General features: G+C 39.8%; 3 protein-coding genes across 6 annotated transcripts; 2 read left to right on the top strand and 1 right to left on the bottom strand.

Moving 5' to 3' along the window:
- The first annotated feature begins 30,312 nt into the window (after window positions 1-30,312).
- On the top strand, window positions 30,313-42,651 carry LOC122656277 (protein ENHANCED DISEASE RESISTANCE 2). 3 transcript variants are annotated; one of them, XM_043850759.1, is made up of 4 exons: window positions 30,313-30,399; window positions 30,430-30,477; window positions 40,683-41,648; window positions 42,212-42,651. In XM_043850759.1, coding segments are annotated over exons 3-4 (951 nt in total). In that variant the 5' UTR covers window positions 30,313-30,399; window positions 30,430-30,477; window positions 40,683-40,698; the 3' UTR covers window positions 42,213-42,651. The 3 variants fall into 3 exon arrangements, with proteins under 3 accessions (XP_043706694.1, XP_043706693.1, XP_043706692.1); XM_043850758.1 differs by having other exon boundaries at window positions 42,160-42,651; XM_043850757.1 differs by lacking the exon at window positions 42,212-42,651 and having other exon boundaries at window positions 40,683-41,652.
- Window positions 42,652-75,443: 32,792 nt separating this feature from the next.
- On the bottom strand, window positions 75,444-106,403 carry LOC122656661 (serine/threonine-protein kinase rio2-like). 2 transcript variants are annotated; one of them, XM_043851272.1, is made up of 13 exons: window positions 106,247-106,402; window positions 106,015-106,061; window positions 105,822-105,892; window positions 105,629-105,742; window positions 105,349-105,524; window positions 105,139-105,227; window positions 104,797-104,914; window positions 104,507-104,580; window positions 96,834-96,881; window positions 87,289-87,457; window positions 80,192-80,311; window positions 79,134-79,244; window positions 75,447-75,807 (listed from the first exon to the last, which is right to left on the bottom strand). In XM_043851272.1, exons 1-13 carry the CDS (start codon window positions 106,328-106,330, stop codon window positions 75,622-75,624), a joined length of 1,407 nt encoding a protein of 468 aa, XP_043707207.1. In that variant the 5' UTR covers window positions 106,331-106,402; the 3' UTR covers window positions 75,447-75,621. The 2 variants fall into 2 exon arrangements, with proteins under 2 accessions (XP_043707208.1, XP_043707207.1); XM_043851273.1 differs by lacking the exon at window positions 80,192-80,311 and having other exon boundaries at window positions 75,444-75,807; window positions 106,247-106,403.
- A 27,993-nt stretch (window positions 106,404-134,396) lies between these two features.
- Window positions 134,397-135,032, top strand: LOC122655215. The gene has a single exon (XM_043849428.1). It carries the CDS (start codon window positions 134,397-134,399, stop codon window positions 135,030-135,032), a length of 636 nt encoding a protein of 211 aa, XP_043705363.1.
- The last annotated feature ends 9,147 nt before the right edge of the window (window positions 135,033-144,179 follow it).

Here is a 144,179-nt window from a genome sequence, read left to right as displayed (position 1 = left end):
TGATGCAGGTGATGCTCTACCATGCACAGAACCCATCAGATGGGAACCTACCCTATGGGAAGTTCCTGACTTATGTGTTCCAATATTTTGGGGTTACTCTTGTTGGCGAGTATGAGGGAGGTGATAGATCGAAGCCTATCCGCAAGACCGCCATTCAGAAGATGAAGATGCAGGGGACCAGAGTTTGAGCAGGAGATGGAGGAGGGATATGAGGCAACAGAGGGGACTGAGTTGGGTGAGCAGGAGGGTGATCCGGTGGATCCTAGTGCCCAGCTTGGAGATCTACCATCCTATGGGCCGACTGGAGCTTCTAGTACTCAAGTGCCACCTTAGGTGCCTGAGTCCTACGGTTGGTGTGATACGATGGCACAGTTTCGAGGTCTCCATACTCAACTTGCTCAGATGTCGACACGGATGGATCAGGGCTTCACTTCCCTAGAGGAGAGAGTAGGTTCCGTTGAGCAGCGTCTTAACTTCTGGGATTCCTACGACCGAGTTGACTCATGACAGACTCAACCTCTGTAGAGTAAAGATCCTCCATAGAAGTAGTCCCCCAACTTCAGTTTCTCACCTAGGATTTGTTCTCTTCTTCCACAGCCTGACTTTATGTAGTTTTTTTTTTTATTTTTTATCATGGATTATGTAATTCTTTGCTTGCATTTTTTTTTATCCCCCCCTATAGTTGTATCTGGAAGTAGTACTTCCAATTTGAACTTCTATGTAATTGCTTCCGCCATGTTTTAAACTTTTATTAAAGCTTATCACTAGTGTTCTGTCCTTCTTTACTATCTTTTATTCACATTTGCCCCCTATTAATTCAATTATTAAGTGTTTTACTTCCTGGCAAGTTATTAATCCTATTCCGCTGTCTGTGAATGTAGAAAGAGCTTCTCTCTCTAATACCAAGCTCTGTCATACCCCAAACCATCCCCTGGGAGGATTAGGTAGGTGACCTGAATTGCACTGTAGCAATCCGCCAATCCCCAAGGATCTAGAAGCAATTAATCCATTCACAAGCACACACTTCCACCATAATACATAATGTAAAACTCAGAGTGTTGTGGAAAGCTATATTTACATTAAACATTTAAAAAGAAAAATAATACAACAGAAGGAAAATATATACAAATCAGTGTTTTGATCATTCTCTTTCTCACTCCCAAAGGAATAGTAGCTCCTAACTCTATCAGATACAACTTTATACAAAAGAATATAAATAGGGCAAGGTAACCTGAGCCCCAAAAACAAAGCTGTAAAATAAAAGGAAAACTCCAACAAAAATAAAAGGAGTCCCAAGATCAAAATAGAGTCAGCTGCACCCCTCATGAGTCAGCCTCAGCTACCACCAAAAATACTCATACTAGCGGTATGACCTCTGTCCGGGTCCATACTAATATCGTCATAACCACCATAGCTCACCTCTGGGAGATAAGCCTCCCCGCCACTATAATATCCACCTGTAGGATCATCTAACAGAAATATATATAATAGAGTGTGAGCTCCACCGTACTCATGAATGAAATATCACCATGTATGCACATGCAATCACAACCATATGAGTCCTACATGAGGTGTAGTTCATTTTATTTATTAGCCACCCAACATCACAACTAAGGTAGTTAGTGCTACTACAATCCCCAATACATGTATCCCTAGTGCAGGCTTTTAACCCCTTCCTGTGATACACCCATTGAGTTGTCAGAGAAGACCAATCAGCTCCCACATTAGTCACCAAGGTCAGCCCGACCAGCCCTCTGGGATTAACATGTTAGGCATCCATCTTTTTTCACATATCACATTTCTTTTCCGGCTTATAGCCCATAACATTTCTCTTTTCTTTTATTTTCATTTCATTTCTTTTCTTTTCTCTTTCATATGGTCACTCTCATAGGCATCCAACACCTTAACCCCTGTTGACAAGGGTACGTAGCATAGGTAATGATACTCTAACCCAATGCATCTATATGGCATCGTATGAGTCGGGTGGTGTCAACTGTATCTCATTCTATGGGCTACCATAGGCCTCATTTCCCAGCCAGTTATGGCATCTAGTCTAGCAATTCACATACAACATTCAATGTCCAATTATAGAATTCACCAGACAAGTATTCTTTATTCCATAGAATTTATAGTAATTGAATTAAGTGAACAGTATAATAGTATCATTATAAATTGTGTTAACATATTAGCCGTGTCACATTTACATACACGGTGTAATTCCTCTCACCTTGTTCTGGTCCTACTGGTTCTACTGTCGATTTTGTTCTAGTTAGTGTCTAGCTGTGCACCTCGAGCACGGGATCAAAACCTAATTTGTCGGATCATAAATATCTGTCAAATAATATATAAAGTTATATTAATATCCTAGTATTGGTCTAGGCTTACTGGTCTGACTCTGTGTTTATACTTATATTACTTGGAATTCTCTGGGCCTTGCACTGGGCTTTTAGGTCAATCTCCCGGTGCATCATCCAGAGATGTGAAATTCAATCTGACTTGGTACCTAATAGTATATTCAGCCAATACATGGCCTAGATAGTCATACAAACCAGAACCCAGGTCAGTAGCTCAGCTGAAACCAACCTTGGACATGGTTACCTGGCCCTGTGGGGTACACAAGGTATAGATGATAGCAAGCATTAGTGGAGAGGGGTATTTTGGTCATTTACCACCTCATCACACACCCCACAGGTCATTGGTGAAGGTCCAAAAAATTAGGACACAAAATAAACCCACATTATATCTTTGGGCGTTTCACTAGGTGATTGGCCCAATCGCCCAGAGCCTGTTTGAGACAAGTTTGAGCAGTTTCTCTTGGATTTTGCAATAGGGGCTGCCATGGCATTGATCATGGAGGCATGAGGGATGGTCATGGACCATAATTGGAGTATAATCCAATGGTTCTAATGGTTTTGGGTAATATTTTCCCATTTGGAAGCCAGAAGCTGTTCTGACAGCACAGAGAACAGCTGTCCAGGCTGTGCTCAAGCTCAAGGATTCAGTTTGGGCTCCATGCAAGGCCTCTTTTACATATAATATCATGGTAGGACACTGATCCTATGCCAAGGTAAGCAAGGATCAGCTTGCATGTAAAGATCCATGCCTAGACTGCCTAGTCTGGGTGCAACTGTGCAGTGCAGTCAAGCACAGAGACTGACTTCAGTCTTAGCAGCAAAACATGCTATGATATGATCAGATCTTACATGCAATGGCTTTGCATGTTAGATCTGATGCATCCCAAGGCAACCCTATGGTGTTCTAAGCATTATTAGCAAGAAACATCACCAACAGAGCAGAGATTAAGATACAAACACAGAGAACAGCAGCATACAGAGGTAAGGATAATTACCTGGAGGTGATGTGCAGCTGATTCAATGTGCAGAGTGGTAACACTAATCCTTCTTCTCCTTCTCTCTTCCTTTCCTTCTCTTCTTCTTCCTCTTCCTTCTCTTTCTCTCTTTCTCACTTTCAGCTGGAGCAGCAAAATGAAATGAGGGGCTGCCCCCTCCTATTTATAGAATTGGCCCCACTAAGGCCTGTTTGGCCTCAGGATCCCTTTCCCAAGAATGCATTTTTTATTGCATTCTCGGCCATCCTAGTTGCACAAGTGGGGTCCACATGGCTCCAAGGGTGGGGGTATTGGTTCCTAAAATTTCCATCTACCCCTAGAGGGTGTTCATGGTCTATATGGATGGTCCCCACATGTCTAGAGTCCAAAAAACTCATTTCAGCTACTCTGTGCAATTCTCTGGGCCTTTAGGCTAATCACCCAGAGAATGCAGCATTGTTGTATAGGCCTTGGGCTTGCACAGGTGGGCCTATGTCTTGGGCATTGCACCAACACCTCATCCAGGTCTGACACACATCTGAACAAGTGTGGGCCCCATAAATATGGATAGGAGTGAGAGTACCAGGAGTTCATGCAGTACATTATGTTGTGGGCAATGCAGCTGCATGGGTCTACAATCCATCTTCTGACAGGTATATAGGAGGACATCCTCGGGGGTTCTCCACTGAATTCAACCACTGGAGTGATGTTCCACAGTGTGTTTGGGTGTCTGGTTAGAGGTCCCTATCCTTCATCCAAAATTCCAGTTAGTCAGGGGCAAGTTTGACACCAAGCCTGACCCAACCCTGAATCAGGGCCTAAAAAATCCAACCCTGACCCACCCTAAGGGTCGGGCCAGACTGACCCTGATTGGCCCTGATCATGGGGAGGGGGAGGGAAATGCATGGGCTGGAGTGGGTTGGGGACAAAATTACTAATTTTATGTAAAATAACACTATATTAAAATGTATTATATTTCTTATTATCTTCATAGATAATATATGATACAATAAAATGTGGGTGACGTTTAAAGTTAATAATATATATTTTATAGTATAACTTAAAACAACGTCGGGTCAGGCTTAGCCCGAGGCCTCAATCCTGGCCCGACCAAACCCTGAATCAGGGCCAAAAATTTTCAGCCCTGACCCGCCCTCAGGGCCAAATATCTCAGCTCAGACCCTGCTTGGGCTAACATGGCCAAACTTGCACTCCTAATAGAGACTGAGAGAGAGGGGGCACTCATCCTTAGTATCCGGAGTACCCTGCAAAATCAGATTAAATTTTATTAATGAAGAAATCTTTCTAATGGTGAAAAGAGAGTGAGAGACACATGGAAGGTACTACACGATGAGGAAGAGAGATGGGGTAGAGGGATGAGGGTAGAAGCTCGAGGGTCATGAGTCGAGAGTCAAGGGTGTGAAGAAGTGGAGAGAAAATCACTCCTTGTACCCTTCTTGTATTCTTTAAGCTTGTTGAATATAATTCTAGGGAGAGAATTCTTTTTTTTTTGGTAAAATTGGGAGAGGATTCTTTGAGCAAGTGGAATAGAGGAGCATATGAATGAGGTGCCATGAAATGGTGGGAGGGTAACGAGATCATTTCATGTAGGGAGTGCGAGAGAGAGAGAGAGAGAGAGAGAATGTACCCATAGTTAGCAAAAGGGGAACATAAAAAATGGAAGTGGACGGTATGGGTTTTAAACGGTAAATAAAATGTAAATGGATGGTTAAATAAAATGGTAAAAAAAATAGAGAATGATAAAAATGAAAAATGGACTGTACATGGTTTAAACGTGTACTTCAAAAAATAGAAACAAATGGTACGGGTAACGATAAAAAATTACAAATAGATAAAATGGTCAAAAAAATAGAGAACGGTAACAAACGGAAAACGGATGGTACAAGTTTTAAATGTCTATATTTCAAAAAAATAGAACAATAAAAAGGCACTATTCCTATATAAATTGAGGAATGTTGACTTGAATACCTGCTTCTAATGTTCAAAACAACTGTAACATCTGTTGCATAAAGAATATTTCTCGAGGAAAGATCCTCAAACACTGCAACTTTCAAGATAGCCTAGACTATAAAAGATTATGGAGAACGAAGAACAATCTTTTATGTTTCTTGATTTCTCTATTGATCAAAGAATGAATTTACATGGGTGCAAAGACCCTTAGTTATACAGGTTTCTTCCCAATCCCTTCCCTCTGATCCTCCTTAGATCCTCCAGAGGACTTTCCTTTCTGGTTAAGTGGTCCCCCTATGCTCGAATTAGGAAACCCTTCCACAAAGGGGAATTCTTCCCTCAAATCTTGGGTCCTCGATCTTCTCGCACATGAATTATGGTTATCAGCCTTCACCCACTTGGAAGTTCTTAATTGACCTTGCTGACGTGTCTAGGCTGGTATAACCATTTCATTTGTGGTCACCCTTTTTCTGGTTGTGGGCCGGTTACTTGTAATCCAAGTCGGTCCTCGTGTCAAGCAGGGGATTGGGTAGATAAAAGTGGTGTATCATTTGCCCCCTACTCCCCTTACCTGAAGTGAGGTATGGGGAGAATTATCCAATCATCACGCACGGAGACATCTTAGCTTGTATGCTCGATTATCTGCAATCTTTGCTTGTTTATTATGTCTCGATGGTGATCGATTTTAATGCTTGGCAAAGCTGGGTACCAATCATGATCCATTTTCCTTTTGAATTACATTTCTCATTTGGATAACCTTACCCCTGAGAATGTTTTATAATCGCATCGCCATTCGCCATTGTTCGCAAGTGGGTCCGAAATATCTTCTGCATTTCACATCTTTTAAGGGAAGTTGTGGGGATGTCATAAAGTTTGAATTTAAATTTCTTGCTTTCTCTCAATGTTTTCCTTGTCGAGGTAGTTTACCTCACTCTTGAAATATGTACCTTTTCTTCTTTCTTTTTATCCTTGTATCTTGGCCATTCAAACAAAATTGGTGGTTATATCAGGGGCCTTGGTTCTTTACCCCCAAGTGTATAAAGTGTTCTAACTTCCCATGGTTTTTCTTCTTCCTCATCTTCGAGTTTCCTTGTTTGAAAATCTCTCGACTTTCTAACTTCACTCCATCTCTAAGGTTACCCCGCTCTGTGTCTCCTCTTTCTCCAACAGTATCTCTTTTGCTCAAGTAAGTCCCTTTTCCTTTATTTCTTCAGTTGATTTCTTTCTCCTCTCTCTCTCTCTCTCTTCTTTTTAATTTGAGAGATGACGAAGTCTAAGAAAACCCTGGTTCCTGAGCCCAACCGAGAGGTAGATTCCCTGTTAAAAGAAGCTGAAGAGTTATTCCATGGGGAAGTTGCTAGGAGAACCAAGGGGTTCCTCCTAGGTCATCTGTGGAGGGTGCCACAGTTCCTAGGGCTTCTATTTTAGTTCAGCGTAATACATCTAGTGCTTCCACTGATACTTCCAGTTGTGCCTCCCCCAAGAAATCCTTGGCTTCCCATGGGAAAAAGGCTTATCATATCCGCCAACCTCAACTTGATCCTGCCATAGGGAAAGGGGTGGATGAGATTCCCTCCGCATTATCGGTGCCTGACCCTGTGGAGATCCGAGAAGTTTATTCGATCTCGGAGTCTGTTGACCTTATTAGGGTCGCCTTTCCTGAGGACAGGTTGAATACTGAGCATCCTAATGAGGTTGGTCTCATCCTGGATGCTTTTGAGGCCGGGCTCCGCTATCCTCTTCCGGCATTCGTTTCTTGTCTCCTTAAACATTATGGAATTGCCCCAGCTAATTGGTTCTGAACTATTGGAGATGTGTCGGAGCCTTCATAGTTAGATGTACTCGGTTAGTTAGATGTCCCTCTCCTGCTTTGTTCATTTGGTGTTTCCTATTGAACTCGAACAGTGGTCACCCCGGGTGGTATTACTTTCATCAGTGCGACATTCCTATTATGGGCAAAATCCCCACTTCCATCCATGGTTGGAAACAGAGATATTTTTGGGCTTCATACGTGGGACCTAGGTTTCTTAATATATAGGGTTTCTCAAGCACCTCTACTAGAAACAAGGTCCTAATCCTTTATGCTGAGTACTTATCCACCTTGGAAATGATGGTGAGCCACCAGGATCCTGTGGAATTGGACGTTATTGATGCTCTGAACATGTCCGAGTTGGAGAGGGTGAGCGCCCCTGGAATTCATCTCTTTTTATTGTCCTCTTCTCTTTGGTTTTTACATTGTGCTAACCCTTTCTTTAATGTTCGGTGCAGTGGAGTTTGATTTGAGTTTCCTTGCCAATTTAATGGAGATGGAGAATCTCCAGGTTACTGAGGATACAATCCTTTCCCCCTTGGACAAGAAGAAGAAGAGAAATGAAGCTCCAATCGAACTGAAGAAGGATCTTCTAAGAAAAGAACCCAAGAAGAAAGTCCTTCCCTCGCCTTCTGGGGGTCACAAAAATCAGGGTCAGCACTCAAGTAAGAGGAAAGTACCTTCCTCCTCCTACCATACTACACAGGAGCAGGCTCTCTCATAGTCTTTGAGGATGCCCCCTTGTTGGAAGTTGCTGGGAAAGACAAGGGAAAGGGGAAGGTGAGCTCGGATTTGTTTGTCCCCAAGTGATCGGTTCGTACTGACCAGCAGGTGATCGGGGATGCGGTGGCTGCCGAGCATCTAGCATTAACTTGCATTCCTCCAGCTAACCAGGACGTGCTCTCGGATATGGATGATGCTGCGCTGGAGAATACCACCCTTGCACTGGCTTATAAGGTAACGCTTTCTTTCATTAGAGATATTGGGGTTTCAAGTGATTATTGCTGACTTTCCCCTGTTCCAGGCTTTGGCTTTCGCTTTTGGGTTGGTGGAGTGCTAAAGAAAGATTGCCTCGGTGTACAGCCAACTGAAGAAGGAGTGCAGGGAGCTGAAGTGAACCTGTCTTGACAAGAACGATTAGATCCATATTCTAGCTGTGGAGGTAAAAGAATTTACGGAGGGAAAGAGTGCCAAGGAGAAAGCCCATGCTGCGGCGGACAGTAGTTTGGCAGCTGCTGAGAAGTGTATTGAGGATCTCATCCTTTCCAATAAAAGGATTGAGGAAGAACTAAGTCAGAAGGACCAGTTGGTGAAGATCTAGGAAAAAGAGATTGCAAGCCTAAAGTCCAAATTGGGGGACTCTAGTGCTAAGGCCGTGGAGGCCTATCTTAGCTCGAATGCCAATACTAGGGAGCACCTGAAGACAGCCTCGAAGGTTTTTCTACAAGTGTCCCATTCTATCTAAGAGCAGGTGAAGGAGAAGCAGCCTGATTTTGATTTTTAGAGTATACCCGAGGTGCAATGTAAGCTCGACTGGGTGAACTCGGGGGCCTACGTCCCTTCTTCGACCAAGGGATAGTTGGTAATTCCATTGCCGCACCCTCCTTCCACAACTACACAAGTGGCAAGCACTACAGCAGGGGGTCCACCTCGACGATAGTGACTGAGGAGACCATGGCCGGGGACACAGAGCAAGCCGAGGTGGTTGAGGAGGCTTCCGAGCAAGGCACCGAGCAGGGTACCAACCTGGCGAATGAACACTCGTCACTGTTACCCATCAATGAAGTAACGCCTACTCTGGATGCTCAGGATCCGAAAGATTCTACTTTAGTTTAGCTCTTCTCCTTTTTCTCTCTAGCTCTTTGGAGTCTATTCTTTTCAGTTTACAATTGTAATTCACTGTACATTTCTTTAATGAAGGACAATTATTTTCTGGACTCATTTATTCTATGCTCGCCTTTAGAGTTACATTATCTGATCATGACCTTTATTTTTTGCCTATAAGGTTATTCTTCCATGACTGGTATCACACAACCTGACACTCGGGAGTGAGAGAAGGAGTTGCAAACTCAGATAATGGCGTATATGAATTCAAACGCTATTCTGCGGAGACTCAACTCTCGCCTTGAGAATGAACTAGATTACTACAAGTCAATTGAAAGTTAGGAGAAGAATTTGCTAGAAAGATTGGACTTTACTAGGATATTGTAGATAATGTTGTGGACTATCTCTGGGCAGAAAAATATGCAGTGGTGAACTTTACCATCAAACATCTCGTGAAATCGGTGGTCTTCCAGCACTTTTGTGAAGATAAGGCTTTAGAAGGTGCCCAACGCCTATATGATAAAGTAAGGAGTGCCACCCCGCACTTCAAGTAGGGGAACATCAACTTGGGGTTTGACCCTAGAATTCTCATACAGGAGGTGAGGTTAGACCCATCATCTATCTCGATGCCCTTCTTTCCTCATCCCAAGAATGTTCCAGGACCACTGCCCCCCAATCCTCAACGTCCCAAGCGCTTATACTTATAACCGATTCATTGTATCTGGCCAAGCAGTAATAACTGGCATATTTTATTTATGGAATTTGTATCCCTTTGATGCTCGGTACTTGTCTGGCTCATAATGCTTAGTTCTCTGCCTTAGTTAGATGGAAGTCATTTCTTCTTGTGGTGCTTTTCTCCCTTTTGGTTTTCTGGTGACAGTCACCTTTATGGTTAGGAGATCTTTTAGATGATCCTGTTTGTAATTTCCAATGCAGAACATTTATTGCTTGAGTCCCTGCTAACGCTTCATTTATTGCGCCATTAATGAAACTTAAGTAGACGATGAACTGTTGCCATCCTTCTTAAACCTTTTCACAGCTTTCAAAACGTGGAGGTGCAATGGGAGTCTGCCGCGTGGCCCCTAACAGTTACTTCTCTTGAGTCCAGGATATTTCCTTTTGGGATTCTCTTTTGTTCTAGACCATCCATTCCTCCATAAATAGTACTTCTTCCCTGTTCCTTCCTTACCATTCTCTGCTTGTTCCCTTTGGAGCGAAGCTATGGACTTCCTCTATGGGTTTCTTCCCTACATTTCTCTGGAAGCCCTCTTATTTCTTTTGTGTTGTGACTATCGTTGCTTTTATGACTACACCAGATGCCTATTTTTGGATGTTGACCTTCTTCTTGGTGAAGTTGCTTTTGACTCCGATCTTCAATCGACATTTGCCCTTACAGCTTCAACCTTTCAATTGACATACAATGTCTTTCATTGTTCCAAACTGGTGGGCTACCTCTCTGAATGGTGTGCCCTTGCCAATACTTGGTGCGGTCATTCTATCACAGAGAGGATGAGAGTTTTGAGGGGGTTGTTTCCTGCCTTCCCTAACCTCCTCAGAGTTCGAGGATGGGAGATTTTGCATAAGCAGTTGCGCTGGAGGCCCTAAACCAGTGTCATCCTTGTCGTCTTCAACCACCTCATCTTTGGCAGGGTTAGAAGGTTGCCCATGGGATTCATTCTGTCTTCAAAGGAGCTCAAAGATGCTAGTATGGTGATTCCCATTTGGCGAAGCAGTCCCCCAAGGTTTCTCGGGGTGTCACTTTGGGCCATGGTGTATTGCATCATGAATGTTGGGGATGATCATAATCGACTTGGCATTCTAGTTATAGCTACACCTGTCTCACATTTCTTAGCCCCTGTACCCCTTATTCCCCAGATCTCCTCCCTGGCGAGTCAAGTCAACGTTCCGCGTCCTTGTGGTTTAGGTGCATCTCACTCTTGTTTTATTTCTGTTGCACGGGAAGGGCGTTCACCTACAATCGAGCACGTTCTATATCTTGTACATTTTATTTGTAAACATAGCATGTATCTATTGTATACCTCGGTATTTGTAAATAAAGAATTTTCTACTACTTGACTTGTCGCTTCTATTTTTCTTTTACTTTTATTCTTCTTGTCAAAACTTTTTATCGTGGTCAGCCGATCATATCATCCATACTAGTGATACTCTCCAACTTATGGTTGGCACACCTGTTAACTTTGAAGCGCCACCATGGTGCAACTTGCAATTATGGTCGAAAGGTCGCTGATTGTTTTTATGGAACGCCATTATGGTGCAACTCGCCATTATGATCGGATGACCATGGATCTTTTTTGTGGAACACCACTATGGTGCAGCTCACCATTATGGTTGGATGACCATGGATTATTTGTGGAAAGCCACTATGGTGCAACTCACCATTATGGTCGGATGACCATAGATTTTTTATAGAACGCCACTATGATGCAACTCACTCTTATGGTCAGGTGACCATAGATTATTTGTGGAATGCCACTATGGTGCTACTCACCATTATGGTCGGGTGACCATGAATTTTTTATGGAACGCCACTATGTTGCAACTCACCATTATGGTCAGATGACTATGGATTTTTTGTGGAATGCCACTATGGCGCAACTCACCATTATGGTCGGGCAACCATGGTTTTTTTGTGGAACACCACTATAGTGCAACTCACCATCATAGTCGGATGACCATGAATTTTTTATGGAACGCCACTATAGTGTAACTCATCATGATGGTCGGATGACTATGGATTTTTTGTGGAACACCATTATAATGCAACTCACCATTATAGTCGGATGACCATGGCTATTTTTGTACATCATTGATAATAACATGTCAGATTTGCTTATGAAAATGAATCATGGCTCTCCAAAATGATAAGCAAATATTGATGTCTTTATTGATCGTTGTAATACGAGCATGTAGTAATACGAGCCCAAGTTGATTTAAAACAAATGAGGACCGACCTTTATTGATAAAATTTTCTCAAATTTTTTGAATTCCAAGACCATGGTATGGGTATCCCCTCTAAAGTCTCCAAATGGTAAGCTCCTGATGCCACTTGTTTGGAGATTCTGTGTGGTCCTTCCCAATTGGGCGCTAACTTTCCCATGGCTCTCAGATCAGAGGCTTCTTGCGAAGTACAAGGTCTCTTTTGTGATACACTCTTGGTTTTACCTTTACATTATAATGATGTGTTGTCCATTGCTGGTGCACGGCATTCCTTACACATGCTGTTCCTCGAATTTCCTCCAACAGGTCTAAATTGGCTCTTAGTTCCTCCGCATTAGCTTCTTGATCATAGAGTTGTACCCTCATTGAAGTTTCTCCTATTTCCATAGGGATCACTGCCTCGGTTCCATATGTCAACATAAATGGTGTTTCGCTTGTTGTGAGTCTTGTGGTTGTTCGGTACACCCATAGAATGCTCGGCAGCTTCTTGGCCCACAACCCTTTGGCTATTTCCAACTTCTTTTTTATCCCATCCAGTAGGATTTTGTTCATGGCTTCTGCCAGGCTGTTAGATTGGGAATGTGCCACCGAGGTCTTACGTAGCTGAATTTCATACTGATCACTGAATTCCTTAAACTTTTGCTCAAATTTTTTTCCATTATCCGTGATAAGTGTTCTCGGAATGCCATATCTGTATATGATGGAATGGAGGAAGAACCTCCACACCTTCGTAGCTGAGATTATTGTCAAGAACTCGGCCTCCACCCATTTGGTGAAGTAATCAACTGCTGCCACCACAAATTGTCTGCCTCCTGACGCCTTTGGGAATGGACCTAGAATGTCCATTCCTCACTGTACGAAAGGTAATGGACTAGAGATGGAAGTGAGCTCCATGGCAGATTGACGCGGTATCGGTGCGAAGGTTTGGCACCATTTGTGCACAAAACTCATTGTTTCCTTTCGTAGATATGGCCAAAAATACCCTTCTCTGATGACCTTGTGAGCCAATGCTATGCCCCCCAAGTGTTGTTCGCAATGCCTATATGGATTTCCCTAAGAACGTATTCTGCTTCGGATGGCCTGAGGTATTTCAAGTAGGGCATGGTGTAGGCCTTCTTGTATAGTACTCCTTTGATCATTGTGTACCGCGCTACCCTCATTCTTATCTTTTTAGCTTCTTCTTTATTTGTTGGAAGTGTACCCCCTTGGAGATAGGCTATGAGGGGGTCCATCCAGTAAGGTTCAACTTCAATGGGCAGTATGTCCTTAGTTTCCTCTATGCTAAGTGTGCCGAGAACATCTATGTACACCGTTCGGCCTAGGTCTTGGAATTCCAAGGTGCCTAGCCTAGAGAGTGCATCTGCAGAGGCGTTCTGTGCTCGGGGCACCTATAATATTTGAAAGTGAGTCAACCCATCTATTAAGTTGCGTACCTTTCCTAGATATAGCGCCATGCGCGATTCCTTTGCTTTATATTCTCCATTCACCTGATTGACCACAAACTGAGAATCACTGTGGATGGTGATGTTCTGTATCATCAGACTCTTTGCCAAATTCAAATCGGCAATTAGGGCCTCATACTCTGCTTTGTTATTCATGGTCTGGAACTCAAATCTTAGCGCGTATTGCACTAGGAACCCCCCGGACTTGTCAATATTAGGCATGCGCCACATCCATTGTTGTTGGATGAACCGTCCACATATAGAGTCTAGGATTCTGCTAACTCCCTAGCATCGTCTTCTAGCGTTACCTCATCATCTGGTAAAGTGCATTCGATAATGAAGTCTGCAAGGGCCTGAGCCTTGCTGGTGGTATGGGGCTTATACTGGATATCAAACTCTCCAAGTTCTATTGACCATGCTACTAGTCGTCCAGAGTGGTCGTGTTTGGCCAGAATTTTCTTCAAAGGCTGGTTTGTTATTACCTCTATGGTATGGGCTTGAAAGTATGGTCTTAGCTTCCATGCAGCCATTACCAGAGCATAAACATACTTTTCGATATTGCTATATCTGGTTTTGGCATTTAGGAGTACCTTACTATCATAGTAGATTGGTCTCTGCACCCCACCATCTCCTCGAATTAACACCGCACTTATTGCTACACGATTATAGCTAAATAGAGCTGAAGAGTGTCCCCTGGCTTTGGCTTGGTCAAGAGTGGTGGATTGGTCAAATACTTTTTCAAATCCATGAACACTGTCTGACACTCTTCCGTCCATTTGAAAGTTAACCTAGTTCCTTTTGCCTGTCTCTCCTGGGCTCGATTTTTTAATGTCTTAAAGAAAGGGAGACAATGGTCCCCTAAAGCCAAGACGAATCTTCCTAGTGCCGCTACTCTCCCTGTTAGTTCTTATAGGTCCTTGACTTTGCCCGGTGGGCGCATTTCTAGTATAGCCTTGATTTTAGCTGGATTAGCCTCTATTCCCCTTATCGAGACCATAAAACCGAGGAACTTCCCTAAGGTTACCCTAAAGGCACACTTGGCCAGGTTCAACTTCATTTTGCTTTCCCTCAAAATTTGGAATGCCTCTCCGAGGTCGGCGACATGATTTGTTGCCTTCAAGCTTTTTACCAGCATATCATCCACATAGACTTCCATATTGCGCCCTATTTGATCTTTAAAGATGTGATTTACCAATCGTTGATAGGTAGTTTCAGTGTTTTTCAACCCAATGGGCATATGGGTATAACAGTATGTATCCCTTCTGACGATGAAGTCTCCAAGATATCCGATTCATACATTCTAATTTGATTATATTCAGAATGGGCATCTATGAAACTTAATTCATGGCCGGTAGTTGCATCTATTAATAAATCAATACGAGGCAAAGGGTAGTAGTCTTTAGTGCATGCTTTATTCAAATTAGTGAAATCGATACACATCCGCAATTTGTTGTTAGGCTTGGGTACCATTATAACATTAGAAAGCCACTCTAGATAAATGACCTCTTCTATGAATCCTGCTTCCATCAGCTTGTTACCTCTTCAATCACTTTCTCTTGTCGCTCTGGGGCAAAGGTCCTCTTCTTCTGGAAAACTGGCTTAGAGGTAGGATGTAAACTGAGCCTATGCTCGGCCAAATCCCAATCTACTCCAAGCATATCTGATGCTGACCATGCGAATATATCAGCGTTGGTCCTTAAGAAATCCATGAGGCTGCTCCTCTGCTCACTGCCCAGGCCTGCTCTGGTCTATACGGTATGACTCCCGTCTCCTTTAATGATTTCTATGGGGATCAAATCCTCCGTTGGTTCCATTCTTTCGTGCACGGGATTATCCCCATCATCTTCCAGGTTAATTAAGTGCATCTGAGGTTCCTTACCCTTGGTCCTTAAGTAACCCTCATAGCATTTTCGGGAGGTTATCTGGCTTCCCTAGCATTCCCCAACTCCCTGATCGATAGGGAACTTCATCACCAAGTGGGGGGTGGAGACCAAGGCTTAGAAAGGGTTGAGTCCTGGTCAACCCAGTATCCCATTGTGGGTGGAGCTCACCTTCACCACCAAAAAGTTCATCATTACTGTAAAGAGCTTGGGTTCCGTCTCTACAATTACCAACAATTCAATTGACCCTTCGACGTGCATCGGGGCTCTGTTGAATCTATATAGAGGAAATTCAACCCTCTTCAACATCTCGAGTTTCAGGTGCATTTTCTCAAATGCGTCATAGTACAAGATCGAGCTTCCATAATCCACAAGGATCCTAGCCACAGTACAGTTGGCAATAGTCATTTTGATTACTAAAGCATCATTGTGAGGAGATAGTACATCAGATAAATCTTCTTCCGAGAACGTGATCTGATGTTCGGTCCTTCTTCTTTTGTCGGGCATATTTATTTGGAAGATGGCTCTGAGCATGATTCCTTCTAGAATTGGAGGACTCACCTCCCAACCTCGGGCCCCTGTATATTGTGGCAATTTCTCTGAGTAATGCATTCTCGATATGTCGTTTCTTCGTTGCTCGGTCTTCCCTATCCAACCGAGCAGGTGATTTAGCCTTCTCCTCAAACTCTTGGGGATGATACTCCTGCCTCCTTTCATTACCATCTCTCTTAACAAATTGGCTTAAATGGCCCCTCTGGATGAGGGCTTCGATCTCGTCCTTTAATTGCCTACAGTCCTTGATATCGTGACCGTGGTCTTGATGAAATCTATAGCATTTGCTCTTATTACGATCATGCGCGAGTTTGACCATCTTGGTAGGCCAACGTGTCATGCCCCCATCCCAATAAAGGATATTTTAAAAGAAAGGGGATGACAAGTGTCATCTCAATACTATCAAGATCACAGATACAGTGTCCCGAGCCACAGTCCACTCAGTTATCAATTCATGATAACATCAAAGGATGTATCCAACGGAATAAATCGCCCAATTACAAAGTTAGTGGAAGTGAAATTCATTTAAATCATGTAAATATAGAGCATTGGTTCTCTAATGATAACATAAAATATGGTTACAATACCCCATATCCATCCGGTACATTCCGTATATTTACACATAAAGTTTATATATGAATGAAGATGAATATAGAAATAAATAATTAAATCACACCGCTAGGGCACCATTCTTGGGTGTACATCGATATCCAAGTCCCAGCCACCAGCTCCACTGGATTCGCATCCATAGTTGCTCATCAAGAGATTACCTGCATATCAACTAAAAAGGGTTGTGATATAGGGTTAGCCCCACAAACTAGTGAGAGAGCAAAAGGGAATGCACATACATATAAACATACAATTTCAAATAATTAATGGTGCATGTAAATGTTAGATTTATTTTCCACCTAGCACACAAATTCTAAGTCAAGTATATGCTACTATGACAACTCGGGAGACACTGTGCGTCACTTAACTTATCGCCATAATGAAACCTCAATTATCATGAGGGAGCCAACGCCAGTAGAAGCCATCAGACCACCCAGTGGTAAACCCCGATAGCCATCACTACCTCAAACTTGGCTTATCTCCCCCACAGGCAACAGGTGCTTAGACTATCCAACACATAAACCCCTGTTGGTAAGGGTTGTAGCATAAGGGAGAAAGAATCCTAACCACAGATTTACTACATATAGTCCTAGCATCCCGAGAGGTATTCCGGGTGCATCAATGTCCCATTCCATCAAGTACCCGGGTATCAACATGGCATGGCGCATACAGATCAGGATGACATTTAACAAGTTTCATAATTAATTCTAGGGTTCCGGTACCGGTACACCCAGCACCATAACCCAATACAATAGTGAAAACATTATCACATCAAATTCATAGTAGTTCACATTCAAGATAAATAATGCAATGCACAGGATGCTTATAATTCATATAATAACATGATAATGATTATTTAATATATATACAAGCCTAAACAAATCACCCAAAACCCACTCACCTAACTCGGGTATCATCCGGCTTAGAGACATGAATTTCACCGATGCACCTTCTATCCATCGAGTTGAGTAGCCTAAGAATGTAAGAGCAAACGTCAAAAGATCTATAGAGGGATCCTATATTATGCCCCTAAAGTTAAAATAAAGTTTCAACCAAGACAGCACAGACGGACTCATGGACGGAATCAATAGCATAACTCCGTCCCTGACTCTGTTCAGGCCAAAAGGTCAAAACACAAGGGACGGATCCACGAACGGAACTTCCACCTGGATCCATTCCTGCATCCGTTCGAACCCTGAGACATACCCGAGAGTGAACGGAACCACAGACGGAACCTCTTTATGAATCCGTCCCTACATCTGTTTGATCCCTGAGACATTGCTGAGAGGAAACGAAACCGCGAACGAAGGCAACAGAGTAAATCCATTCCTACATCCATTTGAACCAGTCACTGGGATACACTGGACGGACTGAAGGACGAAACCATGATGGTGACTCCGTTCGTGCGTCCGTCGGAGTTCTTTCTGAGATTTCTTCAGGTTTTCTCCTCCATCTTGGAACCTGGAGTTCACATGGCACTCAAGGTCATGAAGGGGTGTCCTAGGTCTCCCTAGGGTCACTAGAACCTAGGCTTACCTCATAGATCCAAGATCACATAAGGGTTTGGCTCCATTTGGTCCAAGGGTAGGGTTTGGTGGTTTAAAACCAGGGAATCAGTAACAATGGTTGCAAAGTGGTTGATAGGAGCCTATATTAGGGGTTGGTCTTCACTATTAGAGCCCCATTTAAGGGCTAACCCTCTCCTTGAGTCCCAAATGGAACTCTAGGTTAGCTCAAACTCAAGGAATCTACTTCAAATCAAGAATGTAAATGGAGAAGAGGGAGGTACCAAAAGATGGATCATACCTTGGCGAGTGGAGCTCCAATCCCAGCCCTAGCCAGCCTTAAAGGTCCACCATCTTCTTCCTCCTTCTTCCCTTTTTCTTCTTTTCTTCAAACCTTGCCTAGACAGCAAGAGGAGGGATGGTAGGGCAGCCAAACCCCTTTGGCATGCCTTCCATCTTCTTCCTTTCCCCTCCCATTCCTCTTCCTACTTCTTCTTCTTCCTTGCCTCTTCTCCTCCACGGTTGGGCTTGGAGGGGGAGAGATGGGAGAATATAGGGCTAAGCCCTATCTTTTAAGGACCAAAAAAGGCCTTAGGGCTTGTTTACCTTAGTGTCTCTAAGACATAAGGATGGTCTTTTTGGTTTAATGAACCTTAGGGCCTGTTTGGCCAAGGTCACCACCTAATTAGTCTATTTAATTAGGACATGTTTGGGTCTTCCCTAAGTCTCATAAAGGACACATTAATTCTAGGGCTTGTTTGGTTCAAGCTAAGTAGAATAATCTATTATTTATTTAAATTAAGTCTTGTGGGCCCACTTTCATGGCCCAACTAGCCAATTGAAGGTAAGGGTGGGGGTCCATCTTGTCTGAAGGTCTAGTTATGGTGTCTGGGACACAAGGACGTGGGTCCCACACGAAAATATTCCAAAAGGGTAAGAAACGGTACGGACGGATCCACGAACGAAACCAGTCTAGTGAGTCTGTTCATGACTCCGTTGCTGATGTCAGGGCCCAAACCTCAAGGAAAGTTGCGAGGCTTTGACCCGTACTTTCAGGACTTTGAGGGGGTATGTATAATGGTAATTTAAAGTTCAAGGTCATAGGTGTTGACTATTGCCATCGTGGCATTATCCATTGGTAAAAGTCTAATTTGACCTGGGGTATTAGGATATATTTCAGGTGCGGGCGTAACATTCCCCCAACCTTATAAAAATTTTGTCCTCAAAATTTGACGCGTCTAAAGGTCTCAACGGGTGAGGAATGTTAAATAACAACACCTCAAGTCACTCACTATACAGACTAAGTCAGGGGTCTGATCAAGGTGGGGTAGTGCCTACATGGCTCAGCAAGTCAGGACTTACAGATCCTCTTCCTTATAGGGTCGCACTACCACAGAAGGTGCGGTTCACAATAACCCAGGGCTCAATTGGGTTAAGAGTCAGTGATTAGAATATATGAGGGAAAACAGGGCCTCAAATACTAAGTTAAGCCACAAGGAACAAAAAGTCCCCTGATCTTCCCAGTCAGGTCAGTATTATACCTTGGTCATCCTTGAGTTACAGGGTCCAACTTTACCTAGTCCTTAACACAGGGTTCATATTCTGAATGCTTTCACTTCGGGTTATCTCATTACCTAACCTAACTTTAGAATGATTTAGAATATTGATGAAATCTCCTATTGTTCACTCTCAGTACGGAGGGAATGCATTTGGTGATCCATTACCCCATTCATGTCTGTTGTTGGAGAAGATCTTGTTACATCCTTTAGTTTCAGCCTTCACCATCTCATAATTTATAATTCGGTCAATCCATCAGAGAAAGTCTACAATGGTCCTCTTTAGAAAGCCAAACAATCTTTTACCAGTTTTAATCTAAGCCATTTCTTTCAAATAGGTCCTAATAATTAACCTACCCAAACTATTTATTGTCAAATTTATTGCCCACTAACCCTCAATCAACTAGACCGAGGTTGTGGCTCAAACTAGCTAACATAGTAAGGTCGAGGCAAGGTCACATTTGTAGTGCTGGAGGATTACTCTATCCACACATTTTAAGATTTAAGGGATACATTCATTTTAATTTAAATTCACACATATACATAAATATTAGCTCAATAATTACATTCATACCCCTAAGAATGTATCCTCCATCAAGGTTAATTCACAAAGGTAGGCAAGTCTTAGGTATGGTATACTAAGTCATTTGAAAAGTCTAAACACGACTTGAAACTCCATCTATGGGTCTACATAAAAGTTCGGATGGACCAAGCAAAATTCCAAATAGAGTTGTCACTAGCCTGCGAGGTGTCATAAACAACTTTTACTTGTACAAGGTCTCCATTAGTCATTTTAGACTAAGGCGTCTAAGGTAATAAGCTTGACATTAGGTCGTTACCCTTCTTGCTCTGTCTGGACACAAATTTTGCATTTGGTACTCTTATTAAGGTTTTTGCTCCATATAGATTTGGTCCTACTAACTACTTTAGGTTCAATCATTCATGGGGCTTAAGGATTTTCATCCTCAAGGATAACTCTCCTTCTCTCATATAAGAGGGAAGCCACAGCATGTACTAATGCCTGTCGTTTCTTACTTGCTTGGCCAGTTGGTGCAGGTCCTAACATTTCAACCTCAAGGCATTCAATTAGATTAGACAATAACCACGAATGGGCCAAACAACATAGGTGTAGAACTAGTGTATAGGCACATAATCCTCACATATAGGTGTGGCCACAAGGTCTCAAAAATTTGGGCTCAAAATCCTAAAAGAAAACGGACGGAATCAATGCTGTGAGTCCGTTTGTGGCTCCATCGCAAAATAGGCAGAGTAGATTAATGGATGGATTATGGACATGAATTCATTCGTTTGTCCGTTCTCAGAAAGTTGGGTTTGGTAAAAATATCGAGATGAACGGAACTACGGACGGACTCATAATGGTAGATCCATTCGATATTCCGTGCAGTTCTAGGAATGAAAATTTTCAATTTTGTGCTGGGTGGATTCACAGACGAAATCACAATAGTGGATCCGTTCGTGCGTCCATTCATAGAATTTTATAAAAACAGAACCACGAGTTTTTCAAACTCGTTTTGGCTCCAAGAGGGAAGAATAGAACCGTACGGCAAAGGCTCTCCAAGAGACCTTCGTTCAAGCATTCCTTGCCCTTCCTTGGTGATTTTGAGACTCAAGGCGCCCAAGCTCATCTCCATTGTCTCGAAGTAAGGTTCTCTCCCTGTTTCTCCCTTCCTTACTCTCTTCCTTTCCATTTCTAGGGTTTTTAGTTATTCCCTTTCATCTTCTTCCTTTTCCCATCGATTAGGGATAATCATTTCAAGTTTATGATTGTATTTTTGCTTTAAGTTGCATTTTCATAGCCATGTAAACATAAAAAACATGCCAAAACTCTATTGGGGCTAGGGTTTTTCGACTGAATCAAGCCCTAATCGATCAATGCCACTATTCTAGTGAATTTTATATATGTAATGTGTTTTGATTGAGTTTGAAATTATTTTCAAAGAATTTTAGAGATTATTTGTCAAGTTTGCCATATTTAGTGGAACTACTTCAATTGTCTCTAGGTACTGGTTGGGATAAAATGCTCAAATCCTCACTACTTTGGGAAAAACCTCAAAGGCATGACTAATCCATTACACGCCCTAAAATTTCATAGAAATTGATTCCATTGACACATCCTCAAGCATGTTTCTTTGTTCGTGTGGTTGTCCATATTGAATTTGAAACTCATCCCTTTCCCCTTTTTCTCTATTGTAATAAATCTTTATCTCTTGTTGGGGTTCTCATTAACTCCATTTACTTGTTTGATATTTGATTTGGGGATGTAAGGTAGCCAAAAGTATAAATTGTCCACTATTGATTTCATCCCTTCATGCTTATGCCCTAGGGATTTCATATGGATTTTATATATATATATCTTGTATCTTTTCCCCAAATTAATCATATTTCCAAATAGTAATCATATCTTATTCTATCATTGTGTAACCCTTCTCATCCAATAATTTACCACAATGTAGGCATTTGCATTTATATTTGTACTTGCTAATCATATTTTATTTATTCCAGTTTGGCTCAATTATTGTTGTCTTTTAGTGGTCTCTTGTGTGTAGAAAATACACATGGCTCCTCGTTGGCGAAGTGATTTAGCCATAGTGCCAGCTCCCCCTCTCGCTTTCAATGTGGGGAGGTTTATACTGACGGGCATTTTTCGAGAGCACCTTCATAACAGAAAGATTTTGGTGGAGAGGGATATGGTAGTAAAGGAATTGATTGCCTTTAAGGTGGGCATCAGGTTTGGCAAGCTGAAGTGGAGTAGCATACTGACTCATCCAGACTTTTACTATCCCATATTGGTTAGGGAGTTTTATTCCAATTTGGTGCTAGTCAAAGAAGATGGAGGTGTTAGGTTGACCTCATTTGTGAAGGGGGCCACTATTGCCTTCAATGAAGTGGAGTCAGGAATACTTTTGGATATTTTTGCAGAAGGGGATAGGGTCTTTTATGCATCAGGCAGTGATCCTAACAAATGTCTGTCCCCTACAGACAGTCAGAAGTTGTTCAGGGCACTCACCAATAACAAGTCCGATGAAAATGAAGATCTTACAAGGTTTCCCCCTTCTCAGCAGGTTCTTACTTTCATTGCCAAGACCAACTTGGCTCCCTCCAAAGGACACAGCACCCAGCCTCCTTTAATGGCAATAGCATTGGCGTACTCTCTCTTTACTGGTCGGCAGACATGCCTCCCATATGTGATTATTCAGCACATGGCTCATGCGGCGGCCAATCCCCCCCACAAGAACACCTTGCCATATGGTAGACTGCTCACCCGGATTTTCCTACACTTTAGAATAGACCTCAACCACGAACCCAAAGAGACAAGCTCTGAGGAGCCTTTTGGGTTTAATGCCATACAGAGGATGGGGTTATATTGTGATTATTACAGTTCTGGGGAGCCAGTCAGATATGGGGAGGGAGGGAAACCCCAAGAGATTGATGATGATGATGAGGATATAGAGTTCATGGGATTCGGGCCGCATTCTGCAGGGGCGTCTAGTGCCAGAGAGGGAGGTGGAGGTGATGTTCTTTTGGCCATCAGGCGGATAAATCTAAGGATGATGGAGGGTTTTGAAGAAGTCAAGAAGCAGTTCTCTTCTCAGGATCGGTGTCTCGAGAGGATGGAGAAAGAATTGAATGACATCAACACCTTTCTCTACTATGGTGGTAGCAAAAGGACTGATGATCGTGGCGGCATAGAGGACTAGCCCGCTTCTCTCTCAAAATTAAAGTTATCTTTGATTGGAAACTTTTCCTTACTTTTCTTGGATTAGGTGTTGTTGGACTCTTTTTCTTTTAGCTTTCCTTTATTTTCTTGCTTTCTTTCTTTGTTTTTTGATTTTTTTTTTTTTTATTTTTATCAGTTGGTTTGGAAAGTTTGGTGGTGATGGAAATATATATTTTGAACTGGGAAGGATACAATTACCTTCAAGGGAGGAATCTGGAACAATTTGACAGTTGGATATGGTTTTATATATGTATATATGTTTATATATTTACTCATTTCCCTTACTTGAATCATTTTTTGAGTTTTGTGGACTGTTATATGCGATTGACTATTTATCACTTACTTAGGACCTAACAAAACAGTATGACAGTTATCACTTAACAACTTATGTTTCAAGTCCTAAACTTCATACTTGCCTATTATCTTTTAGGTTCTCAATTTCACCACAATCAGTCTTCTCCTCTGTCTGCATACACTTATTTATGCTCTTGAGGCTTTTAATTTAGAACCTAATTGTTGGGAGTAAATTAAGAGGTTACGCTCGATTGTGGTCGGTGCAAAGCATCATTACTTTGATACTACTCTGTCACGCCACCATCCCAATAAAGGATATTTTAAAAGAAAGGGGGTGACTAGGACGACAGGTGTCATCCCAATACTACTAGGATCACAGATACAGTGTCCTGAGCCACAGTCCACCCAGTTATCAATTCATGATAACATCAGAGGACGTATCCATTGGAATAAATTGTCCAATTACAAAGTTAGCGGAAGCAAAATTCATTTAAATCATATAAATATAGAGCATCGATTCTCTAATGATAACACATAATACGGTTATAATACCCCGTATCCATCCAATAAATTCCATATATTTACATATAAATTTTATACATGAATGAAGATGAATACAAAAATAAATAATTAAATCACGCCACTAGGGCACCATTCTTGGGTGTACATCAACATCCAAGTCCCAGCCACCAGCTCCACTTAATTCGCACCCATAGGTGCTCATCAAGGGATTACCTGCATATCAACTACAAGGGGTTGTACAACGGGATTAGCTCTACAAGCTAGTGAGAGAGCAAAGGGGAATGCACATATACACAAACATACAATTTCAAACAATTCATGATGTATGTAAATGTTAGATTCATTTTTCACCTAGCACGCAAATTCTAAGTCAAGTGTATGCTATTGTGATAACTCGGGAGACACTATAGGTCACTTAACTTATCACCATAATGAAGCCTCAATTATCACGAGGGAGCCTATGCCGGTAGAAGCCATCAGACCAACAAGTGGTAGACCCTGATAGCCATCACTACCCCTGACCTGGCCTCTCTCCCCCATAGGCAACAGGTGCTCAGACTATCCAACACATAAACCCCTGTTGGTAAGGGTCGTAGTATAAGGGAGCAAGAATCCTAACCACAGATATACTACATGCAAGTCCTATCATCCTGAGAGGTATTCTGGGTGCATCAATGACCCATTCCATCAAGTACCTGGGTACCTGTACGGCACAGTGCATATAGTTCAGGATGACAGTTAACAAGTTTCATAATTAATTCTGGGGTTCCGGTACCGGTACACCCAACACCGTAACCCGATATAATAGTGAGAACATTATCACATCAAATTCATAGCAGTTCACATTTGAGATAAGTAATGCAATGCACAGGATGTTTATAATTCATATAATAGCATGATAATGATTGTTTAATATATATACAAGCCCAAACAAATCACCCAAAACCTACTCACCTAACTCGGGTGTCACCCGACGTGGTTAACATGAATGTCACAGGTGCACCTTCTATCCATCGAGTTGGGTAGCCTAAGAATGCAAGAGCAAACATCAAAATATGTATAAAGGGGTCCTATGTTATGCCCCCAAAGTTAAAATTAAGTTTCAACCAAGATAGCATGGATGGACTCATGGACAGAATCGACAGGGTCAGTCTGTCCCTGACTCTGTTCATGCCAAAAGGTTAAAACACGAGGGACAGATCCACGGATGGAACTTCCACCTGGATCTGTTCCTGCATCTGTTTGAACCTTGAGACATACCTGAGAGCAAACAGAACCCCTTTATAAATTCGTCTCTGCATCCGTTCGATCCCTCAGACATTCCCGAGAGGGAATGGAATCGTGGACGAAGGCAACAGAGTAAATCCATTCCTACATCCTTTCAAATCAGTCACTGGGATACACTGGACGGATTGACAGATGGAACCACGATGGTGACTCCGTTCGTGCGTCCGTCAAAATTTTTTCTGAGATTTCATAAAGTTTTCTCCTCCATCTTGGAACCTGGGGTTCACATGGCACTCAGGGTCATGGAGGGGTGTCCTAGGTCTCCCTAGGGTCACTAGAACCTAGGCTGATCTCATGGATCCAAGGTCACATAAAGGTTTGGCTCCATTTGGTCCAAGGGTAGGGTTTGGTGGTTTAAAACCAGAGAATCAGCAACAATGGCTGCAAAGTGGTTGATAGGAGCCTACATTAGGGGTTGGTCTTCACTATTAGAGCCCCATTTAAGGGCTAAGCCTCTCCTTGAGTCCCAAATGGAACTCTAGGTTAGCTCAAACTCAAGGAATCTACTTCAAATCAAGAATGTAAATGGAGAAGAGGGAGGTACCAAGAGATGGAGCATACCTTGGTGAGTGGAGCTCCAATAATAGCCCTAGTCAGCCTTGAAGATCCACCATCTTCTTCCTCTTTCTTCCCTTTTTTTTTTCTTTTCTTCAAACCTTGCCTAGACAGCAAGAGGAGGGATGGTAGGGCAGCCAAATCCCTTTGGCATACCTTCCATCTTCTTCCTTTCCCCTCCTATTCCTCTTCCTACTTCTTCTTCTTCTTCTTCCTTGCATCTTCTCCTCCATGGTTTGGCTTGGAGGGGGAGAGATGGGAGAATATGGGGCTAAGCCCTATCTTGTAAGGACCAAAAGAGGCCTTAGGGCTTGTTTGCCTAAGTGTCTCCAAGATATAAGGATGGTCTTTTGGGTTTAATGAACCTCAGGGCCTATTTGGCCAAGGTCACCACCTAATTAATCTATTTAGTTAGGACATGTTTGGGTCTGCCCTAAGTCTCATAAAGGACACATTAATTCTAGGGCTTGTTTGTTTCAAGCTAAGTAGAAGAATCTATTATTTATTTAAATTAAGTCTTATGGACCAACTTTTATGGTCCAACTAGCCAATTGAAGGTAAGGGTGGGGGTCCATCTTGTCCGAAGGTCTAGTTATGGTATCCGGGACACGGGGATGTGGGTCCCATATGAAAATACTCCAAAAGGGCAAGAAATGGTACAGACGGATCCATGAACGAAACCAGTCTAGTGAGTCTGTTCGAGACTCTGTTGCTGCTGTCAGGACCCAAACCTCAAGGAAAGTTGCGGGGCTTTGACCCATACTTTTTGGACTTCGAGGGGGTACGTATATTGGTAATTTAAAGTTCAAGGTCACAGGTGTTGACCATTGCCATCGTGGCATTACCCGTTGGTAAAGGTCTAATTTGACCCGGGGTATTAGGATATATTTCGGGTGCGGGTGTAACACAACGCAAGGTCACTTAGTCTTTAATCTCATTCAGGATATATGCCTAATTGTGTGTGAGGACCGTGTAAACTAGCTTTGGTCCTGCATTATTCTTTGAACCCAGACCTTGTCCTCTCTCTTTCTCTTCCCCTTCTTCTATTCTCTATCGTGCTTCAAGCCATTCTCCCCAACTTGTGTATCTTTCTTTTCTTGGCTTTTTTTCTTGGGTTTGCCTTCTTTTTCTTACTCGGTTGTAAGAACTTTGGCCAGGTTGATGTGCTTTTCGTAATGTGAGAAAAGTTCATACATATCTGCCAGTTCATCCATGATCAAGGACCTCTTTAACTCGACATCCCTGGTGTCGCTACGCAGAGCTTGGAACTTCACGATTTGGTCCAAGTTTCACACCTCCAATGACTCATCATGGCACTACTTTATAGCCAAGAGATTGGTGACTATCTTCTTGTGGACCCTGCTACTCATGAAGTGGTCCAGAAAAGCCCTTCTCAGCTCTACGAAGTTGGTCAAGAGAGTGGCCAAAGGAGCGAGAACCATTGTCTCGCCGCCCCCTTTAAGGTAGAGGGGAACGCTCTACACATTATTGCGTCTGAGGTGCCTTGGAAGAACATCAACGACTTGAAAGTTTCCAGGTGATCTTCTGGGTCTGCCGTGCATGCTTACTGTTCAATGGCCAGCATCTTGAATCCCTTTGGCAGAGATTCTGCACGGATCTCGTCAGTAAAGGCCAGATCGGTAGTGAAGTGGAAGTCATGATTTGGGGCTAGGTTCTTTCCGCTCATGACCTCTTGGATTTGATTCTGCAGCTCTAATACTTTATCGTTTAAAGCTTGTTCGGCTTTGGACATCTGGGAACCCTGGCGCTTGTTGTTCCCTTATATTTCTTTATCCTTCCGTCGAGCATTATTCGGATTACTGTGGTTCTTGCTATGCTCAAGGGAAGGGTTTCTTTCCCTGTCTTGTGGTGGACATGGTGGTATCTAGATCCCTTGCAAGAAATCACATTATAGCTCTACCATCTAATCCATCTTATTCTGCCATCGAGCCTGTAGTGCATCGAATTATTCTATCGTTACGTACAGCGACGGGTCTCCAGGGAGTCTCGGTTGAGACTCCTCTTGCTGTGATTCATTCACCTCAAGGATTAGATCATCTGCTTCATTGTGAGAGCTTGCAGGTCTGCCCAGAGCTCCTCCTTGAGCGACAACAGGAGTAGCAGCCCTAGAAATCTTTGATTGATTCTGGGTGTTTGTCATGGTGGAATCCTCGCAGGTTTTCTGTTCTTTGTTCCCACAGACGGTGCCAAAGAATGTTGCACAAAGAATATTGCTCGAGGAAAGAGCCTCAAACACTGCAACTTTCAAGCTAGCCTGGGCTAGAAAAGATTATGGAGAATGAAGAACAATCTTTTGTGTTTCTCGATTTCTCTGTTGATCAAAGAATGAATTTACATAGATGCAAGGACCCTTATTTATACAGGTTTCTTCCCAATCCCTTACCTTTGATCCTCCTTGGATCCGCCAGAGGGTTTTCTTTTGTGGTTAAATGGTCCCCCTATGCTCGGATTAGGAAACCCTTCCACAAAGGGGAATTCTTCCCTCAAATCTTGGGATCCTCGATCTTCTCGCACGCGAATCATGATTATTAGCCTTCACCCACTTGGAAGTTCTTAACTGACCTTGCTGATGTGTCTAGGCTGGTATAACCGTTTCGTTTGTGGTCTCCCTTTTTTTGGTTGTGGGCCGATTACTTACAATCCAAGTCGGTCCTTGTGTCAAGCAAGGATTGGGTAGATAAAACGTGGTGTATCAACATCCAAAATTAATCCATATATATTACACAACCCATTGTAAGTTCCAAGACATGCCATCTAATATTAGCCAATATCGATTCCAATTCATACACCATAATGTCCAAATTCTTGTTGAAAATGTGGTTTGATGTGGTGTTGCTCATTTTATACCCAAAAAAAAAATGGTGTTGCTCATTGTTGTTAACAGAGCCAACACACACATATGTTTAGTTGGAGTTGAAAATCATTGCTTTGAAAAACCTTTTTTAGTAGATGCATCAGTTTGTAACTCGATTTCGAGGTCCGTGCATTGACCTTGAATTTAAGGTGTATCATGAGAATTTTAACCTTTGAGGCATCTTTGTGTCCACGAAAGAATTTTTGGTAGATAACAGGGCTATTCATTCATGCGTGCCCAACGCCAACAAAAAAACAGGATACATGAAGAGATACAAAAAAAGGATAGGTAGCATGACAAATAGGTAGTTTGGGTAGACAAAACCCAGAACCACAGAGCGGAAAGCGACCTGGTCTTGCATGTCAAAGACTGAGCCATCCAGAGAAGGGGATGGCTGAAAGCCATTTCCCCATGAAAAGAGTTATCGACACAGCAACCGATAAGCACATGCACTTTCGTGCCAATAGAAAGGACCCCATAAGTGCCGAAAAGATCAGCGTCATCATGCCCACACGAACCGGCACAGTACCACACCGAAAGGAGCTTCGATAAACGATGATAAGGCCACCAGATTTATACGATGGAAGGGGCAACGGAGTCAGCCATATCCATGGTGACACCAACGCCAGAACCGGCATAACCTGCAAAACAACAGACAAAAGAAGAAAAAGAAAAGGGGAGGGGACATGGGCTGGGAAAAAGGGAAGGTGGAGGGGACATTGGCAGGAAAAAGGGGAAGGGGGAGGGGGTACTGGTGATGGGAGAGAAGGCGGGGGCAATGGCGATAAGAGTGGAGGGGGGGCCGTGGCGGTGAGAAAGCGTGAAATGGGTAGGGGGCATCGGTGAGGCTGATGGAGGTGGCGATGGGGCGGGTGGGGGTGAGAGAGGTGGTGGTAAGGGCAGTATGGAGGATCGTCATCGTTGTCGTCGGCTTCAGCATCATCGTTCGGCAATACCTAGGGTGATGGTTGGTGGATTGAGCTGATTTCACAAGAAAGAGACACGCCACTAAGGCGGAGAGCTTACACGCCACAAGGGTAGAGAAAGCACACAACAGGGACAGAGGTGGTGCAAGCAGCGACGGGGGAGGTTGCAGAGGTCATAGCGATTAGGGTTTTTGTATCATTCAAAGTTCTCTTTAACCACGAAAGAATTAGGCTGATAAAGAGTTTGAGTGAGAGAGAAAGATATGATCACTTACACGAGTTAATGAGGACGCCATTTGCCGTTTGCCGTTTGCCGTTTGCCGTTTGCCGTTTGCCGTTTTCCGTTTTATCCGTATGTTTTGCTAATAATTGTTGCTGTGTACACCTGTACCCTCCTCTCCTGGCAGCTCTGGGGGGAATGTGGGGTCCGTTTGTTATGAACTTACAGTCCAACGTTACGAGGTTGTGACTTGCGAATTGCGACTTACCCTTTCCTTGGCTTTGCTTCTAACAAAAAAAATTATTACACTTTGCTTTAAATTAGACTCTTACCCGAAGGAAAAAAACAAAAAAAAAGAAGAAACGGAACGCGAAAGGAAAAGAGACCACGAAGAAGATTATTTGGTTTTCCTCTTTAGATTTCACTGTTGATCCTTCTGGTCTCATGACCACGGAAAGAGAAAGGGAAAGAGGCCACAAAGAAGAATATTTGGTTTTCCTATCACTGTTTATCTTTCTGGTCTTATGATCTCGACCTGCAAGTTACCTCCGCATTTTTTTTGGGTGAATAATTTAACTCTGCATTGAACCTCGTGAAAACTGGTTCAGAGAATTCTGCTGTAAGGTTAGGGTTCTTTTCTTATTTTGTCTCTGTCCTATCCTCTGTTCCTCCATAAAAATTTTGTTTTTTTTTTCTCTAGTGTTTGATTAATCTGCTTGTTAGCCCTTTTCTATATTATTTGATCAATTTTAGAAATACAAGTTAATTTGCATGCGTAATCTATCTGGGTTTGGAAGGAATTTAATGTTTTCTGATGTGTACTTGTTTTATATGTAGGGTTGGAATTTGTTGAATGAATTAGTAATTTTTTCTTCTTGGAAACCCATGGTTTTATCTTTAATTTTAGTAAATGTTTTACAATTGATTTTGGCGTTTTATTGCTAAATTTTGATTATATAAAATGTATTAAGATTGGAGTTTGGCTTATTTCCTCTCTAGGGAGCTGTGAGTCCTTTCTTTGCTAAGAGAGAAAAGCCAACACCTTGATGTAGAGGTTTGTCCTGCTCGTTATTGTTGGTAATTAAGCTCTGTTTTACAAATGGAAAATGTTGAATTAAGCTAATATTAACCTTATTGTTGGGGAGAATTTATTTTGTGGTAGTTTTGTTCGTCTTTTATCACAATATGCAGGAAGAAAAAGAAAAGAAGAAACAAAGGAAACAACATATTCTTATGCTTATACGGCAAGAAATTAAGAGCATCTGAAGTCCCTCCCCGTAGTTTCATTTTGCATTCTATCAAAGTTTTGATCGTGATTATTTACTAAATATCGTTGTGCTAGTTTAAAGCTTAGAAATTTCAAATTGACTGTTTTAATATAATTTAAGAGTTCTGGTTACATACTTTATGTATTTATATTCTTGATATATACTGTACATATGCTCTAAAGGAGTTTCCAGCTCAGAATTTAAATAAGCTTTTAATGCAGAAGCATGATCACCAGCATTGGAGGTGGTTTGTCCTTTTTATTTTGGGCCTTTGATTTGTACTTTCTAACTTGGATGTATTGTAATAATTGTAGGCTAAATACATAGAATATTTTTTTAAAGTTGTTTTGGAAGTCTATCTGAGTTCTTTATTCGGTTTAGGAGTCCTCCCTTTTAAATCTGCGTAAGGGGGAAATTTCATTTTTAGTTGGTCTTTATTTATTTTATTAAACAAGAGTTTGATCCAATTAGCACTCTCCATTTTTGTAGCCTGTGTCGGAGAGGAGTTGATTGGATTTAGTTTAGATTGTTACTTCTTTTATGATTTAACTGTTTGAGTCAAGTAGGAAGATTAGGTTAGTTAGACTTTTATTTTTGTCTTTTTTCTTTTTTGTAAATACATGTAAAATGCTAGCCCTCACCCACAATTTGGTAATGGATTTGAATTACTTTGTTTAAATTGAAGAGATTGTAGTCTCTTCTCTCTCCTCCCTTCCCCTAACAATTTGGGCTTTCCTTCTCTCTATTGCTCTCTCCCCATGATCTAGTCTCCTTCTTCTCACTTCTCTCAAACCTGTGATCTGAAAACCTACCACAGCAGATTCTTTGATTGATTTGCATCAACTTGGTATCAACGCCAAACCTGACCATAGATACCATGGATCGTACTCTCATGTTTGCTGTCTTCCAACAACTTCAAGTTGTGCAAAAGAATTTGCGAAAGGTAATGGCGAATCTCAAAGAAACTTGCTGACAATGCAACGAATTTAAGAACCAATTGCTGGTTACATTAAATCTTAAGGAATCTTCTTTTTTGAGAAACTGATCTTAGTCGTTAAACAGTAAGTAGAAGAACAATTAGACGAGCCTTCAATCAACTTGTGGAGGAGCATGAAATGGTTTCAATTGATTTCGTGCTAACAAGTTTCATCTTTGACACTGGACTCTTTGTCACTGATTTTGTGCCTTTGGATCATATGATCTGATTGTCGGTTTCATTTGGTCAATGAGGATGGCTGCTGATCGTACGTTAAAGATCTTCCTGTTATATAAAACTTGAGGGCGAGTTTTTCAAACAAGGGGGGAATAATCTAGGAGCATGATCACCACCATTGGATGTGGTTTGGTCTTTCATTTTGGGCTTTTGATTTGTACTTTGTAACAGGGATGTATTGTAATAATGTAGGCTGGATACATAGGATAGTATTTTAAGTTGTTTTGAAGTCTATCTCAGTTATTTATTCAGTTTAGGAGTCCTCCCTGTTAATTCTGTGACAGGGAGAAGTTTCTTTTATTAAATAAGTCTTTGAGTCAATCAAGATTCTCATTTTAAGCCTACGGCTGGGAGGAGGTGATTAGATTTAGTTTAGATTGTTATTTCTTTATTATTTTAAATTAATATTTTTCAAATTTCATAAAAATCTATATTATTATGAAGTTTCTTTTATTAGATAAATCTTTGAGTCAATTAAGATTCTCATTTTGAACCTATGGCTGGGAGGAAGTGATTAGATTTAGTTTAGATTGTTGTTTCTTTTATTATTTAACTGTGTGAGTCTAGTAGGAAGCTTAGGTTAGACTTTTATTTATGTTTTTTTTTTGGGGTCTTATAAATACATGTAAAAGGCAAACCCTCACCCATGATTTGAGTAATGGGTTTGAATTAGGTTGTTTGAATTGAAGAGATTATAGTATCTTCTCTTTCCTGATGCAATAGCACTTCTGTGTATCAGCTTGAACCTGTTTGAAACCCAGACTGTGAATTGGGTCCATATATGGGTTTTGGGTCTAGTAGGATATTTATGCATTAAATTTGATTGATATTGTAATATTTTATTTTGGTAGGAGTTGGATACGCAGATGGTTCTAGCTGTCAAGTTTCCTTGTTTAAGTTTTACTTCGAATTTCTTTTCTTCTTTATAAATATGTAAGCAAACCAGCATACTCGACAGATTGAAGTATCAATTAAAGAATTGGTTTGAGTTGCCATGGGTCTGCTGACCATCGTATAATCTCATCTTTCTCCTTTTTTTTTCTCCGGTTAGATCTTCTCATTCTTTTCCCTTCGTCTTCTTCTTCTTTACTGTTACTTTGTTTCCCTTATTTTCTGTTGTTGCGACTGGCTGTACTGGCTGTACTGGCACTGGCAGTCCTGCAGATCTGAATTGACCTCCCTTGGATCTGTTTCTTTCCATCTCAAGTTCTTAGGACCCAATACTTACCTGTAGAGCGACCCAGTCCTTACAATTTGGTTTCAAAACCCAGTGTGGATTGTGGGAAACAAAACCAAGTTGAGACTGGTTTACCTTGTTCTGCCTGAACCTGTTTGCAGCCATTATTACTTCATTATTGCTTGATCTTTGGATTGGTTATTGGTCAATCCTAATAGGCCTTTGTGTTGCGATACAGTGCCTGACATTTCAGGTAAAACTGAGTTTTCATGAGTGAGTTCTCTCCTGTAGCACCAGATCTGCCCTTTCTCCTTGGCCATTGTCGAGAGGTTGAAGATACCGCTTCCCCCTCCCCCCCTAATGTAGTCCTAGGTTTGAAAAGTCAAACTAGGAGCCAATCAACCAGGATCTGCTATGAACAGGTGAATCGACTAGGTCAAAAATAGAGTTTTTGATTAAATTAGGGTTAGGGTTTGATGTATGGGTTATGTGAAGTCGAGGTAGGGGAGTCTATCAGTGAAGATGCTGAGATGTTTTGACGGGTGGAAGTGTGTAAACTTGAATGGGCAGTAACTTAGGTTTAGGGTTTAGGGTTTAGGGTTTTCAAAAGATGGAAGATGAGGGAATCTAGGGTTTAGGCTGGTCACCTGGGGCAGGGGTTTGGATCAAGCTTCCCTAATGGGGAATGGGACACTCGGTCAAAATATGGAGGGTTTCTAATGGTCAGAATATGCTTGGCAGAAAATAGGTTTTTGGGGAGACTGGAAACAAAAAGGGGGAATTTAGGTCTTGGGTTGTAAGAGGATTAGAAGAAGAATTGTTGGGGATGGGGAAGATTCAAACTCACTGTTGTTGTAGAATTTCCTTGGCAACAGCTTGTTTGATTGTAGATCTTGAATAAAAATCGAAACTTGAATTGAGCTTGAAAGTAGGGCTTCAAAAGAACAAAGAGAGCTTGAACGAACCACCCGGGCTTCACACCGCAAGGTGTCGATTAGATCAAACACCAATCCCACCAGCCTTGATCAAACACAAGACGAAAATCTTCAATGGAGAAGAAGAGCAACATAAAGCTTTTCATTAATATCAAAATTCGTACTCAATAACTGACCCCCCTTTCCAATTTTATATAAAAAATAAAAAAAACTCAAAAATAGACTACTACATTAAAAAGGAAAAGCCTAACCCAATCCTTAACCTACTAGGTGACTTAAACTGATTAGGAAACTGAAATAGACTCAAACAAAGTCCTAATCTAGCCCCACTAAACACTTAAAAGAAACTACTAAAATAACTTAAATTGAACCTTTGGTTGAACCGGTTTAATTTATGAACAAAAACACCAAAATAAAACTAAATATGGAACTAAAACAACTAATCCCATATGCAACCTAATTACCATGTTTTAGGCCCAAAAAAGTGGCCTATCACATAGAAAACCCATGGAATCGAAGGCCCAACACATATAATCCTATCAAAATAAGCATCTTTTGGTGATGTATCCGCATCAACCCTTCCCCTTGCGGTATTAAATGGTATTCTTTTCATGTGAAGGCCGTGCTTGGCACGTTGGTCAAGTGCTCACTTGCTGAATGCTTGGTCACGGGTTCAAGTCCTAGAAACAGCCTCTCTGGAAACAAGGGTAAGGCTGCGTACATTTGACCTTCCCCAAACCCTGCTAAACGCGGGAGCCTTGTGCATTGGGTATGGCCTTTATTCTTTTCATGTGACCTAAAAACCCCTTGTGCTTCTTATTAAATTAAAGTCTCTCCAGAAATTATGTATGCTTCCAACTCTGTCCCCATACAAAAAATATAAATGATATTTCTATCTGAACCCACATACACGCTCTAAAATAGCCCATTACAATTCTGGTTAATTGCCAGATTGCCACTACTATCACACATTGATCCGTTTAGGCACTTAGGTAGGCCTATAGCTATCTCAAACGGGGTTTTCAAACCCGTGATTGCATCAATTTGGTATCAACAACACCTTGTCAGCTTCAAGCCATGATTGACCCACTGCAATGGCATGTTTAGGAGAAGGAAACATGCACCATTGTGCCCCATCAAAATAAGAGCAAATAGAGAACTCTACAAAGATATCATCATCATCAGAGTTGATAATGATTTCACCAGTTGACTGCCTATCTACCACTGATTTTGAAACTAGGCTTTCACTGAGCCCTTCAACTATGAATAGGGAAGGAATCTTTCCATTGGGCAAATGAACTCTAGTTTGGAAAACAAACCCATGGCTAGTTTGGGCCCTTGAATTGTATCACCCATTAATCATTATGAGTCATGGCTGTTCCCCTTGAATTCTCGCCACCTCCCCCTTCCCCCCCACCCCCACCCCCACCCCCCACCCCCACCCCCCAAAAAAAAAAAAGAAACAAAAAGAAAACCAAGTGGAAGTCCCACTTTCAGGGCATTTTTTGCATAAACTAGGATCTCAGATTGGTGCCTTGTCTTCAGGCTGGCTGCTTGCCATCAGACCAAGCAAACCCTCCTTCTCCCTTTTATTATTAATATTAAAAATATATCAAAGGTTTGTGTGTGTTTTTTTTTGTACGGACTGCAATCGGCAGTCTTTATAGTTTGTATCATTTGGTGGTTTAAGACTTGCCATACAATAGATCTACCTGCAAGGTTGTCTAGAAACCGTAGTTTTCAAGGCCTCGTCTAGGCCACACCTAGACCTCAAGGCCCTTCAGAATGGGCAAGGCCTGCAGTCACCTAGTTTTTCTACAACTTTGCCCTTGCTTTGGTCACCAAGGCCTTGCCTAGGCATCATCGCCTTGGTCGTGTTGGCCATTTTTTCAACCTAAGCAAGCGCCATTCTGGGTTTTATATTTTAAACTCATTTATGATTGAATGCTTTGTGATGCGCCTTACCACAACTTATCATGTTTTTGAGGCAGATAAAATTGGCAAAAAAATATAGGTAAGTCCTAAAATCTTGGTAACTAGAAAAGTGATCTTGATCATTTATTGCATGTTTTAATTATTGATTGGTGAAAGCTTCATGGCTCTTCTTTGGTTTATATTTTATATTACTACTACCTAGACTGTATTAACATAACTTGGCAAGGAAACCAGGCCATAGGACTAAACCAAGAATGAGCCAATATGTTTAATTTTGAGTGTCCAGTGGGTTATATGGGCCATGGGCTTAGCATTTTTGGGTTTACTGTTGTAATGGTTCCATTCTATAAGCCCCGATATGAAGGATTTAAGTCCTATGCAGGATTAGTGTTTCTATTGTAGTAAATTCTGTTCTTTAAACCCCAAGGGGTAGCACAGTTGGCAAGGGACAAAGCCTAAGGAAGCTAAAGGTCCTGAGTTCAACTCCGCCTGCCCCCTTGGGGCCACCCGCCTGAGAGGAAACTCCCTGGTCAACATGGTGGCCCCAGTAGCTCATGGTTCGTGGTGTTGCGGGGGTCATACACGAGCCCAGGGGGATTTAGTTGTCCAAAGGCAGGATACCTCCTGTTCCAAAAAAAAACAAAAAATCTGTTCTTTATTTTAGTAGCGTTTCCTAGGATAGTTGGATAAATGCTACAATCCAGCCATAGTTTCTATTTGAAGAGACTTAAGTTGTAAGGGATTCTCCCTGCCGTACATAGGGCTTTCCTATTTTGTATATTTGTGTAAAGTTATAAATAAAGAGTAGGGGATCATTGATAGAGCTAAGCTCACTAAATAGTAACAAACACCCAACCCACAAGTATGACTATTAGGTACTGGTATACAGCACTCAGCAGTATAAGACTAATAATAACAGCAGTAATAATAGTCAGATCAGACCTAAATTAGGTCGACAGTAAAGTCATAGTAAGGGTGTTGTAATCCAATCCCAAAGAATAATCACAGTCCAACAATTAGATTACAACTACCGCAGGCCTACAGTATAAGGAGGCTTGCTGTCAAATTTAGTAAGTGGGTAGAACTGTCAAACCCTAGGGTAGAACACCCCCAAATTAATATTAACCTCCAAAATGTGTGAGTCACCTGATGGATAGATCACTGGTTACAACTCAAATCCAAAATTAGCAACTGGTGGTTAAGAACAACAACCCAGCAGTATCAGCCAATGGAACCAGTGATGGGGCCAAAGTTTCCATTGAAGGAAGAGGCTGTGATACTATATTAGACTTCAGAAAGCCACAACTGATGGCTGGATGTGGGGTAATGACTCATGAAACAAATTAGAAACTGTAGGAGGAATATAGAAACTTACAGTCACAAGACAACCAGCCAAGGGATTTGGCTGAAACCACCATCGACGGGGAGGTTCAGATAGAGTAATAAACTCTCAAAGTTTGGGAGGTAGCTGATGGGCCAAACAGAAGGTATTGTGGCCTGTAACTTGCTGTGACAGGATGCCAACAGATGGTACCGCAGGGTAGAACAGAGACTCCAATATCAGCTTCTGTTGTGGATCAATAGAATAGCCTTCTAATGATGTAACAGCAACAACAGTAGGGGAATTATATGAATCGAAACCTCACTGTGAAATCCTTGTTGGAGGTTAACAAAATAGAAACAAGGGAGAAGAAGGGGTAGAAGAGAAAAGGGAAGGAAGAAGGGGGATATGACCAAGGCCTCTCACCTATGGCCTTGGTCAATCTCTCACTAACCTAATAGGCTTCTCACCTCTCACTACATCTCACAACATTCATTGCTAAACAGCCAAGCTTTTCATTCATCAATAAATAGTGGGTATAGGCTTGAAGCCTTACAATTAAACAGAGTGCTGGTAGCACTAGAAACAGAATACGGACAGTATTAGGTAACCCACGCATTTCAGGAACCTTGTACAATATAAAAAATCTTAAATAAAAAGAAAAACACGTAAGAGCCTATGTAGTATCTACTAAAGGGCATCCCCAGTGCACAAGGCTCCCACCACTGCAGGGTCTGGGGAGGTTCATAATGTACGTAGCCTTACCCTTGTTTTCACAGAGAGGTTGTTTCCAGACTCAAACCCGTGACCACTTGGTCACAATGGAGCAACCTTTACCATTGCACCAAGGCCCACCCTCAAAATAGAAACTTCTATGGGATGATACTACCTACTAATATCCATTACATAGTAACTAAATAAAATTAGAAGGTGGAAGCTAGCTGTCTCGCCATGCAAGAAATTATTGATGCCAACTTAATGGGCTGGAAATTAGTTCCACAACTGAACTAAGCCCAGCCCAAGGGCTGGCTCGATGGAGGCTTAATGGCTAGGATATTGCTAGCCCTTCTTCTGTCTTTCCTCCTTCGATCTACATCAATCATACATTCATACCCACTACCAATGATTTGAACAATTTGTTAAGCTTATTCTTGCTATTTTTGTGAGATTCAGAGGCTCTTTGCTGTGAGATGCAGTGAAGTCCTTGTTGGGATGCCTAGGTAGCTTGGTGTTATGCCAAGTTGGACTGGTAAGATGCTAGTCAATTTATAGGTGGGAAGCCTATTTCATATCCTGCATCTTATATCTTATGTCTTCTTCTCCTTCTCTTTTCCCCATTGATTCCTATCATTAATAGCAATACTCTGCCATAGTTTGAACCTTGTGGCAGAACCTTTCTTTGCCTTGTTTCTAGAGCTGTAAATGGATAGCCAAAAATCCAAATTCGATCAGCATCCATATCCGATTAGGGACATCTGTTTTAGTTTAGAGATATCCGGAAAAAAATCTGAATACTCCGATAAAAATCCTTCTGGAAAAAAATCCGAATACTTAATAATAAAAAACTAAGTAAATAATGATCTTGAGGTTTTTTTGAAGATTCAACGGTTCTAGAATATGAGGAAAAGAGAATCATGATCTAAGAGATATGGATTGAGAGTGAATTGTATTCGCTAGGGAGGAGGAAGGTCCGGGTTACACAAGGTAGAGATGTAAACGGATGGTCGAAAATCCGAATTCGATCCGCATCCGAATCCATCCAAATCCGTTTTAGAGGTATTCATATTCGGCCAAGGAATATCCGGATCCAATCACATCCGATCTGTATCCGAGTCGAATCTGACCCGTTTACAGGCCTACTTGTTTCTAGGATTCATTTAGTTACTATTTTGCACAACTCTTGCTATGATGTTTGCACTACTTTCTGTTTTCTTTCTCAAGTTTCTATTTTGGTTCTAGTTGCTAACATAGTTGTCACGTCGTCACGGCGATCTAAGTCGGTGGAGGGGTGTCATGTCGATATATCGACATGTCGCCCGCCATGGCGATCATATCGACCATGTTTTATTTTTTATTTTCTCTATTTTTAATGTCATTTTGTATGCTATAATATATACCCCATAACATAAAAAATTAACATGAAGAAAGTGTACTACTAATCTACTATGGTTTAATTCATGAAAGTGTAATATCCATTAGTGTATATGAAATCATGGATTATCAAATAATTGATAGCAATAGTCTTGCTAATAATAAAGTTGAAAAATCATGAGAGTTGAGATATGATTCATATGAAAGTGACTACAAAAGTAACAAAACAAAAAAACAATTACAAGAACGTAATTTATATTGAGTGAATAAAGCTAATAAACAACCCATTTAAATAAAAAATAAAAATTGTTGATGTGAATATGTGATTGTGTATTAGTCAATAGTGTATTAGTGTTTTCTGTTTGATGTTTTTTTAATTTTTTTTATGTTAAAGGAAAAAGCATTAAAATAAAAATTGGTTAAAAAAAATTATTGTTAAAAAATTAAGTTTTATAATTTGAAACAACCATGTCGTCCGATATGGCCATATGTCGTGGTATGGCGTCCATGGCAGCGCCATGGTGACGGCATGGAGGCCATATCAGTTGATATTCTTACATCATCCATATCGGGGGTCGATATGCCCACTTCTCCAGCGATATGACGCCATGGCGCCGCCATGGCATCGATATGGCGACACTATGACAACTATGGTTGCTAATCTGTGAGTTATTCACTGCTGTTCTCTAGTCTCAAATTCTGTTTTGGTAGTATTGGTAGTTTCTATTTTCTATATTCACTTTCCATGTCGGTTTTCTCTGTACTAAATCCTTTGACTCACTTTCTATTTTGGTTCCACTTGCTATTCTACCTTCTAGTTGCTTTTACATGATGTTTTTAAATCTGATTCCAAATTTTCAGCTAGTTACTAATTTAGGGTTGTTTCCAGGTCACGCTATTTACATATGGCTAGTTGCGATAGCAACAACCAGCATGAATTGATAGAGAGGGTGAAATATGGAGGCGCTGTTCCACTTTGTGAACCAGATAACTGCTCCAGTGGTTGGGCTTCCCCCCCAGGAGACAAGTTTATGGTCAGAGGTCCAGAGTACTTTTCTACAAGGGTTAAGATTCCTGCTGGTGAATTCCTTCTAAAACCTCTTGGATTTGATTGGATAAAAGGGCCTACGAAGATTGTGGAAGTTTTAAACCATCCAGATAGCCGCATTAGGCAGGCTCTTCAGGATGAGTTTCCTGCAGGTGGTAAACCTTTTGTTTGGGCTTTCAATCTTCAAGTCCCAAGTAAGGAAAATTATAGTGCTGTGGCATATTTTGTGGCATTGGAGGCAATCCTGGAGGGGTCCTTGATGGACCGATTCTTAAAAGGGGACGATGGATTTCGAAACTCGAGGCTTAAATTGATAGCCAACATTGTGAAGGGTCCATGGATAGTTAGAAGAGCTGTTGGGGAGCAGGCAATATGTATACTTGGACGAGCAGTTTCTTGCAAGTATTTTATAGGACACAATTACATAGAAGTTGATATTGATATTGGAGCTTCAATGGTTGCAAATGCAATTGTTCATCTTGCATTTGGCTACATCACAACACTGACTGTTGATCTGGCATTTTTTATTGAGAGTCAGACTGAGTCAGAGCTTCCAGAAAGGATCTTAGGAGCTGTAAGATTCTCGGACTTAAACCCAGCTTCAGCCAGGTCAATTGAGCAACATTCTACTGAGGGTGTCAGAAATTTGCAATCTTCTCTGCCAACACGATTATGGAAATCACTGGGACAAGGCTTCACAAATCTTGTACACCCTGGCGCTCAGGAAAGTAGCTCTGGTTCCATGTCAGCACATGTCAATGGCAATGCCAATCATGAAGACTGCACTGATGGCAGTATTAAAAAATGGTAAGTTTCCAATGTTTTAATAATGGAGAATTGATTTTCAGAGCTAATTTTTATCTATAGTCAGTTTTAAGAATACCCAAATTTTTTTAGAAAGGGTTGTGTTTATTTATAATTTTTTCAATTATATGTCCAGATACTCTCCTTAATTACCATTCTGTACCATCTCTATACTCAAATGAGTGTACATTTTTTTTTTCGTATTTTTATGGAAAGTGTAGTCCATTCTTTGTTTTGTAGCCCATCTCTCTCTCTCTCTCTCTCTCTCTTTTCCTGAATAGGATTTTATTAGAAATACGAAAATGGGAAGGGGGAAGGGCCAATATGCCCCATCCAGACAAACATTGTACTGCACACACCAAGGAAAAGAAAAGAAAAGAAGGGGGAGGGGGTGGAAACAAATAATTAGTTGAAATTAGTGTTTAGTGTGTACTTTCTGATAAGAATTATAGAGAGCTGGCTAGAAAATGAAGAGATATCCTGATTTATTTGACCTTTATGCTTTTGTATAGTGAACTTTTTCAGCTTTCATTTGTGGCTTCATGGATGTGTTTATATATCTGCAGATTGGTTTGGCCCATGGGAAGAGAAGGGAACCTGAAAAATACTAAATATCTAGAAGTTGTATGTAGCCATCTGGTATATTGCACTCCATCATGCTGACTCAGTGATTCTTCCCTCAACTAAATTATTTTAGTCTGAGCAACTTGGCATGGCTGAAGGCATTAGATGGCTCCTCTGTTTTTCACAAGCTGAATTTCTTTGCTGTGACTGTGATTACAGGGCATTTGTATCATTCCCATCAAGCCAGGTTATTTAAATTGTTGTCAGCATGGATTTCTATTACTTGTTGATAATGAAATATCTATGTCGGCACTGAACAATTTTTCAGTAGCTAAATTAGTCTTGAATTGTTGTTTTCACCATGATTTCTCATGAATTATGAACCATTTCATCTGTAATTGATGTATTTATCCGTAGAGAATTGATTTACATACTTATGGTTGTCTGAATAATGGTGTTAAGGGTGTCAATTTGGCTCTGGAAGCAGGAACTTCCTGTAACGATTCGCTAAAACACGGAGCCGACCCATCCTGTTTCTAAATGGGACAGTTCTAGGAGCTGATTGTGGGATCAATTATTAAATGGGGTGGGTTTTCCAACGGGTTTAGAACCGAAAGACCAATAAGGAACTTACTTATTGGAACCACTAAGACCCGATTAACATGCATGCCTACTTATTGGGAAAATCTTGTTACCACGGTTAGTGTAAAAAAATTACCTTACTTTTTTGTCTTTTTATTATTAATTTTTTATTCAATGGTAAATCCAATCATTCACATAAATGTTGCATTAAAAACTGTTGAGATGTGTTACCTGATATTATAAGGGTATTTTTGGTTTTTTATTTATGTTTTATTTATGTACTTTTGAACAAGGGTAGGATTGTAATTTGGGTTGTGACACTGTTCACGTGAATAGTGTTGTGAATAGTGTCGTGAACAATGTTTTCCTTTGTAATCTCTTTTATTATTATTATTATAAATAGAGAGCTTAACTGATCTCATTGATCGTTCAAACCATTCACAAAATTCCTGTTTTGTTAACATGGCATCAGAGCCAAATACACTCTGACCTAGGTTTTCAAAACCCACCTCCCTCCCTTCGATTTTTTTTTCCTTCCCTCCATCGAGCTTCTTCCCTTCTTCTTTCTTCCTTTCTTTTGGTTCTTTTTCTCCCATTAGGGCAGCACTACTGAGGTGATCGTAATGATCTAGCTGCTGCCCCCCCCCCCCCAATATACCTCCTTTTTTATGCCTCTTGTTTGAATCGAGTGGAGTTGAAGCACTGTCTGCGATTTGAAGATTCTTATTTTTTTTGGAGATCAGGCCTCTGCATCTGTTTTGGCTGCATCTTCTATTGTGGGATCTTTATTTGATATTGTTCTCAGCCCCTATTCACTTCATCAGATTGGTTGAAGACCCCAGCCCCTTATCGATCTCTCTTCTCAGGGTTTTTTTTTCAAAACCCTGACATTAATCGATCTTAGGGTTGGGCTGTTGGTTCCTACTGCATCTGATTGGCACCCTTGCTGCCTTCATTCGACATCATTCCCAGCCTATATATCTGAGATTTTTTGCTCCAATACAGCCCTTTTCTATTGGGGGTCGATTTCAGAATTTTTTTGGATATTTTTTGGCTGTTTGCTGCTTCATTGAAGATTGGTTACCTGCTGCTCCTCATGGTTCTAATTTTGCCTCAGGTACTCCAGTCAGTAGTCTGTGTGCATCGGCTATATCCAGTCCTTGGATTATAGATTTCAGTGTCATTGACCACATGACTGGTTCCTCCCATGTATTTCATCTTTATTCCCCATCTTCTGGCAAAGACAGTGTTCGAGTAGCTAATGGTTCCCTTTCTCCTATTAATGGGAAGGGTTCCATACGCTGCTCATCTACCCTTTCATTAAAATCTGTTTTGTATGTTCTGTCCTTTTCTACCAACCTTCTCTCTATTAGTAGTCTAACTAGATATCTGAACTGCAAACTGACTTTTTTCCCTTCTCATTGTGTCATACAGGATCTGGAGACGGGGCACACGATTGGGGGTGGTAAGATGTAGGGTGGTCTCTACTTACTTGACCCGGGTCAGCCTTCTACTTTGCATTCACTTCCTCTACTGACTCATCATTTACAGATCCACCTCATCCCCCGACCTTCATCTCACGCTGCCGGACTTGGTCATCCATCCCTTAGTACTTTGTCTCTTTTGTTTCCGAGCTTGATTAAGCATTGTAATAGGAATGAGTTTTTATGTGAGGTTTGTATTTTGGCCAAACAGACTCGTTCTAGTTATTTTTCCTTAAATAAAAGAAGTGAGTTTCCTTTTGCTTTGGTTCATTCTAATGTGTGGGGCCCTGCCCGTTGTACTTCCCTTTCTAGTCATCGATGGTTTGTCTCGTTTATTGATTGTTATACTAGTGCCACTTGGGTGTACATGATGAGCCATAAAAGTGAGGTCTTCCGCTGTTTTTAATTATTTCATCGTATGGTTCAGACCCAATTCAATGCCACCTTGCGCATTTTACGCAGTGATAATGGCAGAGAGTACATGGAGGGTCAGTTCCAGCTTTATTTGGCTGCACATGGTATTGTCCATCAGACCAGCTGTGTTGACACACCCCTGAATGGGGTTGCTTGAAAGGAAAAATAGACATCTCCTTGAGGTAGCCCGGGCCATTATGTTTGCCCGGCAGGTTCCTTCTCACTACTGGGGTGATGCCATTCTTACCGCTGCTTATCTCATCAACCACGTGCCTACCCGTGTCCTTGATGGTCGTTCCCCCGTTGATCTCCTCCAGGGTTCCTCCTCCTTTGTGGTTCTCCCCAAAGTTTTTGGTTATGTTTGCTATGTCCGCAATCATCATCCTCATGGAAAATTTGATCCACGGATCATTCGGTGTATTTTTCTGGGTTATTCTGCGACCCAGAAAGGATACAAGTGTTACCATCTACCTTCTCGTCGTACTTTTGTCTCCATGGATATTGTGTTTCATGAGTTATTTTCATATTATTCCCAGACACCTCTTTAGGGGGAGCAGGATCAAGGTTTTGAAGATGTGTCTGCTATTCTTTCGGCTTCTATTCAGGGGGAGCCCTCTGTAACTTCAGCTCCTATAGTGGCTCCTATTCAAGGGGAGCGTAGACTAGTCAGTCAAATCCCTGTTGATAAGGTATATACCCGGGAGCGCACAGGACAAGTTGAGACTACCACCACCACCATTCCACCTCCACAATCGTCTGCACTTGATCCAGATCCAGACCCTACTACATCATCTGGTAAGGATCCTTCCCTTGACTTACCTATCGCTGTTCGTAAAGGCGTTAGGTCATGCACCCAACACCCCATCTCCAATGTTGTTTCGTATGATGCTTTATCTCCTTCCTATCGTGCATTTGTTTCTTCTCTTTCCTCTGTTTCTATTCCTCAGAAATGGCAGGAGGCGATTGTAGATCCAAATTGGAAAGCAACCATGATGGAAGAAATGACGACCTTACTTAAAAATGAGACATGGGAGCTAGTTGTTCTTCCTTTGGGTAAGAAACCAGTCGGGTGCAAATGGGTATTTGTTGTCAAGCAGAAGCTAGATGGAACAGTGGATAGATATAAAGCTAGGCTTGTGGCCAGAGGCTTCACTCAGACTTATGGGATCGACTACCAGGAGACATTTGCCCCTGTTGCGAAGTTGAACACTTGTCCAGGTCTTCTTGTCTTGTCTTTGTCAACTTTGGTGGGACCTCTGATGAGTTGGATGTAAAAAATGCATTTCTTCATAGGGAGTTGGAAGAGGAGGTTTATATGGATGTTCCTCCTGGTTTTTCCTCTGACAAGACCCATGGGAAAGTTTGTAGGCTCAAAAAGGCACTCTATGGGTTGAAGCAATCTCCACGGGCATGGTTTGGTAGGTTTCATAAAGCCATGGTCTACTGAGGATACAAACAGAGTCATGCTGATCACACTCTGTTCATCAAGCGACTGAACCTCTCTTCCTCATCGTCTTCACTTGCTGGGTCGAGTGGGGCCAATTCTTGTTCTAACTATTTTCGCCTGAGACAAATCTCTTCATTAGAGGCTTGAGACTGTGTTACCTTTGGAATGGGCTTTAGCCCAGTAATAGCTTTGATAATTTTTTCTGTGGTACGGTGGGTGATATTGCACCCATCCCACCATTTACGTAGAAGATCCTGGCCAGGGTTGGCAGGGTCGCCTCTTGAGTTTCCATCTCTTGGACTTGGTACTCCCAGTACATGATCCACGCAAGGTGGCACTGTAGGAAGAATCTTAGTAGGTCCGCCTGTCTTGGGACCTTTTGAGTAATTTTGCAGAACTTTGTAAATACCTCCTTAAGAGATGCAGGAAGTATCTCTTCTATTGGTCCGTAGGTGTGCCACCATCATGAGAACCAATTTGGGATGTTGTTATTGAACTTATAGTCGAAGCAGAAGAACCACGAGTGTCTTCCCTTCTAATTTTACCACAAGAATGCGTGGTGCCAAGCATCCAGGTAATCAAAATAGTGGTAACCTTTGGGGTTGAAAACTTGGGAGAAACTTCTGTGGGATAGGGGACCTGTGCCCCAGTCTTCAGTACTAAGGATCTTGAGGATGGTAACTGAAGAATGGGTTACCAGAGATTTGTCTGTTTTGTCAAAATTTTGTTTGATCCTGATAGAATCTGTATCTACGAGAATGAACTCATAGAACTCTTGGGTTTTTGAAGGATTTGGAGAATAAAAGTGCCAGTCTGGGTAAAACATCCTCCTGGCAATATCTGCTGTGGAGGTGCACTTTTGAATGTAGTGATCTTCTAAGATAGTAAGGTCTTGGAAGATTCCTTTGTTAATGTACTGGCTCTTTTGAATAGGCTTTGGTGCTTGATGGACTGACCTTTAAGTGGGGATGTTGGCCACTGACTTGGAGGAACTTGGTTTTGAAATTGTTTGGGATGTCCTTACGACCACGTGGGAAAAGGGAACAAGTGAAGTATCTTGAGAGGAGCTTGCTATTTGTTTAGGCGGGGGAGCCTTGGCATAGGTAGCTTTTGATTTGACCCTAGAAAGGGGGTTATCTTCTTTAGGAGGCATGGCTTGAATGGAGTTTATGGCCTTTGGTCCCTGTAGGAATTCCCGGGTGAGAAAGTTAGGGATCGAATTTAACTCTCCTTTTATATATTCAATGTCAAAATCAAAACTTGATAATAAAGCTTTCCATCTTGCAAAAATTTGTTTTGATGCAATGTTTTGAACATCATTTTTCAAAACTTGTTTTGCTGCACTGCAGTCAACTCTTACTAAGAATTTTTTATTCAATAAATCACTTTGAAACTTTTGAATGCAAAGAACTACTGACAATATTTCCTTTTTTATTGTGCTGTAATTCTTTTGGGCATTGTTCCATAGTCCAGAGGTGTACTGAATTAGGTTTTCTTTCCCTTTATCTATTTGTTTTAGGATACCTCTGTAACCTATGTCTGAGGCATCAGTTTCAACAACCTTGGGGAGGTCTGGGTTTGCTAAGGTTAAGCAGGGAATCTCCTTAACCAGTTTCTTGATTTCTTGAACGGCTTTTGTTTGTGGCTCTCCCCAAGCAGGGGCTTTCTTCTTGAGCCTTTGATAAAGAGGTTCACAGATCTTGCTTATTGAGGGAAGGAAGTCCCTGACATAGTTCAGACTTCCTAAAAACCTTTGTAATTGTTTCTTTTCAAGGATTTGATCAGGAAACTTATCTGCGAACACAATGGTTCTTTCTATGGGAATGATTGTCCCTTTGTGAATATAATGTCCTAAGAATCTGATCTTGGTTTGGAAAAGATCCATTTTCTTTTTTGAAAGGACCAATCCATTTGTTTTAACAACTTGATAGAAACTTCTCAGATGTTTGAAGTGTTGATCTATTGATTCTAAGAAAATCAATACATCATCTATGTAAACTATGGCATAATGGCCATAGGGGTTGAAAATGTCATTCATTATATTTTAAAATTCACTTGGGGCATTTTTGAGACCAAAGGGCATTACGTTCCATTCGTAATGTCCAAATGGTGTTGTGAAGGCGGTTTTATACCTATCTTCTTTGTGGATCTGGACTTGCCAGAAACCAGACTTCATGTGAAATTTTGAAAATACTTTTGCTTGGAGTATTTTTTGTAGCAGGTCTTTTTTATTTGGGATTGGGTAGCTAATCCACTGAAGAACTTCATTTCAAGGTTTGTAATTTATTACTAACCTAGGAGTTCCTCTTTCTATTTCTGAGTTTTTGTTTACATAAAAGGCCGCACAATTCCAAGGTGATCGGCTCTTCCTAATTAATTTTTTGTCTAAGAGATCTTGGATCTCCTTTTAGCAGGTTTCTTGGAGCTCTTGGCTCATTTTTATGGGTCTTGCCTTGGTTGGGATGTTCTTTTCAGAGAACTCCTTTTCATAAGGTAATTTGACTATGTGTCTCTTCCTGTGCCAGAAAGCATCAGGGAATTCAGAACACAGGTTGTTTTCTATTTGATTTTTTAGCTTGCTTATTTGACTCTGTGTTTCTTTCTTCTGTAGGGTTTCTACAGTCTTGATATGCATTATTTCCTGTTTCAGGTGTTTCAAATGCTTTTCTTTGGACTTAATTCTATTAATGGAGGGGTCTTTTGTTATAGCTAAGGTTTTTAGATTCTTAATTTGCTCTATATCGGAGGGTTCTAAGAACTCGAAGCTAATCTTTTGTCCTCCAATCTTTGTGGTTAACCCTAGGTTTCTCACTTTAAAGGACTTTATCAATTCAATGAAAGGTTGCCATAAGATTACTTGGCTATCTAGGTCTTTGACAAGTATGAAGGGCTGTTTGAAACATACCCCTTGATTGCATATGTGGACTTCTGGAAGTTTGTATTGGACGTCTAGGTAGGCCCCACTGGCAGTGGTCAACCTCTGTTTAGTCCTTTGGTAGTATTGGATAGGGACAAGTCCCTCTTGGATGCAATTCAACTGTCCTCCTGAATCAATCAGGGCTACAGAGGTAAATTTGTATGATGAGTCAATAGTCAAGTTGACTTTGACAAACCATTTTTGAGGAGAGATACTCTCAACGTAGCTTGTTTCTGTTTCCAGATTCTCAGGGGTTTGTTTGGATTTCCCTTTAAGTTTGATTAATTCGTCTTTTACCTCTTTGATTTCTCTTTTCAATTCTTGGGTCGTGATTTCTAGGTTTGTGATCCTAGTCTTTTCTGATTTTTCAGTAGACTTTTGCTTGTCAAACCTTTTAAACACTTGATTAATATCATAGGGTTTTTGTCTTTCTTTGTTTTCCCCTAAAGCCTGTCTGGCTTCTTCAAGGCATTGTTTTCTGACTTGGACGTCAACAATTTGTTCAATCGCATCAAAGAATGATTGCTTAATCATTCCAATGCTTTTGGTTTCAGAATATTCTTCAAAGGAAGAATATTCATTTATAGCATTTGTGACACAGTTGCATGCAACTGCATCGAGTTCAGAGTCACTGCTGGACTCAGTGTCTTGATTGATTTGGTTGACATCATAGAAGATTTCATCTTCTAAGTCATCTGAGTCTAAGTCAGACTCGGCAAAGATCTTAAATATTTTTTGCTGGGTTTCTTGATCAAGGTTCAGCAGGCTCACCTTCTTGGCTGCCATGCAGTATTTTGCAATGTGGCCTAGTTTGCCACAGTTAAAACACTTTCTTTTATCTGAACTTGTTGAAAGTTTGTCTTTGGTTTCTTCTTGAGGTCTCTTTGATTGAAACCTCTTCTTCTTTGAATACCTGGGTTTGGTATAGAATTCTTTTGTAGGTTCTTTTGAATATTTTTTCCTAGAATGTCTTTTGTTTTTAAACTTAGAATGTTTTTTATCCTTCTTGTTTGAAGGGGGTTTTGAAACTGGGAATCCGTATTGTTCACAGAATCCACCTAGTTCTTTGTAAGACTTAGTTTCTTTTTTCATTTGTTTTGCCATTTTTAAATCTGTGCAAAGGGCTTTGCCCTCTTCGTGTATGGTGTTGATTAGGTCTCCATAAGTGAGATTTCCATAAGGGATCTCACCATTGTTTTCTTTTCTAAGTCTTTGTTTGATCTTCTCAGAGAAGACACTTGGAAGTCCAGTTATGAACTTCTCTTTCCAAAAGGGAGAGTTTGCATCCTCCCTGGTTAGAACCTTGATCATGAAGACATCTTTGTACCATTTGAAGTCGTGCAATTTTCTGCACCTTAAATTTGTTAATTGTTCAGATGATCTATCTTTTAATCTTGAAGGGTCTCCTAAGAAATACTTGGTTATGTTGTATATGAGGGTGTTGACTGCATCTTCAATAACCCTGTCATTATCTAAGATTATAACTCCGTCTTCAGTGGTTTGGACAACAGTCAAAACTCAATCTTTTGATTAACGGTTAGGACATAGTTCCACCATCCTTTGAGTTGGCCGGTGAATCCTGAAGCTAGGAGATCAGCAACGGCCTGGTCTGATGTTTCTTTTATCCGGTAGGCATTTGCTACCATGGTCATTTCTTGAAGTTTGTTAATGATATTGTATTCAGACATGCCATCTATGTTCCATTCATAGATGACACCACTTTGGTAGGAGGCCTGAGAATAAATTTCCCTTTTCTCCATTTGAAGGTCTGGGAATGTTGGTTTTGGGTAAGACCTTTGAAATTTTTCTTCTATTATAGCATTTATGGTATTTGATTCTTCATCAGAATCTTTGTGATTTATGACTCCAACGGTTTTTGTGTTGTCAGAAACTTGGGATTGATTTTAAGTCTCCTTCTGAGGAGTCTCAGGAATGACTAAGGCACTTAGTCTTTGTTCTATTTCTTTGAGAGCATCAATCTTGCTTAAGGCTTTTATGTTTCTTTGGTTTATGTTGTAAGGGGTGAACATTGGTCTTGAAGAACTTGGGAGGTCTTGTTTTAAAGAACTTGGTTTAATCCCCGGATCTGGATCTGGAGGATCAGGCCTACGTTGTACTAAGTCTTCAACCCTGGATAGTTGTTTTCCTAAGGTTAGAAGATGTTGATTTGTATAATTTGATAAACCTATGAGTTTTTTCTCAACCTCAGAGGCTCCATGTGTTGATCTAAAGGGTGTTGCAGAAATTTCTGCTTCATTTATAGTTAACTTGAGATTTGCTAAGGGCGGATGGACAGACTCTATTGTTTCATTTGTGTCTATCTTCCAGGATTTTGTTATTTTTTGGTTTGTGTTTAGACTACCAAATGGATAGTCAATCTTGTGTTGTTTTGCATGGATTTCTAAGTATGTGAAAAACTTGATATTAAATTTGTTACTGGTCATGAAGTCGTACCAGTGGACTCTAATTTTTGTTCTTTGTTCTTCAGGGATGGTTGCAAAGAACCAATCCTTCTTTTCTTTGTTCTTTGAACACTCAAAGTCTTTTCTTAACATTGGTTTATTAATTTCGAAGTCTTCTTCTACGAAGATGACTCCAACTCTTGTATCTGGTGTTGGTGTTTCCATTTGAGAGTGTTGGTGATTTTGGAGGCGTCGGAGTTGAATCAGACTCCTAAGTCTCAGTTTGGGTTTCAGTCTTGTACTCTTGGTACATCCCTTGCAGGATGTTTCCTTGTTGCCTAAGGCCAGTTAGGCGACTATTTGGATAACTGAAGTTTGAGGGTGTGTCGGAGTATGAAGCTCTAGCAGGTTGTTCTTTAGGTTTGGAGGATCCTACAGGCTCCTTACCCTTTGGGGTACCTTGGGTTCTATTGAATTTAATTGATACTTCTCCGTTGATAGTCTGAGTTATGTACTCAACCTCACGGTTGTCTATTTGGGGTACCGGAATCTGACATTGTAGCTTCCATTCTTCAGGGAACGAGATTTCGTCCCATTTACAGATTCTTAGGAGAATGGTCCTTGTATGTGCAAAGTCCGTCTCGATGTATCTTGTTCGACCTTTCTCAGATCTCCTTAGGGCTCTAGGGCTGGAAATCTTCTTCATGGCCTTGTACTGGATTCGATGAACCACAGCAATTGGGATGGATCCAGGCTTCATGTTGTAGCCATGGGTTTTGAGATTGATTTTGAGAGCATCTAAGATGTTCTCATCTTTTAAACCTAGACTTATGTCTGGGTAGCAGTTGAAGTGCACGGGTCCGTAGCACATACTGGTCTCTATGGCTCCGATCAGGGAGTAGTCGAACTTGAGGAACCTAGTGTCTCTTAGGGCTAAGAGGACAGAGGTATTGAGTCCTTCCCGGTGAAGGGGTTTGATTGCTACTTGAATTAATCCGATGTGGATGTAGTTGTATTTTTGTTTAAGTTCTTGGAGACTTTTGGGGTTAAGCAGGCAGATTTCTTGCATATTTGGGCTGTAGTCTATTGTTTGTTCCACCGTGCTGATGGCTTCAGTGAAGTTGATTAAGTCTTGTTTATAAACTTATTTGGTCGGAACTTTGGGGATGGTCCAACTTTGGAGACTTCTGTCTCTCTTTTGTTCTTCATTACTTATTACACTATAGTCGGAGTTCCAGTCTCCTAAGGTACTTGAAGATATTGTTCCGTCCAAATGGTCTATGATATGGGTACTATCCCCCCTTTAAAAGTGCATTTTACCTTTCTGAAATGGTTCAAGGCACTACCTAGTATTATACCGGCTTCTCCCGGACTTACAGTCCCTCTGCCGCTTTCACCGGTTCAGTGCTAGGTACTATCAGACTTATTCCACTCAGGAAGGGAACTTACAGATTTAAGGAAAGTCAAGTCACAATATATATATACATATATATATACAGTGGACCACCCTTCTTTTATACACAAACATGTGGGTTTATAAACACAGCTCAATTGCCCTTATACAATTTCAAATAATTTATATCCTTTCCACACAAAAGGTGATGTCTAGTGGATCCATATCCTCTACTGTCAAGTTGCCCGGTAGGACCGTGCTGCCAAGACATGGCAAGGCGAGCAATAACCGCCTTTAGTTAGGGACCGAGATCCTCTCCAATTCCTAATGGTGTGGCAGGGCGGCAGTGCTAGGTGGAGATGTTAACACCTGGTAGCTGCCGCATCCAATGGTCCGAGCTCATTGATATGGACCGTTGGATGCGCAACTGCTGGGTGTCAACATGTCCACCTAGCACTGCCGCACTGCCACACTTTAAGGAATTGGAGAGGATTTATTTTCTTTAGTTACAATGGGTATTGTGGGATTTGTCTTACAAAACATAAAAACCCATCCAAAATGCCCTAAAATTACCATCTTCTTCTTGGAACGTACTACTTTGCGCGATCGAAGCCAATGAGGGATTATGGATGGGTTGAAGCTCTTCAAAGGACTTTTGCGCGATCGAAGCCAGCTTATGCTTTAGGGGTGTGGGTGAATCGAATCTTCAAGGGTACTCAGCAATCGAAGCAAGAGACTGGACAAAAGGGTGAATCGACTCTTTGAAGGTACTCTCTCCCTCTTCCCTACTATCTGGTTCCCTTTCCCTTCTTGTGTATTTTCTTCTTCTTCTTCTTTTCCTTCTTTCCTATTCTATTTAATTTATGCTATGTTCTGGGCGTATCCGGCTTGATCAAACCCCTTGAAAGCCATTGAGTTATGATATTTTGGGTGAAGGGTATAATCCCCTAGACAATCAGAAACCCTAGAACTTTAGTTGTTGAAATTGATCCTATTGAGAGGTGCTTCAAGCATGAAAACCAGTGGATACTTCCCTGAAATCTGTAAATTCCTTCTTAGAAAGTTTCCTTGATTCCATTGTCACAATGAGGATTTTGCATTCAAAACAGTATGTTCATTAGCAACATTGCACTAGGTAGCAACTGAATGCTCCTTCCGCATGTTGTATTCGCCTTGTGGAGATTGAATCATCAATTTGTGTTTGAAAACAAGGATATTCAATTTTGTATGGGATCTTGCCTTTGTGTCAGACTTGGAAGAAAGATGAAAAGCAAGAGACGATGGCTTAGAGGGATCTTTTTTACATCGCACTCCTTTCAAACTGAAAACGCATTGTTGACATCCATTATAATGTTCTCAAGAATGGCATTCGTACTCATCCACCACAAGGAAATCGATCGAAGTATTTTGTATTTGATGTTACGACCTTCTTGCTGATATGATACCTCATCATATCAATTGTTCTTGTTTATATTTTCTTTCTAACTCTAGATATATTTGTAATAACTAGTTCAAACACATGATCATACCATCTAAACAATTTAAGTAATTTTTAATGGCTATATTTTACATTTCTTTTATTTAAAAAAACATACGTATAAAAATTATGTTGCCACTGGAATTTTACATAATTTTTAAAAAACACCAGAAATGATTTTGTTAAGTGCACCGCATACAGGTTTCTATTTTTTTAGTTACAGAAACTTTTTTTGTGTTACCATACAAGATTTTAAGACCTAGAAAAACTCAAAAGACACAAACACAAAAAACTGTGTCGGACCCAGAATCAATTTTTTAAAACAGAAACGTTGCCATACAGAGCCTAAAGTGTAGCTAGTTGGGCAATTATGAATAGCAACAAACTTAGATACAATTGCCCCCCATTAAAAAAAATCATGAGATATCCCAGAACGACAATCAGCCATTGACTTGCAGTACAAAAGCCAAGGTAATAATAGGGATATAAACGGATCAGATTCAGCATGGATAGTATCTGCATCAGCATCCACATCCACATCCGATTAGCTTTTGAAGGATTCAGATAGTGCTAAACGGATACGAACATGGATACGGATCAGATATTTTATCCGTTTACATGTAAATATAGCTTTTCAGATAGATATAGTTTATCTGTATCCACATTCATTTAGCTTTCGAACGGATTTGGATAGTGCTAAACGAATACGGACATGGATACGAAAATGGATTTCGGCTATTCATTTACCCCCCTAGGTAATAACCTAAAAATAATTATGCATAAATCTTGCCAACTTGGGACTGTAACCACTGCCCACATTGCTCTCAGTATTAATTTTGATCTACTCGCTAAAAGCTTTCAATGAAAAATCTCGTCATTGATTCATACTTCAAATACCTTAAAATTCCATGAGCAAAGAGACTTCAATAATAGTAAAACCAGTTTTCCACGTAAATTAACCATACATGCTACTTACAATAGTGGACCTATTGTCCAAACGTATTATGTATACCTCAAATTTATTGTCAATCATAAAAAATGCCGCAACAGAATCTGTACCTCAACCGGAAGGTGAAGAGATCATCACATCTGTGGTCATCCAGAACAACTTTTGTTTGAATAATCCTTGCCCCTACCCCGTTGCTGAATGGAAATGATGGATGACCAAACCTGCTACTAGCACTCAAAAGACTTGTCCACTGAACCTTTTCGCACTTATCCATTACCAACCACTCAATTGCTTCTGGATCTTTGAATTGTGGGAAGTCTTACCACCCTTGTCCTTGTAGGAATTTATGGAAGCAAGGGCCCTCCATCCCCCATGAGCTGCAGCTATTGCTCGCCGTCTCTGTTTGTTCAAGCGCTTCATCAATTCATCATCACTTTCATTGAGGTCCTGATCATCCACCTAAAACAAAAGGAACGTTAGTACATGGACCTTGCAATAGTTAGTAGTCATCCGGGTGTCATGGGGGTGGGGGAAGAGAAGTGGTACGAAGTAAGAAGACAAAACAACACTTTGAAGTTACAAATCAACATTGTTTCTCTTCCCCATTGAGGGGAAAAAGAATCACATTGTGCATAAGAATTTTCCCATCGCTTGATAATTTTTTTTTATCTTACGTGAAAAATAAGCCTTTCAGTCTATCTTTCTATCAATATCTATGTCTTCACTCCCTTGAGCTCTATCTAAATTATGTGCCGGCCCCTTGTGCTCTAGCTATACCCAAGTGTTTTAACTTGACAATTCTTTGTCATACTTGACCAAATCATGAACATGCATGACTGAAATGAGAGGAGGCAGAACTGTGCTGGGGGGGGGGGAGGGGAGAAGATACCTTTTGTAGCAAGAGATTGGGAGGCAGAGCAGGACAATTTCCTTCTCTCCATCTTCATCCTATTTCATTTACCCTATTTCTCTATCATAAATAACTATTGGGTAAATAACACCTAGGATACCTCATGTTTAGAAAAACTACACCTTGGGTACTTCACGCCCGATATATTAAGTTTGGGGTATCTCACGTTTCATAAATATTATGTTGGGATACCTCACGTTTCATAAATACCTTTTCTTTTCTCAATTTCAAATTTGCCCATAGATTTTATGTTTAGGGACAGTTTTTCCTCTTCTCTGGCCAATCTACCACAACATCCAACACCCACATGCAGTGAGCAAGGGAGAGATGCAAGAGTGAGACGGGGGTGACAGAGAGGGGGGGGCTGCGGGGCAATTGATTGTTGGGGCACAGCAGGTGGCGGATTAAGGGAGCAAGAGAAGGAGGAAGGGGAGGAAGTGTTGCAAGGTTCACAAAGAAGGGGGCTGCAATAGTTTATGGCAGAGAGACAGATAGAGAGGAACTGGGTAAGGGGGAAGAGAGAGAGCCAGTCCCTTCTGAAGCGATGACCGTAACAAAATTTGTGGATTCACTTTGTCACAACATAGACTGGCAGGTCACGGTGGTGAAGACCCTGTGCCCCATGGTCAGGTTCGTAGATGGTGATGACTTCATCGTTCATAATTCAATCTAGTCTAGGGTTTAAGAAGGAGAATAAGACAATGAAGTAAAGATTTATCTGTTTCTATCCTATCCCCTCCCCTATGAATATGTGATGCAAATTTCGTAGAGAAGGACTGAGATTATCTACGGTTTGGAACATAAAGAGAGGATTTATTGCATAAAAGTTTTGTACAAACTTTGATATGGTTAAGGAAGATGCAAGCTTGCAGTGTCTTCTTTCTCCCTTCAAGGTTTGAAAGTTTCTAGAGAGCGGGGGTACGGGAGGGAGCAGTGGAAGAGGGGGGGGGAGGAGAGAGAGATGCAGAGGGCGATGGGGGAAATAGTGGGTAGGCTCAACAGTGCTTCGCTCCTTGGAGATGGAAGCACAACTTAATCTAACCCTATCCGGCCAAAAGACCATGTTTGTTTCTTAACAAAGAGGAGGTGGTGGGGAGGAGTTTTCGGAGGTGATGGTATGGGAATCCGTGGAAGAGCTTAGGAATTTGTGATTTATCTTAGCTAACCAAGCTGTTTAATAAGATTATGAGCACACAAAATATGCCAAATGAATGGAGGAGAAGCATGTTTCCAAATTACAAAAATAAAGGTGATATTCAGAGTGGCAATAACTATAGAGGCATAAAACTAATGAACCATACTATGAAATTATAGGAAAGGGTTATTGAAACCCAACGGAGACAAGAAACTATTATTACGAAGAACCAATTTGGTTTTATCCCAGGAGGATCCACGACAGAAGCTATTTACTTGGGAGACTCGTGGAAAGATTAGAGATTGCAAGACGGATCTATGTATGGTCTTTATTAATCTAGAAAAAGCTTATCACAAAGACCCTAGAGTGTTAATTTGGCAAGTAATAGAGAAGAGAAGTGTTTCAAGTAAATAAGTGGACATAATAAAGATATGTGTAATGGTGTGGTGACTGTGGGGTGTCCAGGTAGTGAATTCCTAATTACAATTGGGTAGCATCAAGGATCAGCTTTAAGCCTTATTTGTTTGGACTAATAATGGTTGAATTAACCAGAGACATTCAAGATGAGGTTCCTTGGTGTATGCTTTTGTTGATAATATTGTTTTGGTGGATCAGACAAAAGCAGAGATTAATACCAAGTTTGAGTTACGGAGATCAACCTTGGAATCAAAATGTTTTAAGATAAGTAAAATGAAGACGAAGTACATAGTGTGTAACTTTAGTAATACACCGATCAGGAGGTGGTAAAAACTGATGAGAGGGAGATTCCGCAAAGTGTTTATTTTAGGTATCAGAGCCTAATCATAAATAAAGAAAATATAGAAGATCATGTTTCACAGAGAATTAGACTAGGGTGGATGAAATGGAGAGCTGAGTCTAGACTGTTGTGTAATAAACACATTCCTTAGAACTTAAAACAAAATTTTGTAGGACAGTCATACGTTTGACTATGATTTATGGTGCACAATGTTGGGCAGTTAAGAAACATTATATAGATAAACTCAGTGTAGCAGAGATGAGGATGTTGAGATGGATGAGTGGCAAAACTGGGAAGGATAAAGTAAGGAATGATCATATTACAACAAATTTGGGAGTAGCTCCGATATATGATAAGCTAAGAGAGTCATTTGATGTGGCATGGCCATGTTCAATGAAGGCCTTTGAATGCTCCGGCATGGAGGAGTGATTTACTTCGGATTGAAGGAACTAAAAGAGCCATAGGCAAACCTAAAATGACCCTAGGAGATGTGAGGAAAGAAATGCATAGGTTAGGCCTTGCATCAAGTATGACCTCAATAGAGCAGATTGGAGGGCAAGGATCCATGTAGTTGTACCCATTTAGTTGGTATAAGGTTGAGTTGTTGTTGGAATGGTAATGTAAGAATAGAACCTAAAAGGTCTAATCCTAGGTAGGATGGAAATTGGTAAACAAAGTGAACAAGAGAAGTGAATAGTGGAACCCCACAAATCAATAACTTGTTGAGGCTGAAAATAGGACGAGTGATCCTCTTAGATGTAGGATGAAACCCCCAATTAGATGACCACGAACAGAACAGAGAAAAAAGAGATCGAGTATGGGGTAAGCCCCTGTTGTGATGGTTGACGATGGTGGACCTTGGCAGCAATAATTGATGATGAATACCAAGAGATCAATGTAAATAACTTGCAAAAAAACCCAGCAGCACTTGAAGAATCCCTTGAAATCGATTTGGGAAGATTCAGGCTTTGAAAACGCAGACAAACTTGAGATCAACGAGAAGGAATTCCTCTGGTCTGCAGCAGTTGTTGATGATGTCTTCTAGCAGTAATAGTAGTGGATTGAAAGGTTGAAAATACTCCAGCAGGTTGGCAGCAACTGTGGTTGAAAGAATCTCAACAATGGAGAAGAACTGAGGAGATCGATTATGGTACGAATGGGGGAAGGGATAGGTATCTCACCCTAGGTCTCTCACCTATCCTATCTCTGGATTTTACCATTGCATGAAGTAAATTTTTCTTCTATTAGTCAAATCATGGGGGCTCTCAAGGGCTGATACATGTCTTAATGGCTGAAACAAAAATAGACAATAAAGCCTAACTAGGATTCCCAATTAGGAGTACAATTCAAACATAGTTAGGAAACTAATTTCAAAAACATAACTAGGAATTATTTGAAAAAAAAAAACTAACTAGAGAATAAAACATCAGCCCACAATTTTTCTTCAGGTGTAGGGAAATTCCTACACCTGCAGTGCTCCCCTACACTTGTGGTTGTGCTTCTTGGCACACAACCTAGATACATTAAATGGACAAAATTAAAAAAACATCTGGAAAAGGGTATCCCAAACATAATATGTCAAACATGAGGTACCCTAGACACAGTTTCTGTAAACGTTAGGTACCCCTAGTGTAATTTTTCCATAACCATTAAAGGTGGAGCAATGCCTAAGGACAACAACAACAGTCTATGGACCTTAATTAAGTATCATTCTTAAAAAATCTTAATATCTTACATACCTTTAATTCCCTGCATTATATAATAAACCTAGGTTCCACTGTCTAAACTATGAACCCTGAATAAGAACTAGTTTTCTGAACTCTTTTCATAGCAATGAATAATATATCACATTTTGAATTTAATACTTTGGAACTTAATCTGGCCTCCTTAATAACATAAAATAATATTTTTATAATGACCAAATCTAACGGGTCTGAAAGGATCTGGTTGGAAATACCATATATGAACCATCTTGTAGCCTCAGAAACTTGGTGTCAACCTATTTGTGTAAGATTAATGACCCAAAGTAGTAGTCATCATACTCTTTTTAGATTGACAAGCATTGGAAATATTCCACTTCAGGCCATCTTGTTAGTCAAATCAGATGTCAGATAAAAAAACATCAAAAAATGAGATCAATGTCTCAAAATTGATAGATAATTAGGATACATCATGGGGTAGACTTGTATACAAAATTTGGGTCCTAACTCATCTGCCACATGGTAGATATTGGGTTGGACTAAATTACTACTTATTTAAGGTGTATTATGCTTCAAAATAGTATTTTGCATTCATCCTAAGCATATCCATGTGTTTCTCAAGTATTTCCATGTGTAGCTTTAGCGTATCTTGCGTCATTACAATACGTCTTTGAGATGTTTCTTAAAACCACCCTCTTAATACGCTGATCAATACTAATACGTTACACCTAGTATCTAGATAGAGCTTGATATATTTTTCTAGCTATTTTCTATGTTTATCGCTTTGGCTGACACATTATCTATATACATTTTTTATAACTTAAAGTTTTCTCATAGAATACCAAATCTGTAGCATACACGACTGAAATGAACCCTTTTGCTGCAACTATCTATTGAGGGGAATCCCTATCACTAAGGCACCAGCTGGAGATTTTATAATTTATGCCATCTGGAGTAAAATAACAACAAAGAAGCAATGAATTAATGCTTATGTCCATAACCTATGCAGATCTAACCTCTAACTCACTTTTAATCAGCAAGTCAACAACTACTTTTTAAAGAAAATGAGCAGGTTAGCAATTTGAACATTGGTTATCAATGGAAATAAGATAGAGTAGGCTCGCTTATAATCAATAGCATAAACAAATAACCAGGTTGGTTCCATGGTCTTCAACTAATGACTCTTTCATCTATTGAGAGGTTCTTCAAGCATGAAAACCAGTGGATGCTTCCCTAAAATCTAGAAATTCCTTCTTAAAAAGTTTCCTTGATTCCATTATCACAATGACGATTTTGCATTCAAAACAGTATGTTCATTAGCAACCTTGCACTAGGTAGCAACTGAATGCTCCTTCTGCATGTTTTATTCGCCTTGTGGAGATTGAATCATCAATTTGTGTTTGAAAAAAAGGATATTCAATTTTGTATGGGATCTTGCCTTTGTGTCAGACTTGGAAGAAGGATGAAAAGCAAGAGACGATGGCTTAGAGGGATCTTTTTTACATAGCTCTCCTTTCAAACTGAAAAAGCATTGTTGACATCCATAATAATGTTCTCAACAATGGCATTCGTACTCATCCACCACAAGGAAATCGATTGAAGTATTTTGTATTTGATGTAACGACCTTCTTGTTGATATGATACCGCATCATATCAATTGTTCTTGTTTATGTTTTTTTCAACTCTAGATATATTTGTAATAACTGGTTCAAACACTTAATCATATCATCTAAACAATTTAAGTAACTTTTAATGGCTATGTTTTGCATTTCTTTTATTTAAAAAAACATTAATATAAAAATTATGGTGCATGGAATTTTACATAATTTTTAAAAAACATCAAAAATGATTCTCATTAAGTGCACCCCATACAGGTTTCTATTTTTTTAGTTACAAAAACTTTTTTGTGTTACCATACAAGATCTTAAGACCTAGAAACACTCAAAAGACACAAACACAAAAAACTATGTTGGACCCAAAATCAGTTTTTTAAAACAGAAACGTTGCCATACAAAGCCTAAGGTGTTACTGGTTGGGCAATTATGAATAGCAACAAACATAGATACAATTGCCCCCATTAAAAAAAATCATGAGATATCCCTAACGACAATCAGCCATTGACTTGCAAAGACAAAGGCCAAGGTAATAATAGGGATATAAACGGATCGGATTCAGCGTGGATAGTATCCGCATCCGCATCCGATTAGCTTTCGAAAGATTCGAGATATTACTAAACGCATACGGACACGGATACGGATCGATATTTTATCCGTTTACATGTAAATATAGCTTTTCGGATAGCTATAGTTTAACCATTTCCGCATCCATTTAGCTTTCGAACAGATTTGGATAGTGCTAAACGGATACGGACATGGATACGAAAACAGATTTCGGCTATTCATTTACACCCCTAGGTAATAACCTGAAAATAATTATGCACAAATCTTGCCAACTTGGGATGTAACCACTGCCCACATTGCTCTCACTGATTTTGATCTACTTGCGAAAGCTTTCAATAAAAATCTCGTCATTGATTTATACTTCAAATACCTTAAAATTCCATGAGCAAAAGACTTCAATAATAGTAAAACCAGTTTTCCACATAAATTAGCCATACATGCAACTTACAATAGTGGACCTATTGTCCAAACGTATTATGTATACCTTCAAATTTATTGTCAACCATAAAAATGCCACAACAGAATCTATACCTCAACCGGACTGAAGAGATCACCACACCTATGGTCATCCGAACAACTTTTGTCTGCGAATAATCCTTGCCCCTACCCCTTCGAATGGAAATGATGGATGACCAAACCTGCTACTAGCACTCAAAAGACTTGTCCATCAACCTTTTCGCACTTATCCATCACCAACCACTCAATTGCTTCGGATCTTTGAATTGTGTGAAGTCTTACCACCCTTATCCTTGTAGGAATTTTAGGAGGCAAGGGCCCTCCGTCCCCCATGAGTCGCAGCTATTGCTCGTTGTCTCTGTTTGTTCAAGCGCTACATCAATTCATCATCACTTTCATTGAGGTCCCGATCATCCACCTAAACAAAAGGATGGTTAAAAGGATGCAAGCTTGCAGTGTCTTCTTTCTCCCTTCAAGGTTTGAAAGTTTCTAGAGAGCGGGGGTACGGGAGGGAGCAGTGGAAGAGGGGGGGGGAGGAGAGAGAGATGCAGAGGGCGATGGGGGAAATAGTGGGTAGGCTCAACAGTGCTTCGCTCCTTGGAGATGGAAGCACAACTTAATCTAACCCTATCCGGCCAAAAGACCATGTTTGTTTCTTAACAAAGAGGAGGTGGTGGGGAGGAGTTTTCGGAGGTGATGGTATGGGAATCCGTGGAAGAGCTTAGGAATTTGTGATTTATCTTAGCTAACCAAGCTGTTTAATAAGATTATGAGCACACAAAATATGCCAAATGAATGGAGGAGAAGCATGTTTCCAAATTACAAAAATAAAGGTGATATTCAGAGTGGCAATAACTATAGAGGCATAAAACTAATGAACCATACTATGAAATTATAGGAAAGGGTTATTGAAACCCAACGGAGACAAGAAACTATTATTACGAAGAACCAATTTGGTTTTATCCCAGGAGGATCCACGACAGAAGCTATTTACTTGGGAGACTCGTGGAAAGATTAGAGATTGCAAGACGGATCTATGTATGGTCTTTATTAATCTAGAAAAAGCTTATCACAAAGACCCTAGAGTGTTAATTTGGCAAGTAATAGAGAAGAGAAGTGTTTCAAGTAAATAAGTGGACATAATAAAGATATGTGTAATGGTGTGGTGACTGTGGGGTGTCCAGGTAGTGAATTCCTAATTACAATTGGGTAGCATCAAGGATCAGCTTTAAGCCTTATTTGTTTGGACTAATAATGGTTGAATTAACCAGAGACATTCAAGATGAGGTTCCTTGGTGTATGCTTTTGTTGATAATATTGTTTTGGTGGATCAGACAAAAGCAGAGATTAATACCAAGTTTGAGTTACGGAGATCAACCTTGGAATCAAAATGTTTTAAGATAAGTAAAATGAAGACGAAGTACATAGTGTGTAACTTTAGTAATACACCGATCAGGAGGTGGTAAAAACTGATGAGAGGGAGATTCCGCAAAGTGTTTATTTTAGGTATCAGAGCCTAATCATAAATAAAGAAAATATAGAAGATCATGTTTCACAGAGAATTAGACTAGGGTGGATGAAATGGAGAGCTGAGTCTAGACTTGTGTAATAAACACATTCCTTAGAACTTAAAACAAAATTTTGTAGGACAGTCATACGATTGACTATGATTTATGGTGCACAATGTTGGGCGTTAAGAAACATTATATAGATAAACTCGTGCAGCGAGAGATGAGGATGTTGAGATGGATGAGTGGCAAACCGGGAAGGATAAAGTAAGGAATGATCATATTACAACAAATTTGGGAGTAGCTCCGATATATGATAAGCTAAGAGAGTCATTTGATGTGGCATGGCCATGTTCAATGAAGACCTTTGAATGCTCCGGCATGGAGGAGTGATTTACTTCGGATTGAAGGAACTAAAAGAGCCATAGGCAAACCTAAAATGACCCTAGGAGATGTGAGGAAAGAAATGCATAGGTTAGGCCTTGCATCAAGTATGACCTCAATAGAGCAGATTGGAGGGCAAGGATCCATGTAGTTGTACCCATTTAGTTGGTATAAGGTTGAGTTGTTGTTGGAATGGTAATGTAAGAATAGAACCTAAAAGGTCTAATCCTAGGTAGGATGGAAATTGGTAAACAAAGTGAACAAGAGAAGTGAATAGTGGAACCCCACAAATCAATAACTTGTTGAGGCTGAAAATAGGACGAGTGATCCTCTTAGATGTAGGATGAAACCCCCAATTAGATGACCACGAACAGAACAGAGAAAAAAGAGATCGAGTATGGGGTAAGCCCCTGTTGTGATGGTTGACGATGGTGGACCTTGGCAGCAATAATTGATGATGAATACCAAGAGATCAATGTAAATAACTTGCAAAAAAACCCAGCAGCACTTGAAGAATCCCTTGAAATCGATTTGGGAAGATTCAGGCTTTGAAAACGCAGACAAACTTGAGATCAACGAGAAGGAATTCCTCTGGTCTGCAGCAGTTGTTGATGATGTCTTCTAGCAGTAATAGTAGTGGATTGAAAGGTTGAAAATACTCCAGCAGGTTGGCAGCAACTGTGGTTGAAAGAATCTCAACAATGGAGAAGAACTGAGGAGATCGATTATGGTACGAATGGGGGAAGGGATAGGTATCTCACCCTAGGTCTCTCACCTATCCTATCTCTGGATTTTACCATTGCATGAAGTAAATTTTTCTTCTATTAGTCAAATCATGGGGGCTTTCAAGGGCTGATACATGTCTTAATGGCTGAAACAAAAATAGACAATAAAGCCTAACTAGGATTCCCAATTAGGAGTACAATTCAAACATAGTTAGGAAACTAATTTCAAAAACATAACTAGGAATTATTTGAAAAAAAAAAAACTAACTAGAGAATAAAACATCAGCCCACAATTTTTCTTCAGGTGTAGGGAAATTCCTACACCTGCAGTGCTCCCCTACACTTGTGGTTGTGCTTCTTGGCACACAACCTAGATACATTAAATGGACAAAATTAAAAAAACATCTGGAAAAGGGTATCCCAAACATAATATGTCAAACATGAGGTACCCTAGACACAGTTTCTGTAAACGTTAGGTACCCCTAGTGTAATTTTTCCATAACCATTAAAGGTGGAGCAATGCCTAAGGACAACAACAACAGTCTATGGACCTTAATTAAGTATCATTCTTAAAAAATCTTAATATCTTACATACCTTTAATTCCCTGCATTATATAATAAACCTAGGTTCCACTGTCTAAACTATGAACCCTGAATAAGAACTAGTTTTCTGAACCCTTTTCATAGCAATGAATAATATATCACATTTTAAATTTAATACTTTGGAACTTAATCTGGCCTCCTTAATAACATAAAATAATATTTTTATAATGACCAAATCTAACGGGTCTGAAAGGATCTGGTTGGAAATACCATATATGAACCATCTTGTAGCCTCAGAAACTTGGTGTCAACCTATTTGAGTAAGATTAATGACCCAAAGTAGTAGTCATCATACTCTTTTTAGATTGACAAGCATTGGAAATATTCCACTTCAGGCCATCTTGTTAGTCAAATCAGATGTCAGATAAAAAAACATCAAAAAATGAGATCAATGTCTCAAAATTGATAGATAATTAGGATACATCATGGGGTAGACTTGTATACAAAATTTGGGTCCTAACTCATCTGCCACATGGTAGATATTGGGTTGGACTAAATTACTACTTATTTAAGGTGTATTATGCTTCAAAATAGTATTTTGCATTCATCCTAAGCATATCCATGTGTTTCTCAAGTATTTCCATGTGTAGCTTTAGCGTATCTTGCGTCATTACAATACGTCTTTGAGATGTTTCTTAAAACCACCCTCTTAATACGCTGATCAATACTAATACGTTACACCTAGTATCTAGATAGAGCTTGATATATTTTTCTAGCTATTTTCTATGTTTATCGCTTTGGCTGACACATTATCTATATACATTTTTTATAACTTAAAGTTTTCTCATAGAATACCAAATCTTTAGCATACACGACTGAAATGAACCCTTTTGCTGCAACTATCTATTGAGGGGAATCCCTATCACTAAGGCACCAGCTGGAGATTTTATAATTTATGCCATCTGGAGTAAAATAACAACAAAGAAGCAATGAATTAATGCTTATGTCCATAACCTATGCAGATCTAACCTCTAACTCACTTTTAATCAGCAAGTCAACAACTACTTTTTAAAGAAAATGAGCAGGTTAGCAATTTGAACATTGGTTATCAATGGAAATAAGATAGAGTAGGCTCGCTTATAATCAATAGCATAAACAAATAACCAGGTTGGTTCCATGGTCTTCAACTAATGACTCTTTCATCTATTGAGAGGTTCTTCAAGCATGAAAACCAGTGGATGCTTCCCTAAAATCTAGAAATTCCTTCTTAAAAAGTTTCCTTGATTCCATTATCACAATGACGATTTTGCATTCAAAACAGTATGTTCATTAGCAACCTTGCACTAGGTAGCAACTGAATGCTCCTTCTGCATGTTTTATTCGCCTTGTGGAGATTGAATCATCAATTTGTGTTTGAAAAAAAGGATATTCAATTTTGTATGGGATCTTGCCTTTGTGTCAGACTTGGAAGAAGGATGAAAAGCAAGAGACGATGGCTTAGAGGGATCTTTTTTACATAGCTCTCCTTTCAAACTGAAAAAGCATTGTTGACATCCATAATAATGTTCTCAACAATGGCATTCGTACTCATCCACCACAAGGAAATCGATTGAAGTATTTTGTATTTGATGTAACGACCTTCTTGTTGATATGATACCGCATCATATCAATTGTTCTTGTTTATGTTTTTTTCAACTCTAGATATATTTGTAATAACTGGTTCAAACACTTAATCATATCATCTAAACAATTTAAGTAACTTTTAATGGCTATGTTTTGCATTTCTTTTATTTAAAAAAACATTAATATAAAAATTATGGTGCCGCTGGAATTTTACATAATTTTTAAAAAACATCAAAAATGATTCTGTTAAGCGCACCCCATACAGGTTTCTATTTTTTTTAGTTACAAAAACTTTTTTTGTGTTACCATACAAGATCTTAAGACCTAGAAACACTCAAAAGACACAAACACAAAAAACTATGTTGGACCCAAAATCAGTTTTTTAAAACAGAAACGTTGCCATACAAAGCCTAAGGTGTTACTGGTTGGGCAATTATGAATAGCAACAAACATAGATACAATTGCCCCCCATTAAAAAAAAATCATGAGATATCCCTAAACGACAATCAGCCATTGACTTGCAGTACAAAGGCCAAGGTAATAATAGGGATATAAACGGATCGGATTCAGCGTGGATAGTATCCGCATCCGCATCCGATTAGCTTTCGAAAGATTCAGATATTACTAAACGCATACGGACACGGATACGGATCAGATATTTTATCCGTTTACATGTAAATATAGCTTTTCGGATAGCTATAGTTTAACCATTTCCGCATCCATTTAGCTTTCGAACAGATTTGGATAGTGCTAAACGGATACGGACATGGATACGAAAACAGATTTCGGCTATTCATTTACACCCCTAGGTAATAACCTGAAAATAATTATGCACAAATCTTGCCATCTTGGGACTGTAACCACTGCCCACATTGCTCTCAGTACTGATTTTGATCTACTTGCTGAAAGCTTTCAATAAAAAATCTCGTCATTGATTTATACTTCAAATACCTTAAAATTCCATGAGCAAAAGACTTCAATAATAGTAAAACCAGTTTTCCACATAAATTAGCCATACATGCAACTTACAATAGTGGACCTATTGTCCAAACGTATTATGTATACCTCAAATTTATTGTCAACCATAAAAAATGCCACAACAGAATCTATACCTCAACCGGACGCTGAAGAGATCACCACACCTATGGTCATCCAGAACAACTTTTGTCTGAATAATCCTTGCCCCTACCCCGCTGCTGAATGGAAATGATGGATGACCAAACCTGCTACTAGCACTCAAAAGACTTGTCCACTGAACCTTTTCGCACTTATCCATCACCAACCACTCAATTGCTTCTGGATCTTTGAATTGTGTGAAGTCTTACCACCCTTATCCTTGTAGGAATTTTAGGAGGCAAGGGCCCTCCGTCCCCCATGAGCTGCAGCTATTGCTCGCTGTCTCTGTTTGTTCAAGCGCTACATCAATTCATCATCACTTTCATTGAGGTCCTGATCATCCACCTGAAACAAAAGGAATGTTAGTACATGGACCTTGCAATAGTTAGTAGTCATCCAAGTGTCATGGGGGTGGGGGAAGAGAAGTGGTACGGAGTAAGAAGACAAAACAACACTTTGAAGTTACAAATCAACATTGTTTCTCTTCCCCCATTGAGGGGAAAGAGAATCACATTGTTCATAAGAATTTTCCCATCGCTGGATAATTTTTTTTTATCTTACGTGAAAAATAAGCCTTTCAGTCTATCTTTCTATCAATATCTATGTCTTCACTCCCTTGAGCTCTATCTAAATTATGTGCCAGCCCCTTGTGCTCTAGCTATACCCAAGTGTTTTAACTTGACAATTCTTTGTCATACTTGACCAAATCATGAACATGCATGACTGAAATGAGAGGAGGCAGAACTGTGCTGGGGGGGAGGGAGGGGAGAAGATACCTTTTGTAGCAAGAGATTGGAAGGCAGAGTAGGACAATTTCCTTCTCTCCATCTTCGTCTTATTTCATTTACCCTATTTCTCTATCATAAATAACTATTGGGTAAATACCACCTAGGATACCTCATGTTTAGAAAAACTACGCCTTGGGTACTTCACGCCCGATATATTAAGTTTGGGGTATCTCACGTTTCATAAATATTTTGCTGGGATGCCTCACGTTTCATAAATACCTTTTCTTTTCTCAATTTCAAATTTGCCCATAGATTTTATGTTTAGGGACAGTTTTTCCTCTTCTCTGGCCAATCTACCGCAACATCCAACACCCACATGCAATGGGCAAAGGAGAAATGCAAGAGTGAGATGGGGGTGAGAGAGAAGGGGGGGGGGGGCTGCAGGGCAAATGATTGTTTGGAGCGCAGCAGGTGGAGGATTAAGGGAGCAAGAGAGGGAGGGAAGGGAAGGAAGTATTGCAGGGTTCACGAAGAAGGGGGCTGCGGGAGTTTATGGCAAAGAGAGAGATAGAGAGGAACTGGGTAAGGGAGAAGAGAGAGAGCCAGTCCCTTCTGAAGCGATGACCGTAACAGAATTTGTAGATTCACTTTGTCACAACATAGATTGGCAGGTCATGGTGGTGAAGACCCTGTGCCCCATGGTCATGTTCATAGATGGTGATGTCATCATCGTTCATATTTCAATCTAGTCTAGGGTTTAAGAAGAAGAATAAAACAATGAAGTAAAGATTTATCTGTTTCTATCCTATCCCCCTCCCCTGTGAATATGTGATGCAAATTTCGTAGGGAAGGACTGAGATTATCTATGGTTTGGAACTTAAGGAGAGCATTTATTGCATAAAAGTTTTCTACAGACTTTGATATGGTTAAGGAAGATGCAAGCTTGCAGTGTCTTCTTTCTCCCTTTAAAATTTGAAAGTTTCTAGATAGCGGGGGTGCGGGAGGGAGCAGAGGAAGAGGGGGGGGGAGGTGAGAGAGATGCAGAGGACGATGGGGGAATCAATGGGTAGGCTCGACAATGCTTCACTCCTTGGAGATGAAAGCACAACTTAATTTAACCCTATCCGGCCAAAAGACCATGTTTGTTTCTTAACAAAGAGGAGGTGGTGGGGAGGAGTTTTCGGAGGTGATGGTATGTGAATCCGTGGAAGAGCTTAGGAATTTGTGGTTTATCTTAGCTAACCAAGTTGTTTAATAAGATTATGAGCACACAAAAAATGCCAGATGAATGGAGGAGAAGCATGGTTCCAAATTACAAAAATAAAGGTGATATTCAGAGTGGCAATAACTATAGAGGCATAAAACTAATGAACCATACTATGAAATTATAGGAAAGGGTTATTGAAACCCAATGGAGACAAGAAACTATTATTACGAAGAACCAATATGGTTTTATGCCAGGAGGATTCACAACAGAAGCTATTTACTTGGGAGACTTGTGGAAAGATTAGAGATTGCAAGACGGATCTATGTATGGTCTTTATTAATCTAGAAAAAGCTTATCACAAAGACCCTAGAGTGTTAATTTGGCAAGTAATAGAGAAGAGAAGTGTTTCAAGTAAATAAGTGGACATAATAAAGATATGTATAATGGTGTGGTGACTGTGGGGGGTCAAGGTAGTGAATTCCTAATTACAATTGGGTAGCATCAAGGATCAGCTTTAGGCCTTATTTGTTTGGACTAATAATGGTTGATTTAACCAGAGACATTCAAGATGAGGTTCCTTGGTGTATGCTTTTGTTGATGATATTGTTTTGGTGGATGAGACAGAAACAGAGATTAATACCAAGTTTGAGTTATGGAGATCAACCTTGGAATCAAAAGCTTTTAAGATAAGTAAAATGAAGACAAAGTATATGGTGTGTAACTTTAGTAACACACCAACTGATCATGAAGTGCTAAAAACTGATGAGAGGGAGATTCCGCAAAGTGTTTATTTTAGGTATCAGGGCCTAATCATAAATAAAGAAAATATAGAGGATCATGTTTCACAGAGAATTTGAATAGGATGGATGAAATGGAGAGCTGAGTCTAGACTGTTGTGTAATAAACACATTCCTTAGAACTTAAAACAAAATTTTGTAGGACAGTCATACGACTGACTATGATTTATGGTGCACAATGTTGGGTAGTTAAGAAACATTATATAGATAAACTCAGTGTAGCAGAGATGAGGATGTTGAGATGGATGAGTAGCAAAACTAGGAAGGATAAAGTAAGGAATGATCATATTACAGCAAATTTGGGAGTGGCTCCGATATATGATAAGCTAAGAGAGTCATTTGAGGTGGCATGGCCATGTTCAACGAAGGCCTTTGAATGCTCCAGCATGGAGGAGTGATTTACTTCGGATTGAAGGAACTAAAAGAGCCATAGGCAAACCTAAAATGACCCTAGGAGATGTGAGGAAAGAAATGCATAGGTTAAGCCTTGCATCAAGTATGACCTCAATAGAGCAGATTGGAGGGCAAGGATCCATTTAGTTGTACCCATTTAGTTGGTATAAGGTTGAGTTGTTGTTGGAATGGTAATGTAAGAATAGAACCTAAAAGGTCTAATCCCATGTAGGATGGAAATTGGTAAACAAAGTGAACAAGAGAAGTGAATAGTGGAACCCCACAAATCAATAACCTGTTGAGGCTGAAAATAGGACGAGTGATCCTCTTAGATGTAGGATGAAACCCCCAATTAGATGACCACGAACAGAACAGAGAAAAAAGAGATCGAGTATGGGGTAAGCCCATGTTGTGATGGTTGACGATGGTGGACCTTGGCAGCAATAATTGATGATGAATACCAAGAGATCAATGTAAATAACTTGCAAAAAAAACCCCACAGCACTTGAAGAATCCCTTGAAATCGATTTGGGAAGATTCAGGCTTTGAAAACCCGGACAAACTTGAGATCGACGGGAAGGAGTTCCTCTGGTCTGCAGCAGTTGTTGATGATGTCTTCCAGCAGTAATAGTAGTGGATTGAAAGGTTGAAAATACTCCAGCAGGTTGGCAGCAACTGTGGTTGAATGAATCTCAACAATGGATAAGAACTGAGGAGATCGATTATGGTACGAATGGGGGAAGGGATAGGTATCTCACCCTAGGTTTCTCACCTATCCTATCTCTGGATTTCACAATTGCATGAAGAAAAATTTTCTTCGATTATTCAAATCATGGGAGCTCTCAAGAGCTGATACATGTCTTAATGGCTGAAACAAAAGTAGACAGTAAAGCCTAACTAGGATTCCCAAATAGGAGTACAATTCAAACATAGTCACGAAACTAATTTCAAAAACATAACTAGGAATTATTTAAAAAAAAAAAACTAACTAGAGAATAAAACATCAGCCCACGATTTTTCTACTGGTGTAGGGAAATCCCTACACCTGCAATGCTCCCGTACACTTGTGGTTGTGCTTCTTGGCACACAACCTAGATACATTAAATGGACAAATTTAAAAAAAAAACATATGGAAAAAGGTATCCCAAACATAATATGTCAAACATGAGGTACCCTAGACACAGTTTCTGTAAACATTAGGTACCCCTAATGTAATTTTCGCATAACCATTAAAGGTGGGGCAATGCCTAAAGACAACAACAACAGTCTTTGGACCTTAATTAAGTACCATTCTTAAAAAATCTTAATATCTTACATACCTTTAATTCCCTGCATTATATAATAAACCTAGGTTCCACTATCTGAACTGTGAACCCTGAATAAGAACCAGTTTTCTGAAATCTTTTCATAGAAATGAATAATATATTACATTTTGAATTTAATACTTTGGAACTTAATCTGGCCTCCTTAATAACATAAAATAATATTTTTATAATGACCAAATCTAGCGGGTCTGAAAGGATCTGGTTGGAAACACCATATATGAACCATCTTGTAGCCTCAGAAACTTGGTGTCAACCTATTTGTGTAAGATTAATGACCCAAAGTAGTAGTCATCATGCTCCTTTTAGATTGACAAGCATTGTAAATATTCCATTTCAGGCTATCTTGTTGATTAAATCAAATGTCAGAAAAAAAAAACATCAAAAAATGAGATCAATGTCACAAAATTGATAGGTAATTAGGATATATCATGGGGTAAACTTGTACACAAAATTTGGGTCCTAACTCATCTGCCACGTGGTAGATATTGGGTTGGACTAAATTACTACTTATTTAAGGTGTATTATGCTTCAAAATAGTATTTTGCATTCATCCTAAGCATATCCATGTGTTTCTTAAGTATTTCCATGAGTAGCTTTAGCGTATCTTGCGTCATTATAATACGTCTCTGAGTTGTTTCTTAAAACCACCCTCTTAATACGCTGATCAATACCAATACGTTACACCTAGTATCTAGATAGAGCTTGATATATTTTTCTAGCTATTTTCTATGTTTATCGCTTTGGCTGACAAATTATCTATATACCTTTTTTATAAGTTAAAGTTTTCTCATAGAATACCAAATCTTTAGCATACACGATTGAAATGAACCCTTTTGCTGCAACTATCTATTGAGGGGGAATCCCTATCACTCAGGCACCAGTTGGAGATTTTGTAATTTCTGCCATCTGGAGTAAAATAACAATAAAGAAGCAATGAATTAATGCTTATGTCCATAATCCATGCAGATCTAACCTCTAGCTCACTTTTAATCAGCAATTCAACAACTACTTTCGAAAGAAAATGAGCAGGTTAGCAATTTGAACATTGGTTATCAATGGAAATAAGATAGAGTAGGCTCGCTTATAATCAATAGCATAAACAAATAACCTGGTTGGTTCCATGGTCTTCAACTAATGACGCTTTCATCTATTGAGAGGTGCTTCAAGCATGAAAACCAGTGGATGCTTCCCTGAAATCTATAAATTCCTTCTTAGAAAGTTTCCTTGATTTCATTGTCACAATGAGGATTTTGCATTCAAAATAGTATGTTCATTAGCAACATTGCGCTAGGTAGCAACTGAATGCTCTTTCCGCATGTTGTATTCGCCTTGTGGAGATTGAATCATCAATTGGTGTTTGAAAACAAGGATATTCAATTTTGTATGGGATCTTGCCTTTGTGTCAGACTTGGAAGAAAGATGAAAAACAAGGGACGATGGCTTAGAGGGATCTTTTTCACATAGCACTCCTTTCAACCAGAAAAAACACTGTTGACATCCATAATAATGTTCTCAACAATGGCATTCGAACTCACCACCACAAGAAAATTGACCAAAGCATTTTGTATTTGATGTAACGACCTTCTTGTTGATATGATACCACATCATATCAATTGTTCTTGTTTATGTTTTCTTTCAACTCTAGATATATTTGTAACTCTAGATATATTTGTAATAACTGGTTCAAACACTTGATCATACCATATAAACAATTTAAGTAATTTTTAATAGCTATGTTTTGCATTTCTTTTATTTAAAAAAACATATGTACAAAAATTATGGTGCCACTGGAATTTTACAAAATTTTTAAAAAACACCAGGAATGATTATGTTAAGTGCACCCCTTACAGGTTTCTATTTTTTTTAGTTACAAAAACTATTTTTGTGTTACCATACAAGATTTTAAGACCTAGAAACACTCAAAAGACAAACACAAGAAACTGTGTCGGACCCAGAATCAGTTTTTTAAAACAGAAACGTTGCCATACAGAGCCTAAGGTGTAACTGGTTGGGCAATTATGAATAGCAACAAATATAGATACAATTGCCCCCCATTAAACAAAAAAATCAAGAGATATCCCTGAACGACAATCAGCCATTGAATTGCAATACAAAAGCCAAGGTAATAATAGGGATATAAACGGATCGGATTCAATGTGGCATGTATCCGCATCCGGATCCGATTAGCTTTCGAAGGATTCAGATATTGCTAAACGAATATGGACATGGATACGGATCTGATACTTTATCCGTTTACATGTACATATAGCTTTACGCATAACTATAGTTTATCTATATCCGCATCCATTTAGCTTTCGAACAGATTTGGATAGTGCTAAACGGATACGGACATGAATACGAAAACAGATTTCGACTATTCATTTACACCCCTAGGTAATAACCTGAAAATAATTATGCATAAATCTTACCAACTTGGGACTGTAACCACTGCCCACATTGCTCTCAGTACTGATTTTGATCTACTCGCTGAAAGCTTTCAACGAAAAATCTCGTCATTGATTTATACGTCAAATACCTTAATATTCCATGAGCAAAAGACTTCAATAATAGTAAAACCAATTTTCCACATAAATTAGCCATACTTGCTACTTACAATAGTGGACCTATTGTCCAAACGTATTATGTATACCTCAAATTTATTGGCAATCATCAAAAATGCCACAAGAGAATCTGCACCTCAACCGGAAGTTGAAGAGATCATCACATCTATGGTCATCCAGAACAACTTTTGTCTGAATAATCCTTGCCCCTACCCCGCTGCTGAATGGAAATGATGGATGACCAAACCTGCTACTAGCACTCAAAAGACTTGTCCACTGAAACTTTTCGCACTTATCCATCACCAACCACTCAATTGCTTCTGGATCTTCGAATTGTGTGAAGTCTTACCACCCTTATCCTTGTAGGAATTTCTGGAGGCAAGGGCCCTCCGTCCCCCATGAGCTGCAGCTATTGCTCGCCGTCTCTGTTTGTTCAAGCGCTTCATCAATTCATCATCACTTTCATTGAGGTCCTGATCATCCACCTGAAACAAAAAGAATGTTAGTACATGGAGCTTGCAATAATTAGTAGCCATCCGGGTGTCATGGGGGTGGGGGAAGAGAAGTGGTATGCAATAAGAAGACAAAACAACACTTTGAAGTTACAAATGAACATTGTTTCTCTTCCCCATTGAGGGGAGAAAGAATCACATTGTTCATAAGAATTTTCCTATCGCTTGATAATTTTTTTTCATCTTACGTGAAAAATAAGCCTTTCAGTCTATCTTTCTATCAATATCTATGTCTTCACTCCCTTGAGCTCTATCTAAATTATGTGTCGGCCCCTTATGCTCTAGCTATACCCAAGTGTTTTAACTTGACAATTCTTTGTCATGTTCATGCATGACTGAAATGAGAGGAGGTAGAACCGTGCCGGGGGGAGAAGATACCTTTTGTAGCAAGAGATTAAGGCAGAGTAGGACAATTTCCTTCTCTCCATCTTCATCCTATTTCATTTACCCTATTTCTCTATCATAAATAACTATTGGGTAAATAACACCTCGGATACCTCATGCTTAGAAAAACTACACCTTGGGTACCTCACGCCTGATATATTATGTTTGGGGTATCTCACGTTTCATAAATATTATGTTGGGATACCTCACGTTTCATAAATACCTTTTCTTTTCTCAATTTCAAATTTGCCCATAGATTTTATGTTTAGGGACAGTTTTTCCTCTTCTCTGGCCACTCTACCGCAACATCCAACACCCACATGCAGTGGGCAAAGGAGAAATGCAAGAGTGAGACGGGGCTGAGAGAGAAGGGGAGGGGGGGGGGAGGGGCTGCGTGGTAATCGATTATTGGGAGCACAGCATGTGGCGGATTAAGGGAGCAAGAGAGGGAGGGAGGGGAAGGAAGTGTTGCAGGGTTCACGAAGAAGGGGGTTGCGGGAGTTAATAGCAAAGAGAGAGATAGAGATGAACTGGGTAAGGGGGAAGAGAGAGAGCCAATCCCTTCTGAAGCGATGACCGTAACAGAATTTGTAGATTCACTTTGTCACAACATAGACTGGCAGGTCACCGTGGTGAAGACCTTGTGCCCCATGGTCATGTTCGTAGATGGTGATGTCATCATCGTTCATATTTCAATCTAGTCTAGGTTTTAAGAAGGAGAATAAGACAATTAAGTAAAGATTTATCTGTTTCTATCCTATCCCCCTCTCCTGTGAATATGTGATGCAAATTTCGTAGGGAAGGACTGAGATTATCTAAGGTTTGGAACTTAAAGAGAGGATTTATTGCATAAAAGTTTTGTACAGACTTTGATATGGTTAAGGAAGATGCAAGCTTGCAGTGTCTTCTTTCTCCCTTCAAAATTTGAAAGTTTTTAGAGAGCGGGGGTGCGGGAGGGAGTAGAGGAAGAGAGGGGCGGGAGGAGAGAGAGATGCAGAGGGCGATGGGGGAAACAGTGGGTAGGCTCGACAGTGCTTCGCTCCTTGGAGATGGAAGCACAACTTAATCTAACCCTATCCGGCCAAAAGACCATGTTTGTTTTTTAACAAAGCGGAGGTGGTGGGGAGGAGTTTTCGGAGGTGATGGTATGGGAATCCGTGGAAGAGCTTAGGAATGTGTGGTTTATCTTAACTAACCAAGCTGTTTAACAAGATTATGAGCACACAAAAAAACCAGATGAATGGAGGAGAAGCATGGTTCTAAATTACAAAAATAAAGGTGATATTCAGAGTGGCAATAACTGTAGAGGCATAAAACTAATGAGCCATACTATGAAATTATAAGAGAGGGTTATTGAAACCCAACAGAGATGAAATAATTATTACGAAGAACCAATTTGGTTTTGTGCCAAGAAAATCCACGACAGAAGCTATTTACTTGGGAGACTCATGGAAAGATTAGAGATTGCAAGACGGATCTCTGTATGGTCTTCATTAATCTAGAAAAAGCTTATCACAAAGACCCTAGAGTGTTAATTTGGCAAGTAATAGAGAAGAGAAGTGTTTCATGTAAATAAGTGGACATAATAAAGATATGTATAATGGTGTGGTGACTGTGGGGGGTCAAGGTAGTGAATTCCCAATTACAATTGGGTAGCATCAAGGATCATCTTTAAGCCTGATTTGCTTGGACTTATAATGGTTGATTTAACCAGAAACATTCAAGATGAGGTTCCTTGGTGTATGCTTTTGTTGATGATATTGTTTTGGTGGATGAGACAAAAGTAGAGATTAATACCAAGTTTGAGTTATGGAGATCAACCTTGGAATCAAAAGGTTTTAAGATAAGTAAAATGAAGACAAAGTATATGGTGTGTAACTTTAGTAACACAGCAACAGATCATGAGGTGGTTAAAACTGATGAGAGGGAGATTACGCAAAGTGTTTATTTTAGGTATCTAGGTCTAATCATAAATAAAGAAAATATAGAGGATGATGTTTCACAGGGAATTAAAATAGGATGGATGAAATGGAAAGCTGAGTCTAGACTGTTGTGTAATAAACACATTCCTTTAGAACTTGAAGCAAAATTTTGTAGTACAGTCATACGACTGGCTATGATTTATGGTGCACAATGTTGGGTAGTTAAGACACATTATATAGATAAACTCAGTGTAGTAGAGATGAGGATGTTGAGATGGATGAGTGGCAAAACTAAGAAGGATAAAGTAAAAAATGATTATATTACAGCAAATTTGGGAGTAGCTCCGATATATGATAAGCTAAGAGAGTCATTTGAGGTGGCATGGCCATGTTCAACGGAGGCCTTTGAACGCTCCGACATGGAGGAGTGATTTACTTCAGATTGAAGGAACTAAAAGAGCCATAGGCAAACCTAAAATGACCCTAGGAGATGTGAGGAAAGAAATGCATACTGATTTACCGTCCTTGCTCACAGCCCCATCTCTTCTTTTTATTTCTGAGATCTCAGAAAAATTGACCCATAGATACAGTGCTCAAGTTGTGTAAATACCTTCTGAATTTTGTCATATTTTCTGAAAATTTCCTCTTCAACTCAGATCCTGGTTCTATGGTCCCTACTACAGTGATCTTCTATATTTTATTCTAAACCGTGGATCCCACCCCCCACCCCTCCTTCAAGGATGGCCAAACAGGGAATGAATATTCAAAAGAAAAATTGTATTATTTTCACCAACAGGTTATGGAATGAAATCGTTATAACTATGATTTATAGCAAAATTCTTTAAAACTACTTTAGTGCCAACATGATTATTTAGATGAAAGTAGGCATTACACTCAATAGCCACAAAGGACCCAAGCATGGGATGTAGGTGAACTTTTAACCAAAGCAGGGAGCATCTTGAGTGGTAGTGACAAGGCTCTCAATGTGCTTACCTTCTCATCTGCTTCTGAAGTTTCAGGTCCATTGCACTCGACTGCTTCAGAGGAATGCCGATTCTCCTCCATGTCATCCTCTTTGTTACCACCCATCATGGACAGCTCTTCCTGAAAGGGTCACATAAAAGTAAATACAGTACTTTTGGCATATCAAAACAAGAAGAAAGCAAAGGGCAAATTAGCTGTGCATAGAATCAGACAAATGCTTTCAAAATGTGAAGAAATGGTGGCAGAAATGAAATATATATATATATATATATATATATAGAGAGAGAGAGAGAGAGAGAGAGAGGAAAGAGAGATTTAGGATGGGGAAAGGAAGTTAGGAGAGCACTTAGGATTAAGATGCAAAGAGAAAGTCCGATGATAAATAACCATCTATAGACAACACTTGAGGGTCTAAGACCTTTAAGTTAAAAGACTCGGAGTTCACACTACTAAACCTGCCAGCATCCAAGTTTTAGAAGCATGGTCCTAAAACAGGTTCATTCTTAGATAGCAAATTCACAGCCACATGATGGAATACAACCAACGGTGATAATGTTGGTGGCGGAGGCTCACTAATGAACAAGTGTTCAAGACCGATGACTGAACGGCTAAAAATATGTGATAGGGTGCAAGGTGCAGCTCTCAAAGAGACAGGTAAGGCCAAAAGGGCATGGATTGAAACGGCTAGGAAAAACTTACTTATTTTTAGTTGAGCAGAAAATCTGGTCCTAGATGGAAACATACAGGGAAATGAGAGAACAGGATTCATGTATGGGATAAGGCATTAGTGAATAACCATGTTGGTGGCTGGAAAATGTACAGAACAGGAGTTTATTCAAATCGCAGCTTAATTTGTTAAATTTGTAATATTAACATGACAAGCTCTTTTACACCCATCCATTGAATTAAGAGAAGATGCATTCACTGAGTCTTTATCCTGGTCCTTGGGTTGTCTTTCTGATATTCAAAGCCAATGTGTAGGTCATACCACTAAAATTAATGGAGTAGGGGGGGGGGGCAATAGCTAAAAACAGTTGTACGAAAGAGAGAGGAAGAAAAATACTAACCAGATCTACTTGCTGCAACAATTCCAAATTGCTATTGTTAGCTCCACAATCATCTAGGAAACTTCCCCCATCTGAATTTTCAGTGTCATCAGAATCCTTCTCACTCACACATTCTGTGAACTGCAAAACTTAGCAATATTAGAAAACATCAGGATAGCAATGTTAATGGAATTATCTGATACATTCCAGTAAACAGAAGAGGAAATGCAGCAGATTCAAACTATTTTTATAATAAAAGGTTGAAATGGAACACATTGGAAAAATGATGAGCAAGGTGTCTATTATTAAAAAAAGGAGAATATCCTGAGGATATACAAAAAGATATACATTCAAAAGGTTTCATCAACTACCCCAAGCAATGGACCATCAGTTGGTACCATTCTCAGCCCATGCCAAATTTTTGTGTTCCTCTGTTACTAGCACAAAAACCAAAATTCTGATGATCTTCAAAACTAGCTGATGTAGATCACAAGTCCATATGTACCCGCAGGAACAAGCCCCAAAACCAGCCCAGCAAGGTTGTGGGATGCGACTGATGTGAGAGGCAGCCTGGTCTGATGATGTGGTAAGTTTTTGTTGGTTCGATGGCGCATCATCTAAGGCAGCCCCAGCCCAAAGAGAAGCATGAAGAAGATAAGAGACCAAGACAGAAATTTTTTAAAAACAGTTACTGTTCACATGTACAGTGATTTGGGGGCTGATATGGACAGCTGGCGTGAAGATTAGCTGCTGGATGTTGGTGGAATATTCTATTTGAAGTTGCCATTAACTTAGTTTCTATTTTTGTAATAGTTTCTTGGTTATTCAGTCTAGGTATTTAGTAGTTTCTAATTTTGTTTCTTTCTTTTTAGTAGTTACTATATTTACTAGTTTCTAATTTTGTTTCTTTCTTTTTAGTAGTTACTATATTTACTAGTTTCTAATTTGTTCCTTGCATGTTGGCTGAACTATAAAGCCAAGTTTCTCTTTCCGTAGGTTTCTAATTTTAGAAGTTACTTTTTCTTAAGTTTCTAATTTTGTAAGCTGACCTATTCCATTAAAAAGACAGCCCCTCTTGTAATAGAAACAGATTTTGGAGAATAGAATTTTCAGGTCATGTTGCCATCATCTATAGGAGAATCCTTGTTTCAACAGATGGGATAGTAGTGGGTGAGAGACCCTGGCTGAGAAAGCCATCCCCTACCCCTTCTTCTTCTATCTTCTCGATATCCTCTTCTTCTTCTTATCCTTTTCTATGTTCTTCTTTCATATGTAAACAGAAAAAAATAAAAATAAAAATAAAAGTTTCAGTCATTCAATTTGTTCATCCTTATTGTGTTGGTCCTGGCTGCAATCAATCTCCCACTGGTTTCCCAAGTTCGAGGTCAACTTTTGCATTACCAGCATGTCCCTTGGAGTTAAAGAGTTATTAAAAAAATCCCTGGAGTTCTTTTTCTCCAAATGATCCAACACACTACAGCTGGGAATAGATTCTATAGCCCTTCTCATGTTCTGCTAAGACCACACTTCTCCAGCATAAGGTCAGATTAGGAAGATCATTTGGGGCTCACCAACCACTGATGAAATACACAAACTACAGCTCCGGCAAGCCACAGCTCTCCATAATTTATTAATTGAATCAGCAAAGGTACTACTGATTCATAAGATACTGACCAAATTTGTCCTATGACCACACTTCTGCATTGGAGATACTTAAAAAACGCTCAAGCAAAAGGCCCATTATTGGAGCAAGAGCAAAACCTACACAATGAAGTGAAAGTACAACATCCAAGATAAAATGATCTGCAACCCATATGCCACACAATGTATATCTCACCAATGTGGATCGTAGGTAAATAACCATTCATAAGCTCAAGGAGAGACTTCTTTCACTTGGAACCTAATCATCTAAGCCCAAAATGGACCGCCTGTGAAGTCAAGAGTAAACACAATTACAGCTTCTGTTCATGATAAACATTTATCATGTAGCTCCCTGAGTAATTACCATCATTGCTTCCATTAGGAACAATTGTAGCACAAGGGCTATCTACATGGTGATAGATAAAGAGGATTTATTGTTGCAGATCTCATCTTTATGTAACCAGAGGGAGAAAGAGAAGACTGCATTTATGATGGAGAGAGAAGACTGGTGCAAGTGAGCATCAAGCTGAGAGTTTGACATACATGAAAGTACTAATCTATGAACCATAGAGGGTTCAAATCGATCAATTTTTACGGAAAATGACTCGGGAGCATTAATCCAAAACCCTGAGTTGTGCTCCATTATTTTGGGAGCCAAGTCCTGCCATGAGTTCAATTACAATCATGGTTCAAGTAATCAGGAGCAGATTGATCGAATTGGCCAATTCTTTGGCTTTTTCTAGGGTTCAAGTCATTCAGGCAGATTCCGACTGGATCAGAATCGGAATCAGCGGAGGCCAATCCTGTTGCCAATTCTGCTTACTTGAACCATGAATCCATGATTGCAATGGATCTGTCTCTACATGAAGGAACAATACACCTGGTGACAGCTTTGGTCAGTAAGGTTTGCAGAATATACATTCAAGACCAATGAGTGAACCTATCAGAAAGAATTTTGTGTTGTCAACAAAGTCTCCCAAGAACAACCCCCCCTTACAAAAAAAGATCAATGTACTTGCCGAAAAACCAAGGGAAAATTTTAAAAACAACAATAAAAATATGAAAGGACAATTTAAATAAATTGGGTAAATAGCACCCAATGTCCCTCATGTTAGGGGTAATTGTAGTCAGGTTCCTTCATGATTTAAATACTATTATTGTAGTCACAAAGAGAAATGGAATTACGAAGATGTAACATGGTAACAGTAATTCACAAAAACACCTCTCACACAGTTTATCAGTACCCATACGTATCTTTATTTTAGAAAATAGTATGTCTTGATTCTTGATTGGTCTCATTGTATCGTTCGATACGATATGATACGTACCGATACTTACAATAGCACATTAAAGGGTTTTGTGAGAATATCGATACAAATCAGCCGATACAGCTTGATATAGACCGATACAGCTCGATACAGACCGACACAGTCGATGCCAACCGATACACGTCAATATGGCCATTAAAGGCCCATGTGACTATCAGACTACGATTTTGTTTTTGAGATCAGAGATTGAAGGAGATTTCACAGAAAAGGTAGGTTTCAGAAAAACTTGATCTTTTGTTTAAATCATGGTTTTTAATCCTATTTTTTATTATAAATCAATAGATTTAGGTAAAACTAAGTTAATTGATGCATCAAACTTGATCATTTGCAAGGATTTGTACTCAAATGATGAAAGTTTCTTCTCTCATTATACATTGTTCTTCACTTTAGTGTTTATGCATGATCCATGTTACATATTGCTTATTTATATTGTTTTTTGCTCCAAAAGTGTATTTCCATGTGTATCTTGACATTTCCATGCATATTATCTCCGACACAATACATCTCTTAAAATCACCCTTCTGATATGATAGCCGATACCAATACTTTAAACCTTGGTTCTAGTTTAATGGATTTTTTTCTTCTTGAGATTTACATATTTTCTTTTTACCTCACTGTCCCTGGAATGGTTGGGAAACCATCCAGGGCAATGGTTGGACACCATTCAGGACAATGTAACATCAATCAGTTGACATAAAGAAAGCTGACTAACCAACTTTCCCCTCTTACCCTATTTGAGGCAAGCTTTATATACATCTTTGTTGGTGAGTTGACATGAATTTTTTTAGCTGACTAACCAACTTTCTGTTTTAAGATTGCCCTAACAACTGAAACCAACTAATAAATGCTCTCAATGAAAAAATCAAAACGACCCTCAACCCAAGTGGTTTTCACATCCATCCAAAAGACCGATGCTAACTTTCTGTATGTTTTGTTCTATATCAAGAAAGCTTTACCATTTTAATTTAATATTGTGTTCAGCTCAAAATCATGGAAAAAATGAAAAAGAGACAAATCTCTTGGAAAAAACCAAAAGAAAATCCCCAAGGCTCGACTTTTCTCCAACTCAGCAACCTCTTAATTTCAAAAATGGCAAAACCTAACATCTCAATGGAAACCTTTTCTATACCTCTTCTTATTGACAGAGCATCTGATGCAAGTCTGCATAGTCCTCCAAAAATAATTTATAAACTATAGGCCACCTTTTATTGTCCATAAGAATTATGTGTTTAAAGATGTCTTGAAATTTTCCCTAATTCAAATGCGTAGGATTGAATAAGAGGACATGGATCCAGACGGAGTGGAAGGGAGAACCAGCTCATTTCACATAGCTTTTCCAAAGAGTTGGCATGAATTTTTATGAAGTACACATGGTCTAATGTAATTCTAGATTGGTAGGAGACCAACTAGAACCAATAACCAGGATCTGTTCTTGAATGGGTAATTCGGCTGGGTCAAATATGTGAGAATTGTAAAATTAGAGTTAGTGCTTGATGGGACCTAGGGTTAGGTGTTAGGGTTAAGTTAGGAGATTGTGGATTATATGGGAGAGAAGAGATGCTAAAAGTTATAGGATTGAGGGATAAAATGGTAATTTCAAACAATTGGCTAGGTGGACGGTAATGAAATTTGAATCAAGTCTATCTTAGGGTTTGAGGAAGATTCGATCAAAATTTTAGCAGGTTCTAACAGTTAGATTTGGCTGGGCAAAATTCTCACGAAAATCACCTTGCAGGTGACTTTCTAGAAGGGAAAAAGAATAATTGCAAAATTTCAATTTCAGAGTTACTTGTTTAAAAATATCTTGAACCTTGCAGAGAAATTCCAGCAACTGAATATGTTTCTTCAAGAGATCGGCTATGGCAGAATTGAAACTTGAATGGAGCTTGATTGGAGACCATTGGAGGGGGTTGGGGAAGGGTATGGCTATCTCAGCTCACCCTGGGCATCTCCCCCAACCTATCTCAAGATTTTTAACAAAGGCTAAAGCCAATATTTCATTAATCATATTCGTGTACCATGCTGGCCTCCCTTTCAAACTTATATAGAAGACTCAAAAATAGACTTAGACACTAAAAAGGAAAGGCTGAACCGTATCCTTAACTAAGGTAACCTAAATTGACTAAAAAAGTGACATAATAAAGAAAACAAACTCAAGATAGGACTCTAACTAAACTAAGAAAGTAAATCCCGTTTTCCTATTTTCTACTCGTATTTTAAGCCCATTAAATTGGTCAACTACAAAATAAACCCATGGAATCAAAAGCCCAACATATATATAACCCAACCCAAAGCTTATTTCCACTAAAATAAGCCCTAAATGACTTATCTACATCATGGTGGCAATTAAATGAACATTTATCATCGAGTATGACAGTGGGAGCAGTGAGGGAATGTTTCGACATGTACTATTGTCTATATGTTTACATATCTGCGCATGATTTTAGACTTTAGAGAGAGTGTTGATTTATTAGCATTTCAATTCAGATTATTGCTAATCTGAACTCCCTGCTCCCCCCATAATCAGGAGGTCCCGAATAAATAAACTGGTCATCTCATACAACCATTTTGTGCAGAGTCAATGACAAATCAAGTTCAGTTTCTTATGTTTCTAGTCAAGCTCCATGTACCGCCATTTAAAAAAGAAGAAAACAAATTTCCATCATATCCCTGTACGGGTAAGGTTCCTCTCCTCAACCCCCCCCCCCCCCTTTCTTAAAACCCAATGCCAATTTACAAGGGTTCTGGTCAAACTCGATGTATGTCAGAGCAGCTGGTGAAACCTGATCTGATTATCCCCAAAGAGAAAAGGGAATGCGGAATAAGTGGGTCAAGATAGGTTGCTTTCTTCTTTTTCTCATGATAAATTAGTGAAGACAGTAAGAGACCACAGACAACAAAACTGAAATAATTTCTTCCTCATCCTGTGGATTTTCAAAAATAATAAATATATATAAGGAAAGACCAAATGCATGTTTGGGTAAGTTCCTGATTGGGCTTCCAGGGGCTAAAAAGGTGAGACAAATCAGAGGATTTGGATTGGAATAATCACCACCTCCTACTGATGCATATCAATGGAAGAATCTGCTAATGGTTTTTCTGATCACAGGCTTGAGAGGAGAGAGGAAAGAGAGTAGATCACATAAGCGGAGAGAGAAAGAAAGCACCAAATCATGTGGAGGAGATAGAGAGAAAAGAGGTACAAAACTCCACAAAATAGAGCTAAACCTTAATTCATTTCATAATCAAATCATGGGGACTGTTCTTGCATATATTTATAAGAATCAATCTAACCTTCTCTAAAAACAAGGAAATAAATAAAGGGAGAGGGTTGGGCATGCCAGCCTGCTTTTCGCAAGCTAGCGGCATGCACCAATGGGGAGGGCAGGATGGGCTGGGCAGAGTGGTCATTTCACAAGGGGTGGAGAGAGATACAGACACGTAGCTGGGCAGCCCAGCAGCATGCCCAGCCTTTTCCCATAAATAAAATATAATCTAAGGAGACTCCCATGCGTGGATAGCAATAGGAGTGACTTGATCAGACTAAACAACCTAAATAAATGACTAGACATATCAATCGGACAACTTGATGTATTAAGATAAAAGAAATAAAGATATTAAACTAATCCAAGACTTAAACTTACCAAACAACATGATTAATTAAGGAATCTAGTAGTAGCCCAGATCTGCTGCAAAAAAGCTTCCTGAAAATCAGGAAGCCACCAACCGCAAATCCTTTAAAAAGTCTTCAACTGGACCCACAAGAAATCCCCATACGCAAGCTATGGTTTGGGTCTCAAACTGGGTCCCACGAGTGCTGATTTTAAGGAAGGGGTGGTCACATGTTACTGTTCACGGGTTCCTGTTCACGTGAACACCAAACTGGTTCAATAACAAACAGGATCAAACCGCAAAAAGGTTTAGATTTGGATCAAACCAGTCTTGCATTACCTAGCACCACAAGCCAAGAGCAGCAGAGACAGGCTTGCTGGCTTTTTTGGTGTCTTGGCAGTAAAGATTCCAAATTGACTGTTTTGGTTGGATCCTACTTTACTTTTGCATATTTGGAAACAGAGCTTCTGGAATCCCAGAAGCAGAAGCCGAACCCAAGTGCACCCAAAGAACACTACAGATTATGCACCATGGTACCTTCTCGATATCATCCTGGTCTTTTCTTGTAAACCCACTGGCAGAAAGTTCCTTGTCAAGAGAACCAGCAGATTTTGCAATGGAAGAAAAGCAGGGTCTGCCATTTTCATTCATGTCTGAATCAGACTCATCACATTCATCTGTGATTTCTTCAAAAAAAAGGTTGAACCTGAAGCAATCAGACATAACAAATAAATATTATATGAAATAATTAAATTGCAAAGAAACATGTACTTGTTACTCCTAACCAACATAAGCAAATACAATATGGATATATATTAGTTATAGCTGCAATATAACATGAAACCAAAAATATGTGGGGAATTTGCATAGCATAAACACTGATACTAGTCAAAATTTTACGAAAGCTAACCAAGAATAATCAGTTAAACAGTTATTGAATCCTAAAAAATACCATTTGAAACAGAATATTGGTTGGAACATAATCAATGGAGAATGGCTTTCAAATCTTGACAATGAATGGAGGAATATGGGTGTAAGCTTTATCTATGATCGCAATATTATTAAGTCCGTGAACTCAAAACAAGTTGAATTCTGTGGTAGTCTATGAATAGCATGGTCTTGAACAATTGGGAGCATAACCAGGGGAAAAATGTCCTGACCTCCACGTCTGAGATTCTTGAGTCCCGTATTCCCTCTTCTTTTATATAGTGAAAACCAAGCTGAGCATCCTCCTGTTCCGGAGTTTTTCCCTTTTAAGGGATTTCTTAATCATAAAAATGTGTCTTAATTCTCTCTTATTAGTTGTTCTTGCATCCTCTTTGTATTACTTTATATATATTTGAGTTTTTGGGAAGTCTACTGCTGTGAGTTCGTTCGTTTTGCATGGACAAAAACTATTAGGCGTGGAAATTAAGACGTTTCTCGCCTTGTTATGCCCTGAATTATTCAAGACCACGTTATTTATAGACAACAAGTCAACAACAGACTTCAACTTGTTTTGAGTTCACGAACTTAACAATATTACAATCATAAATAAGGCTTACATCCATAATGCAACATGACTTACAAGATTTCATGACAGAAAGACAATCTTTATTTTGACATAAAGTAATGATAGGACTTAAAGTAAAAGCAAACGACAAGACTTGACTCTTCACTACATAAAGCAAATTTGATGAGCATGCCATGAGCTGTACATAATCTTTAATCATTATTGGTGAAGCTTGTGGACAAACGCAAAACACTTGTGAACCCATGTCATGATAGACTTGTCAGTTGTTTTTATGCAATGATCAAGAACTTTGTGCCAACATTGGTTTCGACCAGCCAAAAATCAGGATTTCCCAGGTTTCGACCATATCGATATGGTCGAAACCTGGTACTTTCTCCAGGCCAACTCGAAACCTTGGTTTCAAGGTTTAAAAGAAGTGATTTTTTTTTATTTTTTTTTTTTTGGGTGCTGATTCTAGTTGTGCTACCTATTTTTGAAATTTTGAACCCAATCCATGCATTAGGTTTCACATAGAGAACACTCAAAATAATACTTGTGGTTTTGACCCAAGTTTGATAGTGTATTGATGCAGATTTATCTTGACCTAAAACTCAAGTTTCACCCATTCGGATGACTTGTTCAGATTAGATCCTGGTTGAACTGGCTCCTAGTAGGTCTCCTACCTATCTAGGACTACATCAAGTATATTGTTCATGGACATGGTATCGAATAAGGTTTGTCCAGAAAATAACTTTCAATATAAATCAAATTTAAGCAATCTTGGATTTGCAACAAAGCTTTCAAACAAATCCAAGATTGCTTAAATCTGATTTATATTGAAGGAGTTATGTTCCGGTAAAACTTAATTGGGTGTGCGCGAATGCTATTTAAAATCGCTCTGAATGGAAATAAATTTTAAGACATCAAAACAAATGAATATTTTACCACTTTTTTGGTTTTTAGCAATGTTTTATCGTATTAAGATTTATGGAATTTTTAAACTTGAGAAAAAACCCAGCATTAAAAAGTTGAAAATTGGACCTACCGCTGAAAATCTATTTATTGTTCTTGAACTGGGGGTTGACTTTTATCCTTTTAGAATTTGATTAATTAACTATTTTATTGGATTCAAATCAGGGGTATTTGCTTATTTTTGAATAATATCATAAGTAAATGAAATAACAAATATATTTCATTTACTTAAATGATATTTGATGAAATAACAAATATATTTTCTCTCCTCTCTCTTCTACTTCGCAGATACTGGTTTCAAATCCTGACTTGTTACATGGTATCGAAGTTTTTAACAGTACCTGTTTTCAGAGCCATTCAAGGTTCTAGTTTGTGGTGTAAAGCCACCTATGCTGTCCATTTCTATTTGTGAAACCCTAGTTGATAAGAGAAGAAGAACTAGAGTTTCGATGAAGATTGAATCACTCCTGACATCGATTCATCCTGCTGCTGCTACTGCTACCGATTTGCTGCTGTAGTCTGAAGATGAATCAGCTGCAAATTGCTGCTATCGTGGAAAACGAATCTGCTGCTACTGCTGATTCACTCAATCTTGTTCTACTTGCTGATGGTATTTGCTGAGGATGATATACCCTGTGATTGATGCTTTGATCGATCAAAGAACAAGATGTATTGCTGATATACCATGCTTGATATTCTCTGAAAACCCTAATTGAAGAATCATTAGAGTTTGCTGATCAAAGATATGTCGATGCCCGATGGAATTTGCTGTTGCCGGACGTTTTCTGGTATATCGCCATAAGATATGTCGATGTCGATTGTTTCTGCCTCTCGGTTTCTCGGTTGCAATCCTATATGGTTCCCGATAGTTCAGCAGTCTCCTGATAGTCAGCAACCTCCCAAGTTGTGCCTCCGAGGCTCCGATAATTTTACTTTGCGCCTCGACAATCTCTCCCAATTCATAATTCACAATCTCTGGTTTTTTTTTTCCTTTTTCCGAGTAAGTTGAATGGGTTTCTATAGTTGAGTGACTGTCTAGGTTGAAGACAGTCACGATATATCTCTTTACGATTTTTTAATTTCCCATAATTGCCCCTCCCTATTCCTATTCCCATATTGCGTGACTGTTCTTATGATTTGTGTTTCCTTTGTGGCATAATACCACATAGTTCCCATTGAATTTATTCCCCATCATAATTGCTATACTTCCTTGGTCCGAAATTACCCTTGATCCTCTCTGTTACTACGCCTTGCCCTTATTTTCTTGACCATTTCAAGTTTACCCTTTGGCTTTGGCTTGTGATTATATTTGGATTTCAACTAAAATATGTCCATGACATGCCCTTTTTAACTTTGAGATATTTACAGTTCTGTCATTTCTTCTCTTTTACCCACCCAAGGGCCTCCTGAACATTATGATTAATTATCAAATTGCCATTCCTTCATTATAATTGAGTTTCTATTGCCATTTGTGGGGCCCATAGCACCCAATTTAGGGTCCTAGACTTTTAGCTCACATCAATTAGGGACTGCAATTTTTTGAAGATTAGTCCTTTCATGGAGTGATGGTTGTGATTGCTATTATTGGAAATTATTTGCTTAGATTTATTTAAATCTGGCCTGAGGGTGGACCTTGGTGCAACGGTTAGGCTGCTTCATTGTGACCATGATGTAGATCACAAGCCGATATGCACCTGCAGGAACAAGCCCCAAAACCAGCTAATGTAGCTCAAAATAGGAGGCAGTCCTACTAGAGGCTAGGTGTACAATGGTTCCGAAATTGACCAGCCAATTGGGGCAAAGTAGGCTGATTTGACTCTAACTTAGGGTTAGGTAAGGGGAATGAGTGAATGTGAGATATGATAATGATGGGCAGGTCTAAAGGAAGCTAATGGTATAGGTTTTAAATAGGTTTAAACAAAAAAAATAAAATTCTGAAATTCCAGGGTTAGGGTTTGGGTTTTGGGCTTTAGAATCTACGCTGAAATTAGGGTTTAGAGTGGTATTTTGGGGCTGGACTAGGGATCGAGTTTCCCAAACAGTGAGGGAACGGCTCGACTGAAGTTTGAAGGGGAATGGATGGCAGGAAGTATGGTTTCTGAATTTTAGGGTTTTTTTGGGTTTTATGTGAGTGAGGGGATTAGGGTTTTTTATGGACAGTTGAGGCTGCAGGTTAGGTCAAGTGGAGGGAAGGCACTAAGGTATCTGTGGTTAAATTTTGGATGAAAACTGATGAAGGATGGAGGCTGGACAGGTTCTAGATGATCTAGGGTTTTAAAATTTCAAACAGAAAATAAGAGGGATCGAATGGGGGGGAAGAAGAATGGATGAAACAGAAAATTAAACTTCAAACTTACAGTAGGAATCCACCAGCAGCAGCTTGATAATTGAAGGAACCTCCCGATCTTCTCGATGCAAGGAGTCGCAGGAATCCACCCACCCTATCCATCTTGAAATCCACAAGGATACACTCACAAAGGAGCAGGAACAGCAGCAGCAGCAATCGCCCAGCAGCAAAACAGTCTTTTTTTATTCAAATTCAATGTGGGGTAGCCCTCCACGATTTACTTTATTTATAATATGGCTTTATGCCAAATCCTAATATAACTTAATGACTTCTCCCTTACAAAATTGTGGAAGGGAAGGAATTAAAACTAAAACTAATAACTTGAAACAGTAAAAAGACCTATTTAACCCTACTAACTTAAGTTAAAAGAATCTAACTTAAAACAACTAATTTAAAAGGAGATTCTATACTAGCTAATAGGATTTAAGGACCTATTAATCACTAGGAACACTTCACTTAAATTAGACCAATTGAACCACTTGGGTACAACCTAGGATTTAAGGACCTATTAACCAATAGGAACACTTCACTTAAATTAGACCAATTGAACCAATTGGGTACAACCAATTCTAAACCGGTTCAATCTAAAAACAGGAAAATAAACTAAGTACGGAAAATAATAATCCTAATCTATGGCTCCCTAATCAAGCCCTAAGTTCAAGGCTTCTTCTTCTTCTTCTTCCTACTTGGAGCTGCATCACCAGCCCAACAAGGTTGTGGGATTCGACTGCGGTGAGCCTGTGACAGGCAGCCTGGTCTGATGATGTGAAAATTTTTTGTTGGTTTAATGGAGCATCACCTAAGGCAGCCTCAGCCCAGAGTGAAGCATGAAGAAGTTAAAAGACCAAAACACTATTCACGTTACTGTACACGTGAACAGTGTCACAGCCCCTTATTTTGCCTTGGTGTGAATGCTACTTCAAGATCTTGTGGGGTCCAAGACCAGATTGCATGAAGACTTTTTAGAAGAGTGAATTTTGTCTATGCATGGGGATTTAAAAGTTTAGTTTAGTTACTCGTTTCAGATTTAGAAAGTAGGCTTAAGTTTCTATTTTTAATTAGACTTAGTTTCTATTTTATAGCTCCTAATTTTGTTCCTTGCATATTGGCTGAACTATAAAGCCTAGTTTTTATTTTCATTAGGTTTATATTTTTAGAAGTTGCTATTTCTTTTAGAAGTTACTATTTCTTATGTTTCTAATTTTGTAAGCTGACCTATTCCATTAAATAGGCAACCCCTCTTGTAATAGACATAGATTTGGAGAAAAGAATTTTCAGGCCTTGTTGCCATCGGTTATGGGAGAAATTCCATGTTTCAACAGCTAGGATAGTTGTGGGTGAGAGACCCAGGCTGAGAGAGCCATTCCCCTACCCCCTCTTCTCTTCTATCTTCTCTTCTTTATCTTCTTCTCCTTCCCTAGTCGATATACACTTACGTGCAATTTCTGTGACTGCAATAAACTATTGTGAAGAACCCTTTGAAGACCAAATTCAATTCCCAATCATCTTCAAGGTTTGCTGTTGTTGCACACCATTAATAGATCCTTATCGTGTTGATCCTGGCTGCAATCGATCTCTCGCTGGTTTCTCCCTGGTTCGAGGTCAACTTTTGCATTAGACCAAGTGGTCATGGGTTCGAGTCTTCTGGAAACAACCTCTCAGCAAAGCAGGGGTAAAGCTGCATACGTTATGACCCACCCTAGATCCTGCAGTGGCGGGAGGCTTGTTCACTGGATATGCTCTTTTTTATTTAAATCTGGCCTATCTGGTATTTTATTTGCTATCGTGAGGTTGGACATTATTTTATTGGGATATTATTTGCAGTCACTCTTGATTATGAGATTTATAAGATGCTCATCCTTCGTGATTTGTTGCCATATGATGGTGGAATATTCTCTATATGTATTCTATGAATTATTTGTCCACGTGTAATGCAACACGTGAGGGGGAGATTGAAAATTATTGTTATTATCTACTCAAGTCATCGGCTGAAGATTATTATTTTGTTCATACCATCAGCTCGTGTCCTCATCAACAATTTTATCTATGAAGATAACTATTTGTGGTGTTTATCAACAATGCAATTTATCCGTTTCACAGCAATCTTATGTTGTCTCGTCGTCCCCAGCAACTTGATGTTGCTACTTGGTCCCCAACAACCTGATGTTGCTACTTGGTCCCTAGCAACCTTATGTAGTTACTTGGTTCACAGTAACCTATATTACACTTTTACCTAGTTCATAGCAACCTATGCTGCAATTTTATTTGCGACCTCTATTTGGGGCTCATGAATGCATCAATAGTTGCACTTATATGTTTTCTTTGTGAAGATTACTACTTATTACTGGCCTTTTTTGAGAAGGGCTTATGAAGTAGTTGTTGCGCAGAGGGTGGGCCTTGGTGCAACGGTAAGGTTGCTCCATTGTGACCAAGAGGTCACGGGTTCAAGTCTGGAAACAGCCTCTTCGCAAAAGCAGGGGTAAGGCTGCGCACATTACGACCCTCCCCAGACCCAGCAGTGGCGGGAGCCTCGTGTACTGGGTACGCCCTTTTAGTTGGTGTCTCTACCGATTACTTTATGGGATTAGTTGACACGAAGATTTTTCTCCACTATTGCTGCTGATGATTGGTGTGCTTGAGTTGACTGCTACCAGAATGGAGTTCTCCCTATGGCCTATGCTCACTGGCGTCTATGACTGCCATATATGTTCAAGACTTGTGCTGCTTTAATAACTATTCTTGTTTGTTCCAAGCTGGAGCCTTTTGATATATATACTCCAGCTTAAGGGAGAATGTGAAAAGACTACACACAATTGGGGGAGTATCCCTATCTTGGTAAGTTGAGTTTGAGTTTAATTATGATTGTATTAGTGATAGGAGACGAGTTGAATAGATCGTGGTTAAACAATTCTCTTCTCTTCTTCTCCCATCATTCTCTCTTTTCTCTCTTTCTCTTCTACTTTGCAACTTGCAAGTACTGGTTTCAGATCCTGATTTGTTACATTTCCAAACATTATATTTTTATTGGCTGCATATACCCAAACATGCAATGCCCGGAAGCTTACCCAAACATACACAGTGGTAATCCTCTTATTCTCCTAGTTTAGACCTTCTCTTTCAGGTCAATTTATTTGCTTCTTAGAAAGACCCATGACCCAGTGCTACTTAGTTTCAGTGCTCTATTTATTCATCTTCTAATTGATTCTGTCAATATAGTTACCAGATTGCTAAATTACATATCTGAATTTCTATCATTATATTTTGAAAACCATAAACTGTTACAACTTACATATTATCAGTTTCCAATTCCCTGCCCTGTATTGACTTTTCTCCCTAGCATGTTCAATCGCAACCTTCAATTCAAGGGGGAATTCTGAGATTTTCATTCAGTTGATAGACCAGACCATAAGGAGAACTCAATCCGAGTTTTCTGTCTATCTGGTCAAAAATATTTTGGAAGATATGGGTTTTCACCCAAAACCCTTAGTTTAGCCCTAATTTCCATCTAAAGATTTTTTCACATACACCAACTGAATTCTGTTTGGGTCTGTGATGCAGGGGAGTTTTTAACTTGCTTCCAAAGAAAGAAGAAACCAAACAGGCCTTAGTGGCCAGCCAGCGAGCAGCTTAAATGGACCTGGGCTTTTTTAAGCCCAGCCTGACATGTGGGCCTTTAAAGCCAATTACCGGCCCTGTTTTCTAGTCCAAATCGTGAGCTATGTTTAATTTCTTTTCATTAATTTTTTAAGTTGTTTTGTTTAACTTAAAGACTTATTCCTTAGCCTAATAGGTTTCCTACTTATGTTATTTTTCCAACTTCTTATTGGCTAGGAATTCTTTATCTTTTTATATCAAGCTTGTACTATGCGGGCTTTTGCCAATCTAATGATTTGAATAAAGACCAATCTAACGATTTGAATAAAGAACTTTTGTTGTCTTCTTAAATGGAGAACTGCTGTGGGATTCAGTAAGGGGCAAGAGGTCCAAGAGATCAGTTGAATTCTGATCTGGTTATATCGAGTGGGAACTGAGAAGCCCAGGTTTTTCCCTACCTTCCGTATCTTTATTTCCTTCATAGCTTGCTGTACAGGTAAGATCGAATCATCACTACTGATTTGTGACTAAGAAGAGGTTTTGTTGCTGATACTGAGGCCCTAACATATAGGGATTTAATCCTACTTTATTGCTGGAATAGTGTACTGGCGGGTGCTCTGTTTTCTGGTTATTTTTCTGCAACCTGAGATTTGTAATTACACCTAATCCAGCCATTGGTTGTTAATAAGATTTTGGGAATATTATCCATTCCATGACTCCTCATTCGACCAGACACTGATCAGGTGCCTAGATATGCTGATCCGGCTAGTTCTTTAATTCTGAAAAACTCACTTTATCTGTCTGAAGATTCATCCCTAATTTTGTATCTAGCCATCAGATTAAGGAGCCTTTTTGGGACACTCAAGAGCTCCCTAATAGAGACCTTCCACCAAGACCTATAAAATTTCTCCCAAATCTGCCCCTTGTTGTCCAGATTTACTTCTTTGACCATTGACTTCAATCCCACCATTAGAACATTGCAGTATTTTGGAGTTGGGTTATTCTATTGGTTTGTGAACTTCGTTTAAATTCTGACCTTCATTGGAAAGGGTTGACTTTGACTATACGGTTGACCAAAATTCTGTTTTGGGGTTTTACTTGGGATCTTGTTAAAAGAGGTGTGTAATCTGAACCTAGGGTTCATCCTACCTACCCCCCATCAGTCTGTTTTAACTTCTGGTTTCATAATGTGAATCCTCTATTCAGTTCCTTGCTTGAAACCCAAAATATTGGCAAACATCTACCTCCGATTTCTATATCAACATTAGAAACTAGCAAGCTTAATTTGCCCCAAATTCACAATTAGAGTTAGCATTTTCTTGGCTTATGGATCTACATGAGGATCTTCTCTAAGTGGGTCAAAAATCCATCATGTGGAAGTTCCATTGGAATCAGAATTTTGTGGACATACAGCCCCTCACCTCAGTTCTATATCATATGATGAATTTCAGCCAAAATAGAACTTACAATGACTTGAAATAAAACTTCAAAGCAAAAAGTGGGAAAAGTAACATCTTGAGAAGTTTGATGAAGTGTTGAACAGTTGATAATGCATGCGGAAAATGAAACACATGGTAGGGCAAATGATTGAATTGGACTTGAAGTTACAACTATATTGGTTTGCCACAAAAAGCATTAATACCATCTTCAAGGAATTTAATCACTTCAATAACTTACCTCTTGCTGAAGAACTTAAAAACACAATCAACATCACGGTCAAAGTACCTGAAACATGAAGAGCATTTTTACGAAGTGAATGCAACCTCCAAGAAAAGCGGGGGGGAGGGAGAGGGTAGTCAATAGATAATTTATTAGGCACATTGCTGAAAGAAGTGCACACATCTATTATTAGGGACATCGCCATTAAAAAAGTGCAAAAATGTATCCCAGACGGGGAGCGATAAGTAATACAATACCCAAGAATGTAAACAGCCATATCCCCCAATCATACATCTACCAAAGAGAGATCCAAAATACAAAAATTCTGTCCACAGTCCACATTAGCTGACAAATCAGCAAGGGTGTATCTGTTTGTTACATCCATCTAATGACTAAAGATGAGTCATCCTCCTTGTTCTGTTGTGCGCAGTCTTGTGAGCAATATATGAGCATCCATGTATTAAAGCTTTACTCTCTGACTTATTTGTGTCTGCTGTATTCACTGAGCCAGGAAGCACACCATTAGTATGATACCTCATGATCCAGGAACACTCCAACAATACCATCAACCCCAGGAGGCCAGAATTTTGAATACTACATTGGAGCGGGAGACAAATTAATCGCCAGCAAATTGCAAAAGACTTATCCAGAGATCAAACATTCAAAGAATAGGGGCATTTTTACATCGCTTCTCCAAATTGATTCTCCGGGGTTTTTTGTTCTCTGAAGTGATTTTGACTGGAAGAGTGTTTGGCACAAATTTTATCCTCAAAAATAATTCTTTAATTGTGTCCTCCTTTGAAGTGGTAATGTAGCTCTAAATAGGAGAAGGATCCTATTAGAGGCCAAGCAACAGGATCTCAATGGGGCTGCTGGTTTGGCTGGGCAGAATTAGGGTTTTTAGGCTAAATTCTAGGGTTAGGTATGGGGGGAATGGGGTAATTTATATCTGGTTTTAATAGGCAGGCCTAGGGGAAGCTACTAGAACAAGTTTGAACCAGATTTGAATCAAAATTCGAATTCCAGAATTTTAGGGTTAGGGTTTGGGTTTTAGGTTTTAGAATCTAGGTTGAAAACTAGGGTTTAGGATGGGATTTTAGGGCTGGGTTTCAGGTCGAGTTTTACTGGCAGTGGGGGGAAGGTTCAATCAGAATATTGACCAATTCTGATGGTTAAAATAGCCGGGACAGAATTGAGACTATCTTAGGGTTTTTTTTTGGGTTTTATGTGAGTGAGGGGATTAGGGTTTTGACGGACAGTTGAGGCTACAGGTTAGGTCGAGTGGAGGGAGGGCAGTAAGGGATCTGTGGTTAAAGTTGGGATGAAAACTGATGAAGGATGAAGGCTGTACCATAGTTGTCATTGGCGTCGCCATGGCGGTGCCATGGCGTCCTAGCGCTGGAGATGATGGCATATCGAGCTTCGACATGGCTTATGTATAAATATCGCCCGATATGGCGTCCATGGGGCGTCGCCATGGCACCGCCATGGATGCCATACCACGATATATGGGCATATCGGCCGATATTTGTGTAAAAAACTTAGGTTTTAATATTATTTTTTTTAAAACCATTTAAAAGCTTAAATGCTTTTTCCTTGATTTGTATTGGTCACATTAACATACAAAATTAAAACCATTAAACATTAAACAGTACACTTTACTACTATACCCTAAATCCCTAATTGGAATTGGAATTGGAATTGGAATTTGGGAGATTTTAGAAATCACAAAGTGATTTGTCGAGACAGAGGAGAGACTTCGTGAGACAGAGACATGGAGACGAGCCGAGAGGCGAGACGAGACGAGACAGCGCGGAGTCAAGAAGACGAAGAAGTGAGAAGAAGAAGAAGAAGAACTGAAGCTGCAACTCTCGGCAAGTTCGAACCCCTCAGGCAACCTCCAGGTAAGTAATTTTTTATTTTTTATTTATTTGGTTCTTCTTCTTCTTCTCCAATCTCCTCCGTCCTCCGGCGACTCTTCTTCTTCTTCTTCTTCGTCTTCAGTTCTTCTTCTTCTTCAGTTCTTCTTCTCACTTCTTCGTCTTCTTCAGTTCCGGCAACTCTCTCCATCAGTTCTTCTTCTTCTTCTCACTTCTTCGTCTTCTTAACTTCTTCTTCTTCAGTTCTTCTTCTTGCCTTGCAGTTGCAGGCTTGCTTACAGTCGCTGTTTTTTTTCTTTTTTTTCATTTTTTCTTCTTCTTGCCTTGCAGTTGCAGGCTTGCACACAATCATGGACCTCTCGGTTTTTTGTTTCTTCTTCTTGCCTTGCAGTTGCAAGCTTGCACATAGACAGAGAAGGTGTTTTTTCCCCTTCTTCTTGCCCTACAAACAGCCACACATATACAATTACACACACAGAGACAGGGAAAGAATCAAGAGACAGAAGGTGGGGGCAGGGATTTATTATAGATTTACAGCAAGTAGTTCTCTGCGTTTTTTTTTTTTTTTTTTTTTCATTCTTCTTGCCTTGCAGTTGCAGACTTGCACAGTCACTAATCTATGTTTTCATACTTTCATATACACTAATGGATATTACACTTTCATGAATTAAACCATAGTATATTAGTAGTACATTTTCATGTTGATTTTGATGTTATAGGATATATATTATATCATACTAAATGACATTAAAAATAGAGAAAATAAAAAATAAAACATGGTCGACATGCTCGCCATGGCGGGCGACATGTCAATATATCGACGTGACACCCCTCCACCGACTTGGATCGCCGTGACGCCGTGACAACCATGGGCTGTACAGAATTTAGAACACTAGGATTTATGGAGGTCGATGGGAATTTAATGGAGACTTAGGATTTTGATGGGATTCACATAAAATTAAAAGGGGAATGATTGGGAGGGAGGATGAATGGAAAAACAGAATTTAAACCTTTAAACTTACAGCAGAAATCCACCGGCAGCAGCTTGAACTTGAAGGAACCTCCCGATCTTCTCGATGCAAGGAGTCACAGGAGTCCACCCACCCTATCCACCTTGAAATCCACAAGGATACACTCACAAAGGAGAAGGAACAGCAACAGCAGCAGCAATCGGCCAGCAGCAAAAACAGTCCTTTTTTTTATTCAAATTCAATGTGGGGGAGCCTCCCACGATTTGTTTATTTATAATATGGCTTTATGCCAAGTCTTAATACAAATTAAAGTCTTCTCCTTCACAAAATTGTGGAAGGGAGAGATTTAAATCTAACTTAACTAATTTAAAATAGTAAATTGACTAAGATACCCCTACTAACTTAAATTAAAAGAATCTAACTTAAAACAACCAAGTTAAAAGAAGATTCCATATTAGCCAATAGGATATAAGGACCTATTAACCAATAGGAACACTTCACTTAAATTAGACCAATTGAACCAATTGGGTGCAACCAATTCTAAACCGGTTCAATCTAAAAACAGGAAAATAAACTAAGTATCGAAAAATAATAATCCTAATCTATGGCTCCCTAATCAAGCCCTAAGTTCAGGGCTTCTTCTTCTTCTTCTTCCTACTTGGAGCTGCATCAACTCTCCCCATCTTGAAAGCATTCATCCCCGATGAATGGCTGGAGATCACAGAATGGTCTTCCAAATCAGGATCAAGTTTCTTGAGTTCATCTTTAGCAGATGGTTCAAGCTTGTATGCGGACAGCAGCTCTTTGACGGATGAAGAAGGCTGGAACTCTGGCTGGGCAGCATCCTCTTGAAGGATCACATGAATACCTCTAGGATCGTCACCTTCGTCTTCAAGATAAGCAGCCACATCGTCTTCATCATCAGGAAGAAGTGCATGGAAATGAATTCCGCCCTGGTCTTCACCTTCACCTTGAACTCCTTCCCTTTCAGCCACGTTGACAGACTTCTTCTTGTGTGGGCAATCCCTAGCAATATGCCCCTTGTCTTGACAGTAATAACAAGTGAAAGGGTCATTTCGGCCCATAGGAGCTTTGCCCATATCATCCACACGTGGGGGAACAGCTGGGCGAGGGGTGCTGCCTATAGAGGAACCTTGTTTTGAGGTGCCAGTATTGATGTAGGCCAGCTTGGAAGTAGAACCCGGCTGTTTACTTGAAGCTAATAGCTCCTCTGCTTTCAAGGCCTTCTCAAAACAATCTCGAACTTCTGCAACGTCAACCTCCCCAATTGTCCTATTGATCTCACTTGACAGACCCAACCTGAACCGGAAAAGCATTTGGATGCCCTCCTCCCTAATGCCAGTACGAGAAGAAAGAGCATCGAATTTCCTCATGTACTCAGTCACAGTCATGGTTCCTTGGCAGAGGGAGTTGAATTGATCCTATAGCTGAGACCTGAAGTGCCTTGGTAAGTATTGCTTACTCAGGTCATATTTCATGTCTTCCCAAGTGCGGGGTGCAGTACCATTAAAGTCCATCTCTCTTTCAGTAGTTCTCCACCACTCACATGCTGGTCCGACAAGTTTAGCACGGACTAACTTCATTTTCCCTTCTTCAAACAGGTCATAACAGTCGAAATAATCTTCTATTGCAGCAAGCCAGTCATAAAATACCTGGGGGTCAGAGTGACCATCGAATTCTTTCAACTCAAGCTTCACCCTTTGGTTGCCTGTATAACGCCAATTAGTACCCTGGTCTCCAATGAGTAGGACCTCATATACTCCTCAAAAGTAGGCTGCCGACCTCTGTCTTTGTCCCGGTCTTTTGTATCTCTGTCTTTGTAGCCTCGGTGGTGATCTCTGTATTCCCGAGAAGGCTCACGGGCATTTCTAGGTCTGTCCCGACGATCTCTATACTAATCTCTACCATCCCTATCATCTCGGTCAGCTCTGAATCTGTCCATGTGACCTATGTGTCCATCTCTATAACCCCTGTAGTCATCTCTGGGGCTCCCATCTCTGTCAGGCAGCCTCTGTACCAATGAATGGAGTTGGTACCTGTCTTCTTCTATGGGTACATTGTTGTCTCCATTAAGTGCAAGTTGTCTATGCTCAATTACTTGCAGCCTTTCAGCAATAGCTCTCTGTTCAGCTTTAAAATCTTCAACCATGTCTTCTGGTCAGCAATAAATTTCTGAAACATCTCCAACATTGCTGCCAAAGGGTCGAGTGGTTGTGGCAGCACTGGATTGCCATGTTCAGCCATGGCTCTGATACTAAATAATGTAGCTCTAAATAGGAGAAGGATCCTATTAGAGGCCAAGCAACAGGATCTCAATGGCGCTGCTGGTTTGGCTAGGCAGAATTAGGGTTTTTAGGCTAAATTCTAGGGTTAGGTATGGGGGGAATGGAGTAATTTATATTTGGTTTTAATAGGCAGGCCTAGGGCAAGCTACTAGAACAAGTTTGAATCAGATTTGAATCAAAATTCGAATTCCAGAATTTTAGGGTTAGGGTTTGGGTTTTAGATTTTAGAATCTAGGTTGAAAACTAGGGTTTAGGATGAGATTTTTGGGGCTGGGTTTCAGGTCGAGTTTTACTGGCAGTGGGGGGAAGGTTCGATCAGAATATTGACCAATTCTAATGGTTAAAATAGCCTGGACAGAATTGAGACTCTCTTAGGGGGTTTTTTTTGGATTTTATGTGAGTGAGGGGATTAGAGTTTCGATGGACAGTTGCGGCTGCAGGTTAGGTCGAGTGGAGGGAGGGCAGTAAGGGATCTGTGGTTAAAGTTGGGATGAAAACTGATGAAGGATGAAGGCTGTACAGAATTTAGAACACTAGGATTTATGGAGGTCGATGGGAATTTAATGGAGACTTAGGATTTTGATGGGATTCAAATAAAATTAAAAGGGGAATGATTGGGAAGGAGGATGAATGGAAAAACAGAATTTAAACCTCCAAACTTACAGCAGGAATCCACCGGCAGCAGCTTGAAATTGAAGGAACCTCCCAATCTTCTTGATGCAAGGAGTCGCAGGAGTCCACCACCCTATCCACCTTGAAATCCACAAGGATACACTCACAAAGGAGCAGGAACAGCAGCAGCAGCAATCGGCTAGCAGCAAAAACAGTCTTTTTTTTGTTCAAATTCAATGTGGGGAAGCCTCCCACGATTCGTTTATTTATAATATGGCTTTATGCCAAGTCCTAATACAAATTAAAGTCTTCTCCTTCACAAAATCGTGGAAGGGAGAGATTTAAATCTAACTTAACTAATTTAAAACAGTAAATTGACTAAGATACCCCTACTAACTTAAATTAAAAGAATCTAACTTAAAACAACCAAGTTAAAAGAAGATTCCATATTAGCCAATAGGATATAAGGACCTATTAACCAATAGGAACACTTCACTTAAATTAGACCAATTGAACCAATTGGGTGCAACCAATTCGAAACCGGTTCAATCTAAAAACAGGAAAATAAACTAAGTATCGAAAAATAATAATCCTAATCTATGGCTCCCTAATCAAGCCCTAAGTTCAGGGCTTCTTCTTCTTCTTCTTCCTACTTGGAGCTGCATCAAGTGGTTTATCCAAGGGCCTCTTTGGTATCATTTTTCATTTTCATTTTCTGACAATTTTTCATTTTTTCACGTGTTTGGTATCACTTTTGAAACTTGTATTTATTTAAAATAAATGAAAACACCACCAAAATGATAATAGACTCTTGAGTCTATTATGGATTATGGCCAAAATCTGTTTTCCCTTCGTTTTTCCCCTCTTTAATGAGCATGTGCTCATATGACCCAAATATGAGGGGTGAAATAGACATCTTTTATTTTTAGAAAGACAAGCCCCCTCCTTCCCTTCTTCTTTTTCTTCTTCTCCGTCGTTCAACCCACAGTGAAGATCCCCGCGTTGAGACAGCCAGGGTTTTCAAAAAACCAGAGAAAACAAAAGAAACGAAGAAGCTTGAGACAGCCATGGTGATAGCTCCCTGAGCCAAAGGAAAAAACGAAGAAAACAAGCCCTAAATCTCCTATTTCCCTTCACCCCCGCCCCCATCGATTGCAGGAACATAAAACCCCATTTTCGTTTTCCTTCTGATTTGATTTCTTGTTTCCCTCCTTCTGTTTCTTCTATTCTTCACCTTTTCTTCTTCCTTTCATCAACCGATGCCCACTTCTCCATCTTCTAGATTTCTAAGTCCTAACCCTCCATAACTGCCACCACCACACATTACCTTTGTTCCCATTTTTTCTCTGTAATCGTTTAACCCTCTTCTCCCTCCTTTCTACTTTTAATTTTATTTTATTATTACTATTATATATAAAAAAGCTAATCTGAAATCCCAGATTTCACCAATTCCACAGATTGATGTTGTATTTCAGGAAATTTATGGTTTAGAGATTGATGTTGTATTTCAGGAGATTTATGGTTTAGAGTTAATTTGGGAAAGAATTGGTGATGGGAGAATTTCTTCACTAACCACTAATATGGGCTTTGGGCCAATTTCTCTAAAAAAAGCCTGATTTGGGCCCATTTGTTCAAAAATAATATAAATATTATTTATACATAGGTATTTACCAAACTTAAAAAATGATACCAAAGAGAGCCCAAAGGAAAAAAAAAAAGGTTTTTTCATTGTAAGAATGACTTTCTCATTCTTTATTTCTTTCCTTTTAGGATCAACAACCCAAAAAGTATCTTCTGATAACATGTAGACTCAATGAAGTGCTTCCTTCAAAAATCACTCTAAGAAAATTAGCAGCATTATCGAACCCTACATAAATGAAATATTTTTTTTTTTAAAAAAAGTAAGAGGAAATGCAACGTACATTTGTGCATTACGATGAGAAACAGAGACCATCTGAGGAAAATCAATCATGGTAACATTCTCATTGTCATCAATCTACAATAAAAGAGTCAGTCACCATGAGTTGATTAAGATTACACAACAAATCAAGCAAACCACGATTATTAGAATTAGCATGCCACTTCAGACCAATATGAGGCTCCATGTAAGTCATGGAAAAAATGCTAACTGCTAAGATAATAAAAAACATACCAATTCAATTATCAACATAGGAAAACATAAGGAACCAACTAGAGTACCTAACATACATACCATTAAGTTAAATTCATTGAAGTCACAATGGATAAGGCCATGCTCTGCCAGACGAACAATAAGACCAATAATTATCTCAAATACCATATCAGGATTTTGCAATTGCTTCACTTGCACACTACACACAACAAAAAAGATTGTCCAGTAATAATAAAAGAAAACAACCCACACCCCACAATGGGGAACTATGAAATAAAGGTATGAAGTTCTGAATATACATAAAGAAAAGAGTGCATTCATCATTGAGGTCTCTAAATTAACAGGTAAACTTAGAAATGTAGATTACTGGAGGTCAGGAATAAAAGGCAAAAGTACTCATAAAACTCAAACATGAATTCTTACAGTGGATATCCCTGCACAAGAGACATAATGACACAATGCCTATTACAATCCACAGCACTTGGAACAGGGAACCCATGCTCTTCCAGAGCCTGCATGAATTGGGACTCAGGTGTTATACAAATATACAACCATAAAGTGAAAGATGATGAGCACACAGAGTACTAAGTATAACAAAGTGAAAGAAGGAAAGAAAAAGGAAGTATTAGCAACCTTCATGAATGCATATTCTTTCAGTGCAGCAAGCCGTGACAAGTACAACCAATTATAACTAGAACGGTGCACCAAATAATCACGCTTAGATTTGACAGCCCTGAAAGAGATCCTACCCAGCCTGTGAAGCTTCATTGCCAAAATTGTGCCATCTTCCTTGGCAACCTCAAATATGTCTTGAACAGGGATATGGGAAAAAAATGTGTTATCACTATTTCCTTTATATGTATGTGTGTGTGTGTGTGTGTGTGTCTGGGGGAGAGTGGGCTGAGAAGCTTACCAGATTCCTTCCCCACGCCAATTTGACGACCAACAGCCGTAAACACCCCACGATTAACCAAAGTCTTTATGGCAAGAAAATCATAACCAAGATAAGTCAGCCGAAACCCATCATCTACATATGAGAAAATACCATTAGGCAGTGCAGACCCATTCTACACTTCCACAAATTTACATAATAAAAAAATACTCACATTTTGAAGAGTCATGATGCAACAGCTTATGCTTGAGCAAATTTTTCAATACCTTGTAGGTGCCTCCATGCCTGTACAGTACAAGCAGTATATTTTAGCCAGCAGAATATCAAGGAAACGAAAAGTCAAAAACAGGAAATATTTAACCCAGTAAGTTAATTAGCCAATGACGATAAAATGAGTGAAAATTCACCTGAGACGGGCAATACGGTCAACAAGCTCTGACGGTACAATTTCGTGCTGAAACCCAAAAAAAACAAAAAGGTATTTCAGAACCCAGCTAATTTACGTTGTTCATTAGGTACAATTTGTGAATAGTTTCACGCATGCATTTAATTGTTGTTTAATTTCTTTAATTCTTTCAGATTAGAAGTTGAGGTATGGATGAGAAAAATAGTCTTTTTAAAAGGAGAATACTAACTTACATTTCTCATTCCCATCTCAACAGCGGTGAGAACCCTAAAGTCATCTTTCGACAGATATCTCAGGACGTCCACGTCCAGCTTCATGCCTGCACACTGCAGTGGCTGTCAAATCTGTAAAGTTACAAAGGAAAGCGAGGGAAGCGAGAGAAAAAGAGGGAGAGGTATGTTGGAATGTAGGACATAAGGTTTAACAGATACGGATAACACGAATGCGATAAGCCAATTGACTGGGGCAGTCAGGATAACGGCAGCTGCAGCAATGGGAGAATCACTCCTAAGATGAGAACACAGAACAACATAGAAGAGGCAACAGAATAAGTTTGAGTGGCAAGCCTATATAACAAGGACAACAGAAGTCAAGAGAGGAGTTCGTACCAGCTCTGAGAGAGGCTCTTCGCAGCTCGCGGGGAGATGATCTGGTTTTCGCAAGTAGGGTTGAAAGCCCGAGAGTGACGAAGGAGGTTCAATGAAAGGGTAGGGTGTTTTATCGAGAGCAGGGTTTTAGGCTGTCTTTGCTATCGTTTGTATTTTTTACTTTTGTCTATTTAACAAAAATCATTTGTGAAAACCATTTTCAGTCAAAACATAAAAATCATTTGGTAACCAATAGATATAATAGATTGTGTACTAAGAAATAGGTTTGGTGCACCTATAGTATAAGTGGTGGGTTAAGAGATTCCCTCTTCACCCATCTTCGTATTTGAGGCATCTTATCGATTTCAACGGTTCTAACCATGATTACCACTGGATGAATACAACGAAGTTCTCAAAATTTTACAGCTAATATAGAACTAAATACATCCAATAAAACCCATTCACTTGGAGGCGACACATTCACTTTTGTTTTTGTTGCCGAGGCATGCGTAACTAGTCTTGTTTTTCACAGCTTCTTTACAAGACTTTAGTTCTACTGCCCAGTCCCACACGACAAGGACAGATTCCACATCCTCTATTTTATATTTACTGGTGAATTTGGAGAGATCTAAGTTTGAGAAGTTGAACCAGTTAGTTTGAATGATGAAAGCGTAGCCATAGGAATTGAATCAAAGACCTTCCTGTGATTCTGAAAACTGTTAGGAGTTATGTTGAAGCTTGCAAAGCCCATTGGAATTTTGATCTTTATCGCCCCCAGTACTGGGGGCAGTGCTGTGCGCATCGTGCGGCGCAGCAGCGTCCATGTGTGCACAGTGGACCCCACCGTGCGCACATGGGCGCTACTGCGCAGCACGATGCGCACAGCACCGCCCCCAGTACTGGGGGCAATTATTTTCCTTGGAATTGAGGTCTGGCAACAGCCTATGCCCGTGCAGGAACCATTGAGCACATTAGACTTGTTGATGCAAAACATGCTACACCCACTCTGGAAATTCAGGCCATTATAACCGGTGATGTTAAAGCAGACGTTGCAACCCAGAGTCGTGAATACAACCAATTTCTCAAAATTTTACAGCTAATATAGAACTAAATAGATTCAATAAAACCCAATTCCGAATCCGCAGAATACCCCAACTCAAATCCTGGATACTAAAGCAATCACTTCAAGGTAAAAACAATTCAAAAGGACTGAAGAATATTATTGAACTATGTACAAAGAACCTATTGACCATAAAAATACAGACACGAACAAATAGAAATATGGGAATTTTTTTGGGGTAAAGAGGAAACAGATTCAATAAAACCCATACCCAGTATCAACTCAAATATCTTCTAAGTCCACCTCCACCATTTCCTCCGATTTGCAAACAGACTGCAGAACCTGCTAAACTTAATGATAGTAAAATAAAATCCCCTTTCTCTTCCTTTTGTTTCCTTTCCCCGGAAGAGGTAAGATAGTAGAAAAGATGGTGGAGATCAAGGATCAATACTCAGAGAAACTACCAGAAGCTGGAGTTCAGAGGGAGAGAACTCAGATCCAGAGCCGAAACTCTCGAGTTCTTTTAGGGTTGCGTTTAGGGTTGGAACGAGAAGAGAGGAGGGTGAGAGATGAGGGACGATAGAGAGAGAGAGAGAGAGAGAGAGAGAGGAGGGTTTTGGGAAATATTAGGTCCCGTTTGGTAACACTTTCGTTCTGGGGGAATGTTCTTTTCACAGAAGTGCTCCTTTTCGATTCTGTGCTGTGAGAATAATCTCGTGGAAGAGAAAGAGTGTTTGGTAAAACTGTTACATTTCTGTTCCACGAATAGAAAAAGAACAGAAACAATGTTTGGCAGACATTTTACAAAATCACTTCTTTTATACAAAAAATTACATAAATGTCATTATGTTCATTATCCTTAAGAACTCATCTTGTTCTCTTTGAGACCCTTTTGCTGTCTCATTCAGCAGGACTCTTGCTGAAGATGTCATTTTGCTAACATTGAATAAAATATAATTAATTAGTTCCCTAATTGATTTACAAACAACAGCCATCAACACAAATTCTATATTTCTAGCATGCTATAAACTTCATTAATCATTGAATTCTAGCCTTCAATTGAAATTGAACAACTTATAATTTTTCTCATGCATTAACATATAAAAATCAATATTAGCTATCTCATGGGCAATCAAACAACTTAAATCTTTTATATAGTTCATGAAAACTTTTAACATCTAAAATGAGTAAATGGGGCAAAGGGCCACAACTGCATGATAAATTTTTCCTTGGCTAATTTGGATTGTAGCAATGACTGTCAATGAGCAATGCTAGCTTGGCTTGTTTCTAAGCTTGGTTTGCTTGAGATGAGCCCAAGCCTTGGCATAAGCTCAATCAGCTAAAGAAGCCTGACCAAAGTGTAGTTTGCTCAAGCTCATAGGTATATGAATATTACATGCTGTTATGTATGTCTCGAATTCTTGGACCCGTTTCGAAGAATGACCCGCTCCGACAATTTTGGTGGCGACCCGAATGGAGCTTTTTTCTGAGATCTGTGATGGTAGCAGAGGGCTTGCCCATCATTGATCTCGTTGGGGGTGCGGGGGGTGAAGCCCCAGCGGTACGGTTCGACCCAACCCAATGGATCGACCCGGATCCTATGGAGGAGTATTTATGTTCCTTACCCTCTTTATTGTAAAGAGAGGAAGATTTTGGGGTTTTCGTTCTAGGGTTTCTGAGAGAGAGCAACAGCACCGATTTGGGTGTTCTTGAGAGTTTCCATTGTAATTTTTCTCCGATTTGCATAGTGAATCATTTTCGTCTTCGCCCATGGATGTAGCACACCATACTGGTGTGTGAACCACGTTATATCTCTGTGTTCTTTTGCTTGGTTCTTATTTCTTTTCGTGATTTTGTTTGTGTTTGCTATAACAAACTGGTATCAGAGCTCTTGGTTGTTTCAATCACTGCATCCATGGCTCCTACATCAACGAAATTTGATATTGATAAGTTCGATGAGAGCATTAGCTTCAGCTTATGGCAAGTTCGGATGATGGCTGTTCTTGCATAGCAAGACTTGAGGGAAGCCCTGCTTGGGAAAGCGAAGAAACCTGCAACTATGTCTGAGGAGGAGTGGAACAAGATGGATATCAAAGCCCTTTCGGCTATCCAGTTATGTCTTTCAAATGATGTTTTACAAGAAGTTCTCTCAGAGAAGACGGCTGCTGAGTTGTGGGCGAAGTTGGAAAACCTATATCTCACCAAATCCCTCACCAACAGGTTGAGATTAAAGCAGCGTTTGTATACCCTTCGTATGGGTGAAGGTAGTTCACTTAAATCCCATATTTCTGATTTCAATTCTATTGTTACTGATTTGAAAGCAGTAGATGTAAAAATTGATGATGAAGATTTAGCTCTGTTATTGTTATGTTCCCTGCCTCCATCATATAAGAGTTTTAGGGACACCATGATTTATGGTAGAGAGACCATCTCTGTTGAGGATGTCAAAACGAATCTGCTAAGCAAGCAGGAGATTGATGATCAGTTGACATCAAGTAAATCAGAGGGTGTTGGTTTGGTGGTTAGGGGGAGAACTTCTGAAAGAGGTTCAGATAGTGACAAGAAGAAGGCTAGATCAAAATCTAGGCATAAGAATTTGTCCTGCAATTACTGCAAGAAGAAGGGGCACATTAAATCTGAATGCTACAAGCTTTTAAATAAGCAAAAGGCAAGTGATGGTGCCCAAAACCAGCAGAAGAAAGAAAGTTCTGCAGAGGCTAGTATTGCTGCAGATGAGAATGATTCTGACATGCTTTTAGTTACTGATGACAGAATCAGATCACAGGATGAATGGATTCTTGATTCCGGGTGTTCCTACCATAAGTGCCCTAACCGTGAATGGTTCTCCACATATGAATCAATTCAAGGTGGAGTTGTGTTGATGGGCAACAATGCTTCTTGTAAAACAGTTGGAAAGGGGACAGTCAGAATTAAGATGCATGATGGCATTATCAGAACCTTGTCTAATGTTAGCCATGTTCCTAACTTAAAGAAGAATCTCATCAATTTAGGCACCCTTGATTCAAATGGGTGCAAATATACAGCTGAAGGTGGAGTCATGAGGATCAGTAAAGGTGCTCTTTTGTTGATGAAAGGAGTGAAGATTGATAGTCTGTATGTGTTGCAGGGTACTACAGTCACTGGTTCAGTTGCAGCAGCTTCATCATCTATGTCTAAGTCTGATACTACAAATTTATGGCACATGAGATTGGGCCATATGAGTAAAAGAGGGATGGCATCGTTGAGTAAAAGAGGTCTATTATGTGGTCAGAGTACAGGTAAAATGGAGTTCTATGAACATTGTGTGTTTGGGAAGCAGAAGAGGGTCAGCTTCAGTACTGCTATTCACAGGACCAAGGGAACTCTGGACTATATTCATTCAGATCTTTGGGGACCCTCCAAGGTTCCCTCCAAGGGGAACGGTGCTAGATACTTGCTCACTTTCATTGATGATTTTTCTAGGAAGGTCTGGGTCTATTTCTTGAAGCACAAAAATGAAGTATTTATTACTTTTAAGTAGTGGAAAATTTTGCTTGAGAAACAGACCAGGAAACAAATTAAAAGGTTGAGAACCGACAATGGCCTAGAATTCTGTGAAGGTGATTTCAATGAGTTCTGTAAGAATGAGGGGATTGCAAGACACCACACTGTTGTGAAGACACCCCAGCAGAATGGAGTTGCAAAACGTATGAATAGAACCTTGTTAGAAAAGGCAAGGTGTATGTTGTCAAATGCAGGACTGGGCAAGGAGTTTTGGGCAGAGGCAGCAAACACAGCAGCTTGGTTGGTGAATAGGTCTCCTTGCACAGCCATTGAGTGCAAGACTCCAGAGGAGGTCTGGTCAGGTAAGCCTGCAGACTACTCAAATTTAAAGATTTTTGGATGTCCTGCTTATGCACATGTGAATGATGGGAAGTTGGAATCTAGGGCCAAGAAATGTATTTTTCTTGGGTATGGATCTGGAGTAAAGGGATTCAGGTTGTGGCGCCCTGATCCAAAGTCTCCAAAATTTCTTATTAGCAGAGATGTTACTTTTGATGAGTCTGCTATGTTGCATCCTAGGAAAGAAACTCACATTCAGTGTGATGAAAGCCAGAAAAATTCTGGGGAGAAGGTGGAGTTTGAAATTGATGGTCCATCTTCAAACAAATCAAAATCTACTTCAGTTCAGCTGCCTACTTTCACTGAAGAAGATGAAGCTCAAGGGGATCAAGAAGAAGAGTGGTATAGCATTGCCAAGCATAGACCAAGAAGGAATGCTAGACCACCACAAAAATATGGGCATGCTGAAATTGTTGCTTATGCATTGTCTATTGCAGACACAATTGAAAATAGTGAGCCTACAACATATTCAGAAGCTATTTCTTCAATTGATTCCACAAAGTGGTTGATTGCCATGAATGAGGAGATTGAATCTCTTCATAAAAATCAGACTTGGGAGCTTGTCAAGCCGCCAAGAGGGAAGAAAATTGTTGGCTGCAAATGGGTTTTCAAAAGGAAGGAATCTACCTCAAGTGTTGAAGGTGCTAAGTACAAGGCAAGATTGGTTGCAAAGGGCTACAGTCAGGTATATGGTGTTGATTTTAATGATGTTTTCTCACCTGTTGTTAAGCATAGCTCTATTCGTGTCTTGCTTGTTTTAGTTGCCATGCATGATTTGGAGTTGGAGCAACTCGATGTGAAAACAACATTCTTGCATGGTGAATTGGAAGAACAGATTTATATGCATCAACCTGAGGGTTTTGTTACTGAGGGTAAGGAGGACCATGTATGCTTATTGAAGAAGTCTCTTTATGGTTTGAAGCAGTCTCCTAGATAGTGGTATAGGAAGTTTGATTCTGTTATGGCAAGTTTTGGTTACAATAGGTGCCAACATGACTGTTGTGTATATTTCAGAGAACTCTTTGATGGCTCATTCATATATTTGCTGTTATATGTTGATGATATGTTGATTGCAGCCAAAGATATGAATGAGATTAATAGGTTGAAGCAACAGTTAAATTCTGAATTTGAGATGAAGGATTTGGGGGCAGCAAGGAAGATTCTTGGTATGGAAATTAAGAGGGATAGAAAAGCAAGGAAGCCGTGGCTATCTCAACAGAAATACATTGAGAAAGTATTGGAGCGTTTTGGCATGAAAGATGCCAAACCTGTAAGTACTCCTATTGCATCTCATTTTAGACTTTCAGTTGCTCTATCACCTCAGACAGATGAAGAGGTGAAGTACATGTCACATGTTCCATACTCTAGTGCAGTTGGTTCCATTATGTATGCAATGGTTTGTACACGTCCTGACATTTCACAGGCAATCAATGTGGTGAGTAGGTACCTATCATGTCTAGGTAAAACTCACTGGGAAGCAGTGAAATGGATACTTAGATATTTGAAGGGGACCTCTGATGTTTGCTTGGAGTTTGGAAGGAATGGTGACAACTTATCTAGTTATGTTGATTCAGATTATGCAGGTGATCTTGACAAGAGGAGATCACTCACAGGTTATGTATTTACTCTTGGAGGATGTGCAGTTAGTTGGAAAGCTACTTTACAGGCTACAGTTGCATTATCTACTACTGAAGCAGAGTATATGGCAGTGACTAAGGCAGTTAAAGAAGCTATTTGGCTTAGAGGTTTGTTGGGAGAGCTCAGCATGGATCATGATGTGACTGTTGTCCACTGTGATAGCCAGAGTGCTATTCACTTGACTATAGATCAGATGTATCACGAGAGGACGAAGCACATTGATGTTCGGTATCACTTTGTTAGAGAAATAGTTGCTTAAGGCGATATTCAAGTGTTGAAGATTGGTACTGAAGACAATCCAACTGATATGTTGACAAAGCCTTTGTGTGCTACCAAGTTCGAGCATTGCTTGAACTTGATTAGAGTTTGCCACATTTGAGTTGAGCCCTTTTGGAAGGGCTATTGGAGAAGATGAAGATTTCAGCTATGTGTTTTCATGTTAGAGGAGAATTCAAGGCAAGGTGGAGATTTGTTATGTATGTCTCGAATTCTTGGACCCGTTTCGAAAAATGACCAGCTCCGACAATTTTGGTGGCGACCCGAATGGAACTTTTTTCTGAGATCTATGATGGTAGCAGAGGGCTTGGGCCTATCGGAGCCCATCACTGAGCTCGTTGGGAGTGCGGGGGCGAAGCCCCCGCGGTACGGTTCGACCCGACCCGATGGATCGACCCGAATCCAATGGAGGAGTATTTATGTTCCTTACCCGCTTTATTGTAAAGAGAGAGGAAGATTTTGGGGTTTTCGTTCTAAGGTTTCTGAGAGAGAGCAGCAGCACCGATTTGGGTGTTCTTGATAGTTTCCATTGTAATTTTTCTCCGATTTGCATAGTGAATCATTTTCATCTTCGCCCGTGGATGTAGCACACCATACTGGTGTGTGAACCACGTTATATCTCTGTGTTCTTTTGCTTGGTTCTTGTTTCTTTTCGTGATTTTGTTGGTGTTTGCTATAACACATGATATGATTATTATGTTAGACAAGCAAAACTAGTAACAAGTTTTCTCAGTATTACTTTTTGTTGACATCTTGTCTTCTACTACTATTAAGCTATGTATTATGAGTGCATCCATACCTGCCTCACAGTAGAAAACTAAGCTAGATTACTAACAACTAACAAAGAAAGGAAAAGCAAACAAAGAAAAGGAGACATCCCCCACAAAATCAAAAGATTTTGTCTTTCATTTTCAAAATCCCCTTCTTTTCTCCATTTTTGCCTTTTTGTACGTTTGGTTGTATCCATTCTCTCTCTCTCTAGTCTCTATCCCACCTTTCCTTGGTCTTCTCTCCCCCCCCCCTATTGTGTCCACTTTCCTTTTATAAATTAATTGTTTGTTAATTATGCCTTCTTCTGTTCTAAATCACACTCGGATCATTTACAAGTATTCTAAAACACAATTGCTCCTTCCCACCCTTGGGTGATGGAGACTTGGGGAGTAGAATTGAAATCTGAAGAGGTGGAAGTGGTGGTGGAGGTCTGGTTGGCTACGGTCATTTCCTAGCGAAACACCATAGAATTTAAATTATAAGATAATCAAGGATTAAGGGGAGCTCTCTCCCAACGAGGTCAAACCCCCCAAATAATCCCAAACTCTATAACCCCACTGGCCGAAAACTTGTTCCACCCTTCACATGCAAACAAAAACTGAAAATCCCCAATTCAACGATGATCAATCAGACCGAAGATAAAGCTGAGATGAGATGCAAAACCTGACTCATCTTTTCTGGGGTTTTGGTTTCCAGTTCCAAGAGAGTTTTCAACAATGATCAATTCAACGATGATCAATCAGACCCAGAAGATAAAGCTGAGATGAGATGCAAAACCTTGACTCATCTTTTCTTGGGGTTTTGGGTTTTCCAGTTCCAAGAGAGTTTTCAACAATGATCAATTCAACGATGATCAATCAGACCCAGAAGATAAAGCTGAGATGAGATGCAAAACCTTAACTCAGCTTTTCTTGGGGTTTTGGATTTTCCAGTTCCAAGAGAGTTTTTGTTGGAAATTTCAGGTAGGGGTTTTCAGAGAGAAATAAAGAAATAATGAGGGGAAGGGCTGTTTCTTTAGGGTCTTCATTCTCGGGGTTTTCCTTTTCCATGAAGGAAACCCTAGTTTCTTCTTTTCCGATAACTCCCTGAAATCTCAAGGTCTGTTCACACAAGGAATATCACCTCTTCTTTCGTTTAAGAACCCTAACGGCAAGGCAGAGAGTCACCTCTGGGTTCAGAGGTTCTGATTGAGAGAGAGAGAGAGAGAGAGAGAGAGAGAGAGAGTCACCTTCGATTGCTGTCAAGTCCAGTTGCAGAAAATCACCTTCGATTGTCGTCAAGTCCAGTTGCAGAAGGGGTCGTGCTAAGGAGAATCACCTTCGGAGATTGTAAAGTCCAGTAACAGAGGGTTGTGAGGAGCTCGTGGAAGAGAGAATGGCGTGAGAGGGGAGACACCCTTCTCGCTCGAGTGTGACTTGTTTATCGGGAATAGCTTTTCATTTTTCTATCCTTTTGATCTTTAATTTGTGTTGAAGAATCCCAAGAAGCTTCAATTTGGTGTTTCTCAATTCCTGATATTCTCATGTTTTTTCAACCGGTCCAACTTAGGAGAACACAAGATTGAACCATGTGTGCCAAACGCATTTCTATTCTATATGTATTCCTACAGAACAAAAGATCACTAGAAACACTCTCCAGGAGTATTACCAAACGGGACCTTAATCTTTATTGGCATCTTACATTTCTAACCCAAAAAAAAAAACCATTTCAAACACGTGCATATTAGAATTCTTAAGTAAAGCACACAAATAGCAAAAAACAGCTTTCCAAGAAAAATAAAAAATGACTTTCAACCTGTTTTTGGTTTTTGCATTTTTTTAATCCTTTTTAAATAGAAACAAACTCCATAAATGATACCAAACGCGGCCAAAAACATTTTTTTGACCAAAAATCAAGAATAAAAAGCATACCAAAGATGCCCTTAGTATTCGGTATTGGGATAGGTATGTGTTAGTTAAAACGAGAACGGCAAAAAAACGGTGTTCGATACGGATGTGTTTTAAATAGATCAAAGCTTGAAAGGGATGGTCAAAAATATGGTCAAATACGTGATGAATGGCAAAAGAATGAAAATGGAGAGTACGCATTTTAAACGTTTTTTTTTTTTTTTTGGTTAAAAGGGAGCTTATATATTATAAATTACCATAAAGAATTACAGTCTTAAGTATTTCTTCCCCATAGCATCATTTTGCAATAAGAGAGAAAGTGTTCTGGGGAGGGAATCAATACATAGAGTAACCTCCCGTGAGGAGTGCAACAAATTCGCCAAGAAATCTGCACAACTATTGATTTCACGAACATGATGGGCAAAAACACAGCTCGTGAATGAGTCACGTAACTCCCAAATTTCCTCCACCAGCCACCTAACATCCCATGAGATCTGAAACGTCCCAACAATCATCTGGATCGCTACCATAGAGTCAGACCTCACCTGAACCAGACATAGGTTGAGAAACCTTGCCCTGACAAGACCACACTTGATGCCCTGCAACTCCATACGCACTATATTCACGTCACATGACCCACCAGCAACAGCATACAAAGGCCTTCCCAAGTGGTCACGACCCAGTGCCCCATAACCACCCCTTCCTTGTCACACTGAACCATCACAATTAACGGAAACCCAATCGCAGGGAGGAGGCGCCCAAGAGTTGAAAGCACCTCGTGGAAGTGACAAAGGAATAGAAATCCCCCAGCGGCTATAGAAGGCACGGGTCAACCTGCTATCAGGAACAATTTTCTTACAATCTCCAAAGGCATTTCTAGTATCCAAGAGGGCACAGCGCAGAACCAAGGTAGGGGTGCTACACTAAAGAGCAAAGATCCTTGCATTTCTTTCTTGCCATAAATGATAGACAGTAGCCGTAAAGCTGAACTTCTGCACTGAAGCAAGCAAGGTAGTGCCCCTAAAATGACCAATCAACCATGAAATCTCTTCGGACCATGATCCCAAAGGATTCCTACAAAACCCATTGTAGGAAAGGACCTCTTTCCAAACCAAGGCTGAGAAGGAACACTAGAAAAAAATATGCTGCAACCTGCAAGGAATCAAAACCATCACTACATAAAACACACGTAGTATCCACCACTCGACCCCAGCGCGTAAGGGTGGTACGAGTGGTCAATCTGCCCAAACAAGCAAGCCACGAAATAAAAGAGAAACGTGGTTATGTCAATGGGAACCAAACCAGATCACACCAACCAACCTTCTCGCCTTGAACACGTTGCATCCCACGCGGTGCGTAAGGTAAAAATGCCATTAGAGGTGGGGGTCCAAACCAAGATGTCCTCTTGAAGTTTTGCATGTAGCTTTGTGCCAACAACCTCTGGCCAACGGGCAAGAATTTGAGGATCCAAACTCAAGTCTACCGAGAAAACCCCATCCTGAATCAACCTGCTCATAGTACCAAATGGATGATGGCCCAGGGCATCAACAACTAAGACACCCTGTTTACCAAGTGAACTACCCGACAACCAAGGATCAAACCATAACAAAGTCTGCTCCCCATAATGAAGAAGTTTCCAAGTACACCCTTCCGCAACCCCCCCCCCCCCGAGTCCTCAAAATCTCCCTAAAAGAATAAGAACAATTTGTTGGCATGGGTAGAGACCAAATGGAGTGGCGCTTCAACCATCGATGCTTAACAAACAAAGCCCAACATGAATCCGTCACAGAGATGACAGTCCAAATATGACGCATCAGGGCAATAGAATTCCAGTCCTTCAGGCGCCTCATACCCAAGCCCCCCTCATCTTTAGGACGACACACTGCACTCCACGCCATTTTCTAAGAACCATAATCTGAACACCCTTTCAAGAGGAATTTCGCCATCATCCCCTCCAGGGTGTCAACAACCCTCTGTGGAAGCCGAAAAACAGTTATTCAGTTAGAGATCAATCCCATGAGAACAGACTGGATAAGAGCCAATCTACTGGCAAATGAAAGTGACCTAGCCCTCTAAGAAGAGATTCTGCCTTCCACCTTTGCAATCAGCTCCGTAAAGTCACCACTTTTCAACCTTTTAGATCCCAGTTGAACACCCACGTATTTGATTGGAAGAGACCCAACCTCAATACCCAAAGAGCACACAAAGAGGTCACGCACCACCAACAGAGTATTAGCAAAGAAAAGCGAAGACTTCCCTGTATTGATGGATAGCCCTGAGAGATGCGAAAAATCACTAAAAACAGGCACCAGAGTCTAGGCATTAGCACTTGAAGCCTTTCCAAAAACAAACAGGTCGTCAACAAAGCAAACAAAAGTCAACTCTGGCTTGTCACAAAATTGGTGATAAGCAAAGGACCCTGTTTTGGCTTTAGTAGCAAGCAAATCTGAAAACACCTGGAGCACAATATTGAATAAGAAGGGCGACATTGGGCAGCCCTATCGCAAACCCCTATTTGCTGAAAATTTAGGGGATTGAGCACCATTCAAGAATACAACATAGCCAAGATTAACAATGCAGTGAGAAATCCAATTAATAAAAATAGGGGAAAAATTCAAACGGAGCAAAAGAGTGAACAAAAAGCTCCATTGTAGTGAATCATAGGCCTTCCTTAAATCAATTTTTGCTGCAAATCGGGCCATACCACTATTAGAGTGGTACCCGAAAAGTAACACTTGACATAGTAGAATATTATCAGCAATGTGACGTCCCTCTATAAAACTCGATTGATTGGAACCAACCAATTTATGGACCACCAGTTTGAGTCTATTAGCCAAGAGCTTTGCAATAAAACGATGAAGGAAAGAACTCACTGTTATGGGGCGAAAATCGCTGAAAGTGGATTGCACATCACCCTTGGGAACCAGAGTCAACCTGGAAAGCTTCACTTGCTCTGGCAGATGAAGGTTGTTAAAGAAATCCTAAACTGCATCACAAATAGAGTCACCAATAATGCCCCAAGCTTGCTTGAAAAAACAAGCCCCAAACCCGTCCGTACCAGGGGAACTATCATCATTTGCCGCAAAAACCACCCCCTTAATTTCATCCCTTGTGAAATCCCTAGTGAGGACCAAGCCATAAAGCGAGTCCAAAGACCTATTCATAGGGAGCTTAAAAGGGGAGCAGATAACCTAAGGTGAACCCATGAACTGAGCCTCAAAATACCTGGCAGCCTCCACATAAATTAAATCCTCGACCTCAAGAAGCACCCCATCAGCATCATGAATAGCACAAACCCGACTCCTACTCCTCCTCGACTTCAAAGCCCGATGAAAAAAAACATAATTCCGATCCCCCAATGTGAGCCAGCGAACACGAGACCGCTGCAGCAACTCTGACTCCCTAACATTCAGAAGTAGCCGAAGTTGGCCCGAAACAGACTTCTCCCCTATCCACCAGAACCGGGTCAGGAGAGGGGCTGCCCAAAAGGCACTGCAGGTCATCCACTTGGCGAGCAAGATCATCAACATGGTGGTCAAGATGATGAAAACTCCTACTCCAATTCCTAAGTCTCAACTTAAGCCTATGCAATTTATCAACCAAATCAAAAATAGGAGAGCTAGTAGTCGAATGGCTCCACACCTCCTGCACTAAAGGGAGGAAATCAGCATGATCATCCCAGTGGTTGAAGAAATAGAACTGCCTCCCTCTCTTAACAAAATGCCTCTCCAAGGAGACCACCATGGAGAGTGATCAGAGATCCCTGGATTCTGAAAGATGGCATGGAAAGAGGGAAAGGCACCCAACCAACGTGCATCGACAAGGATCGTATCAAACTTCATGGCAATACGCCCCTCACCAGTGGCTCTGTTGCTCCAAGTCAAATGATTCCCACTCCATTTAAGGTCCGTAAGATCCGAATCAGCCAAGCACCTTGAGAGAGGTTGGGTCATCAAAAATGTAACTGGTCTCCCCTCAACTTTCTCAGAAGGGGAACAAATGGAGTTGAAATCTCCAAGTGCAACCTATGGCAGCGAAACCGAAGACCTGATGGTGCCAAGAATAGGCCACAATGCCCCTCTTTCAGGTGCAAAGTTTGCACCATAAATAAATGAAACCTCAAAGGCATGAGGCGAATGCTTCACTGTGACCTTAGTATGCAGTAATTGCTCAGTAGAGAGAATTAGTTCCATGTCAATAAGATCATCATCCCATAAAACCCAAATTCTCCCATGATCCGATCAATCGGAATTGGTAATACACCTCCAACGATTACAAAACATATGATAACAACTGTTAAAATTACAACTCCTTACACGAGTCTCCAATAAACTAAAGAATGCCAAATGATTACTAGCAGCCCAGTCCAAGACTTCTCTTCTCTTTCTAGGGTCATTCATCCCCCTGATATTCCAAGCACCAAATTTCATCAATTAGACTATGGCGAGGAGGAGCATTGCAAGGGGCCACTCCTACCCGGGCTGTGATCACGTTCTCGAAGAGGAGAACCAACATCGACATCAATCTGAGAACCCTTAGTAGGTCCCAAATGCTAAAGTGTTGCAAAGCGATTAGTTCCCTTTGGTGAAACCTCATGTAGGTCGCAACCATCAACATGGACTTCACGTGGAGGTGAAACTCCATCACCACAAGCAACACCAGTAAACAAAGAGGCCCCTGCCGAACCCGACCGAACCTCCAAGACATTCGCAAGGGCTGAAGCTGTTCCTGGAGGAGCAACAAAAGCCGCAGCATCACCATTCAACCTCCAACTTGCAACCCCATCATCAACCTTCACAACTTTAGGACCAGCACCCTTTGTAACCTCAGAACCAGCAGCCATCAAATCTCCATGAATAACAACCTTGTTCAAAAGTCCAGAAGCATCTTCAACATTTAAAAAACCAGATCCAACAGACATATTTGGTGAAGGAGAATTAGTCACCCGCGTTAGTTTAACGTAAGGATGACGGTCCAAGGGAGCCTGAGATGTAACAATCGTGGCCTTCGACGTGTCACCAACTACCACACCCTTGCCATATAGGGCCACATCTCCACGTAACCGAAGCGGTTTAGAAGCAGAAACAATGGCCTCTTCAGATGTTGTAACCGCTTTACCCTTCCCAACACGTGGCGAATGGGAACCCCTCCCAAGCAGTAGTCCAGGTGTCACCTCCACATCCATAGAAGCAGTAACCGATGACTCACCACGGTCGGAGAGTGTTGTCGGCGCCTGAGCCCCATCGGGAAGTGCAACAGAATCAGAAGGCAGAGAGCGTTTTCCACGAGACCTCCTCCTGCCCGGTGTCACCCAAGGTTGCTCAACCTGCATTCCATCTGGACTCAAAGAACTCTCAACATGTGCACGATCAATGGCAGTAATAGGGCACAGTTTATCAACATGTCCGAAGACCTTGCAAATAGAACACAAGGGAGGCATCCAATCGTAATGCACTGATTGCTCCACAATAGTGCCATCCTCCAAAGCGATAGGGATAGTCATAGGCAGACCATCTACTGCCTTGATGGAGACACAGAGGATAGGAAAGCCACTCACGCAGCAAAGTCCTACTATCCACACAAATGGGGTGTCCCAAGACACAAGCAGTTCTTCCCAACGACTGAGATCCCCAAAAATGGAGATTAAGACCGTAGAGTCTTACCCACAAAGGTAACTCAGACTCCTCCCTTCGCGAAAGTGAAACTTCAGGGGACCATGGTCTCAATACCAAAGGCCTGAAGCCAAGACTCCAAGGTCCCTCGTCCAAGATCTGTCGACTAAGATCAACCCCCTGGAAATAAAAAATGAAGATGCCACTCTCAAGGCCAAAGACCTCCACTACACCAACATGACTCCATTTCTCACTAGCAAACCTTTTCATAGATGAGAATGTAGGCTTGGGACCAAACACGTACCCAACCAAAGCAGACTCCCAACGATCTCGCTCATCAGCCAAGTCTTCCACTGTGCACTTGGCAACTATTTTCCCATTAACAACCTCCGGTTCCACAAAAGGGAGGTCTCCTCCTCCAACCTTCACTTTCCCACCACGGAACAGACTCGTCCACGATCTCTGCCTAGTGTTCCGCTGCCCATTATCATCAAGAGCAATAGGGGAAGACCGAACATCGTGGATCACCGGCGTTGTGGTTCCGGTGACCATGAACAAACACGTAAAAACCAGAAAATAACTGTATTAGAACACTCTTCGCTAACACTCCCACTTCCCTGTCTGCATTTTAAACGTTTAAATTTGAACAATACGGTACCAAAAAAATATGGCAATAAATAGGCATAAATTAGTCAATAATTACCTAGCAAATCTTTTAGCCTGAAAGCAGTGGATTCAACTTTCCCACCCTATTCCCCAATGAAAAGAAATCCAAAGGCAAAGAACAACACAAAACAAGATTATGCAATCAAAATAATCTTTTAAAATGAAAACTATATCCAAACTATATCCAAAGGTATCCCAAACAAATATGCATACAAGCCACTCAAGCGTCTCTGGGAGTGAAAGAGGGTGGAGAGAAATTAGAGTGGAGCAGCAGGAGTGTAACTTTGAGTGTTGCAAGTTCCTGGCAGCCGTCCCCCTTCGAAGTTTGAGTGCTACAGGTTGCTTTGCCATTGAGAGTGAGGGAGACTTCAAGAGGTGTTACGGTTTCTGAAAGTGTTATTGGGGAAAGTCGGGGAATTGAGGGGTTAGGATGGGGGGTATTGGAGGGAGTTTCGGTTTTGGTTGAATGGGTAAGTGAAAAGATTTTGGGCTTTTAGGAATGGTTATTTGCAACTGCCATTTTTTTAATTGAAAAATATGGACACGAATTTTAAACGCGTTTAGAACTTCTTTAGCCGTTCATGTTTTTTGCCGACTCTTTGAGATCAATTCGACAGTTCACATTTTAAAAGTCAAAAAATGGTACAGCTTTTTATTTGTGTTTTAAATGTGTTTTAACTAATAGAGGACTATGGCCGTATGGGCCAGATTTACATTGTTTAATTAAAAAAAATGGATTTATTTACGCTTTTTGCCCTTGGTCTGTACCGATTGTTGATACGGGTTTGGTCAGGAACTTAGTAAGTTCGGGAACAGTAATTGAATGGGAACGGATAGGTACAGAAATTAAAAGGACTAGATGGCAATAATAATTTTTAAAAATCCGGAGTAATAAAATGCATACAACAATAATATGATACGTGTTTAATACGGCCGCCCTATAAGCGAAAATACGGGTATATATGCACTATGTAACAAACGTCCACCACCTAATAAACAAAATAATAGCATATACAATAATTAAACAAAATAATAGCACATAGACAATGATTTTATCAAAAGGAAACCTCACAACTAAAATAAACACATAATAATATTCCCTATTACATCTCATAAGATTATCATTTAACATATCAAAATATCAATAACAGCAACACATCAAACATTAAGTACAGAGAGATTTACGTAAATCCCCTTTATATGTGATGGATTCATAACCAACTAATACTCAATTAGCAAAAATCAGTAGAAGGGCTTTGCTTGAGCATATTACCAAAAAAACCAACTAATAGTCTGTAAACATGCACCGGAAATGACTAAAAACCAACTAATTACCCAATTACATCTTATCTAAATCATTTTTCCAAAAAAATCTTGCAGAGGGCCTTAGCTGGAGCCGAAGAAACTACGAAAATTAAAAGTTTAGACTGTAACATATATGGGCGGCAGAGATTAGAGAAGACAGAATACCAATTTCAACATAAAGTTTCTATAGAAACTACTGAGAAAGATTAGTTGATGAAACAGAACAAAGAAATAAACATGGGTTCTTCTAGATTTCACTAGAAAATGCAAAATTTAAACAAAAGAGAAAATACAGAGACTAACCATTTAATCTGAGAAGTGAGAAACAACTTACAGATGAAGGAAGACGGAAAAGAAAGACAGAGTAGTCGACGATGCCGTTCCCACTTCCCACCACTGCAATCGCCACTTCAACCGGAGACGGAGAAGAAGAAGAGTAACAGAGCAGTCGGCGACTCGGCGCTGCTAACGCTTGCCCGCCTCTGCAATGACACCGCTGACCAGCCAGTGGCCGCTACCATGTATAGAGAGGGAGAATAGGAATTGCAATGGGTATCTCGTCGGTACCATTGAGCAATGGGGAAGGACATATCCTCGCTGGCCGTCGGCTAGGGTTCGAAGGCACAAAAGATAAGAAGAATAGGAAAGGCTGAAAGGGTTAAGGGCGAGGGTTTGAACTATGGTCTTTTAGTTTCTTTTTTTTTTTAATAATTTATAATTACATAAACTTAATTTAAAGTAAAAAAAAAAAGGTATTATATTCGTATTATTCGGATTTAGACATGTATAAATATGGTTACTTGTAAAATACGTGTTTTTTAGCCTTTTTAATAAGAGAAAATTATTGTCCCCTGCATATTGAATAATAACACTCTCCTCCCCTAAAATAGAATGATTCTATCAATCATACCCTTAGAAATACAATAAAAAATAAATAAATAATACCCTCATCTCTATCCACTATCCTCATACTAATTTTTTTTTCTTCTTCCTGCAACCAATCACCAACCCCATCTTTTCCACTCATCTAACTACCGCAGCCACCAAATCTCCAACCTTTTCTTCTCCACCATGGTTGAACCCACTGAATCATCTCCTTCTCCTTCGTCTCTCATCTTCTCCATTTTCTAATATGAAAACTCAATTCAAACCTCCAAACACCATGGTTGCCACTAACCAAACCCTCTTCTTCCCCTCTGCTTTTTTTTTTTTTATTCTTCTTTAATACCCTAAACCTTAAAGACCATCTTTATGGATTAACTAGGTAATTCCAAACCCTAGGGATTTTAGGACTTAGAGATTACAGCACCAGACCATTATTTGAGAGATAAATTTCTGAAATTAGATCTGGCGGTAGGTTTAGAACTTGATCTGAAGTTTTCAGTCAAGGAAAATAGAATAATAAAAGAAGAAGGAAATGGTAATCTATCTGCAAGATTGGAACTTTCGCTCTCTTGTAACCTCTGTTGTTTCTTTTTCTCCACCATTATTTTTTTATTCTGTCAGGGTCTTTTTCACACTAATCCTTGCCACAGGCACCGAAGAAGGAGAAGGCTCTGTGATAAACCCAAAATCACACCGGCCAATCAGGTACAACCACGTGTCTTGGCCTAAGGGGGAAGGCCAGCCTAAGCCTGATGGTGAACCAGCTCGGGCGCAGACCTCAGGTGCCAACCTCGGACGCGGACCTCAGAAGCGGACCTCGGGCACAGACCTCGGACGCGGACCTTGGACACGGACCTGGGGAACGAACTAGGGCACGGACTACTCGGCCACTGACCTCAGACGTGGACCTAGGGTGCCAACCTTGAACGCGGACCTCGGGCGCTGACCTCGGACGCAGATCTCGGGCGTCGACCTCTAAAGCGAACCTCGGACGCGGACCTCGGAAACTACAAAAATTTAAAGTTTAGACTGTAACATATATGGGCTGCAGAGATTAGAGAAGACAGAATACCAATTTCAACATAAAGTTTCTACAGAAACTACTGAGAAAGATTAGTAGATGAAACAGAACAAAGAAATAGACATGGGTTATTCCAGATTTCACTAGAAAATGCAATTAAAGAAAAAAAAAATACAGTGCCTAACCATTTAATCTGAGAAGTGAGAAATGACTTACGGATTAAGGAAGACTGAGAAGAAAGATAGAGTAGTCGACGATGTTGTTCCCAGTTCCCACCACTACAATCGCCGCTTCAACCAGAGATGGAGAAGAAGAAGAGTAACAGAGCAGTCTACGACTCGGTGCTGCAATCGCTTGTTCGCCTCTACAATCACCCCGCTTGCCAGCTGGTGGCCGCTACCATGTACAGAGAGGGAGAATAGGAAGGGCAGTGGGTATCTCGCCGGTACCATTGAGCAATGGGGCAGGAGGTATCACCGCCGGCCATTGGCTAGGGTTCGAAGACACAGAAGATAAGAAGAATAGGAAAGGCTAAAGGGGTTAAGGGCGAGGGTTTGAACTATGGTTTTTTAGTTTCTTTTTTTTTTTTGTTTTTTATAATTTATAACTACATTAACTTAATTTAAGGTAACAAAAAAAGGTATTATATCCGTATTATTTGGATTTCGACGTGTATAAATTAGGGATGTAAATGGATAACCGAAATCCGAATCCGAATCTGCATCCGTGTCCGTTTAGGGGCATCCGTATTCGTTTAGAGATATCCGGGAAATAATCCGAATACTCCGATTAAAATCCGTCCGAAAAAAAATCCGAATACTTAATAATAAAAAATTAAATAAATAATGATTTTGACGATTTTTTAAGATTCAATAGGTTCTAGAATATGATGAAAAGAGAATCATGATCTAAGAGATATGGATTGAGAGTGAATTGTATCCACTAGGGGGAGGAAGGTCCGGGTTACACAAGGCAGAGATGTAAACGGATGGTCAAAAATCCGAATCCGATCCGCATCCGAATCCGTTTAGAGGTATCCGAATTCGATCAGGGAATATCCGACTCCGATCACATCCGATCCGTATCCGATCCGAATCCGATCCGTTTACATCCCTAGTATAAATATGATTACTTGTAAAATACGTGTCTTTTAGCCTTTTAATAAGAGAAAATTACTGTCTCTTCACCTCTACTATGCCGTAATGAAAGTCCCCTCCCCTGCATATTGAATAATAACACTCTCCTCCTATAAAATCGAATGATTCTATCAATCATACCCTTAGAAATACTATGAAAAATACATAAATAATACCCTCATCTTTATCCACTATCCTCAAACTTTTTTTTTCTTCTTTTTCTTGCAACCAATGACCAAACCCATCTTTTCCACTCATCTAACTACCGCAGCCACCAAATCTCCAACTTTTTCTTCTCCTCCACCATGGCTAAACCCACTGAATCATCTCCTTCTCCTTTGTCTCTCATCTTCTCCATTTTCTAATGTGAAAACTCAATTCAAACCTACAAACTCCATGGTTGCTGCCAACCAAACCCTCTTCTTCCCCTCTGCTTCTTTTCGTTTTCTTCTTCTCTAATACCCTAAACCTTAAAGACCATCACTATGGGTTAACTAGGTAATTCCAAACCCTATGGATTTTAGGCCTTAGAGATTACAGCACCAGACCATTATTTGAGAGATAAATTCTTGAATTTAGATATGGCGGTAGGTTTAGAACCAGATCTGAAGTTTTCAGTCAAGGAAAATAGAATAATAAAAGAAAGAAGGAAGTGGTAATCTATCTTCAAGATTGAAACTTTCGCTCTCTTGTAACCTATGTTGTTTCATTTTTTCAACCATCATGTTTTTTTTTCTGTCAGCATCTTTTACACACTAATCCTTGCCACAGACATCGAAGAAGGAGAAGGCTCTGTAATAAACCCAATATCGCACTGGCCAATCAAGTGCAACCACGTGTCCCAGCCTAAGGGGGATGGCCATCCCAAGCCCGACGATGAACCAACTCGGGCGCGAACCCAGACACGGACCTCGGGCGCCGACCTCGGACGCAAACCATAGACACGGACCTTGGGCGCAGACTAGTGCGCGGACTACTCGGGCGTTGACCTTGGACGCAAACATCGGGCACCGACCTCGGACGCACACCTCGGACGTTGCGCACGGACTACTCGGGTGACTGACCTCGGACGCGAACCCGGGTGTCGACCTAGGATGCGGACCTCGAGCGCCGACCTCGGACGTGGACCTCGGACACCGACCTCGAAAACTACGAAAATTAAAAGTTTAGACTGTAACATATATGAGCTGTGGAGATTAGAGAAGACAGAATACCAATTTCAACATAAAGTTTCTATAACTACTGAAAAAGATTAGTAGATGAAACAAAACAAAGAAATAGACATGGGTTCGTCTAGATTTCACTAGAAAATGCAAAACTTAAAGAAAAAAGAAAATACAGAGACTAACCATTTAATCTGAGAAGTCAGAAATGACTTACAGATGAAGGAAGACAGAGTAGTCAATGATGCCATTCCAAATTCCCACCACTGCAATTGCCGCTTCAATCGGAGACGGAGAAGAAGAAGAGTAACAGAGCAGTCGGCGACTTAGCGCTGCAATCACCTGTTTACCTCTGTAATCACCCCGCTAGCCAACCGGTGGCCGCTATCGTGTACAGAAAGGGAGAATAGGAAGGGCAGTGGGTATCTCCTCGGTACCGTTGAGCAATGGGACAGGAGGTATCACCGCCAACCGTCGGCTAGGGTTCGCAGACACAGAAGATAAGAAAAATAGGAAAGGCTGAAAGGGTTAAGGGCGAGGGTTTGAACTATGGTTTTTTAGTTTCTTTTTTTCTTTTTTTTATAATTTATAATTACATTAACTTAATTTAAAGTTAAAAAAAGGGTATTATATCCATATTATTCGTATTCAGACGTGTATAAATATGGTTACTTGTAAAATACATGTTTTTTAGCCTTTTTAATAAGAGAAAATTACTATCCCTTCCCCTCTATGATGCCGTAATGACAGTCCCCTCCCCTGCATATTGAATAATAACACTCTCCTCCCATAAAATTGAATGATTCTATCAATCATACCGTTAGAAATACTATGAAAAATAAATAAATAATACCCTCATCTCTATCCACTATCCTCATACTTTTTTTCTTCTTCTTCTTCTTCTTGCAACCAGTGACCAAACCCATATTTTCCACTCATCTAACTACCGCAGCCACCAAATTTCCAACTTTTTCTTCTCCTCCACCATGGCTTAACCCACTGAATCATCTCCTTCTCCTTCGTCTCTTATCTTCTTCGTTTTCTAATGTGAAAACTCAATTCAAACCTCCAAACTCCATGGTTGCCGCCAACGAAACACTCTTCTTCCCCTCTGCTTCTTTTCTTTTTCTTCTCTAATACCCTAAGCCTTAAAGACCATCTCTATGGATTAACTAGGTAATTCCAAACCCTATGGATTTTAGGCCTTACAGATTGCAGCACTAAACCATTATCAGAGAGATAAATTCCTGAAATTAGATCTGGTTTTAGGTTTAGAACCAGATCTGAAGTTTTCAGTCAAGGAAAATTGAATAATAAAGAAAGAAGGAAATGGTAATCTATCTGCAAGATTGGAACTTTCGCTCTCTTATAACCTTTGTTGTTTCATTTTCTCCACCGTCATTTTTTTGTTCTGTCAGGATCTTTTTCACACTAATCTTTGCCACAGGCACCGAAGAAGGAGAAGGCTTTGTGATAAACCAGAATCACACTGGCCAATCGGGTGCAGCCACGTGTCCCGGCCTAAGGGGGAAGGCCATCCAAAGCCCGACGGTGGGCCAGCTTGGGCGCGGACCTAGACGCGGACCTCGGATGCCAACCACGGACGCGGACCTCTGGCGCCGACCTCGGACGTGGACCTCGGACACGAACCTCGGGTGCAGACTACTTGGGCGCAGACCTCGGACGCGAGCCTCAGACGAGGTCCTCAGGTGCCGACCTCGAACGCGGACCTCGGGCACCGACCTCGGACGTGTACGTCGGACGCCGAACTCAGGCGTGAAGTACTCAGGCGTTGACCTCCGGCGTGGACCCCGGGCGCCGACCTTGGATGCGGACCTCAGGCGCCGACCTCGGACGCGGACCTCGGATGCCGACCTCAAAAACTATAGAAATTAAAGTTTAGACTGTAATATATATGGGCTGTAGAGATTAGAGAAGATAGAATACCAATTTCAACATAAAGTTTCTGTAGAAACTACTGAGAAAGATTAGTAGATGAAACAGATCATAGAAATAGACATGGGTTCTTCTAGATTTCACTAGAAAATGCAAAATTTAAAGAAAACAGAAAATACAGAGACTAACCATTTAATCTGAGAAGTGAGAAACGACTTACGGATGAAGGAAGACGGAGAAGAAAGACAAAGTAGTCGACGATGCCGTTCTCAGTTCCCATCACTGCAATCACCGCTTCAACCGGAGACGGAGAAGATGAAGAGTAATAGAGCGGTCGGCGACTCGGTGCTGCAACCGCTTATCCACCTCTTCAATCACCCCGCTGGCTAGCCGGTGACCGCTACCATGTACAGAGAGGGAGAATAGGAAGGGCAGTGGGTATCTTGCTAGTACCGTTGAGCAATGGGGTAGGAGGTATCCCCGTCGGCTATCGGCTAGGGTTCGAAGACACAGTAGATAAGAAGAATAGGAAAGGTTGAAAGGGTTAAGGGCGAGGGTTTGAACTATTATATATAATTACAGTAACTTAATTTAAAGTAAAAAAAAAAGGATATTATATCCATATTATTCGGATTTAAACGTGTATAAATACGGTTACTTCTAAAATACGTGTTTTTTAGCCTTTTTAATAGGAGAAAATTATTGTCCCTTCACCCCTACTATGCCGTAATGACAGTCCCCTCCCCTGCATATTGAATAATAGCACTCTACTCCCCTAAAATCGAATGATTCTATCAATCATACCCTTAGAAATACTATGAAAAATAAATAAATAATACCCTCATGTCTATCTACTATCCTCATACTTTTTTTTTCTTCTTCTTCTTCCTGCACCTAATGACCAAACCCATCTTTTCCACTCATCTAACTACTGCTACCACCAAATCTCCAACTTTTTCTTCTCCTCCACTATGGCTGAACCCACTGAATCATCTCCTTCTCCTTCGTCTCTCATCTTCTCCATTTTCTAATGTGAAAACTCAATTCAAACCTTCAAACTCCATGGTTGCCACCAGCCATACAGTAACCCCCCTTCCTTGTTATGAATATTTTAATATTATACTTGTTGTTTATTAATATTTTAATAGCCTTGTGAATATTTGGCTATATTTGCATGTTAATGGCCTAAGATATAACAATATGTCAATTTTGATGTCTTGTGTTTTATATATTGTATTGATGATGTTCTAAGGTATTAATGAGGTATTTAGTACTTTATAATATAATATGATAGGAATGAATGTTTTAATAATTTATATAAAGGTCTTGTTAATTATGTAGTTTGGTTGATGTAATATATACTACAGTCTAGTGAAATTCTTAGCTTGTATTATTGATTAATGTAAATATGTAAATAATGCTTATATAATAAGGTTCTTATATATGGTATGGTGTAGATTGGGTCAATTTAAGTCATGGGTGGTTCAACCCATGGTTTTGGGTCAATTTAAGTCATCGATGGTTCAACCCATGGTTTTGGGTCAAGACTTGATTTTGGTTCAGTTTGGTTTAGTTTAAGTAAATAATAGATGCATGGGGGTAATAGGAACATTGACCAAGGGTTTGACTGGAATGTGAAAGAGTTAGGTAAGCTTGCATGAGAATCTATTGGGTAATTCTTTGGTGGAGGCACTATTTGAGAAACTATTCACCATGGGCGTAATTTAAAGTTCAAAGAGGATTTGAATTATTACAAGGAGAGCCATTATAGTTTAATTAGTTTAGTTACTTTGCTTAGTTGTTAGTTAAGTTGGTTTTATGCTTTATCATTCATTTAGAGATTTAATTGAGAATTAGTATCATGTCTATATAATGGATTATTTGGGATTAAGCTAGAAAAAGATTCTTTTCTCCAAAGAAGAAGAAGAAGAAAGAAAAGAAGAAGAAAGAAAGAGGAAGAAGGAGAGGAGGGAGAAAGCCTCAATGGGTTCAATCACTTGGATTCTATGGTGTGGTTATGCTAAGATGATGTTGCATGTATGATCAAGGTCTTGTTGAGTAGTTCATTGAAGAATCATAACTGCTGGAGTTGTTCATCAAAGGAGCTTCAAAAAGTTCAAAGAAGAAAAGGCAAAAACTAGAAGGTGAATCACTTTGATTATTGCAATGTGCTTATGTAATGGTTTTGATTTTGTTAATGGATGATAGCATAGGTTTTAGAAGTATTTTTGAGTGATTAAGAGTCCCATGAATGTGTTTTGTAAGATGAAACAAAGTCCTCCTTTGAATCCATTAAGAATTTTAGGAAGAAAACCCCATGTAATCTGGAAATTTCTTACTGGCAGAATGACCTCTATGCAGTCCGTGGGGCATATCTTCCTCATCTGGAACTCCAATGACCTGATTCTAGTGGAATTTGAAACTAGACTTTATTATCTACAACTTTTGTGAAATAGTGTTTTTCCCAAAACCACTCATAAGAGGATCAAAATCCCATTGTAAGTTCAGTAATCTGAACAGAGTCGAATCTGAAAATTTTTTCCTGGCAGAATGACCTTTATGCAGTTCGTGGAGCATATCTTCCTGATCTGGAACTCAAATGACCTAATTCTAGTGGCATTTGAAAATAGACTCAATTATCTACCACTTTTGTGAAATAGTATTTTTCCCAAAACCACTCAAAAGAGGATCGAAATCCCCTTGTAAGTTCTATAATCCGAGCAGAATAAATCTGAAAATTTTTGAAGGATAGATTGACCGCTCTACATGCGTGGACTATTTTCAATGGGTCTTTGGGTATTTTTAGTGATGTTATAAGCCATGTTAATGATCTATATTATTATTTACATAGGTATTTTTGATTGAGCTTCATTCAAGGGAGCTTTGACGCACTTGGATCAAGGAAGGAGTTGAAGTTGAGGTGGGGGTTTAATGTTGTTATAGCTGTGTTGAAATACTTGTAAATATATGTATGATGGTTGTTAATTGTTATGCATGATGGACTTGCAAATTTATAGTTGATTTGAATGCATAATGAAACATTGAGTGATTGATGCATTACGTGATATGAACATGAATTGCATGAGATTGAATCATTAAGATGGTTATGCATTTTGTTTAGTCTTTTATAAATAGAGATGAATGGTTATAGTATCATGAAATTTATGAATGAATGAATTGATGATGACAATATCATTCCTTAAGAGAAGTTGAGTGCATCTCGAAAGATGCTGGGTCCCCGAATGGGTTGAGCGCATCTTGAGAGGTGTTGGATCCTTGAATGGAGTTGAGCACATCTCGAAAGATGTTGGGTCCCCGAATGGATTGAGCGCATCTTGACAAGTATTGGATCCTTAAATGGAGTTGAGCGTATTTCGAAAGATGTTGGGTCCCCGAATGGGTTGAGCGCACCTTGAGAGGTGTGGGATCCTTGAATGGAGTTGAGTGCATCTCAATAGATGTTGGGTCCCCGAGTAGGTTGAGCACATCTTGAGAGGTGTTGGATCCTCAATAGAATGTATTTCGATACATAAAATAATAAATGAGATAATGAGTTATAAACTAGAGCATGTTCAGTTAAGTGTTTTAGTGAGAATCCTTAATGTGTGTGCACACTCCATAGTTCACAAATGGTTATGACCATACTTAATTAAAAGAATGAATAATGATTACATTGAATTGTTTATTGTTTTATTCTTTATTCATCTATATTCTTGCTTGTGTATAGTGTACTTAGCACCCCATTGGGCGCAAGCTCACCCCTTTCAAGTGGAATCTTTCTAGGAGTTATGTAATATCTATATCACTCTTTTCGTTCAGTAATGGATAATATATGTATTTATATGTTAATATATTCCTACCACCAATATTGAATAAATTATGGAAATGTTTTAATCAATGAAAAGTTGCTTCCGCATGTGTTAAAAATGGATGACCTGGGATATTGTTTGTTTTAATTTATTAAGAAATTTGTGACTTAAGGTTTCTATGTAAGGACGGGATCTATATCGTTCGTGATTGGGTCTGGGTCGTTACAGAAGTGGTATCAGAGTAGTTTAGCTCTAAAGTATGTGACTTAGTACTGGTGGCATAGGTTATAATGTGTAATCATTACGTATAGATGTATATAAGTGTGTTTTCTTCGCATTGGTCGAATATGAAATATTATCTGATGTAATTTTTTTTATTCTGTATTTTGGTTGCTAGGGAATTGCACCACTAAGGCATAGCTAAAGCTCTCGTCAGCCTTAAGATGAGGATGAGATACCTTTGCCTGAGGTACCAAACTAGCAGCAAGAAGAAGATCTTCCCACACCACCTGTTTAAGGTACGACCATAAATCGAGAGGAGATGATTGGAATTTTTGCTGTAGCCTTTGCTGGGGCTATGCAGCAGGCTCAGGCAAGTCCTGCAAACAATCCTCCTAGGCCTATCGATGGCATGTCTAGAATGGTGATTGAGTTCAGGAAGTTGCACCCCTTGGCATTTAAGGGTACCTCTGCAGACCCTATTGTAGCAGAGGGATGGCTTAGGGAACTGTAGAAGAACTTCGAGTTACTCCAGTGTTCGGATGACCAGAAGGTGGCATGTGCCACCTACATGTTGCAAGGAGAGGCTGACTTGTGGTGGCAGACCATAAAGCGTATTCTGGAGGGCCAGCTTGTTACTTGGGCCCAGTTCTTAAAGCTATTTCGAGAGAAGTATTTTCCTATTACTGTACGGCGAGCAAAGGGAGCAGAGTTCATTAAGTTGCAGCAAGGAAGCATGACGGTGACAGAATATGAGAAGAAATTTGAGGAGTTGTCTCGTTATGTACCACACCTTGTGGCCATGGATGTTGACAAGGCAAGATTATCTGAGAGTGGCCTTAATAATGGAATTCAGAGAATGGTGACAGCTTTGGAGCTTAACACATATGCTGAAGTTGTGAGGAGAGCCCTGTTATATGAAGGGCCAGCAAAAGGAACCCAGAAGGTAGAAAGCAAATGGCAAGGGAAGCGGCATTTCCCAGCGCAGGGCAAGAAGAGTTATCCTCCACAGAAGCAGCAAAGGATTCAATATATGCAGGGAGCATCGACTATTAAGGCTCCAGAATCATGTCCCAAGTGTGGGAAGCTTCATTGGAGTCCATGTAGATTTGGAACCGGAGTTTGTTTAAAATGTGGGAAGGAGGGATATCTTATCAAGAACTGCCCATTGTGGAACACTCAAGGGAAGCAGCAGCATCAAGGGTAAGGAAGTGGTGGTGGTCAGAGGGCCCAGGTTCCAGGGAGAGTCTTTGCACTTACTCAACAGGACGCAGAGGCCTCTCTAGTTGTAGTTTCTGGTAATTACATTACTTGTTGATGTTTAACTTTGCATGATGACTGCTTCATGATGTTTGACTACTATGCATGATTAATTTCAGGTATGTTATATGTTTCTGGTAATCCTACTTTTGTGTTGTTCGATTCTGGATCGACACACTCTTTCATCTCGTATAGTTTTTCTACTAAGTTAAAGATTTTACCGAAGACTTTAGAAACTGATTTAAGTGTTTTGACACCATCAGGGGAGATAATGGTTTCAGATATGATTTTTGAATCTTGTATAGTCCAACTAGAGGGTAGAGATCTTAGAGCATATTTGTATTTATTGGATATGCAAGACTTTGATATTATTTTGGGTATGGACTAGTTAGCGAGATATCATGCCAGGATCCATTGTTTTGAGAAGGAAGTTATAATTGAACCTTTAGAAGGAGAAGAGTTCAGATTTAAAGGAGACAGAGTAAGGTCTTTACCATTGAAGATTGTTTCAGCCTTGCAAGCAAGTAAACTTCTTAGGCAAGGATGCCTTGGTTACTTAGCTAGTGTTGTGGACACTGAGGCTAAGGGGTCAGCCCTTGAAGACATCAAGGTTGTTAGAGATTTCCCTGATGTTTTCACAGATGATATGACAGGTTTACCTGTAGATAGGGAAATTGAGTTTGTGATTGACTTACTACTGAGTATGGCACCCATCTCAAAAGCCCCGTACCATTTAGCTCCCTCCGAAATGAAGGAATTGAAAAGTCAATTGCAAGAATTGCTGGACAAGGGACATACACGACCTAGTATGTCACCTTGGGGAGCTCCAGTCTTGTTTGTAAAGAAGAAGGATGGTACCTTGCGCATGTGCATTGACTATAGGGTATTAAACAAGGTTACTATCAAGAACAGGTATCCTCTACCTCGTATTGAGGACTTATTTGATCAGTTAAAGGGAGCAAAGATATTCTCAAAGATTGATCTCCATTCAGGATATCACCAACTGAAGATAAAAGAGGAGGATGTTTCCAAGACAGCTTTTAGGACTCGATATGGGCACTATGAATTTTTGGTGATGCCATTTGGATTAACAAATGCACCGGCAGCTTTTATGGATTTAATGAATAGAGTTTTCCATGAATATCTTGATCAGTTCGTCATCATCTTCATTGATGATATTCTGATTTACTCCGGAAGTAAGGAAGAGTATGAGACACACTTGAAGATCGTGCTCCAGACATTGAGGGAGAAGAAACTTTTTGCTAAACTCAAGAAATGTGAGTTCTGGTTGGATATGGTCGTGTTTTTGGGTCATGTAGTCTCAGAAGAAGGTACTTCTGTAGATCCTAGTAAAGTTCAAACGGTGTTGGATTGACCTAGATCGACAAGTGTGACTAAAATAAGGAGCTTTCTAGGCTTAGCAGGATACTATAGGAGATTTATTGAGGGATTCTCCCGCATTACAATGCCACTTACTCAGTTAACCAGGAAGATTGTGAAGTTTGAGTGGACTGATAAATGTGATAAGTGTTTTCAAGAACTTAAACAAAGATTGATATCAGCCCATGTACTTACAATACCTTCAGGATCAGGTGGCTTGGTTATTTTCAGTGATGCTTCACACTTGGGTTTGGGTTGAGTGTTAATGCAACATGATAAAGTGGTTGCTTATGCTTCTAGGCAACTCAAAGATTATGAAAAGAACTACCCTACTCATGATTTGGAATTGGCAGCTGTTGTGTTTGCACTGAAGATTTGGAGACATTATTTATATGGAGAACGATGTGAAATCTGCATGGACCACAAGAGCCTAAAATACATATTTACTCAGAAGGAGTTGAATATGAGGCAGCGTAGATGACTTGAGTTATTAAAGGACTATGACTGTGGTATTTGTTTGAGTTAAAATAAAACCACAAGCGTACGGGTCAATCGTAGCTACGGGTCGAACACGAGGAGATATATGCCACTCTATTTAACCAACTTAAAAGTAATGCAAAGTAAACCAAATTAAAGTGTTAAATTAAACTAATGAAACTAATGAAAATTAATGCATCCTAACTAATAAGCATCTAACAAAATTAAGGGATTAAGTTGGTGTCCTAACACATGAGCATCTAACCTATCAAACTAACGTAAATTGGAAGGAATAACAAAAACGCAGCCACACTTCATAATCACATAAAAATAAATAAGGGAATAAAAGTGCATCCACATACCACAACCATATAAAAAAAATAAAAGAAATAGAGGGAGAAGAAGAAGAAGATAGAGAGCTAGAGGAGAGGGAGAATGAGATTGAGAGTTTAAATAGTAAAACCTAGATGTGCTTACATGAATGTAACTGAAAAACTTGAATACTTCATAAACTTGCCTTGGCCTCCTCTTCTAAATCTTCAAGTCTTGTCATCAACTTAAGAACTTAGACTAAAAGGCTTAAAACCTAAACTAGAATTAAGAAATTACAATCCAATTGAAGACTTAAATTGAAATTAAAGCATAAACTAAACCTATTACAACTATTAAATGAAAATAAAAAAAAGCAAACTAGAACTTAGAAAAGCCAAAAATCACAACTTAGAAAGAGAAGAAGAAAAGAAATTTTACTAAGTGAATGAACTAAAAATTACACTAAAAACTGAATTAAAATTGAACTAGAAACTAACTAAAAACTAAACTAAAAAAACTAACTTCTTACAACCCAAAGGGCAAGGGGTATTTATAGGGGGAAGAGAGGAGAAGAGAGAAGAGGGAAGTGTAGGAGAAATATTCCCTAAGAAAAAAGAATATTCTCTTCTCCTTCCTCTTTTACAATGCCTTGAATCCTAAGAAAAAAGAAAAAAAATAGAAAGAAGAAGAAGAGAAGATCGTTTACATAGACCTTCTATTTCTAGAAAAGTAAACCTCCAATTCTAACAAGTGCTTCCTTTTCTTTGTAGATATCTTCTCCAAGCAATAAAATCAAAGCATCTTTGACTTTTCAACTTTCCATAGGTGAGAGAATATCTTTCAAAATAAATCTATCCCAAGTAGAATTCTAGAAGTGCCATTGAGAAGTTGGTGGAGAGAGAGAATAAGGGTGATGACTAGGATTCTTTCAAGAATAAATAAAATACCCATTCTATCCTTCAGAAAACGTGGAGCATGGGGTGCTTATATAGGCCTCACCATTGTGTTCCTTGCGAAAAATCACCTAAAATAGACCCAAATTTCTTCCAATTTGGAGTTGGGGAGCCCAAGATATCTCAAGTTGAAGTTGGACTGTCCAGAGCCCTCCAAATGGAATCTTTCGGGTACAGGAAATATAACTTCTGGTTATTTCATTAAGGCCCCTAGAATCTGAACTTTTGCTTCACTTTGTCCCGGGTCGACTGTCAATAATTACAAATAAACCCCTGTAGACCATTTTTGCGCTTCTTTTCAGAAACGGCCGTAACTTCTTCGTTTCAACTCGGAATCAAGTGCCGTTTGAACCATTAAGAAGCTGACTCGATGGGCTACGCATCCATGCCATTAACACCTCTAAATAGCTTAAAAACATTTTCTTAGCATCATCTCCTCCATTTTCATAAGAATTCACCTAAAACCTGAAAAGCACAAGAAAGCACCGAGTAACTCTGTCCAATGTGGTAAAATGTATGCTTTATGCCCTAAGATTTCACACATTAATGTGCTCATCAGATTTCCCCACACTTGAACGTTACTTGTCCTCAAGTAAAGCAAAAGAAAAATTAACCTAGAATGCAGAAAATCCTAACTCACTTTCGTCGGAATCACGGTTGCACTTAGCATGTGCAACAAGCCTTTGAACCCCTAGGTTACCCCTAGTGGACGAGTTGTGTCTCGTGGGTGTTTGCAGTGAATATACTCCTAAAATTCAATTGTAAATGCATGCTGTAAATTTTAATCATGGCATAAGTAGGACAGTGCACATAATCCCAAAAAGCGTTCAACTAAAGATCAAGGAGCCAAAGGTTCCCCCACACTTGAATTTTATCACCCCACATCAATTCAAGTAACAAGCATGCATCAAGTTCAAGGGATCTCCTCATATTTTTTGAACACTACCCACCTTCAAGTAAACCCCCCCATAGCATCGATGGAACCAAAGAGTTAGGCATTGAGTATTGTTGACCATACTTTCTTTTTTTTTTCAGCCATTAAGGCAAAAGTTTTTTTCTTTCTCAATCACAAACTCTATTTCTACTCCACTACTGTTCTCTGAATGACATGGTGGAGCATATACCAGACACCCAAATACTTGGTAGCTTCGCATTTTGCATATATGCATAAGACATTGAGACATTGATGCAAGAGTTTTTTTTTTTTGAGTTTCCTTCCAAGGAATTTCGATCAAGTCACCCTGCTTCATGAGGCATAGTGCCCTGTCTAGTCCCAAGGAATTCCACTTTCTTTTCTATTCCTTGTTTTTTTCTTTTTTCTTTTTTTCATTCACTTCCACTTTCATGCATTGCCTTGCCACAAACAAATTGGTCTCAACTACTAGCCAAAAGATCAAAGGGTCCATAAAACACATAGAGGAATCTAGCCATCAAATGAAATAGTACTCATATTTTTCAATTCAATCCCTCTCATCGGATACAAACCAATTATCGTCCTTGAAAAGGGATTTTTTATTATTTCGCATGCTAGGACACCTAATTCCCTCTTTCTCTCGCTTTGCAATCAAAGAGACATATGCACAAAACCAAACTATTGTCACAATCAAAATTCACCAATTAAGCCTAACATCCCCCCCACACTTAATTCATGCAGTGTCCTCAATGCATGCATAAAAGAAAAAAATAAGGACAAGGGAGGAGATGAAGGGGCTTACCAGATATAATAAAAAAAGAGGGTCATGAAGAATGATGAGCTCTATAAAAAGTGCTAGGAGCAGCAACAAAAATCTCAATCCATGGCCAATAAATGGAGAAATAGCTTCAGACCCAGAAAACACTCGACCATGAATTTTAGTAAAACGAGAAATAATATAAAAGTTAAGCACAACTGAGAAATATCCAATAGAAAAAACTGTCCTCATGGGACAGTAGAAAATGAAGGCAATAAAACTCAGGCCATAAATCCTTCACTTCTCTCCCATTTGCAATGTAAAACACCTAACATTCTTTGAAAAACCAACCAAAAACGGATCACAATAACCATAAAAAGGATTATGAATAACCTCATCTAAATAATCATAAAAAATTGGAGGTTTACTCAAATCAATCCTAGCAATACAACTATCCGCTCTTTGCATAACTTGGTTTGCCAAATAAGGATCATGAAAATATGTTTGAAAGGCATTATGACTAACATTGTCCTCCTCAATAAAATCATCAAACCTAGGAGGTTTGGAAAAATCAACATGTGAGACAATGGAATCCTCAAAATGACAATTATCTAAGTTTTCCAAAGAGAGAGGGGGATATCGAATTTCCTGGGTTTCTATGTTATCATGAAAATCTGATTCTAAATCAATAAAAACACTAGGCTCACTAAAATAAAAAATTTCAGGAAAAAGTTGGACTTCCCCAGGTAGCTCATCAAATCTCGCTTCACTAATATCCTGAGGAGACTCAATCTCAACAAATAAATCATCATGAAAAGCAGCTTATTGGGAATGACTCTCATTAACCTCAAATTGGGGTGGTGGATTTTCAATATCATTAAATTGGGGATGGGGTGGTTCAGGCTGACTAGGTACTGTACCCGTTTCCTCCTCTTGCACCATGGTTATCAATTGAGAGAGTTGCTTCTCCATGGTATTTTGGCTTGTTGTGAGAAGGTCTATGTATTTCTCAAGCTCATTCAGTCTGGCCTCCTCACCCATGTTTTGAAACTCAAGGGGTTGGTGATATGATTTAAGGAGAGGTAGCCCATTGAGATTTAATGGAGGGTTGAGCATTGGAGGACCAAACTGACCATGATATTGGAAATTGGGTGGTCCAACTTGGTTATTCCATTGGTCCCACAAGAAATCGGGATGATCATTCCACCCCTGATTGTAAGTGCCAAAAGAATTGTATTGAAATTGAGGACTCACATTCTCATCACCATAGCTACCCCCATAAAGATTAGGGCATCCTTCCATAACATGGATTGTCTGGGGATGTGACCAATCAAAATTTTCCAAAAGCCCATAGTTGGGTTGAGGAGCAAAATTGTACTGGGGTGGTGCAAAATTGTTCTCTATTTCATTACTTTTGGCTTTCCTAACCTGTTTAAACATTTCTTCCAAAATCATGGTTGCCTTAGAATATGTCCATCTTTCCCCCAAAGTCTTAAATGGAAGTGTATCTCCCATAATTCTAAACTAACCACCTATCCCAAATTGAGGTATCCCTTAGAAAAATAAATAAATAAATAAATACAAGACTAGAAAAAAAATTCACTAAAAAAAAAAAAACATGAGGGAGCCCAAGGTAGATAGTGCATCTATCCCTCAAAAATCGAAACAGTGGTTCCAAAGCTGTAAGGTTGCCATATAGGTTGACAGCAAGGGAACCCGTATAGTCTTCACGAGCCACCTATGGGCGACTCCTAGTGGATTTTGATGTAGAGTGGAGGACTACTATAAGTTTTTGTTTTCAAACTCTCTCACTATGTCGCTTTTCTGTTATCAAGAGTGGTCACCTCCAAAGATAAGTCACATGCCAATCCAAACCACCTAACAAATCAAGGGGCACCAAGATTGGCTGGGTTTGGGCATATGAAGGACTTTAGATTGGGCGCACACTATTTGAAACAGAAGAGAAACAAGAAGAGGTTTTCAAAAACTGATTTTTTTTTTCAGAAAAAGAAGAGAAAATAATAAACTAAAACACTTTGAACTACTTAAAAATCAGAAAAATAAAATGGACTATAATCTCCCTGGCAACGGCGCCAAAAACTTGTTTGAGTTAAAATAAAACCGCAAGCATATAGGTCAATCGTAGCTACGGGTCGAACACGAGGAGATATACGTCACTCTATTTAACCAACTTAAAAGTAATGCAAAGTAAACCAAATTAAAGTGTTAAATTAAACTAATGAAACTAATGAAAATTAATGCATCCTTACTCATAAGCATCAAACAAAATTAAGGGATTAAGTTGGTGTCTTAACACATGAGCATCTAACCTATCAAACTAACGTAAATTGGAAGGAATAACAAAAACGCAGCCACACTTCATAATCACATAAAAATAAATAAGGGAATAAAAGTGCATCCACATACCACAACCATATAAAAAAAATAAAAGAAATAGAGGGAGAAGAAGAAGAAGATAGAGAGAGATAGAGGAGAGGGAGAATGAGATTGAGAGTTTAGATAGTAAAATCTAGATGTGCTTACATGAATGTAACTGAAAAACTTGAATACTTCATAAACTTGCCTTGGCCTCCTCTTCTAAATCTTCAAGTCTTGTCATCAACTTAAGAACTTAGACTAAAAGGCTTAAAACCTAAACTAGAATTAAGAAATTACAATCCAATTGAAGACTTAAATTGAAATTAAAGCATAAACTAAACCTATTACAACTATTAAATGAAAATAAAAAAAAGCAAACTAGAACTTAGAAAAGCCAAAAATCACAACTTAGAAAGAGAAGAAGAAAAGAAATTTTACTAAGTGAATGAACTAAAAATTACACTAAAAACTGAATTAAAATTGAACTAGAAACTAACTAAAAACTAAACTAAAAAAACTAACTTCTTACAACCCAAAGGGCAAGGGGTATTTATAGGGGGAAGAGAGGAGAAGAGAGAAGAGGGAAGTGTAGGAGAAATATTCCCTAAGAAAAAAGAATATTCTCTTCTCCTTCCTCTTTTACAATGCCTTAAATCCTAAGGAAAAAGAAAAAAAATAGAAAGAAGAAGAAGAGAAGATTGTTTACATAGACCTTCTATTTCTAGAAAAGTAAACTTCCAATTCTAACAAGTGCTTCCTTTTCTTTGTAGATATCTTCTCCAAACAATAAAATCAAAGCATCTTTGACTTTTCAACTTTCCATAGGTGAGAGAATATCTTTCAAAATAAATCTATCCCAAGTAGAATTCTAGAAGTGCCCTTGAGAAGTTGGTGGAGAGAGAGAATAAGGGTGATGACTAGGATTCTTTCAAGAATAAATAAAATATCCATTCTATCCTTCAGAAAACGTGGAGCATGGGGTGCTTATATAGGCCTCACCATTGTGTTCCTTACGAAAAATCACCCAAAATAGACCCAAATTTCGTCCAATTTGGAGTTGGGGAGCCCAAGATATCTCAAGTTGAAGTTGGACTGTCCAAAGCCCTCCAAATGGAATCTTTCGGGTGCAGGAAATATAACTTCTGGTTATTTCATTAAGGCCCCTAGAATCTGAACTTTTGCTTCACTTTGTCCCCGGCCGACTGTCAATAATTACAAATAAACCCCTGTAGACCATTTTCGCGCTTCTTTTCGGAAACGGCCGTAACTTCTTCGTTTCAACTCGGAATCAAGTGCCGTTTGAACCATTAAGAAGCTGACTCGATGGGCTACGCATCCATGCCATTAACACCTCTAAATAGCTTAAAAACATTTTCTTAGCATCATCTCCTCCATTTTCATAAGAATTCACCTAAAACCTGAAAAGCACAAGAAAGCACCGAGTAACTCTGTCCAATGTGGTAAAATGTATGCTTTATGCCCTAAGATTTCACACATAAATGTGCTCATTAGTATTCACTATCATCCAGGGAAGGCTAATGTTGTTGCTGATGCACTTAGCAGGAGGGCACAAGGATTTTCAGCAAAGCTGATATCAACACAATGACATATTCTTGATGACTTGATGAAGTTGGAAATAGAAGTAATTGTTGGTGGTGCTACAGCTCTCTTGTCAAACCTTATGGTGCAAGCAACAATATTTGACAGGATTAAAGCCAAACAAGGTAACGATGAGATCTTAGAAAAGATCAGGAAGGGAGTGCAAGAAGGGAAGAAACCTGATTTTGCTATCTCTGATGATGGTGTTTTGAGGTTTAGAACAAGATTATGTGTACCAGATGAAGAAGAGTTAAAACAGGAGATTTGAAAAGAAGCACACCAAATAGCTTATACGGTACACTCAGGTAGTACCAAGATGTACCA

The sequence above is a fragment of the Telopea speciosissima genome, chromosome 3 (assembly GCF_018873765.1).
Source record: "Telopea speciosissima isolate NSW1024214 ecotype Mountain lineage chromosome 3, Tspe_v1, whole genome shotgun sequence".
NCBI classification, from domain to species: Eukaryota; Viridiplantae; Streptophyta; class Magnoliopsida; order Proteales; family Proteaceae; genus Telopea; species Telopea speciosissima.
This window is presented reverse-complemented; position numbering and strand designations above follow the sequence as displayed.

Bases quoted from the DNA above. Each gene is read 5' to 3' on its own strand.
- LOC122656277 (XM_043850757.1), top strand. From the start codon at position 40,699: ATGGCTAGTTGCGATAGCAACAACCAGCATGAATTGATAGAGAGGGTG.
- LOC122656661 (XM_043851272.1), bottom strand. From the start codon at position 106,330: ATGAAGCTGGACGTGGACGTCCTGAGATATCTGTCGAAAGATGACTTT. The intron at 105,525-105,628 runs GTAAGCTTCTCA...TCCCTGTTCAAG, and splicing joins TGGCGTGGGGAAGGAATCTG to ACATATTTGAGGTTGCCAAG. The intron at 96,882-104,506 runs GTACGTTGCATT...TTCATGTTTCAG, and splicing joins TCTCATCGTAATGCACAAAT to GTACTTTGACCGTGATGTTG.
- LOC122655215 (XM_043849428.1), top strand. From the start codon at position 134,397: ATGTTGCAAGGAGAGGCTGACTTGTGGTGGCAGACCATAAAGCGTATT.